The sequence below is a fragment of the Schistocerca nitens genome, chromosome 4 (assembly GCF_023898315.1).
Source record: "Schistocerca nitens isolate TAMUIC-IGC-003100 chromosome 4, iqSchNite1.1, whole genome shotgun sequence".
NCBI lineage: Eukaryota > Metazoa > Arthropoda > Insecta > Orthoptera > Acrididae > Schistocerca > Schistocerca nitens.
The window spans coordinates 472,132,457-472,276,635 of record NC_064617.1 but is presented as its reverse complement, the minus strand read 5'-3'; the positions used below and the strand labels follow the sequence as shown (position 1 = coordinate 472,276,635).

At 40.6% G+C, this 144,179-nt stretch overlaps 1 protein-coding gene, 2 non-coding genes and 1 pseudogene across 3 annotated transcripts; all 4 read left to right on the top strand.

Annotated features, from left to right (window-relative positions):
* Positions 1–11,259: 11,259 nt before the first annotated feature.
* LOC126254003 (5S ribosomal RNA) lies at positions 11,260–11,377 on the top strand (annotated as a pseudogene).
* Positions 11,378–42,768: 31,391 nt separating this feature from the next.
* On the top strand, positions 42,769–116,401 carry LOC126252130 (eukaryotic translation initiation factor 3 subunit L). Its single transcript, XM_049952995.1, has 11 exons — positions 42,769–42,905; positions 66,928–67,109; positions 69,845–69,929; positions 70,042–70,171; positions 85,162–85,388; positions 85,494–85,664; positions 95,382–95,552; positions 95,660–95,806; positions 99,323–99,483; positions 113,690–113,894; positions 116,212–116,401. The coding sequence occupies exons 1-11, from the start codon at positions 42,876–42,878 to the stop codon at positions 116,344–116,346; spliced, it is 1,644 nt and encodes a 547-aa protein (XP_049808952.1). The 5' UTR covers positions 42,769–42,875; the 3' UTR covers positions 116,347–116,401.
* Positions 89,242–89,316, top strand: Trnas-uga (transfer RNA serine (anticodon UGA)). The gene has a single exon. It is a non-coding gene; the product is annotated as a tRNA-Ser (tRNA).
* Positions 91,955–92,029, top strand: Trnas-uga (transfer RNA serine (anticodon UGA)). Its single transcript has one exon. It is a non-coding gene; the product is annotated as a tRNA-Ser (tRNA).
* Positions 116,402–144,179: the final 27,778 nt, after the last annotated feature.

The window sequence follows — 144,179 nt, the reverse complement described above, 5'->3', positions numbered from 1 at the left end:
TAAAGGCGCTGCAGTCTGGAACCGCAAGACCGCTACGGTCGCAGGTTCGAATCCTGCCTCGGGCATGGATGTTTGTGATGTCCTTAGGTTAGTTAGGTTTAACTAGTTCTAAGTTCTAGGGGACTAATGACCTCAGCAGTTGAGTCCCATAGTGCTCAGAGCCATTTGAACCATTTATGTAGAGAAGTCAGCTAAATGGAAAACATACAAAAAGGTATTCTCAGAATCAAACCTATGTCAGTTCTCATTCCAGCTAAAACATGAAAGGTGGTAGAAGTGTATGCAGAAACAAATGTAAACAAAATGTTTAAAAGATTCATGATAATATTTAAACTAAAATTTGAGGAAGAATTTCCCAAATCATTGCATTCCATTGAGAATTCAAAAAAGGATATGGGTAAACAGAGGTATCAAAAAATTGTCTGAAACTCTAAAGTATCTTAAATCCATCAAAAATAATCAGATTCACCAAGCTTTTCCTAAATTTTACAAAAAAATTACAGGAGAACTTATAGAAAATCGAAGAACTTATAGAAAAGCTGGTAGCTGCAAAAAGACTTGCAAACAGTAAAACATTACTGAAGACAGATAACAAAAGCAAGGCAATTTTGAGCATAATCAGAGCGAAGACAGCAAATATTGGACCAAAATACCTGGAAATACAGATTAAAAACAAATATGTTCAAATCAGCAATCCAAAGGAACTAGAAAACTTCGTGAACGAATATTTCGCCGACATTGCTAAGGAAGTGCAAGAGAATTTTCTGGACATATACATTCTACGCCACCAGAACTAGCCACCACACTCAATGGTGCTCTTTCCAACAACAGATAAAGAGTTGGCACAGGTAATACACAGGTTGAACAATAAAAAATCCACAGGGTTAGATGAGATACTAATCAGTGTCTTTAAGAAACATATAAACAAAATAAAAACACATTAACAATAGTAATTAATGAATCTTTCAGATCTGGCTGCTTTCCTGAATACCTGAAACAAACAAAAGTAATACCAACAGTAAAAAATGGTGACCCAGAAAATGTAGAAAAATACAGACCAGTTTCTTTATTATCTTGCATTTCCAAAACAATTGAGACAATAAGGAAAAATAGACTAATGAAGTACATAAATAAGTAGAACTTTCTATAAAATGAACAATTTGGTTTCAAGCCCAAACGAAGTACACATTAAGCTGCAGCACAATTTACTAAAGTTGTATTTAAAGCACTAGACAAGGGTGAAAATGCAACAGGCATTTTTTTGGATCTATGAAAGGCATTCGACACAGCTGACCTCAGAATTTTACTACACAAATCAGAAATATTAGGAATAAGGGGTATGGCACAGAATTGGTTTAAGTCATACTAGGAAAACCGCTTGCAAAGAGTTGAAATCTCACATAATTCTAAAAGACTAGTAGTAAAACACTTATCAGATATAACATATTAACAACAGGCATCCCCCAGGGAAGTGTATTGCGCATTGTCCTCTTCCTTATACATATAAATGATTTCCCACAGAGTGTCAGGTATGGAGAAAAAATACTATTTGACGATGGCAGCACAATAGTGATTATAGACAAAAATCGAACTCAGTTAGCAGAAAAATCCAATGAAGCTCTCAGAGACACCCTCAACTGGTCATTAAAGAACAGAGTAACTTCAAATGTGGAAAAGACAAACTGTATACACTTCTGACTAAATAAAAAAAAACAAGAACACTATATCGAAAGTAAACAATGATGTACTAGATTGTATAACTAATAACAAATTCTTGGGGATGAATGGAGACTGTCAGTTTAAATGGACAGAACATGTGAGAATTTTGGCAAAGAAGCTATCCTCAGCATGTTATGACCTGTGAATCCTTCCACCAGTGTGCAGCGCTTCATGCCTCAGGGTAGCATACTTGGAATATATCCATTCAATCCTCAGTTATGGAATAATGTTTTGGGGAATAAGTGCTAGGAACATATAGACTATCCTCAAGATACAGAAAAGAGTTGTACAAATAGTAACAAACAGTTCTAACAGGGCACATTGTAAAGAATTATTCAAAAAGTTAGAAACTCTGACAGTTCATTTTGACAAATACATATATCACAACATGATGTATATAAGAAAAAAATTTAATATTTACGCCACAAAAAGCACAATACGTGACCATGGATCCACATCCAAACAGTGTTTACGTCTAAACAGAAGAAACCAGTCAAAAACTCAAAACAGTGTATTATGCTATGGAACAAAATTGTACAATAGACTGCCACAAGAAATTAATTGTGTGAATGATCCACACACGTTTAACCAAACTTGAAAAGATATTTACTAAATAATAGCTGGTACACTGAATGGATATTTAAAACAATTATACATAGTAAATTAATATTCATAAATATTGTACAATGCAACAATTTATGATATGATTAGAAAAGTCGAATTAAGTATGGGAGCTATAAATACTGTAAGAGTAATGTTCATTTTAGTAAGAAATATCGTACAAACATTTAATGACATCCATACAATGCATATTGTCCTATGAATGAATAAATCAATCTATCAATCAGTTTATTTCGAAAACTAAATTCCGCTACCTTTGTTCCATAGATCGCATCTCACCACACACATATATCTGAAGATTGGTAATATTATTATTTAGGCTGGTTCTTTTCTGTTCCAGCAGTCCAATTATGGACTCCGAATAGTTTTTGTACTCCAAAAAGTTATCTTCAAACTGTACTGAGATGAATTAAAGACATACTCCAATGTCTGCCGACCATGATTACACTTAACACTAAGATCAGCGAGTGACGTTATCTCTGGAAAAGTATTAAAAAATTCTCAAGTCTAGTAAATTGTTGTTGTTTTTGTGGTCTTCAGTCCTGAGACTGGTTTGATGCAGCTCTCCATGCTACTCTATCCTGTGCAAGCTTCTTCATCTCCCAGTACCTACTTCAGCCTACATCCTTCTGAATCTGCTTAGTGTATTCATCTCTTGGTCTCCCTCTACGATTTTTACCCTCCACGCCGGCCGCGGTGGCCGTGCGGTTCTGGCGCTGCAGTCCGGAACCGCGGGACTGCTACGGTCGCAGGTTCGAATCCTGCCTCGGGCATGGGTGTGTGTGATGTCCTTAGGTTAGTTAGGTTTAAGTAGTTCTAAGTTCTAGGGGACTTATGACCTAAGATGTTGAGTCCCATAGTGCTCAGAGCCATTTGAACCACTTTTACCCTCCACGCTGCCCTCCAATACTCAATTGGTGATCCCTCGATGTCTCAGAACATGTCCTACCAACCGATCCCTTCTTCTAGTCAAGTTGTGCCACAAGCTCCTCTTCTCCCCAATTCTATTCAATACCTACTCATTAGTTATGTGATCAACCCATCTAATCTTCAGCATTCTTCTGTTGCACCACATTTCGAAAGCTTCTATTCTCTTCTTGTCTAAACTATTTATCGTCCACTTTTCACTTCCATACATGGCTACACTCCATACAAATACTTTCAGAAACGACTTCCTGAGATTTAAATCTATACTCAATGTTAACAAATTTCTCTTCTTCAGAAACGCTTTCCTTGCCATTGCCAGTCTATATTTTATATCCTCTCTACTTCGACCTTCATCAGTTATTTTGCTCCCCAAGTACCAAAACTCCTCATTTCCTAATCTAATTCCCTCAGCATCACCCGACTTAATTCGATTACATTCCATTATCCTCGTTTTGCTTTTGTTGATGTTGATCTTGTACCCTCCTTTCAAGACACTGTCCATTCCGTTCAACTGATCTTCCAAGTCCTTTGCTGTCTCTGACAGAAATACGATGTCATCGGCGAACCTCAAAGTTTTTATTTCTTCTCCATGGATTTTAATACCTACTCCGAACTTTTCTCTTGTTTCCTTTACTGCTTGCTCGATATACAGATTGAATAGCATCGGGGAGAGGCTACACCCCTGTCTCATTCCCTTCGCAACCACTGCTTCCCTTTCATGTCCCTCGACTCTTATAACTGACATCTGGTTTCTGTACAAATTGTAAATAGCCTTTCGCTACCTGTATTTTACCCCTGCCACCTTCAGAATTTGAAAGAGAGTATTCCAGTTAACGTTGTCAAAAGCTTTCTCTAAGTCTACAAATTCTAGAAACGTAGGTTTGCCTTTTCTTAATCTTTCTTCTAAGATAAGTCGTAAGGTTAGTATTGCCTCACGTGTTCCAACATTTCTACGGAATCCAAACTGATCTTCCCCGAGGTCCGCTTCTACCAGTCTTTCCATTCGTCTGTAAAGAATTCGCGTTAGTATTTTGCAGCTGTGACTTATTAAACTGATAGTTCGGTAATTTTCACATCTGTCAACACCTGCTTTCTTTGGGATTGGAATTATTATATTCTTCTTGAAGTCTGAGGGAATTTCGCCTGTACCATACATCTTGCTCACCAGATGGTAGAGTTTTGGCTCTCCCAAGGCTGTCAGTAGTTCTAATGGAATGTTGTCTACTCCCGGGGCCTTGTCTCGACTCAGGTCTTTCAGTGCTCTGTCAAACTCTTCACGCAGTATCATATCTCCCATTTCATCTTGATCTACATCCTCTTCCATTTCCATAATATTGTCCTCAAGTACATCGCCCTTGTATAGACCCTCTATATACTCCTTCCACCTTTCTGCTTTCCCTTCTTTGCTTAGAACTGGGTTTCCATCAAAGCTCTTGATATTCATGCAAGTGGTTCTCCTTTCTCCAAAGGTCTCTTTAATTTTCCTGTACGCAGTATCTATCTTACCGCTAGTGAGATAAGCCTCTACATCCTTACATTTGTCCTATAGCCATCCCTGCTTAGCCATTTTGCACTTTCTGTCGATATCATTTTTCAGACGTTTGTATTCCTTTATGCCTGCTTCATTTACTGCATTTTTATATTTTCTCCTTTCATCAGTTAAATTCTATATTTCTTCTGTTACCCAAGGGTTTCTACTAGCCCTCGTCTTTTTACCTATTTGATCCTCTGCTGCCTTCACTATTTCATCCCTTAAAGCTACCCATTCTTCTTCTACTGTATTTATTTCCACCATTCCTGTCAATTGTTCCCTTATGCTCTCCCTGAAACTCTGTACAACCTCTGGTTCTTTCAGTTCATCCAGGTCCCATCTCCTTAATTTCCCACCTTTTTGCAGTTTCCTCAGTTTTAATCTACAGTTCATAACCAATAGATTGTGGTCAGAGTCCACATCTGCCCCTGGAAATGTCTTACAATTTAAAACCTGCTTCCTAAATTTCTGTCATACCATTATATAATCTATCTGATACCTTTTAGTATCTCCAGGGTTCTTCCATGTATACAACCTTCTTTCATGATTCTTGAACCAAGTATTAGCTATGATTAAGTAATGCTCTGTGCAAAATTCTACCACGCGGCTTCCTCTTTCATTTCTTAACCCCAATCCATATTCGCCTACTACGTTTCCTTCTCTTTCTTTTCCTACTGTCGAATTCCAGTCATCAATGAGTATTAAATTTTCGTCTTCCTTCACTACCTGAATAATTTTTTTTATCTCATCATACATTTCATCAATTTCTTCGTCATCTGCAGAGCTAGTTGGCATATAAACTTGTACTGATGTAGTAGGCGTGGGCTTCGTGTCTGTCTTGGTCACAATAATGCGTTCACTATGCTGTTTGTAGTAGCTTATCCGCACTCCTTTTTTTTTATTCATTATTAAACCTGCTCCTGCATTACCCCTACTTTATTTTGTATTTATAACCCAGAATTCACCTGACCAAAAGTCTTGTTCCTCCTGCCACCGAACTTCACTAATCCCCACTATGTCTAACTTTAACCTATCCATTTCCCTTTTTAAATTTTCTAACCTACCTGCCCGATTAAGGGATCTGACATTCCACGCTCCGATCCGTAGAACGCCAGTTTTCCTTCTCCTGATAAAGACGTCCTCCTGAGTAGTCCCCGCCCGGAATATTTTACCCAAGAGGACGCCATCATCATTTAATCATACAGTAAAGCTGCATGTCCTCGGGAAAAATTACGGCTGCAGTTTCTCCTTGTTTTCAGCCGTTCGCAGTACCACAACAGCAAGGCCGTTTTGGTTAGTGTTACAGGGCCAGATCAGTCAATCATCCAGACTATTGCCCCTGCAACTACTGAAAAGGCTGCTGCCCCTCTTCAGGAACCACATGTTTGTCTGGCCTCTCAACAGATACCCCTCCGTTGTGGTTGCACCTACGGTACGGCTATTTGTGTCGTTGAGGCACGCAAGCCTCCCCACCAACGGGGAAGCTCCATGGTTCATAGGGGGGTCTCAAGTGATCACGAATTACGTGATATAAATCTAGTAAATTATATCACGTAATTCATGATCACTTGAGACAGTCCCTGAATAATAAAACTTATCATATTTCATTGACATACCGTAAAAGTCGCTATGCTTTCCAAATATTTTATTATTCAGAGTTTATAACATGTTTTCGTGACATGTCTAAGTCATAGATTAAATACCACTTTCCTTTGATTTCGTAATAGATTTTAAACTTTCATTCGGAAAAATTCACTCATGTTCATGTTCTTGAAACACAACAATGGGAAAATAAATTGGATTCCGTATATTCTAAAATAATTAATTCCATAAACACTTTTAACTTCCCTTCTGAGGAAAGCTAGGTACAGACTACTGCCACGTATGTAATTTAGTATCCATGCGTCAGCAAGCGTAGCTGTCACGTAATAGCTGTCGCAGAACTGAACGTACATCGTTTCATTTTTTCGCTTATAAACAGTTTTACGTTATTTTATTAACATAAGCCATAGCATCTATGAGAAATTCGGCGATCGTCGTCTCGAGGTAGCGTTCTCGCTTCCCGAGCACGGGGTCCCGGGTTCGATTCTCGGCGGGGTCAGGGATTTTCACCTGCCCAGAGATGACTGGGTGCTGTTGTGTCGTCTTCATCATCATCATCCATCCCCATCACGGTCGGAGGAAGAAAACGGCAAACTACCTCCATTAAGACCTTGCCTAGTTAGGCGGCGTGTCTCCCGCATCGCTCCCCTACGATCTGTCAAGAAGCATGGAACTTCATTTCCATTCCATTTAAGGGAAGCTTCCAGCACCTTCGTGAGCGCGGCCATCTGCTCTTCGAAGTCTGTATCTGCAGACGTGAACATTTTGTACGAGGTTGAAGATCACTTCGGCTGCCACTTAGCTGCTGTGGCCTTTCTGAAACATAAAAAACAAACAAATACACACATTAGTAGTTCTCAAAAAATTAACAACATAATGTAAATATTGCATTTGTTACGTAATACTAAAGATTTTTAAGCTCGGGTGGACACTTAACATATGTCGTCGCTGCCATGAAGACAAAAACCTCTGTATCATCACAAACTTCATGTTCCATTTTGAGCAATGGCTCTTCGCGGGATGCCTGAATCTAAGTGTCCATTATGTATAATTCTTTTGGCAACGGTCGACAAGTAACTGATTGAAATGGACTTGCATTCGTCTACAGCAGTAATTCCTGTCGGGTTGAAACCGATTGTCAATGAAAAGCTGTGACATTGTATTGTATTGTATTGTATGTTAACCGGGGACCTAGAAACGACGGAGAGGCTCCGTCCCCGCCGCGGCAGCAGTGGTCCACAACCCCACGACGTCTACCGCGGTCCACTTCACCCCTCCACCGCCCCACACCGAACCCAGGGTTATTCTGCGGTTCGGTCCCCGGTGGACACCCCCCCCCCCCCCCAGGGAACGTCTCAAACCACACGAGTGTAACCCCCCTGTTTGCGTGGTAGAGTAATGGTGGTGTACGCGTACGTGGAGAACTTGTCTGCGCAGCAATCGCCGACATAGTGTAACTGAGGCGGAATAATGGGAACCAGCCCGCATTCGCCGAGGCAGATGGAAAACCGCCTAAAAACCATCCACAGACTGGCCGGTTCATCGGATCTCGACACAAATCCACCGGGCGGATTCGTGCCGGTGACCGGGCGCTCCTTACCGCCCGGAAAGCAGTGAGCTATGACATTAATATCCCGTTTGTGTCGGTTGGGCTCTTTTTACGACCACTGTTCTTCCGCTGTGTTACGTGGCTGCGAGCAGGACACCAATCGTCGTAGGTGCCTCCGCCTTGATACACCAACAATTTGGCAATCTTCATCCCTAACGTGATCAGGAACACATTCAAACCCGATGGCTCGTTTCAGCCATTCTGTAATGTAACCAAGTCGACCCATCTCACTCAGCTGAAGATACAACCGATTGACACATACACACCACTCGAACGCCGCCATTACTTGCGTCAGCGGCGCAGGGCCCGCATCGTAACGGTTCTACACTATCTACAGCTCTCCAAAGCGACCATTATGTTCTTTTAAGGGGGTCAGAAATATTTTTCCCGGTGTGCTTGCGTTACCAGTTCAACGAAGGCGTCAACCAACATTTTATGTAGATTGAAGGTAGAGAGAGGAAGAAAGGAAAGGAAAGGGGAGGGATCACTGCTGTCAGCTCATCAACTGCATTGGGACATTACGCGGAATCGGCGGCGACGAGTGAAAATGTGTACCGAACCGTGATTCGAACCCGTGATCTCCTGCTTACGAGACAGGTGCAGTAACCACTGTGCCATCCGGGCCACAGTGTTACCGCAGCTGCACGTGCTATCTCGGTTCGCCTCACGTCAGATCCACACTCCCATCGAGAGGCACCTATCCGCAGTCCATTTCCTCCTATTCGCTCTTCCGAGCTTCCCACAGGAGGTGGAACGTATGTGTGCATCCGCACTGAAGGCGGTGGACACATTGTTCACCTAGGCCAATCACATTATATGAATGTGTGATGTCTGTTCTTTCGGACATGTCTGAAAGAACAGCTTACAATAAAGTTTCATTTGACTGTGTAACTAAGTGTGGTTATCAGTTTGCAGCAGTGATGCCAGAAGTTATTTAAAAACAAAAATCTTCATGGAACCCAATTCACAACAAACAAGCAGCTTTAAAAATTTACCTTTTTTTTTTACGCGCAACACTTACTACAAAAGCTGACAATTGTTAAGACAATTCCAGTAGAAATCGAGATCCTTAGAAATGCTGCATTATCTAGGACTGAGCAAGAGATTGTCCTATTTGTCTGAAGTGATTTGTGGAAGCTGCAAAAAACCTAAACCAGGATGGCCGAACGGAGGGTTAAACACCGGTCTCCTCCAACAGCGAGTTTAGTGCCGCTATGAGAACACCACCAGCTCGGTACAATATATTCTTAATTTGTTCTTCCCCCTGTGTTCGTATGCATCGTTTGGATGAAGACAGATAAACCGTTGTAATGCCTTCAGTATGGAAAATCGAACCAAATGGTATGACGCTGACTGCCTGCAAGACATGCAGACAAGGCCAGACTCACGTACAGTCCGCAAGATCGTTGGTCACGTACACAGGCTTGCCTGACGAGTGTTGATTTAGGGGGCTTCCCACGCCAGTATCAACAAATATTGGGCCAATAATCCATCTCTTGTCTCAGAAGCACAGCATACGAACGAGAGAGGGAATTAATGGGATTTATAAACAAACACAACTCTTTCTCTTTGATGACGGTAGCGTTGTTGCCTCAAAAAGGACGTCCCATCAAAAACAAGGTCCATTCACGATAAACACTCATTATATTTGGACACTGAACGAACGTCGAATAAAGCCACCAAGAAGAAAGCATCAAAAACTGGATTTCCTGTTAACACCTTAAATCATTTACTTAAACACGTCCGATATCAGTATAGCCCCCCAAGTCTTCTAGAAATCTACTCTTTGAAAGATGTGGCTGGTGATCTGATTATCTCTTTAGAAGTAAAATGATTTGAATTTCATTTCAAATACTTAAATAACACGTTGAAAATTTTTTGCAGCCTATAGCCCTAACCCGGCCTTCTTCAGGTTTGTCTGTTAGTTGAAAAGTGACTGAAATGGTATATCTGATTTAGTAGTCTAACTTTCGGGATGAAGAGTCATAATTTAAATGACATCACATATCTTTCACGTTGATGAGCTTGTGCAAGCAGACTGAAGAAATTGCTGGAAATTGTAGTGCAAATCTTAGTTCAGTTCATTTCATTACTTGTACTCAAAGAACTCTTCCAAAATTTGTAATGCAGCTTTTCAAAACGAGTACTGATTTACGATAATGTCTGGACATATTACTACCAACCCGATTTTGAAAGAGAAATAATTTTATTATGAAAGATAATGCAGTCTTCAATTAACAGAAAGTTCATGATTCAAACATTAAAGCGCGCAGCCATTGTTCGAGTTGGTAGTAGTATTAGTCACTATTACAGAGAGATACTCGAAAATAAAGCCTGGGACTGAGTAACATAACTTATGGAGAAGCTCCGTCTTTTAAACTAACTAAAAATTTCTTTCAGGCGCATTCACTTTGTTGCCCCGGTATTTCTGTACGCCCGGAAAAGACCTTCGGCTGATGCTGGAATATCTGCAGGAGAGCGTCCGATCATATTATGCCCTGACGATCGTATGAGTAAATCAAATGTGGCCGCAAGAGGCCGCAGGTGGCAGTTGCCCCCTCCTGGTATCTGGGGGAGACGTTTTATTAATTTCAGAATCCTCACGTACTTCCGGAGATGATTGTAGCTGAATCTACTCAACTGCCGAATGCAAGAGAAAACAGTTAGGCTTTAGTAAACACTATAAATTATTTCTTTTACAATTTACAATGACAGAACGCGGAACTAAACTTTGTTTACGTGCAGACAGGGCTTAAAGAGTCCTACAATTTTCGGCAATACACGATTGACGCACGTGGCTCGGCACTGTACAGTGCCGTTGTAGCCGTAGTGCGTCACTACTGCTGCGTATTCTTAGCGTCTGCTAAAATGGATAGTCATCGCGGAAATATACGTTATCGAAGAGTACACTCAGATGGAAAAGTTTTGATAAATAACTTAGTTCAGTTATGTTGAGAAGAAAAACGGAATGGTTTGCTGACACCCTTAGACAGAGCCATGGACAGAGCAGCTGTCGCAGTAGGAAAGATAAGGACACTGCGGAATGTGAACGATGTTAAGAAAGCCAGACGGAGTGGTCAGAAAACTATAGCGCCAAGGAAAAAGAGACTGAGGAAGAAAACGAAGTGTCTCGACGACTTTGATAAGTGTTTAATGGAATGAAAGTTCTTAGAATAATACGACGTTAACCCTTAAGTATATTGGTGGGTTAATTTATAACCCCAATAATTCCGTTACCATTGCAACATTGGGAAACGGCCTTGCCGCAGTGGATACACCGGTTCCCGTCAGATCACCGAAGTTAAGCGCTGTTGGGCGTGGCCGGCACTTGGATGGGTAACCGTCCGGGCCGCCATGCGCTGTTGCCATTTCTCGGGGTGCACTCAGCCTCGTGATGCCAACGGAGGAGCTACTCGACCGAATAGTAGCGGCTCCGGTCAACGAAAACCATCATAACGACTGGGAAAGCGGTGTGCTGACCACACGCCCCTCCTGTCCGCATCCTCATCTGAGGATGACACGGCGGTCGGATGGTCCCGATGGGCCACTTGTGGCCTGAAGACGGAGAGCAATTGCAACATTGCCATTCCGCTTATATGTAGTCTTAGTGCCGCCTGTGTAGGTGCGTGGTAACCTGCGACCATTATTTCCGTAGGTACGTACCAATTGAGGTCGAAGTCTAATGTGTTCTTATTTATCATCACAAATTGTTTCGAACTGTTTTAAACAGAATGGAGCGACGTTTGAACGATGATCAAATTACGGAGTTATTGTTAGCTAGTGAAGACTGCTTACATTGGATGCACCAGGTACTTTCCTAGGTGCAGCCGAGTTTAGGGATAACGAAACATAAATATCTGATGCTGGCAGAAGAAGAGAATGTTCGCGAAGAAAAGCATAAATAGTAAGACAGTCTGGTTATTTTTATGGGAAAACCTGTTACAAATAATAATAACGAGTTGATGCATCGAGATTTTATAAAACAACTCGGCATGGCATTGATCAAAGCAAATATCAAGGAGAGCAAAATTAATTCCAGAAATTTTTCTAGAGACTTGCCGACTGCAGTGGACAAATTCCTTTACAAAAATTTCGAAAATGATAGCAAGGTTGGCGAATGTGCAGTGCAGGTCCAAATGGAACCGAGTCAGAAAAAGGCAAATATGTCACTACGCCATATATGTCATTGCCTTAACGACACATGAACTATCAAAACATGATCTAAATGTGAAACATACGTTCGTGCGCAAGATGCATTCCATTGACAAAAAGGTATTTTGTGGCTGTGATGAACGAAATACAATAAAACTTCGTTAACGCGAATCCGGAGGTACCGAAAAATCAGGAGTTCGTGTTAAAAAAATTCGTGTTAAGTGAAAAACACAGATTTTAATAAGTATGCATGTACAGCAGTACACTAATGTGTAATACACTACACTATCAATCACGTTATTGTAGACTAATAAAACTATGGAGTGATTGTAAAATTACAAGTACTCTCAAATTATGTACGTCACTTTCTTGGAAGAAATTCGGTCATGGTTCGCTGACGTTCATGGGAACGATAATATTTTGTAATTTCACAACCAATTGTAGTGATAGCGTCCATAAACCCAGCAGTGACGTCGGATGTTGAAGCGAACCGTTCTAAACAGTCCAAGGCTGTAAACATCTCCTGACGAATAGGTGGAATGGTATCTGTATTCTCTTCCTGTTCACTTTCTTCTGATGACCCTTCTTGCACCTCGTTCACAGCTTTTGGCACATCCAATTCCACAGAAGCACATACGGCAGCATCGTCGTCTACACTAATGAATTCTTCGAAACTAATTCCAGGGTTCGCAACGTCTTGCAGAACTGTCCATTCATCAGGTGACGTGGCTCTCTTCTAACTCGTGGACATCTTCAGTGTTGCTTTGTCTCCAAGCTCTGTTAAAGCACTTCCCTATATGATGTGGCGATACTGAGTTCCAGGCTGCTGCGATGGCTTTTATTGCGTCAAGCAGATTCCAATTTAGGGTTGCACTAGTGTTTTCACCAGCACGAATTGCATCTCTTACAACTTACTTAAGATAAGCTCTCTTTATGAGAGAGATTGTGTCCTGGTCCAAAGGCTGAAGGCAGCTTGTGGCGTTGGGTGGAAAAAACTGAACCTTTATGTTGGATAGGTTCAGATCATGAACGTTATGGACAGTACATCTGAGCAATGTAAGAAGAACATGTCCATTTTGAGCAACCATTCAACTGTTGAAATGAAGAAGCCACTTGCGAAATGATGTGCCATCGATCCAAGCTTTCTTGTGGTGAGAGTAGATGCAAGGTAAAGTGTCCATATTTATGTTTTTAAAACAACGTGGTGTCTCGGATTTACCGATAACCCAGGGACGAAACTTCTCACTGCCGTCAGCATTACGGCACAGTACAATAGTCACACGTTGTTTGATTCGTGCTCCACCGTGGCACTTACCACCTTTTATCCCCAAAAAGATTGTAGAAAAATCCAGTTTCATCCATGTTAAACACATCACACGAGGCATACTTTTCCCTCACTCTGTTGAATTCATGCAACCAGCTATACACACTTTCTTCATCAACTTTATTTGCTTCACCTCAAATTTGTACAGATGAAATTGAATGTCTCTTTTGGAACCGATACAACCAACCAGCAGAACAACGGAAGTCTTCGATGCTCATATCTTTAGCAATATCATTTGATTTTGACTGAATCACAGGGCCGGTTAAAGGTATGTTAGATGCATGCGTATGATTGAACCATTCTAGCAGTAAAGTCTCGATGTCTTCATAGTTGGCGGTACGAAATCGTTTAGATTTGTTTCCAGAACCTGATGCGGCAGCATTAATAATTTTTTCTCGATTCTTAATAATCGTAGATGAAGTAGATTTAGGTATTCCAAACTGCTCTGCAACTGCTTTTTTCTTGGTACCATGGTCCACTTCATCTAGACTCTTACGCTTTAACTGTACATTTAGAGCTGTCTATTTCCTCTTTGCCATTTTCGCGTGCTACGGTACCGGTTGTAACTGTAGTTTTTATTCAGTATTCCAACTCGATACGGCTACGACTAACAGAACACCTGTCAAATCTGGCGCTGAGTACATTCCTAAATGCTGCTGCACACATTGTTGAATGTCTTACAATGTACAGCATACGCTGATTGTTGAGGTGATAATCGCGGCTACCGACCTACAATACGTTAAAAACGAGTCAACAATAAGTATAATTAGCTCTGTAGCTACATTTCCTACATTCACTTTGGAAAAAAATACGCTTTAGAATACTCTAAGGTATGACGTTTTTGTTACAGTGAAATTTAATTATGCTGGGAACTGAAACAGAGTTCGTATTTCGCCTTAACCGATAAAACATACCATAAGAACTTATGTATTCCTGGTGGGACCAATATTTTTTTCGCGTTAACTGCGAGTTCGTCTTATGCGAGTTCGCGCTAACGAGGTTATACTGTATGTGGTTCATGCACCTATCATCATTTTTTCAATTTAAAGTCAAGATTTATTTTTGCTTTATAGTTTACTTAATTGATCATTATTTGATCTCAAAACACTTTTCCAAACATTGTTCAAGAAGATTTTCTTTGTTTATTCAGTTATTCCCAAAAACTTTTTAAAGAGGCCAATCTTAATGCAAGAGCTTCAGTTGTTGGTAAGATCACGTTCTCTTTTTCAATCAAGATTGATTTTTTTATAAATGGAAGCCTTTCTTTTACTGATTATTCAACAACAGTTTAGAGGAAAGTGGAAGTACATTAGTTTTAGATTGTTTTTGTTTGTGATGTCGACAAGTACCCCATGAAGTTACTAAACCCAGTCTAAATAGGGAGCGTAATTAACGGCGAAACAGAAATTCCCACACTTCGGAAGCCTTGCAATTGAGTGAAGGAGGATACAGACATTAATTTCACAGGGAAACGAACCACTTTCTGGAAACGTTTGGAGGATATGGTGTATTGTTTTAAAAAATGTAAAAATAGAACAGTTCTGGTTGAGAGAGAGGACATTGTAGTAGCACTGCGTGCACACTTAGAACTATGAGAGAAAAACGAGAAAGGTGAGAAGAAACCCGTCGTGTGTACTGATGAAACATTGGCGCTTCGGTCGCCTGTTAGTTGAGTCTTTGGTTGTAGTCCCCTGGAGCGGGTTGGCGGGTTGTTGACCACATGGGCAGGCAGTCGGTCGCAGTCAGGGCGAGAGAGAGAGACAAGACGCACACGTGACGTACGATGAGCTGTTCACAGGGCTTACGGGCGCACGATTGTCTAAGCGGCCGACGGTCGGTAGAGTTGTGTCGGTCTGCAAATCTTGGACCTAATGTCGACTCAAACGGGTTACCCTGGATTACGGAGGCGTAGTTGCTGAGTGGGTGTTGGAGTGCTGTTCATTTTTTGGTGCCGCCTGTTCTTCCCGTTGGAGGTAAGGTACTCCTTACTTGATTGACACATGTGCTCCTGTGTTGAAGTTGCTCCCACTATGCAGGATTGCCTGTGTTCTCCATCATTCCGTCTCTAGCTTTAAATTTACTTTGTGGTGCCTCTGTCTGAAATTATCTGCCACATTTATGTGTTTCAAAATTTCCTTTAATTGTAACTAGTTCAGTGCCTGCTTATCTTGTCATTCGGGCCTGAAATTAATTGTGTCGTATGTTCTAGGCCGCCACGTGTATCAGTGACCACTAAGGTCGAGTTGTGTGTTATTTGTACTGGAACTTGTTGCTTCCTTGACTGATGTAGCGACTACAAGATTACCTATGGCAGTAGTAAGCAAACGCTAGCGGCCCAATGAATCTTGGCTCATTTGGGTAATTAAGTTCCGTTAACTCTGGTGAGATTTTGTCCCTTTCAAGAAAATTAATATTTGTTGTTTTAAGTATAATTACTATTGTTGTAAGAGTGTTACCCCTCAAGCATTGCCTGTTACCTTTTAAGTCACTTAAGCTAATGTGTTTGAATAATCTGTGACTTCTTGTTTATTACATTAACTTGTTGTTATATTTTATTGTAAGATTAACCGGTTAGTCCTTTTAGTGACTTTTATTGTAATATTCTTGTTGTAATATGTAAGGTTTGGTTGGGGTTTGGGACCACGTTCAAATTGAGTTTCTTGTCTTGGTCTGGGCATTTTCATATCTTCTATGATTATTATTCATGAATTATATGTTTGCTTGTTTGCTCTCGCCTTTCCGAGGTATTCGTAGCGTTTGGAGACGCTGCCCCAGGTGTTATCTGTTATCCGCCGGTTCATCGGGCTTAGCCTATCCGCGTCGACTGTCTATCCCTGTGCGCGCTGGTGGCGTGCCCTTCCCGTCTCACCGTAGCCTCTTGAGACGTTGCGGCCTCCGGGCTTGCTACGGTATCCCTCATAAGTTGAGTTTCTGTCCAACAGCAATCGGGCGTTAATTTAACCAGTAGTGCCCGTTACTCTAAACCATCTTACGGAAACTGGTTCTGCCGTCTCTGCCCCTCCCATGTTTTCCCTGTTTGAAGTTTGGTTTTACCGTAATAATTTTAATATCGGTGTAATACGCAATTGTTAAATGGTATTTTATTATTTTTCCACATCAGTATCTTGATTATGCCCAAGGGGGTTCTCTGATCAAATATTGGATATTTGTGTTGATACGAGAATTGTGTAATTTTATGTTAGTACACTTCTTGTAAGTTATATTCACTAATGTCAAGCACCTCCTTTGGCCAGCCAAATGCTGGAATTGTAATCTTTGGAATCACTGCTGTCATTGTTTGCCCAGCATGTGTTTGAGTTCTATCTGATTGTGCTACTTGCTTGTTAGTCCTCCCTAAACTGGTGCATTTTATTCGTTTAAATTAACAAATTAATCATCTATTGCTCAACTGAAGAAATTTGGAATAATTGCATAAATAATTTGTATTATTATTAGTATTTTTGCTACCTGTGCAATAAAAGATGGTTGGACTTCCGTGAAGTAATAAATGACTTGCGATAAATGGCCTGCACCTTTTCCATGCCTGTTTAGTTGTTTGCTTAGCCCTGAGCGTCCACTGACAGTTCACTATAATTCTATAAGCGTATCGGAAGATTATCACAACGATATGAACAGTGAAAATTATAATGAAATGGTCGCAAAGCGCCTAGTACCAAATATCCCAGCTGGAAGTATTGTGATGCCAGACAATGCACCCTGCCATTGTATACACGAAAATAAAGCGCCTAAAACACTTTCTAGTAACGCAGATATAAAATCATGGCTGACAGCATAAAATACCGTTCGGTGCGAACGTAACGTGGAACGAGCATTTGGAAGTTGTGAAACATTACAAGCCCGAGCCACAATATACAGTAATAGAGCACTGAAAGAATCCAAGACAGACGACTGGAAGAAGGCGTGGGATAAAGTGAACACGATTATGGATGAATATTAGCGTCGAGAAGCACTGATGAACGAGGCTATTGAGAGCGTGATTATTCAACTTGAGTCAGATAGTGACAGTGAAATTTTCTCGAGTGGTTCTGAGGATTTATCTGAAGAGGCAGACTCGGACTCGGCAGAGACATCAGCAACAGCCCTTCCGAGTCAGCAGACGCGGCAGAATTGCCTGCTGACGAGCTACGTGTTCATTACTTTACACATGGATTAAAAGTATTCCGCAAGCTTATTATGTAGCATCTCCTCACGTAACGCAGTACGTATTACCTATTTCATTATAAAACAGATTCTAAACATCTCAGACATGTCTGTAAAATGATTAATGGAAAAGGCAGTTTTATATTTTTTCGTCTCTCGTACATCAAAATTACTACAGAAAAGTATATTAATGGTGAATTTACTGTTGTCTCCTACACGCACAGCTACATTGTTCGACTGCAAAACAAGAGTTTTATTTCCGAACTGATCGTGTCATTGTTTTTCTGTGCAAGAACGTAACAGAATGTACATTTGTTTTATATGCTGTGCGTATCATAACTACATTTCAAGAACCGTGTTCCATTTTGACTGAGCGCAGTTATACCGCTCGTGATTCATTCAAAACAACCAATAGCAGAACGCAACAGTTCCCAGCACGCTCAGCTAAATCGGCATATGTAAAGCGAATGCTTTGTAGACTGTTTGGTTGTCAGGTTATTCACGGGAAATTATAGCTTTTCTTGTCGTGTTGGTAGTTTCGGCGTTGTTTTTCAATCTTGGCAATTGTGAACCTTTACAGATCATTGCCGAAAAAGAGTGCATTAACCCATTTTTAATCTGTCGCTTACCTGTACAGCCATTAACGAACTCCAGTAAGGGACACTTATAATACCCAGCACAGTACTATTTGTCCACGGTGGTTGTCAGGAACGGTAGGAAGCTTGCAACGTCCCTGCATCAGGACTGCCGAAGAGAGAGAAGCTGTGGCGGAAAGGCAGTGTCGACTGCTTCTCACGGGAGGCGTGCAAGGGTAAGTTCCTGCAGTCGCGCTGCTCATCTGTGTCCTCGGTGGCTCAGATGGATAGAGCGTCTGCCATGTAAGCAGGAGATCCTGGGTTTGAGTCCCGGTCGGGGCACACATTTTCAGCTGTCCCCATCGCGGTATAACAACAACACCCGTCGGTAGCTGAGGGTTACAATTAATTAATAGTTATTCTAGAGAAGCTGCACAGTCATCAATGGTATCTGTTCTTTCGAGAACAGTTACTACTTTCATATATAGTTAAAGGAAACTCGCCATTGACCTTTGTCTATGCGAATGCGCACAGTTGCCCGAACTGTTACGGGAATCATCGCCTTAGTTCGCACGAGTAATGAGTAGATGGGCATATATCAAGAGGAACATTACATATGTAGAATGTGGACAGTTGGGAATGTGGGTCTCACGGGAGGCGTGTAAGGGGTAAGTCCCTGCAGTCGCGCTGTTCATTTGTGTCCTCGGTGGCTCAGATGGATAGAGCGTCTGCCATATAAGCAGGAGATCCCGGGTTCGAGGCCCGGTCTGGGCACACATTTTCAGCTGTCCCCATCGAGGTATATCAACAACTCCTGTCGTCAGCTGAGGTGTACATTATTATCATTTATTGCTTCCAAAGGTATTGCCACTATTACTCTTAACAATGCACACAGTAATACTTCGCGTCTAGGAGCAGCCTAACATTGACAGCAGTCAGAGAAATGAATTTCTCTCAACTAACGTCGATTTTCTCCGTTTCTGTCAGCATTAGAGAAATCTTCAAGTTTTCGTGAACACACATGGCTGCAATATACCTTCCCAGCACTTGCCCAGATTCCCACAAGAACACCTTCTTTGCCTGCTGCATATCTTAAAATCTCAACTGTATGTTTACATTTGTCCTGTACAGGCTTGCTGAGATTGAATTAAGTTTTACATGGTAGAGCGATTGTAGCAAAGATTGAAGAAAACAGTCAGTAAGGTGTTTGGACCTTATTTAACTATATGGGACGTAACCCAGCACGAGATCCAACCATAGAGTTAGGAGTTCTGCACTCCGGTTACCATGGCTACACAACAACGTGCCAAACCAAAGAGACGAACACCATTTTGATTCAGTCCTAGACCTTTAAGAATTGGCTCAACCGGCCCATATAAATAATACAAAATGAGTACCTTAGATACACTAATGAAAAACGCCTACCTTCAAGGTAAAACAGACACCTATCATCAAAAAATATTAACTGGAAATATCAAACTTTAAGACACAGTAAGCTCTGTGCACTTCCTTTAAATACATTTCATTGGGCACAAAACATTCTCAAATTCAACTACTCAGTTGTAACAAAAATGGCACTGTTGGGATCTTGGATAACTTTATGCAGGCACCCATGTGTGTGAGAATACTCCAGTTTCAGCAAATAAGATTTACAAATGTACCAATTTCGCATCCGTAAATGCTATTTACTGTCTTACTTACTTTACTTATTTTTGTGCTATCAGGCCCAACAAATTGCATGCTGCTACAAGTTTCTCCATTGCCTTCCATCCACCGCTGTCATGTACCATCTGTCCACATCTATAGCTGACTTTTGCAGGTCTTCCTTGGCCTTCTGGTCTCTTCTCCCTGTGGAGATGAAAACCAGGGGCTTCCAGTGCCACCTGTCATCTTCCATCCGAGTCCGTCCAGCCCACTGTGGTCGGTTGATTCTGAGCCTGGTACAGCTCATCTAGTGCATGGTTGTCTTGTCTTTTGTCCCTCGAATCTGCCATCCGAACAGCCTTTTCCAGACGCCAACACTTGGTTGCCGACTCTTTTGATCTACGAAAAGCGTATGACACAACCTGGCGACATCATAACCTTGCCACATTATACAAGTGGGGTCTTTGAGGCCCGCTCCCAATTTTTATCCAAAATTTCCTGTCGATTCGTACTTTCCATGTCCAAATTGGTGCTACCCATAGTTCCCCCCATATCCAGGAGAATTGGGTCCCACAGCGCTCTGTATTGAGTGCATCTCAATTTTTAGTGGCCATTAATGGTCCAGCAGCAGCTGTAGGGCCTTCTGTATCACCTTCTCTGTATGCATTTCGTACTGCTCCACCAGTACTGGTGTTACTGAGAGGCGCCTAAAGGGAGCCATCCACAAGGCGCAGTCATGGGCTCTACCCCACGGTTTCCAGTGTTTGGCCACAAAGTTGTGTGTTATGCACTTCTGTCGGCGTCGTACCGTTCATCCGGAACCAGAACTTCACCTTAATGATGATCCACTCACTGTAGTGGAGACATACTGATTCTTAGAACTGGTTTTCGACGCCCGATTGACTTGGCTTCCTCACCTTCGTCAGCTTAAGTGGAAGTTCTGGCAGCACTTCAATGCCCTCCGCTGCCTGAGCAACACCAAGTGGGGTGCAGATCGCTCTACGCTGCTGCAGCTCTACAGAGCCCTTGTTCAATCCTGCCTTAACTATGGGAGACCGGTTTATGGTTCGGCGGCGCCCTCAGCGTTGCGTTTACTCGACCCAGAGCACCACTGTGGCGTTCGCCTAGCGACAGGAACTTTTCGGACGAGCCTGGTGACCAGCGTATTGGTGGAGGCCAGAGTCCCTCCATTTGCAGGTTATGCATGCACAACTGCTGGCCAGTTACATTACACACGTTCGTAGTTCTCCTGCGCATCCGAATTACCGTCTCCTTTTCTCACCCACGGCGGTTCATCTCCCGCATCGGCGGCCCAGGTCAGGGCTCCCAATTGCAGTTCGTGTCCGATCCCTTCTTTCTGAACTGAAGTCCTTGCCTTTACCGCCTATACTTGAGGTCCAGTCACGTGCACCTCCATGGTGTACACCTAGGCCGCGGTTTCGCCTGGACCTCTCACGTAGCCCTAAGGACTCAGGTAACCCCGCAGCTCTCCGCTGCCACTTCCTCTCGATTCTTGACATGTACTGAGGCCATGAAGTGGTTTACACCGACGGCTCGATGTCGGGTGATCACGTCGGCTTTACATATGTCCATGGAGGACATATTGACATCATTTCTTGCCCATTGGCTGCAGTGTTTTCACTGCCAAGCTGATGGCTATATCTTGTACTCTTCAGCACATCCGTTCATGCCCTGGGGAGGCGTTTCTTCTGTATACTAACTCCTTGAGCAGCCGACAAGCTATCGACCAGTGCTACCCTTGTCATCCTTTGGTACCGACCATACAGGAGTCCATCTATGCCCTGGAATGGTCCAGACGTTCAGTGGTGTTTGTCTGGATCCCAGATAACATCGGAATCCCAGGCAACGAACTTGCTAACAGGCTGGCCGAACAGGCTACGTGGAAACCACTTATAGAGATCAGCTTCTCAGCCAAAAACCTGAATTCAGTACTACACTGCAAGGTTTTGCGGCTTTGGGAGGCGGAATGGCTTAACCTCAGTACGCACAACAAACTGTGCGCCATCAAAGCAACTATGAATGTGTGGAAGACCTCCACGCGGGCCTCTCGTACGGACTCTGTGGTTCTCTGTCAGCTCTGCATTGGCCACACTTGGGTCACACATGGCTACCTCCTGCGCCGTGGTGACTCACCTCAGTTTCGGTGTTGCACCCCGCTGACAGTGGCCCATACCTTGGTGAGCCGTCCTTCTTTGGCTGCCCTGCGACGGACTCTTCGGTTAATGGACTCGTTGCCATTAATTTTAGCTGACAATGCCTCATCAGCTAATTTAGTTTTACGTTTTATACGTGGCGGTGGGTTTTATCATTCTATATATCTTTTCGTGCATTTCCTTTGTCCCTTTGTGTTCTCCACTGTAACACTTTTAGGCTGGATGCTTTAATGTGTAGCAGAGTGACTGGCTTTTCCTTTTTATTCTCGTGGTTGGCCAACCACAGTCATCTGCTCTCTTGTTTTTATCCCTTCTAAGTGTTTCTTGCTTCTCTCTGTGGCTTTCTTTTCAATTTTGTCCATAGTAGTGTTGGTTGTCCTTCTATCGTTCTTCTGGTTCTTCCATTCTCCTGTTATTGTGCTGTACATCTCCTTTCTTTTCTTCTTTCCCTTGTGTAATTATTTTACCAGGAACAAGGGACAGATGACCTCGTGGTTTGGTCCCTTTGCCCCCTTCTTCAAACAAACCAACCAACCATCTCAATTTGGTCCTAGGAGTCATACTGGCAAGGAGACAGTGAATGCCTTCCTGACCATGGGCCATACTTGCTGCATGACCTCTACAGCTCAACATGAACTCTAAAAAATTCAAATTTGCTCGTTGGGCACTGTCTGAAGGTGCCTTGTTCATCACAGCACATCGACTCGTCCCAAAACATCTCCATTGGTAGGAATTTCCTGGATGGAGGAACTCAGAGAAACAATATTAGTTCTGCCTCTCAGTGGCTGAATTACAGATAAGACATTGCTCAAGTAAACTCTCTGGAGGGCATCTCTTTTCCTGTAATCTTGACTGCAATTAGGGAACAAGGAAGAAGGTAAATAAAAATAGCAACACATAGAGAGAGACAATGAAGAGCTTGTGTAACTAATATTCCATCTTTAAAAATATAAAATTTAACAAACATTAAAATCCACAATCCATATTTGTACATAAATCAGCAGCAGTTCAACTGTGCACAACAATTTTAACAATAAGGTTACCAACAATTTTTTGTTCATATAGGCTTACAATGAATATAATTTATTACTTACTATCACTTTCCATATTAATACATGGTTTAATTTGGGATAGATGAATACAAAAAATTCTTCTGCTCTGTGGGATTTTGAGTAAAGTGGCTACAATCACATACCAGAGAATTTGGACCAGTCCCATAAATCTGGGCAGTAACTTCCCCAGTATTTTGCCTTTTACCTTACTCACTGACTGGAAGTTATGCATCTGGATCGGGTCACCCAGTATGAGGTCAGCCAGCCATCAATCCTTGCTATATGTCTGGACCTCTACATCATGACTACACTTCATATTATCCCTTGCCCGCTTCCACTTATCGCGAATTTGCACTGCATCAAACTTTTTGGACAACAATTGGTTCAGCAACCACAAAGTCGCTAGCAGCAAGTTGGGCTTATACATAAAAGTAAGTCTAGTGGGAGTTTGTTTGTGATACTAACGTACCATAGGATTGAAAGCAAAGGCCAGCTGATGAAGCTACTGCTTCCATCTAGAATGATCTTGATGTTGGTAGGCTATAAGGGCAGAGTGCAAATTGTGGTTACCTACTCCAAGAATCAAGGGTTGTGATAACAGGGTGTAGTACTGGTATGTGAAATTACCCTTTCGAAACAGAAGCCCCAGAACAGCCTTGAAGTGAATGATGTGGTGTTACCATAGACCAGATTCTGACAATGATCAAAGGTGCCAAACAAGGATTGCAAACAGTTAATGATCCCTTAAGGTGAATGCTGTGGTGTTATCAGGAGGAGGAGGAAGAGATTAATATTTAACATCGTGCCGACTATGTGGTAATTAGAGTTGGAACACAAGCTCGGATTAGGGAAGCATGGGAAGGAAATCGCCCATGACCTTTCAAAGGAACGATCCCAGCATTTGCCTGAAGCGATTTAACAAAATTGCAGAAAACCTAAATCCGGATGGCTGTGTGTGGGTTTGAACTGACATCCTCCCACATGCGAGTCCAGTGTGATAACCAATGTGTCACTGCAATTGGTGTGATGTTATCAGAAACTAGATACTGACAGTGACCAAAGGTACCAAACAAGGATTGCAAACAGTTAATGATCTTTTGTGCAGTAGTATTACACAGCTGAAATAACCTGCAAAAGAGGGAAAATGCATCTACAAAAATCAGTACAAACCTATTCGCAGTTGAAAACCAAAGAAAGGGTCAATATAATCTACGTACAGCCTCTCCATGGATGATGTCACATCAGCAGAAGCTAACAATCCCTGCCGGGTACTCGTTGTTGGTTTACTTATTGTGCAGACCTTACGGCCGGCCGAAGTGGCCGTGCGGTTAAAGGCGCTGCAGTCTGGAACCGCATGACCGCTACGGTCGCAGGTTCGAATCCTGCCTCGGGCATGGATGTTTGTGATGTCCTTAGGTTAGTTAGGTTTAACTAGTTCTAAGTTCTAGGGGACTAATGACCTCAGCAGTTGAGTCCCATAGTGCTCAGAGCCATTTGAACCATTTTTTTGCAGACCTTACAAGACTGGACGCACTCTTTGATTTCTATGTCTATGCTATAGCAGATAAAATTCTCAAAAATATAGATATCGGATTTAAATGTCCCCAGACGACCTACAACTTGTGGCTCATGGTAGTCTTTACACACGAAGGGTAATAGTTCAAAGGGTAAAACTATTTTGCTTCATTTAATTCCTCTGGCCGAACAACACAGAAAATTATGACTTAAATGATAGGACTTCACTGTTCGTCCCACTTTTATCATCTCCTTAATTCCCTCTAATGTAACATCAGAGTACTGGTGTTCTGCAATATCCTTAAACAATTCCAGGAAACTGGTGAGAACAGCGCTGATGAACTCTGTTCCCACTGACTACTTCCTCATGATGGTGAATAGCCTCAGTGCAGCTCTGATCAACACTAATGCCCTGGGAGAAACTATATGCTCCAAAAATGACATCTGCAGGTGTGAAAATTTTACCTTAGAAGGCTTTACAATAAGACCTGATTCCCCTAATCAGCACAAAACCTCCTTGACGTACCTAACATATTCAGGGAAATTCTTGCTGAAGATAACCAAGCCATCTAGATTGTGAAAGACAAATCTAAGTTTGACATCTGAAAAAATACTATCTAGCAGATGACAGTGCAGATGAGAGCTCAAATGAAACACAGTTAAATTATGAAGTTTCCAGTCGGCCACAATGGGTGTGATCGATTTGAAATCTTCAGACAACAGAGTCTGGTAAAAGCCTGGTTGAGATCGAGTGTAGCGAGGAATTTAGCCTTACAAAACGAGAAGAAACAGGAATGTGTATCAGGCAATGGCATAGACCATAAAATTAGCTTTTTTTTCAATGCACAATATTCTGCTATAGGCCAAATGCCTCCATATCCTTTTGGAACTAAAAATATGGGTGAAGAATATGGAGAGCAGCAGGGTCTAAAGATTTCATCGATGACCAACTTGAATCATTTCATGGGGGTTGTCTGATTGAAATGTTATCAGTTAGTTCAAACTTCTACTCACCAAATTTCAGAACCCTCAATACATCGTTAAGAACATCTGGATATGACTGTATGGTGTGCTATGGAGCTAGATTTCTAAAATTACCAGGCTTTTGTTTAACCTTTTCTCTGACCATATCAGACTGCACCAGTACTTCACAAGAATAGTTGCAAAATTTGTAAGTTTGCTGCTTATCAAAAAGGGACGAAAATTTCCAGTCCTCCCAATTAATAAAGAGGCCCGTGTGTTCGACAAAGTTAGACCCAATAATGACAGAAATAGCTAATTGTTCCACTACCTTCACCTTAACTTTCCAAGTGAAACCCTACATCTACAATTTAATGGTGACTTACCCCAACATGTACAGCTTACCATAATTGGCCACCCTTCCAGTCCAGTACTCAGTGGGGGAAAACACAGTAACTGGCACCCTTGGTAGCATTCTTCAGTAATTACCAATAGTGGGCTTCCTTGTCAAGTGGGCACAAACTGGTTCTTCATTCACACTAAGGAAAATAAGTGGAATGGGAGCCACAGAGGAGGACACTATGTTACTGCAGGCTAGGGACGTAATCACACTAACATTCCCTGTTCCTCACCTCTAGTCAGTCGTAATTCTCCCTGCTCTATGGCTGGCTGGCTGGACAATCACATTTAAAATGGTCAGGCCTCCCACATCTAAAACACCTATATGACGCTGTATTATCTGTAAGAAGCTTTTTCAGCGATCCTTCAGCACCTTCGAATCCCCCATCCTAGTTTCTACCTTTCACTTCACGCTAGCAAAATGGATGACTTCAACATGCCATTACACAGTTTGTAAATCTTTGATTCATTGGTGGTCCTGACACAAACAGCAACCTAGACCTACCCTCCGGACTTATCCCTTTCAGAACAGTTTTTATAACCTCTGCTTCACTCTACAATAAACATACTGGCTTTACTGTCAGCCTGATATGTGACACATACGCTGGCTGACGGCTTTCTGATTTGTTGGTCTGCACTGATTCCTTAAGTGCCTGTGGGAATATCAATTCCTTACAAAAATACTATCAGTATTCGTTGAGCTTATACTGCATTATCATTACGGTATTAGCATCATGCTTTAACTTGCCCTATACACTTTGGATGTAGCAGCTAATAAAACTGTTGTCTTCCCAAGCTGCAATTCAACTAGGAAAGAGAAAAAGTACTGCATCTGTGTCAACTACTTCCTTATTACAAGCCAAGTACAGGATTTGGTAACTTAGCAAACATATCACTGCCCTTTTGGTCTGTTGTACCCCCTTGCTGTCCACTTTCCTATCCATATGATCACCATATTCAGTTTCCTCTCCAACAGCTTCCGAGGACCACTTCGAATTTGTCCCCTAAGTTCACAGCAGACATATCCTCAGTATGTTCCAAGAGGTGGATGATTTCTCCTGTAAGTGATCTATTTGTTTACCCATTTGTTCACGCCCTTTTATGCAATGCAAATGTTGTGACCTGTCAAATTAATACACGATTTGGGCCTTCAAACATCTAACTTGCGTGGGCAATGATATTTCAGCTAAAGCTTATTGAACAGTGGAAAGAGTCTCACTCACCTCGTTCAGATGCATTACTGTTATGACAAAATGCGAGTGCAATTCTTCCTTCAGCATCTTCACTTGGTCGACTACACTCCCAAGAGGCTCACAACCTCTAATCATAAGCTCATATTTTAACAAACAAAATCCCAACCAGTATATACATCCAGAATTATCTAAATACAATAACCTATTAATCAACAGCATTTCACATAATGAGAAGCAACCACACTATGCTACCATTGTGAAACAGAGTGACAGACGAATGGAAGGGCTAGTTGATTATGTGGGTTATTCTTAACAACTTTTATTAAAGTAAATAAGTTAGTACTAAATTTAATTGCTTCAGATAGGCATGATTAAGAAACACAGGTAAGGTAGTTAGGCACAGCAGCCACTTAAAAAAAACAGCAAGCACAGTGGTTGTTCCCATTTACCAAAATTTTAACAAATGAAATTTTACAGATCAGGTGCAGTAGTGTAAAATTTGAAATTTACACTAAAACTGCCATAGTCTCCAATGTTTACTATCTCAGCTTCTCCCCAGGAGTTGTACTGGTCACAAAATTTTCTCAGCAGGCATCATCTGAACAGTGCTGAGCCGCGCGGGATTAGCCGACCGGTCTAAGGCGCTGCAGTCATGGACCGTGCAGCTGGTCCCGGCGGAGGTTCGAGGCCTCCCTCAGGCATGGATGTGTATGTTTGTCCTTAGGATAATGTAGTGTATGTAGTGTGTAAGCTTAGGGACTGATGACCTTAGCGGTTAAGTCCCATAAGATTTCACACACATTTGAACATTTGAATGGTGCTGTGTCCATCAAGGCACAATAACATTCCAGTGGCTTCTTTGGACTTTTGACCAGTACATCTCATTGATAGCATTAGTATCCCATTACTAAGCAGTGAACTGATCTATCTGTTGGAGAGGTCCCTATAATGTCTTGGTTAATCTTACTAAGAATGCTGCTATGATCAACCATGTTAAAAGCTTCTGAAATATCTAAAAATATAACTTTCGTTGTGTGTTTATTGTCCACAGATTTAGTGCACTATTGGATCATTCATCTATTGCTGTCTAAGTTGATTTTGGCGTTATACATCCAAGTTGTGACCCTGATAGTTTATCATTCTACTGTGAATATATTTGTTTTTATACATAATTTTCTCTGTAATTTTATATTTGCTAGAGGAGATATTGAATCATCTGTGGTTATTTGTGTAATCTTCCCTACACTCTTCAAAAACTGTAATGACTCACGATATTTTTCAGTGTCAGTTTATAAAGGAATGTTATTACGTTCCACACACCCTTCTTTAAAGTTACCACAGAAATCCTGTCAATTACTGTAGAAGAAAAGTAGCACAACTTTGTAGAGGTGAAGCAGTTACCAAAATACATTAAACTGTTTCCTTTGAAGAACACTGCTCCAAAAGTGTTGATCAGTAAAATCCAAAAGATCTCTTTTAATAGGCTTGGAAAGTCAAGTACTTCTATTAGAATGAATTCTTTACTCTACAACTGAGTTTGCACTTTGCACTCTTTTAAACTTCTTGAGAAATTAAAGCTATGTGTTGGACTGGGGCTTGATGGTGGAACCTTCCTTTCACAGACAAAGCTCATAAAAACTTTTGTTCTGTGTTTGAGTGCCATTCTAACACACAGTTTTAGTCTGCCAGGAAGTTTAGTAATGCTTTCTCGTTTGATAAAGGATTGCAGTTTATGTCAAAATTGTGGATGAAGAATGTCACATATATTTCTACACTCCATTTGCATAATAATCCACTGGGAAGGGACCTAAAATATTTTGGGGAGAATGACACATGAAATGCTTGAAGTATCTACATGCATCTGATGATCTCAATGAAGAAGCAGAGGACTAGATTGCTCCAAACGCTAACTGAATGAAATGACAAATACAGAAAATCAAGGAATAATCAGACGGAATATGAGAAAAAGCTCCATAGCGAAAAAATGTACCATGACAGTCATTTACGAACTCTAGATTTTAACTTGGAGCAAAAGGAATAGCAAAAACCAATGAAAAAGGTAAAGGTATAAGTTCAAAGTTTAAAAAACACGATAATGTACACAGTGCATCTCAGCTACGCTGTTTGCATATCTATACATGTATGTAGTAACCTTGGGTCTAAGGGGAGTAGGGACTGAAATAATAATTTTTTGGAACTAAAAAATATTTTCGTTCTGAAATAAAAATGAAAGCAATAACCTAAATGAAAGTAGTTTGCCTAAAAGTGCACACCTATGACATCAAAATTTGCTGCTTAGTAACATTCCATAGTGTTTCTTCAACCCATGTACTGTCACACTTGCGAATTCTCCTTAGAATTCTACTCACAAGTTTATCAAGATGATGCTACTCAAGCCTGTCCTGCACTTTCTGCATTGTGAAGGGAGCTTGAGAATACACACTCATTGAAACGATGGTAGAAAAAAAACTCACATGTTTATATTAAAAGGCAAAATAACCATCTTATTTGCCAATTTACTGATGCTCCTAGTTTTTATAATCTTAACATTTGTTTCACAGAGTGTAAACCGAATTTATGCTGAGCTGATGTGAGTCATAGGATAGTGATATGCACAATTACATATGGCGGTAGTATAGCACACACAAGGTATAAAAGAGCGGTGCACTGGCAGACCTGTTATTTGCACTCAAGTGATTCACGTCAAAAGGTTCCTGACATGATTGTGGCCGCACTATCGAAATTAACAGACTTTGGACCCAGAATGGTAGATGGAGATAGATGCATGTGCCATTCCATTCCGGAAAACGTTAGGGAATTCAGTTTGGAAATCCACAGTGTCCAGAGTGTGCTGAGAATACCAGATTTCAGCCCTCTCACCACAGACAATGCAATGGCCAACCGCCTTCACTTAATGACTGAGAGCAGTAGTATTTGTATTGAGTTGTCAGAGCCAACAGACAAGCAACATTACTTGAAATAACCACAGGAATGACATATGGCGAACATATCGGATAGGACAGTACGCCAAAATCTGACATTAATGGGCTAAGGTAGCAGACAACTGATGCAAGTACCTTTACTAACAAAACGATATCCCCTGCAGCGCCTCTTCTGAGCTCCTGATCATATTGGTTGAGCTCTAGATGACTGTAAAACTCTGGTCTGGTAATGTGAGTCCCTATTCCTGTTGGTAAGAGCTGATGGTAGAGTTTCACTGTGGTGGAGACCTCATAAAGCCATGCCCCCAAGTTGTCAACAAGGCACTGTGCTAACTGGTGGTGATTACATAATGATGTGAGCTGTACTTAAATGGAATGGACTGGATCTTCTAGTTCAACTGAACCGATCATTGACTGGAAATGGTTATGTTTGGCTACTTGGAGACCATTTGCAGCCATTCATGGATTTCATGTTCCCAAATACGATGCAGTTTTTATGCATATCAATGCGCCATGTCACTGGGTCACAGCTGTTCACTACTGCTTTGAAGAACATTCTGGATAGTTAGAGTGAATGATTTGGCCACTCAGATCGCCCGACATGAATGCCCATCAGACATTTATAGGACATAATCGAGAGGTCAGTTTGTGCACAAAATACTACACCGGCAACACCTTCCCAATTATGGACACCTATAGAGGCAGAATAGCTCAGTGTTCCAGCAGGGTACTTCCAACAACTTGTTGAGTCCGTGCCACGCCGAGGCGCTGCACTGTGCCAGACAAAAGGAGGTCCGACAAGATGTTAACAGATATTCCATAACTTTTATCACCTCAAGGAATATGTTTCGTGCAGAATTTTTTGCTGTACCATTCATAAATAAATACTTACAGTGGAAGCAAGTTTTGGAGTTTTATTCAATTGTATATGATGTATGTCTTATCTGCCCTTGTCAATAAAGAATCAGTACAATTTTCTAAATATACTGTTACATGCCTAATGTAGTGGACATATTTCTCATTGTTTAAGGGGAGACATAGGCAAAATTGGACAAAAATGATAAAATTTGCCACCAGATAGTTCTGTAGCATGTTAGAAATACTATCTCCAATTTTCACAGATTAATTCGAACTACAAATGATAAAAAGGCTGTCTTGTTTCACTCACTGCGCAGCGCCACGCCCACTTTTCTAGCGACACTCTTCTTGATTGCAATGTTTTATTACTCCCAGCTGTCAAAAAAGCATCAGAAGATATAGAACGCTATGGAACCGTTTACGTCGTCTTATCTTTGCTTTCTGCTAGCTATCTCTGGCAGCTGTTATTGTCTGTGGTGCAGAAATATAAACATTTCAGCTCTGCTGTTAGTGTGAGAATTACGACTGTGTTCAAGCTTTCTTGTATGATTTACCATTTAAAATGCCAAGTTATAGTGGTAAAGTGTTTAAGAAAGTGGCTAAAGCTCGCCATTTATTTGTGAATAAACAGTTTCTGCAAGTGAATCAACATAATTCCGCGGAAGATAATTGTGAAGCTCAGACAACGAGCAGTTCACAGAAGAAGCTTGGAAGTGGTATAGAGTTTCAATCCACTAAAGACGAAGTGAATAGTGGTTTTAGGATAATTGATTTAGAAATTATGTGTTCTAAGCTTAGAAATTCGTGTGCATGTTGTAACTGTGGCAACAAGTCTTCAAGATTATATGACAGTAAAGACAGAGATGGTATTATGTGTCACATGCACTTGTTTTATGACAGCTGTCATACTGACATTCATTTCAAAACATCAACTGCTAAGAACTGGGTTTATGAAGCCAACATAAGATTCTGCTATGGGATGAGATGTGTTGGTGTTGGAAGGGAAGGTAGCAATTTGTTTTGTGCAATAATGAAAATGCCAATAATGAATATGCCATTAATATCTCAACAGAGCGAAATGAGGCATGGAGTTAGATATGTGAAATATCTTGGTGATGGAGATTCTAGTGCTTTCAAATCTGTTGCAGAAAGCAAGCTATATGGAAATGGAGCCAACATTGAAAAGCTAGAGTGTGTGGTGCACATTCAGAAGAGGATGGTCAGGAGACTTCTGGAACTGAAGCGAGAACAAAAAGTAGTACAACTCAAAGATGGGAAGCCACTTGGTGGGCCACAGCGCCTGACTGACAAAGAGATCCAGAAATTGCAAATATATTATGATAAAGCTATAAAGCAAAACACTGGAGATTTGAAAGCAATGCAGAAGAGAGTGTGGGCAATATTTTTTTCACAAGTTGTCAATTGAGGAGGAGCCAGTACATTAATTGTGTGATATATCCTGGTGCAAATATAAGTAGGCAAAAGCAGAAAACAACACCAATTCACATAAACACATCATTCCTAAAAGCAGTCTTAAACAGCATAAAGCCAACATTCCAGTTTCTGGCTCATCCAGATTTGTTAAAGAAATGTACCCACGGTGGAACACAAAACCCAAATGAGAGCTTTAACAGTCTCATTTGGAAGAGATGTCCAGAAACAACATTTAGCTCATCTACAGTTGTTAAAATTGCCACATATGATGCATGTCTTGTACTTAATGGTGGTAACATTGGAAGAATAAGGACCCTTACTGGACTAGGATCTGTTGCAGGTTGCTTCACCGAGGAGTTATTGTAGAAGATAGATACTGTGTGTGTTGCACGTTCTGAACTATCTGTGAAGGGTATAGCCAAAAGGACGTGCCAGAAACATCAGATAAAAAGAAAACAGGTACACAAAGAGCAAGAAGACAAAATTTATGGTTATGGTCAACATTAAGGTAATAGTTTATGGTGTAAATCCTTATAAAATCTTGTAAGCGCATTTCATGGAACTTTCATTTTTGAGTGTATAAGGAACATTTTCCCCTGAACCAATGGAGATAGAAAAGTGAAATTTTCTGCGGACTTTGTTCATAGTATAACACAACTTCCTGTGATACAATTTATGTCTAAGTGTATTTCTGTCAAAATTATTTAGTTTTCTGTGAAATTTAAGTTGTTTTGTTTCATGCACATAAATTTTTAAAATAAATTGCAGGATATCTAAAACTGATATTAAAAAACTGTTCCACAAGTTTGCTTATCTGATGACTAAGAATTACCTCCCACAATATGAAGGTTGTTAAGTAAAGTAATTTTTGTGAAAATGTTCCTTGTGTGACAGCATGTGTTGTGAAAATTTCCAACAATGCCATCATCAAATTTTTGAGGAAAAAATTTGAAAAATTCCAGAATGTAGCCAATAACATGATTACCTCAAGTGCAAAATTTGGTTTTATTACCTTTCAAGCACCAAAATCTGTGTTAGATTATGTAAACATATCCATTTTCTCCTATGTCCTCTCTTAATGTTTCTGTAAGAAGTAGAAATATTTATAATCCTTTTGTACCATAGTACATGTATGATGTATACACAAAACTTGTGTTTCTGTTCATAGACAAATGACCACAAAAAGATTATACAAAAGACTATAACTGTATAAAATGTGTGACTGCATCAAAACATTTGGAACTTTCCCCTTCTCACTATCACATTTGCCAATTAGTCAATTACATTGTCCCTTTTCTACTGTCAGCTACATTTAAACATGTTTTCATAAATTCCATTCACCCATTTCTTCAGTTACTAATAACATATGGAGAAGTCTCATACAATAATCAGATGTGAAAATGATGCCATCAAGCTTTTTTCTGTGGTAAATGTTTTGGGGGTATGACCCATTTGCTACTCACCCCAACAGCATGAACATCAGTGGTCAGTTCAAGTTACTGATTTCCTGGCTGCCATCGATCCCAGTCCAACAGGCTGCATGTGTCCCATCCAGCAGCTCCATATGACCCTGGTTCAACAGTATGTACAAGCAGACAAAGAGAACTGCAGTGTGGCATCAGCATCTCGCTGCAGGAAGACAATATCTCTTAATACAAGCTGTCGAATCACTCTTGCATTCCAGTCTTTACTCAGAGCAGCACAGGCGACTGCCTTCTGTTCAAACACACCTCCATGTGAATCTATATTTTGAACTGTTAGTTGGGATTGAAGAATGCAACATTGGTAGTCACCTGACAACCAAAATAAGATGGTGCATAGGAGAAAGCATTCCCAGAGTCTAGCAGCTATTCATCCTAAAAAGGGCGGCAGCAAAGATGGCCGAAACATTGGTGGCACATTTATTTTAGTGTTTTATAATGATGCAGCAAAAGACTCAGAATGATTATACTCATATTGACAGTGGCATTCGAAGTTATTGGAAGACATATTCTGGAGAAAGTATGTAGCAGCACTCAGTACATTTAAAATTTGAAAGAAGGCCATGAGAATAATAGATGGAAACAAAATAAGAGAACTGTGCAAACATGCTTTGCAGCATTTACCATACCTGCACTACCTAGCATTTAAATAAAAGAAACCGTTTTATTTTTCAAGACAAATGAAACAGATCATGACAAAAAGTTTGTAGAGGATCTGTGATGTCGATGACAACACCAGACTTAGGAGAACTTTCATACAATCCAAGCAAAAACCGTAAAGGATCGAAACTTTTGACAAATTCGCTGTGAGAATAAAAGCTATTCAGGACATAAAACCCTTTAAACAATCATTACAGTTATTTCAACAATTCCCTTGTTTCTACTCAGTGACAGAATACATTGGTATATAAATTACTGTGTTCAATATGATGCACTTAATTGTATTATATGCAGGGTGTCCCATTTATCTTGACCACCCTAAATAACTGTTTGTCCAGATGCAAATTACAGAATGTTTCAAGCAAATGTTCTTTAGCCATCAGGGGGACATCAATCAGCGTGATTGCCTTCGTTGTAGCTTTGTTTTTTACAAAGATAAGAACAGCGGTATGACGTTTTTAAATGGCAACCTGTATTTTTTATTCGGTTACTCATTTCTCTCCTAAAGACCTATTCAAAAACGTATCACAGTGTACCATTCACTGAAACACAATGTTATTAATTACATAACACAACATTGGCATTGACGCTCCCAGCACTTAGTGCAGGTACTCGGGGTAATGGAACACATCCATGTGCTGATGTTGACAGAGGACAAACGTAAACATAAGTAGAATGCACACCCATCATTCCATCAACCATCGTCTGTTGAAGAGTTGTGTGAGTAGAACGTACACCAACGAAGAGAAGGTAGAAATGCTACTCATCTATGGAGAATTTAAGTTAGCGGAAAAGTAATTGCAGTACTGTTTTCTTATGTATGGGTACATTTAGTACAGTAGTTTAGTCCTTTTAAATAGTGTTGTGTAGAGTAGGCGTACAGTAAGGGTGTCCTTCCTACAAACTGCATCGACATAAGGTTTCTTTTATTGTTGTTGTTTTATGTAGGCGAAATGCTATGTAGACAGCGGAACTGTACAGAGAGCGATATCCTGACAAGAACCCAACTTTCCGACGGATGTTTTCTCGTCTTGTTGCGACGTTTCAGGAAACGGGAAGTTTCAACCCACAACAATGCAATCGCCGTAGCATTCGCACAGCTGAAGCTGCTGAAGTTGCTGTTTTCACTTCCATTGCTATGAATCCACATGTGAGTACACGACAGCTTGAACACGAGATTGGTGTTCCTAAAACCTGTATAAATCGTATTCTTACATGTCACCGGTTCCATCCTTACCATGTGTACCTACATCAAGAATTGCATGGGAATGATTTCCAGAACTGTGTACAGTTCTGTCAGTAGCCACAGCAGCAAATACTTGCCAACACGAACTTCTTCTCCAATGTTCTATTTACCGATGAATGTTCCTTCTCAAACAAAGGACAGGTAAATACAAGGAACATGCATTATTGGTGCAGCAACAACCCACGATGGCTTAGACATGTGGAACATCAGCATCAATGGAGAGTTAACGTCCAGTGTGGGATGCTTGGTACTGCCATTATTGGCCTTTATTTCATTAATGGTAGTCCAAACAGCACAGCGTATGCCAAATTCCTCAGATAAATTCTTCCTCCTCTTCTGGATAAAGTGCCGCTAAGAACCAAAATGCTTATGTGGTATCAACATAATGGATATCCGAAACATAATGCCTTGCATGCACCTGAACCAAAGGTATCCATCCAGGTGGATTGGTCGAGGAGGAACAGTTACTTGGCCTGCTAGGTCTCCTGATTTAAATCCTCTGGACTCTTTTCTTTGAGGATGCATCAAAGATGTTGTTTGTCACGATATTCCAACAACTCCAGAGGACATACAGGAACATATCATGCTGCTTGTAATTCTCTTCAGCAGGCAACACTGGAAGCAGTAAATAATTCTTTCATTCCACGAGTGCACCTGTGTATGGGAGTCCAGGGTCACCACTTTGAGCACCTTTGAATGTTCTACTCCTGGGCATTGGTACAGGAGAGTAAAAGTCAATTTTGTGTTATGTTTTTACTTTGTTTTCGTTTGTTTTCTGACAACTCCAGCAAGTGGACGAGTTTGTGAACATGGCTCAAGGTCAATGTTGTGGTACTGTGGTGTCACCGCTAGACACCACACTTGCTAGGTGGTAACTTAAATCGGCCGCGGTCCTGTAGTACATGTCGGACCCGCGTGTCGCCACTGTGTATTCGCAAACGTAGCGCCACCACAGGGCAGGTCACAAGACACGGACTTGACCTCGCCCCAGTTGTACGGACGACATAGCTTGCGACTAGACCTATCAAGTATTCCTCTCATTTGCCGAGAGACAGATTAAATAGCCTTCAGCTAGTCCATCGCTACTACCTAGCAAGGCGCCATGTGTATCATTGCTAATTGCTTACTACTATGCAAGAGATGTATTTCAACAAGAACAAGACTACATTAAAGTTAAGTATATTAAAATCTCTCTTCTTTTCTTTATAGTTTTCATCCAGTCTCCTGTTTCAGAATTTACGCCCGTCTGCGTTAGTTACGCGTGCACCTAGCCACTCATTGTGTCGAGACCTTAGGGAATCGACACAACAGGTACATAATTAATAATGTTGTTCAAAATATCCACGGGTGTGCTGCCGGTCTATAGTGTCCAACGGGCACAATATTTCGGCGATCATACATGTCGCCATCATCAGGTGAACTGACGGACTGAGCTCCTGTGAACGTTCCGGCACGGAGATCCGTACGCTATGACTGTTCAGAGGGAACTGGGTTCGGTCGCAGCAGCGGCCGATTTAAATACCCTCCGCCCGCGGCACGCTCCCTCCACCGTCCGCGCCCCGCGCCACGGTCGCGCGGTGGAACAGATTGCGACGGCGTCTGGGATGACGTCGGTGTGATGGCTCTGTCCGCCGTGGTCGTCACAACTATACGTTTGCTCGATTTACTCTTGATTAACCCAATCGCTGGTTCCCAAACCTTGCTAGGATTATAGCCACAGTCACGGTTTATGAGGTCGTCATTGGTGTGAATTTCGATGGCCTCTCTAACAACGCTGTCCCAGTATCTCGACGTCTGTACCAGAATCCTCGTGCGGTCATACTCCATAGCGTGATTTTCCGACAAACAATGTTCAGCGACCGCCGACTTGCTCGGATACATCAGTCGAGTGTGCCTCTGGTGTTCACGGCATCGATCCTCGACGGTACGCATCGTCTGACCAATATACGACTTGCCACATTGACACGGAATCTGGTACACGCCGGCCTTTCTCAAATCGAGGTCATCTTTGGCGCTCTCCGCCAGTGCACGAGTTTTATTCGGAGGACAAAACACAGTTTCGACCCGGTGTTTCTTCAGAATGCGGGCGATTTTCCCCGAGAGTGCGCCTGTGTATGGAATAAATGCAGTGCCTACCTCCTCCCTCGTGACTTCATCCATCTCAACAGGTTGTGTTGCAGTGGTTGGGCGGAGAGCACGTTGAATCTGCCACTCTGAGTACCCATTTTTTCGAAATACAGTTCTCAGATGTTCCACTACCTGGGTTAGACTCTCTGCATCAGAGATAGTGCGCGCCCTATGTACTAGAGTTTTAAGTACCCCATTCCTCTGTGAAGGGTGGTGGCAGCTGTCTGCGTGCAAATACAGATCAGTGTGCGTTGTCTTCCGATACACCCCATGACCTAGGGTGCCGTCAGCCCTTCTCTTGACCAAGACGTCAAGGAAAGGTAATTTACCCTCCGTTTCAGTCTCCATAGTGAATTTGATGTTGGGGTGTATGGAGTTTAGATGTGTAAGGAAGTCAAGGAGTTTATCCATACCATGTGTCCAGATGACGAACGTGTCGTCCACGTAACGGAAAAAGCAAGTAGGTTTCCATACGGATGACGACAGGGCTTCCTCCTCGAAGTTCTCCATGTACAAATTCGCTACCACCAGTGAGAGTGGGCTACCCATGGCGACTCCCTCCGTTTGTTCGTAGTATTCTCCATTAAAAAAAATACGTGGAAGTCAAGACATGCCTAAAAAGTTCAGTGGTCTTCTCGTCAAACTTCTGACTGATCAATTCTAGTGACTCTCGCAGGGGTACCCTCGTAAACAAGGAAAGGACGTCAAAACTCACCATGATATCTGACTCATCCAACCTGAAGCTATCAAGGCGTTTAACAAAATCCACGGAATTACGGATGTGATGAGGGCATTTACCCACATAAGGACTTAATATTCCTGTCAGATATTTGGCCAACAAATATGTAGGTGCCCTGATGTTGCTGACAATGGGGCGTAATGGTACCCCCTCTTTGTGAACCTTCGGGAGTCCATATAGTCTAGGCGGTACCGGACCTTGGGGTAACAATTTCTTAGCGTCACCCTCCGGTAAATCTGCGTCCTTGAGATACGCCCTCGTCTTGTTCTCCACCTTCTTTGTAGGGTCAACGCTGATCTTCCGGTAGGAATCGTCATTTAGCAGGCTCTGCATCTTATCAGTGTAGTCCTTATGGGAGACAACAACTGTAGCATTGCCTTTGTCAGCCGGTAAGACAACAATTTCAGAGCGCTCCCTCAGATCACGAATGGCCGCCCTCTCTTTACTGCTGATATTTGACTTCATCGGCTTGGATTTCGTCAACGCACGACAAGTTTCACGACGTATTTCCTCGGGAACCAGCGATTGGGTTAATCAAGAGTAAATCGAGCAAACGTATAGTTGTGACGATCACGGCGGACAGAGCCATCACACCGACGTCATCTCAGACGCCATCGCAATCTGTTCCACCGCGCGACCGCGGCGCGGGGCGCGGACGGCGGAGGGAGCGCGCCGCGGGCGGAGGGTATTTAAATCGGCCGCTGCCGCGACCGAACCCAGTTCCCTCTGAGCAGCCATAGCGTACGGATCTCCGTGCCGGCACTTTCACAGGAGCTCTGTCCGTCAGTTCACCTGATGATGGCGGCATGTATGATCGCCGAAATATTGTGCCTGTTGGACACTATAGACCGGCAGCACACATGTGGATATTTTGATTATCAAATACGCCAGGAGAAACTCAAGAATCACACAATAATGTTGTGTTTCACTGAATGGTACACTCTGATACATTTTTGAATAGATCTTTAAGAGAGGAAATGAATTACCAAATAAAAAATACAGGGTGCCATTTAAAAAAAGTCATACTTCTGTTCATATCTTTGTAAAAAACAAAGCTACAATGAAGTCAATGATGGTGATTGATAACCCCCTGAGGGCTAAAGAACATTTACTTGAATCATTTTGTAATTTGCATCTGAACGAACAGTTATTTAGGGTGGTCAAGATAAATGGGGTACCCAGTATATACTAACTAAGTTTCTATATTATGTTTTATTTATTTATTTATATTTTCTTCGTATCAGACTACCAGAATGACAGCTTTTGGAAACATCATAAAGTATAGTGCAAAAATAATTACACTTACAAAATATACTGAATACTTCAACTGCTGCATTTTATATTTTTTATACTATTTACTTTTATTACTTTCCAGCTGATATGCTGCTGGTTCATGTCACAAGTAGCGTCTTAAAATTCATTGAATGAACATAAAAAAATTTCTATAAGAAAAGATTTTAATTTTATGTTAAAATCATTCCCCTTACACATTCTTAAAGAGTTTGGTAATCTGGTAAATCAAATCAAACCACTGTTATGTTGGCCTCGAATTGTCATTTTTAATATTGCTTTTTTCGAGAAGTAATTATATTTTGGCCTTGTGTTATGGTCATGTACTTCCTTGTACTTGATAACATCTGTTGGTTGACTCATAAAAATTGTAACTAACTTAAAATGTATAAATAACATACAAACTGGATCTATGTACTTTTCAGTATTTCTACAACCTGGAGTTTCCATTGTTTAAAAATGTATAAAGAATATATGTTAGGTATTTACACTGCAAAAAAATTTCATGATGTGATACTCTATGTTCTATCCCATATAGAAGTATTATTGCTCTTTTCTGTAACAGCAATATCCTTTTTCAGTGGACATCAGCCTCATAGGCCCACAATTCATTTTCATAATGAAGAAAGGGATAATTCGTTCAAAAGGATACTATTTTTGGTGCTAAGCTCAGAACTATCTTTACAAACTGGCTAAGAGCATATAAGACACAAGTGACTTTAACACATACAGAATTAATTTGGTTTATCCACTGCAAATTTTCATGAGTGCAGACACTGAGAATCTTACAGCACCCAGTTTCAGTTACCAATATTTTACACGCATTAGTTACATCATTGTAGTAACAACAGCTCATCATAAATGTCAGTAATTAAAATTTGATGACATTAACTTTGAAGCCTTAGATTACAGCTCCTTACATTCTCTACCTTAGAATAACATTCAGGCATCATTGGCATAGCTTTTTATAAGGGAGTTAACGGATTGTACAATTTCGTTTCTATGTATGAGGTAAAGAAAGGGACCAAGATTTGAGCCCTGAGGTACGCCTTATATTGCTATTTCCCTGGTGGACCTAAAAGTTTATAATTTTATCATTTAATTTGTGTGTATGTTTAGTGCACTATGTACAGTTCAACTAGTATGTGACTAGAAGATGCATTCTATTGGTCTACATTATGTGCTATTCTATTTGTGCATAAAAATAATGTGCGTGAGTTGTCCAGCATCTGTAGCACAATATGCCCTCATGGAAAAAAGTGTCAATAACCTAATAAATGACTTAGCAGTTTCAGTGCATACCTCACTATAAAGCGAAATATACATTCTGGGAATTACCTCTTAAGCCGTGTCTTAGCAATTGCTTCGTAATATCCTTTCTTCCAAGAGCATCAATCGTGCAAGTTATGCAGGAGAAGTTCTGTGAAGTTGTGAAAGTATGAGGAAGGTTTTGGTGGAAGTAATGCTGTGAGGGTGGACAGTGGGTCGTGTGGCTGTATAACTTAGTCTGTAGAGCGTTGGTCGTGAAAGATACGGTATTGCGTTCGTGTCTGAATCAGGCACACAGTTTTAATCTGCTAAGAGACACCTCCACTTCATGGTGACGTTGACTTCCGTTCCGTCGACGTCCATTGCGACCACTTCTATCGTGATCCTACAAAACAGTACCATATATTATATCTTACCACTAAGTTCGTTCGGCTTATTCTCATCGGTTATGTGAGATAATCAAATAACTCCAAAATTTTCGAGGCAGCGTCCCACGCTAGATCTTTGGCCATTTGTCAACTTAAGCCCGGTCCACAAGCAACGATCTGTCTGCGCAGACATCGGCGCAGATGTCTGTACATGCAAAAGATCGCTGCAAATGTGGTGTGTTCACACAACAAAAACCCCAATCTACTACTCGCCCGCCATCTGTCAGTGTAGAAAAGAAATATCAGTGGCAAGCGACTACACTCCCCGTAAACGTCAAAAATTTACTTCAGTTATTTTGAAATATAGAAATGGAGGAAGTTCTGTTGTGGTATGTGTTCGCAACTTGTGTTGCAAAAAACATTCAGACCAACCGCAGGAAACAGAGAAAGCGGTCAAAATTGTGTAGACAGTGGCTGCTAAAGCGAAAGCAGTTTTCTAACGTAAATTTACTGCGAGAGTTGCAGGGCGAACCTAACGACTGGCGAAATTATTTGATGGATGTCGAAACTTATAATTATCTCTTAAAGCTTGTAACCCCTAATATTATGAGAAAAAAATACTTCTATAGAGAAGGGCAATTTCACCCCATGAACGGCTGGCGGTAACATTAAGATTCCTAGCAACAGGAAGGAGCTACAAGGATTTGGAATTTTCAACTGAAATATTGAAACAAGAGTTGAGTGAAACAATACCCGCAATTTCTTCAATTACAGCATTGTATGCTGCTGTCTTTTTGTCTCGGTCACTATATTCTTTACTTTAATCTTCCACAAACATGGGAGGTTTCTATATATTTCAATGAATTCATTTACAAACTCTCGAGAACACTGACGAGTATCAGCCATTTTAATGCCCTGTGCGCACAAATACAAACACTAGACTGAGCAAACAGCTGTTTCGCGCCAGATTTGCGGCGATCTCCTGTCCACACGCTCCAACTTGTCTGCGCAGATGTGGTTTGAACCCACAGATTTGAGAGGTTTCGCTCAAACCTCAAATTCCAACTTCCAGGTTTGCACACACCGCAGGTTGGTGCAAATCTTCTGTCCACACGCAACGATCTGTCTGCGCAGAAGTGATGTGCGCAGACATTTGCGCAGACAGATCGTTGCGTGTGGACGGGCCTTTAGCCATCGTGGTAGTCCCACAGACATATCTGCGGGTAGCTCTCTTGCACAACCTCTTAGATAGGTTTCAGTTTTGGTTTGTGTTAGTTTAAGTGTGCAGTAACAACACGTGAACATGTACGGCAACGAAAAATACGTAGATCCGGTTAGTAAATTTCTATCTTTTGACGAAGTGAAATTTTAGATGTTTTATTTTTTGAAGCAAGAGAAAATAAAAATCACGTGTTTACGTGAGTTATGCACATATGGATGTATGCTCTTGGTTGTTTCTGTTTGTTATTGAATGTTTAGTTTCTTTCATTATCTGCACATTGGTAGTTTGTAATGAATTATACCGGCTCCAATTAATTATTATTATATTGTTTATCATATTTATTGCCGCTGTTGTTATATTTAGATCATTTGATTTGATCCATTATAAATGGTTTCTGAAAGCCTGCGACTGTAGATACAATAGGTTTGTTTATAAATAAATAAATATTCTGCTACCAGTCACGATTTTTCTTTATTTTACTATTCGCACGACGCGTTTCGAGAAATAATACCCATTTTCAAGCGCGTTTTTTGATGTGTGTTAAGCCATTTCTTTTGATGTTGTCAGTGTGTTTGAGTCTGCTTCATTTTGTTGACTTTTACTGTAATACATAAGAAACGCGATTTTTAGTTGGGTATCAGTTCTTTCTGTGAGGTTAGTGGCTAAAGTTTGAGAACAATTTGTACTTACGATGTGTAAAGTGTACAAGTTGTGTGTGATGTTAAGTGTGTGTGAGACTCTACACAAATGGACCATTAGAAAACTGTAAGTACAAATTGTTCTCAAACTTTAGCCACTAACCTCACAGAAAGAATTGATACCCAACTAAAAATCGCGTTTCTTATGTATTACAGTAAAAGTCAACAAAATGAAGCAGACTCACACACACTGACAACATCAAAAGAAATGGCTTAACACACATCAAAAAACGCACTTGAAAATGGGAATTATTTCTCGAAACGCGTCGTGCGAATAGTAAAATAAAGAAAAATCGTGACTGGTAGCAGAATATTTATTTATAAACAAACCTATATTTAGATCAATCATTTGATGTTGCTGTGACTGTGTGCACAGAAAGATTTTCAGTATTTATGTGGATACTGTAAGAATTTTACCGTTCGATTCTGAGAATAGTAAAAATATGGGTACATTGACTTTTCAAACTATGAAAGCATTATTATAAATTATCAACTTTTGTTGCCCAGTCACCCTCAGTTGGATGTAATGTTATGTTGATGATTGAAGTACTACTGTGTAGTATTAGAATAATAGTGACCTGATAGACACGATCTCAGCTAGTTACTGTGAAAATATGACACACAGCGATTTCGTGTTAACCTGTCGCCCCATATTGGAATGCTGGGTGTTAACGTTTGGCACTGTAATTAAGATACCGCAACCAAATATTAAACAGTTAAAAATAACATATACATGGCAGTGAAGATTGTAATGCAGGCAGAAGCAAATCTCGTGCAGTTCTAAGGGAGAAAGAAAGATCCTGCAAGCGTTTTCGACGTTTGTAAACTACGCCGGGTATAGAATATAATGATATCTTGTAGTTGAGAAGTGCTTGCGCACAAAGGTATTAAAAGCCTGCTTCAAATAATGTAAGTTACGAAACTGATGCTTTAATCCTGCGAGGAATGTATATTAGGAATCCACGATGTGTATTGTGTACGTAAATAATACTGTGAAATATAGTCATTCAGCTACTTTGAATGTAAAACTGTCCAAATCCTTAAATAGGTTGTAGATGTGAAACTAATCAGACTTGGGTATACATATGGCACTGTCCGTATTTCACTACCATTTATGAACAAAGAGAGAACCAAAAATTTTACAAAGTAATGGCATTTCATCATATGAGTGAATGTTGCCCGCCTGTAAACCGAATTTTAGAAAAAATGTGGAGCTTAGAAGTGATTTTTTTCGAAAATAATTAATGTTTACACGAGCATTTAAGAACGGAAACAATAAAACCAGAGCTTGAGGCAGGTTTAATTGAATATCAAGTAACTTAATTTCAACAATACATGGAGCAAACACAAAAGAGGATGGATGACACATGACATTCCAAATAGTTTTAGCTTGTAAATAAGGAGCTTGGAAAGACAGGAACAGACCACAACTTGTGTATAATTGAAGACATACAGAAGAATGGGATTCTTTCGCACTGGTCTTCATGAAAAACTGGTGTGAATTTTTGTGGAAGCTACCAATAAAATTTTAGTTCCTATTAACATTGCATGATCATGGCTTCCTAAATAACATATTTGTCTAACAGCTGTTTATGGTTGCCAACTCAGAATTTGGAGATTAACTATGTGCTGATAATCAGGGGTGAAACAATTTACAGTTGGTGCTGTCAAAATGTAAAATAAGTCCATAAAAGTATCAATTATGTGAATGCTGGTGCTTTAATTTTGACTGTCAAAAAGTCTTGTTTATGTTCTCCCATGCACATGATGTTGAAAGGTGTGTAGTGCCCTTCAATTTCTTTTTTCATAATTGATGCCAAAATACTCACCAGAAACTACTCTGTTAGGTAATAGGCCACAATGTTGCTAAATGTGCATTGCTGTTTTAATTATTTAAAGTGAAAGTGTTTTAATTATGGACGATATGCAGACCTAGGCATACACTACAAAATCATTGTTATAAATTGGTGCTATACTCGTATATTCATTGGCTTGCCTGATTGTCATGTTCCAACCTAAGTTAGACTTTGGGCGACACTACAGGTCAATCTGTCATCACAAATAACATTTATTTGTATTTTTTTGGGTAGGGGGGGGGGGGCATCTTCACACTTTGGAACCCAGGTGTTTATTTATTGAGGTTCAACTGTAATGTTATTTAGTGAATAATTGCGCACATTAAAATAATGCATTAATATCATTGGCTAAGTGTGTGAGACTCCTCCTACTGACACAGTTGATAAAACCTTTTTTTCTGTTGAATGATTATAGAATAGGAGTAATAACTTCACTTTTGACACAGGTGGTGGAGGTGATTGACTTCAGTCAGGCATTTTTCTTGATGTCTGGACCATTTTGACTCGTGCTTTATATCAGTGCCTATTTATATTGGTCCTTCAATTGTGTCGTGTGGCGCATCCTTGCTTGATTAGCTTTCTATTCCATATTAGCTTAGTGCTCGCCACTTTGCTTGTGTGGGCTGTGTGGCCTACAGAGATTTTGATTATTTACTTGAGTTTTATGTTGTTCACAAATTGGACACCTAAGTATTCCAAGCTAATTAAGACACTATTACTATGGTCTCTTCCGAATGTACTTGTGACCACAAAGTGTTTCTGGCAGCTGGTGTCCAAAGTTTTTATTAATCATACCTTTTGTGTTCTTGTGGAGACATTTCCACAGCGAACTTCATGCCCAGACAAATATTTATTTTAAATTTTGTCATACATTTCAACATAAAAAACAGAATGGTGTTTGTTCTGTTTAATCATTTAAAACAAAAAGAACATAAATAATGATATGCATGTTTCATTTTGTGACTCTTACCAAGTGGTCATAAATGATCAGTTCTCATAAAACATTCATAAAATTCTAAAAAGCATTCATTCTTTCAAGAGTCATTCCATATCAAATCACCCAATAAAAAATAAATTTTATACCCGCCTCCTTAGATTTTCATGAAATTTGGCTCAAATGGTTCTAATACTATTCTGACAACACCTGCAAATTTTTTTTGCTGTATCTCTTATAGTTTTTTTTACAAATTTTTAAAGTTTTTATGTTTTGCGTTTTCCGAACCTTCGGAAATGATAAATTTAACTTGTATTCAAAACTTTAAAATTGCTTATCTTAAAAACTCTTTTAGATAACATCATGAATTTTTGCAGCAAGTTTATTTATTATACATATTTGAAGATAAAATGATACTATTAAAATATATTAATATTTTCTATGAAAAAAAATATATGTATTTTTTTTTCTTTTCTTTTGTTAACGGATGTTTTGTTTTATAAGAATTGCAATATCTAGAGTCTCAGACCTGATAGAATGCTCAAATTTGTTTTAATTTACTCTTAAACATATAGGCTACTTGGTAAAACAAAAATAATGATGGCTTTTTAACATGTTTATTAATTATAGTAGATTACATTACAATTATGTACAAAGATAGTGTAGTTACGACACTTATGTATAACCCAACTGATTGCTTGAAACATTGAATTTTTTGAGTAATTTTGTCTTTTTAATAAACATTAATGCTGATTCAAACTGTTTTTCCACTTTATCCAAGAGCTTTCAGTTCTTTTGATACAGTCTTTTTGAAGTAATACATTCTTCCTGTGCCGCTTGATTGAGGTGCGTCTACTACACAGACTATGTGCTCCAAAGGCACTATGCAAGAATCTTCTCTTTCAGGCCAATAAAATGATGCAGCTGGTCCTGAAGGATGTAGAAATAGAATTTCTGCATCTTCTTCATCATTGAATATTGTTTTTACCAGTCCAAAGTACCAGTTACCATCATAATTTGCAGCCACATAGCTATTTATGGATGGTTCAACACGAACTCAATCAGAAGAAGACTGGAAAGAAAAGACTAAGGAGGGTTTTACACTATCTGTAGTCCTTCTAATTTCAAGGTTGTTTGTTGGAAGTGGTTTGAAGTTATGAAAACTTCTTGTTCCAGGAATGGTTCGGGTTGCTGAAAAACGTTTTTCTAGTTTTAACCGTAGCAAATCAGCTTCTTTTTTGTTAATAAAGTGAAAATGAATGTTTTCAATATTTTTTTCACAAAACTTGTACACATCGAATGCTGTCATTATTTGTTCTTCGTCTGAAAGCTGTAGACTGCCTTTCCTTAAAATTCTTTTAATAGTTCCTCCTAGGCCATCACAAATTGACTTCCCATGACTTGTAAATTTGGTCATCACTAATAAAACAGTGGTTGGAAACAAAAACATTGTTTTCCTCATTTCTTAGAAAAACTCCAACTGGGTGTAGAGTGCAACCACCTCTATTCCAGTGGTAACTTTGGATCTCATTTTGTATAACAAAGGAATAATTTTCACTGAAATCCATCACAATAATTGCTGTTTTGGGTGGTGGGTCTTCTTTCAATCTTTTAAAGGCTGCTGATTGGGATTTTGCTATAAACGAGTGCAGGGTGAGCTTTTCCAATGATCTAACCAATAAAGAAATGTAGTCTTCAACACTGATAGACTGTTTGATTATTTCTGCCCTGTCTGTGTTAACCCACTGACTGATTACAATTTCTTCTTCTAAATCATAATCTTCACTTAGTTTTTCAGTTAAGTACTCAGTTAGTGCAGTATTTGCAGGACAGCTGTCGCAATGATGTAGCATGCAGTTTTGGTTTTCCGTGTTGCACACAAGCATCTTAATTAGGTCTTTATAAGATTCTTCAATTTTCACAGCATCCAGTAATAGTTTAACATTCTGCTGGATACTGCATACACATACAGTATGTGTGCCTGCAGCACCAGCAAGGATACACAATTTAGGTCTCAAGAAACAAAATTTTGAAAATCCTACTTCTACCTCGGGATTTTCCCATTTGAAAGAATAATAGAGTTCTCTCAAGTTACACAAAATGAGTCTTTTTTGCATGTACACATTTTTTTGAACACTTACTTTGTCTTTTGTTCCAGGTAGCACTCTGGAACTTTCATCCTTTTCATAAAAATCTGTTACAAGTCTTACTGTATTTTCAGAAAGAGTTTTACCTTTTTTTGGACCAGGAGTTTCCAAAATACCCTTTTCAGATTTTAGCTTTCTAGCTTGTCGCACCATGTACTCACTCGCATTAAATTCTTTCATCACTTTATTTCGACTCCAAGAATCTGGAGCCAAGGTCAGAATCTGGATTTTTCTAGACCTCCCAACAGATGAAATCTTCTCTTTCATAAGAGAAATCATTACATCAAAATCCTTTGCTTTCTCAACCACACTTGTATCTTCTTCGTCATCTTCAGAACGTGGTGCATCATATTTTAATGCTTTTGAAACCGCCTTTTTTGCAGTCTTTTCAATACTGCTAACCTTCCTTTTAAAATAAGACCCTTTACTTTGTCCTAACAAGCCGTGAAGCTTTATCGGTGTTAAACCTAAATTATCAAGGGCAATGTTTGTTTATACAAGGGATTCATTTCTGGATTCAAATGATTCTAATTCAACCATGACTTCATCATGTGTTTCACTTTCACTGACTTCAACTCTTAATTTTTCCTCACAAAAGTTACGGCATGTTGAGGAAAGCTTTTGTCCAGGTTTTACGCTAATATTTTTTGTCAGTAATTGTTTAGAAAGATCCAAGCCTACAGTTCTTGACGATTTTTTATGGGCTTTTTGTGTTTTTTTTAGTGGGTCTACACATGTTGTTCGATACTTTTCAAAAACATTTAAAAAGTAGTAGCTGTGGTGTGAACATACATTCTTAAATTCACACAGATTAATTCCAGATCGTAAGTGGATCAAATCTTTTTCTTCCTCACTCAATTCAGATACCGGCTGTAACTGTTTTGAAGGTGTGTAGGTTGTTTGGAAACAGTCAGATTTTTTAAATAACCCTACGCTACAGGTTTGAATATCTGACATACTGATTTCACTTTTGGTCTGATTACTGTTCTGGTTACTTTTATAGGATATTGGAAATGAATCTCTGTAAACTAAGTAACAATACTTACTGAAAGTTCGAATAAACTTAATAAAACACTATCCAAGCACTATTTAACACTGTAATAATTTTTTACTTCAAAACACAGGAGTAACAAATCAAAATCCAAGCGTACATTGTTACTCCAAGAAGACAAAAATTTTCTTTTATCTAATAGCCTATACAATTAAGGGTATTTTAAAACAAATTTGAGCTTCCTATCAGGTCTGAGACACTCTAGATATTGCAGTTTTTGTAAACCTAAACATCCGTTAGCTAAAAAAATAAAATAAAAAACTTATAATTTTTTTTTCATTTGGAAGATTGTAATATATCTTTATGGTAATTTTTTTTTAACATTTAGATATAATACACAAACTTTTTCCAAAATTTCATACTGATATCTTGAGTATTCTTTAATATACAAATTTTTTAGTTGTGAGGACACGTTTAAGTTAAGATTTCCGACTGCTTAAACAACACCAAATCTAAAAACTTTAAAAATTTATAAAAAAAACTATAAGAGATACAGCAAAAAAAAATTTACAAGTGCTTTCAGGATGATAAAAGAAGTAATTGTACCAAATTTCATCAAAATCTGACATGGTTGGTGTCAAGGCCTGGGTGACTTGACATGGAATGACCCTCAAACCAGTTTTCAATGGACAATATTATGTCTGATTCAAAAGTATATAAACGACCAGTACTTGTGCTTGCACTAGGAGCAGGCAAAGTCATTAAAATGTTTTCATAAGGTATCCAGCAAACATTAGTGTGAAGTGGCCACGACTAACTTGAGGAAGGGCCACTTGGACTCATTAACTTGATTTTTGCATCTCTGTGTTCTTCACTTATCTCTAGAATTTTTCCAAGTCACCACTTATCGTAGATACCCGTGACAAATGTTTCTTCTTTAATTGTGTTGAGGCAGTGTTTTGAATTCCAAGAGGAACTTGAATGAATTTAGTAGATGATGAAACATACTTTATCAGCAACAGGTTTTCATTTAATGGTTTGAAAAAATGATTCACTCTTGTCCCAAGAATGGTAGAACCAGTCTCATATCGTTTTTGTAACATGTTTGTGAACTTTATCTCCTCTGTTGTAACATAAAAGGTTTCTATTCCTGGAAAATGAGTTTTGGCAAATATAAACAGATCTTTTGGATTTAAAACGTGACTGTCATATGTACACTGTAAACTTGCTCTTGTTGCTAAATGTTTAATAGTACCACCAACTCCATCACATGCATTTTTGCCATGACTAGTGGCAAAAAATTCCATTCTGCAGTTACTCTATGATCTTGCTTGTGATGGCACAAATTTAAAAAGTTCTTAAAGTTTTTACATTGTGCAGAACTGCCATCACTGAAGTACATAACATGCTGGATGTGTGGTAATTCTTGCAATACATAAGTGAGAACAGTTTTCTGGAAAGCATAGAATGTGATTGTATCATACTGCAAACAGTCACTTATACAACACTATGACATTGACTAAATGCAATCATCTGTTTTAAAGTACACCACAAAACGATGAAGGGTGACTTGAATGTTCTGCCAGTGAAATCCTTGTGCAGCATCCTGAAGCAAACAGGTATAGTTCTCTTCACTGCTACTACTTTTCTTCTGACACACAACTGCTGACACAAAACCTAAAGAACATTTGTTTTCCATTGTGATTTTTAATCAACTACGTATGTTACAGAAAAGAACTGGATGGTTTGAAACTTTTTCTTGTCCTCTAATTAGTCAAGAATGTACTGTGAAGAACCGGGAATGGGGAAATGAGAAAGAGTTAATGACCACTTTAATAAGTGATCTCTTATATTCACATTATGGAATACTTTTGTATTACAGTCGGACCCCTCGATATGTAAAACCTCTCAATATGATATTCTAAAAACCCTCAACTTGATAGTGTGAGGTATTTTATGACAGTCAATCAGATGCTACTATAGGAGCATAGTAATATTCATAATACATAAAACCTCTGATTGTGGAGTTGAATTACATTTATTATAATTTGTTTTATTTATTTTATTTGAATTATCATATATAAGTATAAATTTAACATAAATAAAGAAAATATTTTTTGTTTAAATTCTGTGAAAATATATAAAACACTTATAACCTTAAAAATGTAGTATTGATAATGTCTTAACAGCCTTTAAAATAGAATACCTAAAAATTGACTTTCAACTGTCAATAACAAAATCAATGACAAAAATAATTAATATCTATTTATTTATTACTTGGTTAGATATTGTTAAAATTGAGTGGATTAATGACTTGTTTGAAGGTAATATATATTTCAAGTATATAAATTACATTTAAAAAATAAATAAATGCACAAATCTCGATTTTTTTTTAAATTTATAATTAAATTGATATCATATAGTGAATAGATAATATTATAAAGAGTAATAACTAATTATTAAAAAAACCTTCAAAATGGAGTTATAAATATGACTAAATTTTAATGTATGTATGAATTATCATTGATCATAATATAATTTTGTATGAAACAAAATTATTTGTTATTAATAAATAATAATAATATTTATACAAGTATATCATTATTTCTAATGATAATTTATATAAAAAAATCACGTGAAAAAAAATACAATTTTAAATAAAATACGTGATCTTTTTTCACTCATTATAATATTTGATAAGTAAAATTCACTAAAACATTTGATAACAAGCCACAATTAAACAAAGCATATACTGCAACAACTGTTTGTAGGTTATAATATGATTGAGTGGTCTGGCGTTGCTTCATAAAAATCGCACATCATCAGAGGGCACTGTAATACATTGAAAAAATGCAAGAAGTTAAATTAAGTCTCCCTGGTTATCCGTTAGTGCACAACTATGCATGGATTGGATGAATTCTTTCTCTTTTTAATTTCAATCGTTCCTTTTCGCTATCTCATATTGAGGGGCTCTATTTCCTGAACATTATCACACTGCGGGGTTCGACTGTACTTTCAAATAACTTACCAGACAGAATGGCTGCTTATGTAAACAGCACAAAATCAAGACAAAAAAGCCCTTCAGATATATAAAGTGCACACACACACACACAAAAAGTAACACAGCCTGTGTTGCATGTGAGTGTTGTTGCTAGACTGAATTTTTCATTGTTGTTTCATGTATTGATGATTAGCTATTTGAAGCAATTAATTATTACAGCATTATTGAAAAAGTATAAGATCTAACAATAGAGGACAAACACCCTTCTGACTTTTTTTTTTTAATGTTGAAAAGTATGGCAGTAGGAATTATTTGAAACAAAAATTCAGGTGGTGAAACTTGTGATTCTGCTGGGGGGGGGGGGGGGGATTGGTGAGAAATTACATTAATTACAAATTTTTAAACATTTGTTGTTTAGACACAGCACTTTAATAATTTTTGTATTATAGCTCCTATTCTTTTACTTTCCAGTGACACCAAAATTGAATAAAATTGATTCATAAATCAAAAAGTTATAGTGGTTACAAACTTACAAGGCACTTCGTTTCTCAATGCCAGTTGGAAGAAGGGGCCTACATTTCAAAATGGTCTCCTAATTACAATTTTGGTCAAAAAAATTCCAGAAAAAATATTTTAAGCATAACTCATTATGTAAATTTTACACCAAATTTTCAGAAAAATGTGTTACATAAGGGCAACAACCACTGGGTGATTTCACATGAAATTACTCTTGTTTGAGCTAGGTAATGACAAATCAGTGAATCTGTCTGACCTTATTTCACCCCTTTAGTGGTTGAACTTCCAAAACCAGTGAAACACATATTTTTTCCTCTCTAACCAAGAAGCCAAACACCAATATTCAAAGATTTAGCTTTAAAAATGCTTTTGTTGTGAAATATTTTCATAAAATGCAAAGTGGTGTGGCTTTTCATTGTAACAATACTTATCTTGTGAGTTGCTAATGCCATAACGTAGTGTTAAAACAGTTGCAAGTTAAAGTAGTAACACATCTGTATGATTGAGTTGTCGTTTTGAGGTTACCTCCGCAAGCTGCTCTGCGGTGTGTGGTGGAGGGTACTTTGTGTACCACCATCACTTTCTTCCTTTCCTGTTCTTGTTACAGATGGTTCACAGGAAGAATGATTGAGCTGGTAAATCTCAGTGTGAGCTCAAATCTCCCTAATTATGCCTTTATGGTCTTAGACGTACTTGGAAGGAAATAGTATACTGGTTGACTCTTACGAAAGTGCGCTCTCATAACTTAATACTAAAGCACACCATGATGCAAAATTTTTCTCTTGCGGCATTTGCCACTGAAGGTAACGGAGTGTCTCCATGATGCTGTTTCGATTACTAAATGAACTTGTAACAAAACGTGCTGCTCTTCTTTGGGTCTTCTCTATCAGTTTTATGCATTAGCTCCATTATAAATGACACTGTAAGCATACTCTTAGATATTTTATCCATGTGACTTACGCATTTGTGTAATGATACAGTAAACGGTCTTTCAGCCTATTTATGTGCAGTACAGTACATTTGCTTATGTTAAGGGTCAGTTGCCAGTTCATGAGTCAAGCACTGATCTTCAGATCTTCCTGTGTTTTGCTACAATTCTCTAGCATTGCCAGTTTTCTGTATACAACTGCATCATCCACGAAAAACCTCATGGAACTTCTGACATTAACCAGTATGCAATTTATACGCGGTGGGAGAAAAGGGCAAGCTTCATACAGTATTTTGAGAAATGGCAGTATGTACCAAAAAAGTCAAAATCGTCCAATAAACATACACTGTAAAATGAACACTTTTCATATTTGTTATTGTGAAACATATCTCTTGCTACAAACTCTTCACTGTTACACATTACCAAACATGTTTAATTGTGCAAGGTATCATTAGTTCTCATCAAATGACTTGTCTGTTTTGCTAGAGGATGTACCATTCCAACGACTGCAGATGTGGTTCATGCATGATGAAGCACCAGTCTCTTTTCTTCAAACTGACCGAGAATGCATCACATAGAAATTTTATGGGTGATGGATTGGTTGGGGAGGCCCATTGCCTTATATTAACCGCTTGGCTTTCAGGTTGTGGGAACACTCGAAATCTTTGCTGTCTGCAAGCCCCGTTAATGATGTACTAGCACTACAGGAATGGGAGAATGTACACTTACAGCGTCAGTGGCCTTTTTGTTGTTTTGCTGTTGGTGACTGTTTGTGCAGTGAATGAGGGGAAGGGAAAGCGAGAAATGGCAATTTCGATGGTTAGGCAAAATGACAGAATCAGTGAGAAAATTGTGTTTTGTACACCATTATGATGTGGAAAGTATGAAATTTTTATGATGTGGAAAGTACGAAATTGTCACAGCACGATGGAATATGTTGTGCGGAATGTTATCATATAAACCAGAATATTCCATAAAACTTAAACTGTGTTCCTGCATAACAACCACCTTGATAATTGGGGCATTTGAAAAATGCCACAAAGTTTTCAAAATGATCAATGGGCTGCACTTCAGATCAGTCCATCGCCACAGCCAGTTTTCTTCCAGTTATATTCACTGTTTTCCCCAATTCACAACTAAACTATAACGTTTGAAAATGAAACAATATCCCAAGAAATCTTGACATATTCAAAGAAACTTATGATGCAAGAAAGACACATGAAAAACCAGTAATCAAATTTATAATCAGTAATATCCAAATTAATAATCGTCGGTATCACTCAATCCATGTCTAAAACAAAAGTAATAAATTTGTATCTTCCATTGAAACAAGTCATTAGGTTTAGCAATTCTCATTGGCTGCTGTATCATCTGATTGGATGTACCAAAGGAAATCAATTGGCAATTGCAGCGTGCACCAGAAGAGCTGCCAACACTGTAAGTGCACTTTAATCCGGGAACCTGTCATCAGTGACTGCCAGGCCAGTTGTGACTAACCTGGACGGTGATGGCTCTCTGATGAATTTGTAGTAGCAAGCAGATTACATTCTGCTGTTTCCAGTAAAACAATGTGTTCCACAGGTTGTTCATAATAGCAGAGGACTTGCAATAGAAAAGATGTTTCATAGAAGCAAAGTTTTTAAGGTATGCACTTTGAGGCCATGTTTACTTGCACATTGTTTTCTTGTTTTGGTCCCTACTAGTACCTCTCAAAATATGAAATACTTTGTTTCACCCTATACAGATTCTGAAAAGTAATGTCCCTTGGGGCACTCCCAAAGTTACTTTTCTGTCTGAATATTTCTTCTCACCTTTAAGAATGACTTGCTGTGTTCTGTTTGCTAAAACTCTTAAATCCAGTCACACACAGTTGGTCTGATGTTCTGCATTCTTGTATTTTGTTCATTAGGCAGCATTGCAGAACTATATTTGAACACCTTCCAGAAGCCAAGCAACATGACGCCAACCTTTCTAGGTCTTATGTACGAATAGAGCAAGTTGGGTTACCCAAAATTGTTGTTTTTGAAACCCATGCTGAATCCTGCATAGGAGATTTTCGGTCTCCAGAATTATGCGAGTGTCAAACATGTTCCAAAATTGTACAACAGTATCATATTTTGTATTGTGGTAGATCTTCAAAGTGGAACTGAAAATGAGTTTAAGTGAGCCATGTGCCTAATACTCTACACTTAACAGTTTGAAAAACCTTAATCATTCAGTATTCTGATTGAGACAACAGTACTATGCATTTTGATATGTCAGTGGCATGTTAGTCCCTGGTATTCTGCCATTGGAACCTTCCTGAAGATGAATCATTGCACTGGTAAACACAGTGATCAGAAATTTCAAACAATGTGTAATATCCTTTCTTATTACACGACTACCTAAGAGAGTAAAACAACATATCTATCGGGTGAAATAAAAACAAACCATTAATAGTGATCTTGTTATCGAAGTGGGGTTGATTGAACATAGCACAAACGGACTTAGCTATGACCTGTGACATAGTGATGTTGAGGGTATATGATGTCCTAACATATGCAAGCAAAGATAGAACAGAACACTGACAGTATTGATTCTAATTCTTTATTACTTTTTAAATGTGTATTGACTGATTTGTAGTGAAACACAATGTCTGGGTTAGTTTGGAATGTGGGGAAGACAATTAATTTGAAATCAGGAGGATAACCATAGTTTTTGATATGGTGCATATTTTATGCATATTGTGTTTTATGAGTTGTTTATCTCTGTCATTTTGATGTCATCATAGGTCAGTGTAGATAGGTGATATCAGTAGGTGTTTACAAATCCACAGATTTCAATCTTCAATTGGTCTACGGATTTTTTTGGTCACTTGTTGCCTCTTTCACCTCTAGCTGTCATTTTAATTTAAAAATCGTCTAGTTGCAACATAATTTGGAGACTGCTTTAAACTGCATGTCACCTATAAATGACAGTGTAATTTTGTTACCCATTTTTATCTGGAATTTCTATATCAGACTTTTCTGGTCTGGATAGATTCAGCTCTCAGCAAACAATATATACAGCCATAATTCTGTTTGCTGTTGCCATCAATGATGATGTAAATGCAGTGGGCACCACAATCTCTCTCTGTTACTGTATGTGGATAATCTTTGCCTGTACTGTGCCTCTGCATCACTGCGCACTGCTGAGTGCCAACGTCAGGGCTGTCTGGAGAGTACAAGACTGGGCCCTGCATGATGCCCATCAGTTTTCTCCTGAGAAATCATGAGTTGTGCATTTTTACCAGAAATGTGTCTTGGTGACCAGTGACTTGAAGTTGTCGGAACTTTTCAATTTGTAGGTATTTTATTTGACAACGAGCTAACTTGGCTGCCACATGCCTGCCAGCTCAAGATAACTTGTATGCTGAAGCTAAATGCTCTCTTATTTTCTTAGTAACTCCTTGTGGGGTGTGGTCTGGTTAGTTCTTCTTATATTGTACAAAGCTCTGGTTTTATCATACTAAGAGTATGGATGTGTTGCCTGTGGGTTGGTAGCACCGATCTTACCAAGTATGCTGGACCCTGTTCACCACACTGGCATGCGATTGGCAACAGGGGCCTTCTGACTGAACCTGTTGACAGCCTCCTGGTGGAAGCCAGTGTCCCATCACTGCGAGTTAGACAACGACAGCTTCTGGCTAATTATGCAGTCACAGTCTGTCAGATGCCTACTCACCCATTCCACAGAACTCTGCTTTAGACTGTTAGCACACCACCCAGAACTGGGTAGACCAGCTGGGATCCAACTCCATACTCTACTGGAGGACCTCCAACAACCTCTTTGTTTTTAGGGCTCTCCCTCGGCAACCGCCCCCCCCTTCCCCCCCCCCCCCCTCCCACACACACACACCCTGTCCAGTGATACAGTTGGACCTCTGTTGTGGCCCCAAGAAAGATGCTGATCCTACTGTTCTCCTACATGTTTTGTTCGATCCTCTACAATTATTTTAATTCGGTATGAAACTACATGGACGGTTCAGAAGTCAACGATAGGGTTTTCCTCTTTCACACATGCAAGGGGACATGAGAAGCTCACTCTGTCGAGTGCCTGCAGTGTATACACTGCAGAGTTGGTTGCCATTCAAGCTTTACAGTATGTCAAATTCATGAATTCCATGAGTTGCTTGAAAGGCCTGTGCTATCCCAAAAATCTGTTGGTCGCCAACGTCCAGGACCTCTACAGCTCTGGAAAGACAGTGACCTTCATCTGGACACTGAGCCACATGGGCATTCCAGGAGATGAATTTGTCGATCATCTGGCTAAAGATGCAAATTCAGGAGAGCATCTTGACGTCAGAATACCGGATGCAGACTTAGATTACAACTTTGATCCAATATTGTAAGGCTCTGAGAATTGGACTGGCAGGCTGCTATGGCCCAAAACAAGTTAAGAGCGATTAAGGGGTCCACAAAGGTGTGGCATCCATCTTTCCAGGCCTTTTGGAAAGATGCTGTTGTTGACGGGCCGACTGTGCATCAGCCACACTATACTCACCTGCGAGTTCCTTCTGTGTTGGGAGGGTCCTCCTCATTGCAGCTGTGATAGTCCATTGTCAGTAACGCATGTTCTTGGTGAATGCGTCCTGATGGCCGACCCGCAGCACACTCTCAGCTTGCCTACCTCACTACCTCAGATGCTTGGGGATGATGAGGCAGCCACTACCAAAGTGTTGCATTTCCCGAGGGAGAGCAGTTTGTGCACTAAACTATAATAATCCCCCACTTTCAGTGTTAGGGGTAGATGTGGGGCAGGCGAGTCTCCCTATGCAGTGGGTACCCCCACCCCGTGTGACTGGAATTTGTGTACTTTCATCCTCCCTCACCTTTTTGTGCCTTTAGACCCTCTTGTGTGTGGTGCTGCATGGGTTATTTCTGTTTTATTTTACATATTGTGTTAAAACTTCTGTCACATCCTTTTTCAAACTCTTTTACTTGGTTATATAGTTGGAGCAACCAAGTCCCCACTTTTTCACTTTTTACATGTTTCTCTCTTGAAAAGGAGTGACTGATAACCTAGCAGTTTAATCTCTTTGAACACATAATCGTCACCGTCGTCATCCGTAAGTTAGTTTAATAGTCAGAAGAAGCAGGTGCTTACCAACTCCAGTATGTCCAGTATACCCTGGTCGGGATAACACTGACGACAGATAGTTTTTTTACATTAAGATACTATAGCTAGAAGAAGAGAATGAACATTGTTGTGCCTTCTGTCCTACTCACCATTTTCGCATCACTGATTTAAGTCCCGGGTACGAAAGTCAGATTGGGACAACAGTTGTTGCTGGATATGTAATTATTGTGATTTTTTATTTGTACTTCTCTGTGGTGATGTATATTACAAAACAGAAAGTCTGAAACCAGAAGCAAAAGTGCATGGAAAAGTGACGAAGCTGTTAAAATACTGCAAGGGAGACTCAGTAATACACTTGAACTGGAAATATGTGAGTAGATAGTGTCTTGAAAGGCACAGGTGTTGCTGCTGTAGCCATATTGCACCTGCCGTGGATAATGCAGCATAGACAACATTCCCCCCTCCCTCCCCACGTTCATGTTGTTCTGATCCACATTTAGGTCATGCTACAGCTTGCTATTTTTAAATTCCACACGATGAAACCCTCTCCCCCTCCCTCTCTTTCATAAGTGAATGGATAATACTCCTCCCCTACATGTTTTATTTAATAATAGCTTATCACAGGCTGGCATCCCTTTTCTCATGACTTTTAATACTGATTCAGCTTTACACAAATTATCAACCATCAGCCACAGGCAAATCCTTAGGAAATTAAATTTAACCTTCTCCAAACCAGGTTAATCAACTTTAATAATAACTCGACCGTCGCCCCCCCCCCCCCCCCCCCTTGTACTAACTGCAGCACTACAATCTTCCCTACAAAGAGGAAAATTAACCAACACAGGCATGCAAAACCAGACACCCTGCCCTGAATACAAATGAAGAATTTTCTCAAAATTAAATAAGTACTTCTCGAAGTGCGTAACCTTCTTAATCAACTGTTAAATACAATCACAGTGCCAGCTTCACTTAAATGGATCATTGGTTCAACGATTGGACCAACAGAGGTTGCACAAAAATATGGAAGCACCAAAACCACTACACATCACAACACCTAATATGGTGTAAGACACCTGTTGGCATTAAATACAGCTTCCAGGCATGTCGGAGTGGATGAGTACAGGTCCAGTACGCTTTACAAGGGAATCTTGGAATCTTATACCATTCTTCCTGAAAAATAGTGGTAAGTTCAGATAATGATGATGGAGGTGTATAGCGATCATGCACTGTTCTCTTCAAAATAGACCACAAAGCCTCAATAATATTGAAATCTTGGAACTGTGGTTGTCAGGGGAGATGTGACAATTCATCCAGGTGCCAGATGCTCACAAAGCTAGTCTTGGATGTGCAAGCAATGTGAACAGGGATCCTGTCATCTTTGAATGCAGCATCACCTTTGGGGTACAAACATAACATGTGATGGACCTGGCCAGCCAGAATGATCACATAATCCTTGGCAGTAACACAATCTGGCAGAGCAGCCATCGGACCAATTGAATACCTTAATATTGCTGCCCAAATCATTGTTAAACTCACTGGGTTTTGCTCCTGGAGTGTGAACTTGACCGGAAGTTGAAAAGTGTGAAGCAAGACCTCATCTGACTAAATGACTTTCTTCCATTGCCCCATAGTACAGGTTTTATATCTTTGACACCAAATTTTCCTGTTAAAGGCATTTATATCACTGATGAGTTGTTTTCGAATTCCAGCTCACCCTGTAATTTCCTGCTCATGGAGCTCCCTTTTTGTTGTTTTGGTGCCAACAGGGTTCACTGGTGTAATATTCAGTACTGTAGTGGCTTTCACAGGTGTCTTTGCTTTATTTTTCATCACAATCCTCTTCAGTGGCTGCCTGCCAGTTTTGTCCGAGTTGTTACTTAGTGGATGATACTTTTCCACTTTCAGTGTATGCTGCACAAACTTTTGGTGTGGTGTCTTTGAAACACCAAATGCTTAGGCTCTCTTGATTATAGTAGCACCCACCATACAAGCACCAACAATTTTTCCATGATTGAATCCACTTAGTTTCGACATAATGCACTCACAACTGCACCGAACACTGTTCTGGTGATGACTGACACTTGCAATGTATTGAGGAGTATGCGCAGGTGCTGTTCATGGTCAGACACAACAGTGAAACCTGCAGGCTTGGCTATCATCTTCATTTATTTTCAAACAAGCATTTCTCATGGTGTTTCCATATTTTTGCCCAAACCATGTAGATGTTAGGTTCACTTAATGACAACATTCAGTACAGCTCATCTTTTCACCAGTGACCCTATGTAAACTCAAAAACTCAGATTTTATAACCACACAGCCCCACCAGAGAAATTGTGTCTTTTGAAATATGATAACCAAATTGTCCCTCTTTCCTTGAGTGTGTTCCAGAGGAAGGAGAACTGCATGCTGAATGGCACTAGTGCCAGAAATGAGCTCAGTAACAGCAGTAATTAGTGTGGCTTGTTGGATAAGTGTCAGACTACAAATCCAAAGATCCTGAATTCAATCCCTAGTCACTACAAGAATTTTTTTCCTTTCACATATTACATGTTTCACCTTAATTTAAAATTTTCATTTTGTACCATAACTTGGAGTCTGTGAAACTGTAGGTGCCCATATATGTGGCTGGATAGGGCTATTCAAAGATGGAAGGAAGGCAAGAGCTTACCACCTCCAGTAGCACCAATAAAGCACTGCAGAATTCAAATATACTTTCACGTTGAGGACAGCTGTACTTTTATACACAAAACCAACATATGTGACAGATTAAATATGAACCACCACAAAATCATAGGACTGTCGTGCCACAAAGATCAACTAAATGATATACTGAAAGCAAAAGACATGAGAGATTGCCAACTGACACATAGAAACAATAATATTGGAGACATGATGTATGTAACATATAATATCCTTGTTCATAGAACATACTGATGGATTACATTGTTCCCTAGAGCTGTCATGTTTGCATACACAAATGAGGGTGATCTTCTAGGAACAGGGATATTGTAAAATGCAGAATTTTGCTTGTTGTTTGGAAAAGTAAACAAAAATAAGAACAAGGACATCTTTCAGCCTGTGAATATTTACTGTAGAGGAACTAATTACAAGAGAACTTGGTTTTCTACAGCTGTAGTGTGCAAGCCATCTAATAGTGAATGATGGAGGGTATTTCTTGTACAAGTAACACTACCTATTTCCTTTCCATTCATGTTCTAAATTTTAGAAGGAACCATCCACATTCTGTGCTTGTTCGTGGTATAGATCAAATGTTGGCAGTGCATTTGTGAAGGTTTGAGGCAGCAAGTGAGAGGATGATACTTGGTACCCAATGAATAGTTTTTCACCAGCTATGTTTACTCTGCTAACATCTGGACTAATAACATTTTGTGAATAGTGTTTCCTTCACTGTGGTGATGCTGATCTGTAGTGCAGTGCAACGCTCATGTTAGGTTGGAAGGTAATAATTTGTTTTTGAGTTGGCAAAGTGAATGTTTATAATTGTGAACCCTGGTTGTACAACAGAAGGATTAGTAGCATAGCTGGAGATCTGTGATAACTTGTAAGTGGATGTTTCCATTTCTATTTATGTTGCTTGCATCCAGAATCCTGTAGTATAACAGAAACACCAAGGTTGGGCAGAAAGTGGAAACGCAATTTTAAATTATTTATTGCATGTATTTGTATATTTGTCCTTCAAGTCAAAATTCTTCAACAAATATTCAATTTGATAACAATTTAACACCTTGTATCCACTTCTGCACATGTGCCCCACAAACTACCATACGAACCCATATTTTTCTTCTCTTATTATCTTCGTGGCCCTTATGTGAAAATAATATTGTTGTCCTTTCTGGGATTTACACTTGAGTTCATAAAGGAGCTCCATGATACTCTGGTGTTGATTGAACCTGCTGGTTACATATCTAGCAGCCTGCCTCTGAATTGCTTTAATCTGACCTGGCAAGGATCTCAAACATTGGAGCAGTACTCAAGAATGTGTCACAATAGTGTTCTATATGCAGTCTACTTTACAGATGAACTGAACTTTGATAAAATTCTCCCAATGAAACAAAGTCAATAATTTGGCTTTTCTACTACCGTCATTATGTGCTCATTCCACTTCATTTGGTTTTACGTTATTACGCCTGTATATTTAATTGACATGACTGTGTGAAGCAATACACTACTGATGCTGTATTTGAACATTACGGGATTGCTTTTCCTACTCATTGGCATTAATTTTCATTTTTCTGTATTTTGAGCATGTTAGAGAAAGTTAATGTTGATGCATTAAGTACTGTACTTAGGTATTTCTGCCACAGCAGAAAATAAAAGGTATTGCCAGACTTTCCTTGGGATGCACACAGTCAGAATTTCAACAGTAAATCTCCATGATGGGCAACACCTTTCTTCTAGTGACTATCAGTGGGGTTCGTAGAGTGTTTCTGGTTGTGTGGATGAATTAAATTTCCTTAAGTTTCTCCAATGAATCTTGGTCTAGCATCTGCTTTTCCTACAAGTTTTTTATATGGTAATCCCTCTTCAGGTCACTCCAGACCGTTACTTTGAGGTATTTTACAGTTATTTACTGCTTTCACTGATTTACCACCTATGGTATAATGAAATAAGTCAGTCTCTTTGCATGTTTACATGCAATACATTATGTTAATTTGCACTGAGAATCTACTGTCAGTCATTGCACCAGTAGGCAATCATCTGCTGTTTTTCTGCATTTTGCTACAGTCTTCTGCTGTTGTAATCCTCTAAACGACAATAACATGAAAAAAAAAATATATTATAGTAAACAGTAAAGACCCTATAACCCTCCTTGACATACTCCCAAAATTCATTTTACATCTGTTGATTGTGTTCTGTTAACGACGACGTGTTAAGCTTTGTCTTCTACACTGAAGAGCCAAAGAAACTGGTACACTTGCCTAATATCGTGTAGGGCCCCCGGAAGCACGCAGAAGTGCTGCAGCATGACGTGGCATGGACTCGACTAATGTCTGAAGTAGTGCCGGAGGGAATTGACACCGTGAATCCTGCAGGGCAGTCCATAAATCTGTAAGAGTACGAGGGGATGGAGATCTCTTACGAACAGCATGTTTCAAGGCAGCCCAGATATGCTCAATAATGTTCATGTCTGGGGAGTTTGGTGGCCATTGGAAGTGTTTAAACTCTGAAGAGTGTTTCTGGAGCCACTCTGTAGCAATTCTGGACATGTAGGATGTTGCTTTGTCCTGCTGGAATTGCCCAGTCCATCGGAATGCACAAATGACATGAATGGATGCAGGTGATCAGACAGGATGCTTACATACATGTCACCTGTCAGAGTAATTTCTAGACATATCAGGGATCCCAAATCACTCCAACTGCACACGGCCCATATGATTACAGAGCCTTCATTCTACTGACGTGCAGGGTCCATGAATTCATAATGTTGTTTCCATACCCACAAACGTCCATCCGCTCCATGCAGTTTGAAATGAGACTCATCCGACCAGGCAACATGTTTCCAATAATCAACAGTCCAACATCGGTGTTGACGGGCCAGGCTAGGCGTAAAGTTTTGTACCTTGCTGTCATCAAGGATACACGAGTGGGCCTTAGCCTCCGAAAGCCCATATCAATTATGTTTCGTTGAATGGTTTGTATGCTGACACTTTGGATGACCCAGCATTGAAATCGGCAGCAATTGGCGGAAGGATTGCACTTCTGTCATGTTTAGCGATTCACTTCAGTCATTTTTGGTCCTTTTCTTGCAGGATCTTTTTCCGGTCACAGCAGTATCAGAGATTTCAAGTTTTACCAGATTCCTTATATTCACGGTACACTCTTGAAATGGTCGTACAGGAAAATCCATACTTCATCACTACCTCAGAGATGCTGTGTCCCAGCGCTTGTGCACCGACTGTAACACCATGTTCAGACTCGCTTAAATCTTGATTACCTGCTGTTGCAGCAGCAGTAACTGATCCAATAACTGTGCCAGACACTTTTTGTCTTATATAAGCTTTGCTGAGTGCAGCAATGTATTTTGCCTGTCTATATATGTCTGTATTTGAATACACATGCCTATACCAGTTTATTTGGCACTTCAGTGTAGTAAGTCCTGAATATAACCACAAACCTGGTCCTATACTAAATAATGTTTTTCATTCACAAAATGACAATGCGGACTGGTATAGAATGACTTACAAAAAGTCAAGAAACATGGCATTAAACTGGGTGTCATTCTCTATTGATACTAAATAACATAGGCAAATGGTGTGTACTTAGCTGCTGAAGATCTCTGCTTGTAATCTCCAAGCTGATTTTTAAAATTGTGATTTTCATTCTCTAAAAAGGTCATAATTCTGCAAGAGGTATTTGTATATGATACTGACCTATAATTATGTGCATCTGTCTTGAACTTGACTATACTTTTTCCCCAATCGTTTGGTACACTGCTGCTAAAAGGGGAGCAAGTTCTTTTACATAATATAATCTTGTCCAGATGCCTTTCCATTGCTGAAAGACTTTGATTCCTATTCTGTGATCACATATCTCACTGTCTGCAATTTCACTATTTCAGTGATAGTTATTATCTTTCACCATGAAACAATCTTAAGAGACCAAATTCCTTCTCAGTGTCATCTTTCAACTTTTGTGCCTGTATTGTGACTGAGTTACTGAAAAGATAATTTCGAGCTGCCTTCTGACTTAAAATAAGACCCAAACTATGTAGCCATTCTGGTCAAGTCAGGTGGCAATCTCATAATTTTGCTCAGCACTTCAAGAATTAAGATTTCGCACAGTTCTTTTGAATTTTATTCTTTGGTGCTCCACGTCTTTGTACCAAGAGGTGAATACTTGATGATGTTTGCTCGTATAGTACAGACTCATTTATTACATGCACGGTACACTGGTTACATAGAATAGGGTTACCATACTCAGAACCAGGCCTAGGCCTGGTTAATTATGAGCTGTAGGTGAGAACCTCAGAAAGTCAAAGTCAATCACAGTGCTTGTTACATATGTATAACAGCTGGACTGTTGAGTCTGAGTATTGAAGAGAGCAACATGTAAGTGAACCTCTGCTATGCATGTTGTTACGTTTATTCTGAGTGGGAAGAAGTTGATTGGTGCAGTGTGATCCTTTTTGTGCTGAGGATTGTGTTCCTGGCGAGCAGTGCTGCACACTGTGATTCACATGCACTGGTGGTAAGAGCGTGCAAACCTTACCACCTTTATTGATATCAGATTCATGGGATCCAACACTCTTGTTATTATATTATTAAGCAAAATAGATTTCCTGCTGTTCTCGACATTCCCTATAACACCTATAGTCAGTGATGCTATATTCAGCTTATAGCTACTGATTCCCTCCTCTGTGTCAGCTGAGTCAGAAAGGTAGAATCTGTTTGTTTACAAGGAGGTTAAGATGTAGCATACTGAGTTGGTTCTTCGATTGACTGCTCAGTCTTTTTAACCTTCCCAATCTCTGCTACAAGTTTAAATCCACGGACTCTCCCAACCTATAGCTGGAAAATGGAAGTGTCCCCCTATTACAATGGTGTAACTATATATACATATAGTGTAGTTGTAGCAGTTACTCAGTCGAATGTGGCATCAAGCCAAAAAGCCATAAATTCAAAGTGGAATGAGCTTGCAATTATCATCATTGACTACTTGGTCACTGAATCTACTATGCGAGTGTCAGTTGCTTATTGAGGTAATGTTGGAACATTGTTCTAATTATATTTCTTATTTTTTCTCTACTCGTTAGAGGCAAATGCTTAATGGCCTGTGACTCCCATTTTCCCCACATCAGTCATTAAAACTGAGTGAATGTTTAACCTGTATAGTATCACTGTTAAAGGGACGAGTGATGCAGATATTATTTATACTGTAAAATAATGGGTTTCGCTGATACTTTTTCACCAATGGTTTAATATGAATTCTTTGCCTTCTTTTCAGGCGTATGAGTCTTATCAATATGGAGGACTGGATTATGATCCTCACACTTCAGAGGCTCCTGCTGAGTATGACTATGAACAGTATTCACAAATAGACAAAACCGTCAGGGACTTTCTTCTGTATTTTGCAGAATGTGTCAATGAGAGAATGTTGTTTGAATTGCAGTCTCTGTATGAAACTCAGTAAGTAAACAGAATAAAATAGAGCAAATTGATAGCTTATATCATATTATGACTGTTGAAGGGATTAGGAAATACATAAATGAGTAAAAAGGTAAAACAATGAAAATTAAAATGTAATGATTGTTTTGTTTATTGTGCAACAAGTTAAAAATGTGTAGCATTTTAATGTGTCATGCGGCATTTGATATGTATTTGGTCTTGTAATTGGATTCAGCAGATGCAGAAAGAAATGGCAACATGTTCTTAAGGAATTCTAACCACCTCTCCTTTCTTGAAAGTAAAGAATAGATATTGTAAGTTTTGTAAACCTCCATTGCCAGATTTGTAAAGGCCTTGTCGCTACTGCTTTGGAGCCTGAGTTGCCACTGTTGCCGAGTTCATGAAATGGCTTCTGGTGCAGTACTTCGCTAAGACAATTTCTCCCTGCCACTATTACACAACTATGCCCCTGGCTCAGGTAAAAGGATAGGAGAATGAAGGTTCTACAACACTCCAGCAAATTAGTAACAAAGACATACAAATGAGTTAAAAAGGTTTACTTATCTTTGTGACTTGTCAAATAATGAAGTCTGCAACACTGCTTGTGATATAACACAAAAAAAGGTCCTCAATGGCTAAGTGCAAATAAATGTAGGCAAACTTCACAGTACATAGCAAATGCAATTTACAGCAAATGTCTGTTCGCTTCTAAGAATTCAGAGTTCACTAAATGACGTTTCTTGTCTAAGACAGTCCTGGACGATGTGTGTGTGTGTGTGTGTGTGTGTGTGTGTGTGTGTGTTTCTGTTTGAAAATGCTGGACTAAGCCAGTAGCGTAAGAGGGCAGAGTACATACCTTTTCAAAAATGTCACACGGCACCCTTGCACTGTATCTTTAGTGGCTTTTCTAGACCAGTTTGAGGATGTTTCCCAACTTGATAAGACCACAGGTTTCTTATATCAGATGGTTCCTGTAGATTTCCCCTACATCACTGTGGTATGTTGTAAACAGTTATCGTTTACACACTGTGTATAGTGGGGATGATAAAATACATTCACTAATACCATCTAGAAATGGGTATGGTGTGATGAATAAAATTACATTATGTAATTTGTTGTAAAATTGCTTTATGTAAGTCCAATATTGTAAAATAATTTCTTCAAGAATTTTTTGTGTCTCTTGCAAATACATAAGGTACATTAATTTCATAAAACTAGATGATGCTAGTGAAAGTCTTTTTCTCAGATGTACTACAGAAAGATTAGTGGAATACTATAATTTAGTTACAATTCTTGGCCTGCTGTGTACTGGTATGAGAATTCTGTGTTGAAAGAATACTAAATATATTTCATATGTTGTACATAAAATCCTAGAGTAGCTTTTCCTTAAGTTTCCTTTTAGATCTGATTATGGCCATTAATGTTGCAAAAGAATTTTACTGACAAATATAGCTATCACTTATATCTCCAAATACTGTGTTATTCATAAAATAACAGGATTATATGTAATCCAACAAAATCAAATCTCCATTCTCAACATTTTACTTGTTTCATAATATGTGTTAACTGACTTCTGAGGCTTAGTGTCCAGCAACTTGTTGCCAGAAAGAAAAGCTGGAGCACCATGGAAGACAATGTTCATTTTGATCTGATGACAGAACATGCCTCCTGTAAGATGGTAGACGTGCTGATAATGTTTTCATCATAATATGCCAGCAGATGGCATAAAGCAATAGCTACCAGAGTGCTATATGTTCATACTGCTAGTAGGTTATTCCAGTGCCCATAAGGCTCAATGTGGTGCACCACCAACTGAGTAACTTTTAGAGGGATTGTATTATGGTCTTTCCAGTGGTGGGATCAATTCAGAGTATTGCTGCAAATTTAGAGGTGTCACATCAGTCGTGGAGTGATGCTTCAGTAATGGACGTGTGAGCATTCTCACACTGACAGGTGAGGTTCTGGATACCCACACACTGTGTGCATGCAAGTGATGGTCATTCACACATACAACATAGACTTGGTGAGCACTGTGTTAACCAATACATTCATCCAAGAGATACTGGTCTCACCCCAGACATGTGGCCTGGGGTGCTATAAGTTACAACTCTTATTCACTTTTGCTGTTTGTGGAGGGAATGCTGACCATTGCTCAGTATGTGCAGAATGTTGTTTGATCAGTTCTTCAGCCACCCTTGCAGCAAGAAGGTATTGTACTGTTCCAACAGGCTAATGCTCACCCCATATAACTCAGTGTGCTCCGCAAGACATGCATCAGCGCACCTGGGCAGCATATGACCAGACTTGTCTCCAATCGAGCACATGTCGGTCGTGATAAGGTGACATGGGATTCGTCCACCCACAGCCCTTGCAGAGCTACATAAACATATCTAGCAGGTGTGCGAAAAAGTATTCCGAGGCAGTATTCCTCACCTTTAAATTCAACTGCATGCTAGAGTCTGTGCCTGCATTTCTACCTGTGAAGGCTACATTGCATACGAATATACGCAGCTGTTACCTCAGACCAGCTCAAGCTATTGTTCTGTTAATGTAATCTTTCCTTGTACTTGATATGCATTGTTTCTACAATAAATTGTAAATGAATTTGAAAACACCCAATGGATGTGTTCGGACTTTTGTTTTCTGGCAATGTATCACATATTTTATAAACACAGTAGCAAATTCAGCCCCACATGTAGGACATGGCTAATATTATTTCTGGTCTTTCACGGCATTAAGATTATATGATGTTACAGTTTCCCAAAAACAATGGAAGACTCTTATGGGAAAGCTCCTTGGCCTTCAGAAGAAATGGTGGTTCGTGTAGTTGGACAAGATCCTGTGAGTATATATTAAATTGTTATGTGCATGAGGAATATTTTAACAGTGTGTTATTTCACCACAAGTGTCGCTAATAATTAATGGCTTTTCTCTTTTCCTCAATTTATTACAGGTATTTCTAACTCTCTACAAAGAGTTATATTATAGGCATATTTATAAAATCACTGAGAAGCCTGGCCCAAGTTTGGAAATTCGAGTTAGATCATTCTATAATTACTGTGATCTGTTCACGTATATCCTTGGTAAGTATGTGATAGCTTAATGATGCACAAATACAGTTTCAGTTCAAAAAGAGATGCAGCTGTGCTCAACAGCACTATTAGTTAAGGTGTTTAAGATTAAAACTGACATGTTTTAGGAGAACATACAACTATTTTCAGATAAACAGCTTTAAAAGAATAAGAGGACATTATTCAGATTTAAAAACCAAAAGGTAAAAAATAAAAGAAGTTCACTTGTTACAGCAATCAGACTTAGTTATCCTCATTTTACTACATTCATCTCTCACTTGCATTGTCATAACCACAAATTCGCTCTTATGAGTGTGATGACCACCACTATTGGTGTACGTACTTACACCAGTTACTGTGGGTCTCTAACTATCGTCTATACTTTGGGCACTTGCAATATGGCATCAAGCAAGTGGTTTCAGAAATGTGCACTTACAGGTCACTGAAGCCACCTTTTGTGGACACTTGAACACCACACTTGTGTGTGGCATCGAAACAGTATGCACTTGTAATGACTGCAAAGTCATTCACTTTCACTTGCACGTTCAATCTTACATTAATATTGATTTTCACTCTGTCAGATGTAATGCAATATAGTCTTTCCCATAAAATACTTAAGTTCATATACAGGGTGGTCCATTGATAGTGACCGGGCCAAATATCTCACGAAATAAGTGCAAAACGAAAAAACTACAAAGAACGAAACTCGTCTAGCTTGAAGGCAGAAACCGACGGAGCTATGGTTGGCCCGCTAGATGGCGCTGCCTTAGGTCAAACGGATATCAACTGCATTTTTTTAAAAAATAGGAACCCCTATTTTTTATTACACATTCATGTAGTACATAAAGAAATATGAATGTTTTAGTTGGACCACTTTTTCCGCTTTGTGATAGATGGCACTGTAATAGTCGCAAACGTATAAGTACGTGGTATCACGTAACATTCCGTCAGTGCGGACGGTTTTTGCTTCGTGATACATTACTTGTGTTAAAATGGACCGTTTACCAATTCCGGAAAAGGTTGAAATCGTGTTGATGTACGGTTATTGTGATCAAAATGCCCAACGGGCATGTGCTATGTATGCTGCTCGGTATACTTGACGACATCGTCCAAGTGTCCGGACCGTTCGCCGGATAGTTACGTTATTTAAGGAAACAGGAAGTTTTCAGCCACAGGTGAAATGTCAACCACGACCTGCAGCAAATGATGATGCCCAAGTAGGTGTTTTAGCTGCTGTCGTGGCTAATCCGCACATCAGTAGCAGACAAATAGCGCGAGAATCAAGAATCTTAGAAACGTCGCTGTTGAGAATGCTACATCAACATTGATTGCACCCGTATCATATTTCTATGCACCAGGAATTGCATGATGACAGTTTTGAAAATCATGTACAGGTCTGCCACTGGGCACAAGAGAAATTACGGGACGATGACAGATTTTTTGCACGCATTCTATTTAGCGACGAAACGTCATTCACCAACAGTGGTAATGTAAACCGGCATAATATGCACTATTGGGCAACGGAAAATCCACTATGGCTGCAACAAGTTGAACATCAGCGTCCTTGGCGGGTTAATGTATGGTGTGGCATTATGGGAGGAAGAATAATTGGCCCCCATTTTATCAATGGCAATCTAAATGATGTAATGTATGCTGATTTCGTATGTAATGTTGTACCGATGTTACTACAAGATGTTTCATTGCATGACAGAATGGCAGTGTACTTCCAACATGATGGATGTCCGGCACATAGTTCGCGTGCGGTTGAAGCGGTATTGAATAGCATATTTCATGACAGGTGGATTCGTCGTTGAAGCATGTTCACCGGATCTGACGTCCCCGGATTTCTTTCTGTGGGGAAAGTTGAAGGATATTTGCTATCGTGATCCACCGATAACGCATGACAACATGCATCAGCGCATTGTCAATGCATGTTCGAACATTACGGAAGGTGAACTACTCACTGTTCAGAGGAATGTCGTTACACGTATTGCCAAATGCATTGAGGTTGACAGACATCATTTTGAGCATTTATTGCATTAATGTGGTATTTACAGGTAATCACGCTGTAACAGCATGAGTTCTCAGAAATGATAAGTTCACAAAGGTACATGTATCACATTGGAATAACCGAAATAAAATGTTCAAACTTACCTATATTCTGTATTTTAATTAAAAAAAACTACCTGTTACCAACTGTTCGTCTAAAATTGTGAGCCATATGTTTGTGACTATTACAGCGCCATCTATCACAAAGCGAAAAAAGTGGTTCAACTAAAACATTCATATTTCTTTACATACTACATGAATATGTAATAAAAAATGGGGGTTCCTATTTTAAAAAATGCAGTTGATATCTGTTTGACCTATGGCAGCGCCATCTAGCGGGCCAACAATAGTGCCATCTGGTTTCCCCCTTCAAGTTAAACAAGCTTCGTTCTTTGTAATTTTTTCGTTTGATGCTTATTTCGTACAAGATATTTGGCCCGGTCATGATCAATGGACCACCCTGTATACCAGGAGAAATCATACAGTTCATTAGTCAGTGCCAGCACTCACTGAGATATCAACAATCTTTCTCACATTTATCTTAAATTGCCAAAGGATCAACACACTCAAAATTAGACAGTATTTTCTGGTCTGTGGTTCTAGTACTCAGAGCAGCAACTTTGTTTGGAAAATTTGTATAACATTGTTTTGATCTTAATGGTCTATACAGGAATCCTCTTCTTAAAAGTATCATGGACTGATTTTCTGTAAATAGTCCCGCCGTCAATTATAAAAAAGCTACATATTCCATTCTGCACATACGAGTGTACTACACCAGTGGTAAGGGTAACACATGGGGAGGAATTAATAAATAGGGTGCAAACTTCAAAGTTCTTAGGTGTCCATATTAATGAGAATTTAAACTGGAAAAAAACTTTTCAGAACTCCTAAAAGAACTTAGTTCAGCCACATTTTCACTTGAATCGTTGCATATCATGAGGAGAGACAAATCAGTAAGTTGACATATTTTCCTTCAGTAATGTCACATGGAATAATATTCTGGGGTAATTATTAAGAAAGAAAGTATTCTTTCCTCAAAAATGCGCTGTAAGAATAATATGTGGTGCTTACCCACAGTCATCTTATGGATATCTGTGTAAGAAGTTTGTTATTAATCCACTGCAGCTCAAAAGGAACAGTGATGCACATCAGTACAATACCAGAAAGAAAAATGGCATTCATTGCTCCACATTACTGTTATCTTTAGCACAAAAAGGGGTGCGCAATACTGCAACTAAAATTTTTGATTATTTACCAAGTGATATAAAATGTTTGATAGACAGCAAAGTAAAATTTGAAAACAAACTTAAAAAGTTTGTTCTTGACAACTCCTTCTAACTCATAGAATAATTCTATTATTTGTAAAGTGTAAAAGGTAGAGGGTAGGAATTTCTAACTGACATATGTACGTTAAGAAGCCAGCAAATAAATAAAATGTTCAGGATGTACCCACATTTACAAACTAATTTTTGATGTGAATTTAAAACGACTCATTAAGATTTGTTATAAAAGCAAAATGATCCATGGAACATGAAACTAACTAACTAATGCCCTTGTACTTGTTCACCAAGCAGGGTTTCATACTGTCCCTCTTATGGTGAAATCACAACTGCACAAAAATCTTGAATCTGACTTATATGCATTGGTGAGTCTTGCTTTTCGTATTGTTTCATAAAGGAAAACCTTGAGTATGTTGCTGCAGTAGTGTGGAAGATAATAGATGTAGAAAATATATGACTTAGGCACTTTGTTGAGTCTTAAAGTGTAATGCCACAATAACATATGTGTGTGTAGCCTGTGAAGCAGTCATTGAAGTGAAGCACATAGTGTTGAGCAGCATGTTCAGCAACTAGGTGATCCAGCTGTGTCTTGGCTGCAGTTTGCCGGTGGCCATTCATGTGAACAGACAGCTTGTTGGTTGCCATGCCCATATAGAAAGCAGTACAGTGGTTGCAGCTTAGTTTGTAGATGACATGACTGCTTTTACAGGCAGTGCTGACTTTGATGGGATAGAGTGGGAGTATGTATGAGACAGGTCTTATATCTAAGTCTATTGCAAGTATATGAGCTCTGATGAAGGGGTTGGAAGCAGGGATGGAGTAGTGATGAACGAGGGTATTGCATAGGTATGGTGGGTGGTGGAATACCACTGTGGGTAGGTTGGCGAGAGGTAGTTCCCAGACCCCCCCCCCCCCCCCCTCTCTCTCTCTCTCTCTCTCTCTCTCTCTCTCTCTCTCTCTCTCTCTCTCCCTCTCCCTCTCCCTCTCCCCCCCTCCCTCCCTCCCTCTCCCCCCCTCCCTCCCTCTCCTACCCTCCTCTCATCCATACCACTCCCTGAACTCCTACCTTTTACGTGCTTATTACTGTTCATAAACCCAACCACCCAGGACACTCTGTCGTGGCCAGTTACTGTGCTCCCACTGAGAGAATCTATTCTCTTGTGGACCAACACATGCAGCCTAATACCCTCTTATATAAAAGGCACCAACTGTCTCCTCCACTAAATATCCACAGTTCCTGTTTGTTTACCTCACAGCACCCTGTTCGTCACTGTCCACACTGTCTCTCTCCACACTAACATCCCTAATGCTCATTTCCTTGCTGCGAATGAACACTACCTTTCCCAATGCCCGACTAAAGGCCTGGCCGTCCGGCCTGTGGCCTTGAACCGCAGCCGGCAGGCCACACTGTTGAATCGCTCGTTACTGTATGGCGGCGGTCACACAGAGTGCGGCTTTGACGCACCGGCATACGGCCTGCCGCACCGGCCGCTGCCGGGTTGTCACAAATTACAGATTCGCCGCAAGCCGGAGCGGCTGCTTGCCTCTGTTGGCGCACTCAAATGCTCTGTGGTCACACGGGAAGCAGCGGCGTGAGGCGGTTTTCGTCTCGCAGCTCGTAGTGCAAGCATCATGGACACAGAAAGACTTATAGAGGAGGTGAGACAATACAACTTTTTGTATGATACACGCGATCCTCATTTCAAGATAGAATACTTTTGCCCTCGATATACTCATGATAGAAAGCTGAATTCTCAGAAATAGTGTTGTCACTGTGACGTCCATAATTTCCAATATCAACTACTGTAAACTCGTAGTATGGATCAACGATCGCCAGGAGAACCAGCGAAAAGAATTGTTTGTAACAGAAGAACTGGGATCCACTATCCTTCGGGCATTTTAACCTGATATGCTCTCCGTCTATGCTTCCAAGGCAGTTCAGAAACCCCCAAAGTTCTAGAAATCCTTCTTCAGATTTCTTTCACAGCTCGTTGTAGGAGTAGGTAAATACCTGGGTTGTAGAACAGTCCATATACCTGGCACACTTTCACAATTTCTGAGACTGTTGAACATCCTAACCGAAAAGAAAAAGCTTTGGTCTGGCGACTTTCGCCTGTAGTCAAGTATCTGGAAAAGATTTTAAAAAATTATGCCGGTAGAACGAATAGATAAGTTAACGACCAAATATATGTTTGTTTAAATTCAATGACAATGTTATGAATACAATGAAACAAAACAATCTATCAAGTAGAAAGTTCTCTCTAGCGGGACAGACGGAACTAGATGTTACTATCATTTGCTATATTCGTAAACACTGCAGATAAATGTATCACTCCACTCGTAACTACATTGTGGGATAGCACTTTCTTCGCCGAACCTTTCATATGATACAGCAAAACTGAAATGGAATAAATTATAGGACTTATGTTTGAAGCACAAAGCGGTCACAAATGGTAAAACGTACCTCAAACAAATGGCTAGTCTGTGCCTTGTGTCAATTGGCTTTCTCCAGTTCGTTGTGCACTTCTCGGTGCTACCTTTTTATCAGGCGAAACATTCTAGCGACATACGAAAATATCTTTAGAACCTATCTTCGCCAGACTCTAGATCAATACACAGACGATGGTATTCTCCTAAGCTTTCTCTCTTGCTATTAATATCGTGCACCCAACATCTCCTCTTCTTGGTGCCATTTCGTATCGCTAGTGCATGCTATTCATTTCTGCACTTGACAAAAAAAGAACTGTCACAAAGATAACGTGTCCCGCGTGGAGCTTCCAAATCGTCTAACGCAAGACAATCGCGCTACGCATGCAAGCTTAATAGTGGGGTTCGGCCCTTTCCACAGTGTAACAGCTGACGCCTCAAGAGTCGCTGCGGCCGGCCGTTGCCTGTGTCGCGTCCCTGGCCGCTGACGGGCCCGGCCCACCGCTGCGCCGTCCGTCGCAGCGGCAGGCCGGATTCTGTCTGGCAAGGCCTTAACTCCAAACCTACAACCTCCTTCCTGGTCTCCATGTCCATCTATACTCTCACCCACAATTAGTTCACATTTGAAGGTATCACCTACAAACTAATCTGTGGTAGAGGAATTGGCACCCACAAGACACAATCATGTGCCGACCTATTCATGGGCAATCTAGATCAATCCTGTCTTACCACATGGAGCCCCAAACACCTCACCTGATTTGGATTCATTGATGACATCTTTCTGATATGGACTGCGTTCGAGGACACTCTATACACATTCCTCCCGAACTTTGAATATCTTCTCCCCTATTTTCTTCACTTGGTCCACTTCAGTCCAACAGGCCATCTTTCTCGATATTGCCTGTCACCTCAAAAATGGCTACCTCGGTACCTCCATCTGCATCAAACCTACCAACCACGAGAAGTAACTCCATTTCAAGAGCTGCTATTCATTCCATGTTAAGAAGTCCCTTCTATACAGCCTCAACCACCCGCCGCTGTCACATCTGTACTTCCAAGCAGTCCCTCTCCAAATATGCTAGGGGTCTCACTGTGGCCTTCACAGACTGAAATTACCCTCCCAACCTCATAAAGAAACATATCTCCCATGCCTTGTCTTTCCAGTCACTTACTACTTCTCACATTCCCACTGTCTGGCTGCAAAGGAGCACTCCCCTCTTAACTGGGGCAATTGAATCACATATTTTGCAAGGATTGTGACTACCTCTTGCCTTGCCCTGAGATGAAGACTATCCTAATACTATCCTAATCACTACACTTCCCACCCCTGGCACAGCAGTATTCTGCCGCCCACTGAAGCTACATTATAACCTTGCCTGTTCCTACTCCAGCCCTGCTCATATTCCTGCAATAGACCTAGATGCAAGACCTGTTCTATACAGCATTCCACTACCACTACTTCAGTCTCGTCACAGGCATCATCTATCCCATCAATGTCAGGGCTATCTGTGAAAGCAAACTAAACTGCAACCACAGTGCTGTTTTCTACATGGGCTTGACTGCCAACAAGGTGCTGTCCACATGAATGACCACTGATAAACTGTAGCTAAGAGACAGCCACACCATCAAGTTGCTGAACATGCTGCTCAGCACAGTGTGCTTCACTTCAATGACTTGTTCACTTCAGTGAGCTGCAGAGGTGTGAAATCTCCCTGCAATAACCCACTCATCCTCTTCCCTGCTCTCACTCCAGCACTACGCAGCATTCTATTCCACCAATGCACCCATTACTCTTTTTTTCTCTCCTCTAATTCTTTATTTTTATGCTCCTCCCCTCCCCCCCTTAACTTGCTGATTGCACCTAGCAGCCCTATACTGTCCCCACATCTCTGCATGCTCCCCCAAGCAGCACTACAACCTCCCACTCCTACACTGCTATCCCTCCCCCTCACTGCTCCAGCCTTCTCCTTACCCCCACCACACGCAGATTGCTTCTCCCATCAGGTGCAGTTGCTCGCAGTCCAGCCTCAGTGGCCAAAGACAGTGGTCATGTGGTGTGAGTGAGTTGTGATTGTGTGAATATGTGTGTGTGTGTGTGTGTGTGTGTGTGTGTGTGTGTGTGTGTGTTCTACTTTAGAAAAAGACCTTTTGGCTGAAAACTCAAATGTACAGCAGTCATTTCGTTGTTCCTGTCTGCGACTCAGCAGCTCTTGTATTTGTGAGTAACAATCTATCCTTCTCATAATATTGTAATTTACATGATCAGTACATTACAGAATTGAGGAAACAAAAGATCCTGAATGGTGAACCATACATTAAAAACATAGGCACACAATTCCCGGAATGACTCTTGCAACCTGATCAGTAGTAGAATGAAGGTCCAAACAAAAATGTTGCACAATACAGACCATACAATCAAGATACGTATGCTTTCAGGAATGTGAGAAGTTCAAATAAACACATTTTTATTGCAAGTAAAATCCAAAAGACGATGAAAGGTTAAAAACCAAGGAATACAGAAAATAGCAAAGGGGGTTTCACTTCTAGTCCTTCACAGTAAAATAGACATGTTTGATGCAGTTTTTCTACTCTGTCTGAAATGTAACAAGAACTCCTGTGAAAAGTGCTTTTTCAAAATTATGTGATGGTATTGTTGCACAAGACAGTTATGTAGCAGGCACACACAACATATAAAATTCACAAGGCTTGGTGGTGGTCAGCCAAGGTAGCGTGACTCAAATTATCCTTGTGTTAAACCACACTACAGTAGACAGAAGTTGTCATCGGGAAGGTATCTTGATTTAGCTTTGCATGTTTTAGTACTGCAAGAGTAAAGCTAAATATGAAGAGGGCAACTACAAGTCAGCAACTCCTCCAAACTACATACCATTATTCCCCCAATACAGTTTAGGATCTTTAAATTTGAAGATCAGTGTCTTAAATGTTCTAGTGCTACAGAAGCAACGGGATTACATATTTAATATTCAGACACAGTAGGAGAAACTGGTGAAGTAAGATCCACATGTAGATATTTACAGTGAAGAGATCTGGCTTGAAAGAAGCACAGTAAATGCAAATTGCAAGCACACAAAAAAGTGCTTTGAATGTAAATTTCAATCTACAAGCTGTGTTGAATACTCCAAAAAAAAGTGATGTATGTGGCAGTGTAATGTTTGACAATATACAACCTGGGAAATCAAGAGGAACTTGTTACTTCTAGATTTAGGCAGATACATAGTAAAATTGAGTCAGTTGCAATTGCCCTATGTGTTTATGGTTACATAATGGTGCTGTCGGACATCACGAAGTATGAGGTGAGATAAATATGTGGTTCAGCAGAAGAACTGTACAAGGGTTAGTTTTGATGTTATAATTACTAAATCAAAAAGATAAAGCCCCCTCCCCCGCCCTCCCCAACCTGGTACATGTCTAAAGTCTTGGCATGCTGCTAGAGAAGCAAAAACTACAGTACTGGCCATTAAAATTGCTACACCAAGAAGAAATGCAGATGATAAACGGGTATTCATTGGACAAGTATATTATACTAGAACTGACGTGATTATATTTTCACGCAATTTGGGTGCATAGATCCTGAGAAATCAGTACCCAGAACAACCACCTCTGGCCGTAATAATGGCCTTGATGCGCCTGGGCATTGAGTCAAACAGAGCTTGGATGGCGTGTACAGGTACAGCTGCCCATGCAGCTTCAACACGATACCACAGTTCATCAAGAGTAATGACTAGCGTATTGTGACGAGCCAGTTGCTCGCCCTCCATTGACCAGATGTTTTCAATTGCTGAGAGATCTGGAGAATGTGCTGGCCAGGGCAGCAGTTGAACATTTTCTGTATCCAGAAAGGCCCGTACAGGACCTGCAACATGCGGTCGTGCATTATCCTGCTGAAATGTAGGGTTTTGTAGGGATCGAATGAAGGGTAGAGCCATGGGTCGTAACACATCTGAAATGTAACGTCCACTGTTCAAAGTGCTGTCAATGCGAAAAAGACGTGACCGAGACGTGTAACCAATGGCACCCATACCATCATGCCGGGTGATACGCCAGTATGGCGCTGACGAATACACGCTTCCAATGTGCGTTCACCGCGATGTCACCAAACACAGATGCGACCATCATGATGCTGTAAACAGAACCTGGATTCATCCGAAAAAATGACGTTCTGCCGTTCGTGCACCCAGGTTTGTCGTTGAGTACACCGTCACAGGCGCTCCTGTCTGTGATGCAGCGTCGATGGTAACCGCAGCCATGGTCTCTGAGCTGATAGTCCATGCTTCTGCAAACGTCGTCGAACTGTTTGAGCAGATGGTTGTTGTCTTGCAAACGTCCCCATCTGTTGACTCGGGGATCGAGACGTGGCTGCACGATCCGCTACAGCCATACGGATAAGATGCCTGTCATCTCGACTGCTAGTGATAAACAAGACCGTTGGGATCCAGCACGGCGTTCCTTATTACCCTCCTGAACCCACCGATTCCATATTCTGCTAACAGTCATTGGATCTCGACCAACGCGAGCAGCAATGTTGCGATACAATAAACCGCAATCGTGATAGGCTACAATCCGACCTTTATCAAAATCAGAAACGTGATGGTACACATTTCTTCTCCTTACACGAGGAATCACAACAATGTTTCACCAGGCAATGCCGGTCAACTGGTGTTTGTGTATGAGAAATCGGTTAGAAACTTCCCTCATGTCAGCATGTTGTAGGTGTCGCCACCGGCGCCAACCTTGTGTGAATGCTCTCTGAAAAGCTAATCATTTGCATATCACAGCATCCTCTTTCTGTTGGTTAAATTTTGCGTCTGTAGCACGTCATCTTCGTGGTGTAGCGGTTTTAATGGCCACTAGTGTAGATGCCTCTTCCAGCAGCATACTATAGTACTGTGCCCTGGGGATCTTGTAACAGAACTGCGGATGTGTACCTGCAAATACAGTGAAACCCTGCTTTTATGCTTTTCAAAGGACTTTTAAAAAAATGGTGTAAAATGCACGAAAATGTAAAATGTGGGAAATAACATTTTGAGCTGTAAAAGTTACATATAGGATACCCCCTGAAATTTTATGTATGATGTAAATACATAACAGGTATCAAAAGACTTGTCAGGGACTTGTTTATTATCTAATAAAAACCGCTGATGTAACTGGAACTGATAACTGTCTGGGAAGTAGGGATGTTTGACTCAATTTCATATGTCATAATTGATGTTTTTGAATGCCTGCAGCTGTCATTTATTATTTAAATAATGAAATACTGCACTAGTTACGTACTTTTCATGATTAGCACTACGCGTTTCAAAAATTTTTTTCTTGTTGTCACATGCAAATATGTACATAAGTATTTTGTGTGGTATTTGAAAATGCATGATTCTACGCCTTTTGCACCATAGTCATCTTCCTGAGGTTATCAGGCTCTATGCTTCATCAGTTATGTAGAAAATGACACACATGTGCAAACTATCACTCGCATTGTTTGTTTGTGTAACATCACAAAAAATACGTACATACATAAATACTGCACTTGCCGATGAGAATAAATTCTCAAAATAGGTTTTGCTCAGCATGAATAAAATATTTAACCTGCGCTGTGTTTACACTAAAAACATTTGAGCTACTCAAAGTGAATGACGATGTCACCTAGCACTGCAAGTGGCCACACACCGAAATATGCTAAATGTGGTTTGAAAAAGGTGTCACAATGAGCACAACAATCACAAAACTGCCTTTATGCAGTAGAGACAGTTTGGACATGGTTGTGATTGGTCATGATATCTTCATTCGAACGAAACTAGTTACTTCCATCAGCTACCGCACCAAGTAAGAGCTTGGCAGTGGTGGGAGATACAGCACGAATTGTTCCAACTTTTACACGTTTACCAGTTTAAATCCGCAGAGTATAGTGCCCTGGTGTCAAGAAACTGAACCATGTAATATATATAAAGACTACTGGATGGCCAATATCATGCCAGCGTCATTTTTTCTCCACAAATGTTTTTTCATAATGTGTAAATCATGGGAAAATTATAAATATGTTGACGCAAAATTGGGTGCAAATAAACTTTGTGGGCATAGGAAATTTGACGGGGCCGAAAAAAAATGAAGTAAATGGTGGGAAAACATTAATTCCAGGAGCATAAAAGTGGGGTTATACTGTAAAGAGAAAAATAACATTATTTTTTCGAAGTGATAATTAAAACATTGTTCCTCCTTATATTACAGACAACTTGATACTCTTTGCATCTGCAGCTGTAGCAACACATCATGCAAAAAGAACACCACTTACAGTCTTATAATAAATAATCTTCATTGGCACACAACTGGTTTAGTATCCTATAGCCACACCCTTAGCTGCGCATCTAAATGTAAACAGTCCGAATGACTATTCACGTGATCCAGATGACCCACATCATAACATGAGTCACAAAACCCTAATAATGATCACCACTAAACATGCTCACAGTACTTCATCATTAAAGACATTGATGTATGAAAAAAGAAAAGGGGGGGGGGGGTTGTTACATTTGTCTGGGCTTCTTTCTGTGTTCTTGCTCCTGGAACTTCATATGTTTTATTGTGTGTGCAATACATAATGTGTATTGGGGGGCGGAGACCTTTTCTGGTAGTGTATAGGTATGCAAAATGTGCTTAATTGACTGCTTGTCCCACCCCATGGTGGTGGCACTCTCAGCGACGCAAGTGCTATACTCTATGTACTAATACTTCGCCGTTCGCTCGGTGTGGCTGGTGGGTTGTTGCTATTCGCAGGGACTGCCACTAGAATGTGCTTGATAATCTGGAACTATTAACACTGTGGTTTGGTACTGGGTATTATCCAGGGTCCCAATATTCCATATTTTTTATTATTATTATTGACCGAGCGGGGTGGCGCAGTGGTTAGACACTGGACTCGCATTCAGGAGGACGACGGTTCAATCCCGCGTCCGGCCATCCTGATTTAGGTTTTCCGTGATTTCCTTAAATCACTCCAGGCAAATGCCGGGATGGTTCCTCTGAAAGGGCACGGCCGACTTCCTTCCCCATCCTTCCCTAATCCGATGAGACCGATGACCACGCTGTCTGGTCTCCTTCCCCAAACCAACCATTATTATTATTGATTTTAGGTTCTTCCTTGCTTTTACGGAGGGTGGTGTACATTTCATTTTATCCCATTTCTGACTACCTGCATTTGACAGGTAATGCCATTTTACTGGTGTAGGTTTTTTTAATGACTAAATGTTTTATGTTTAGTGATTTTCAGTATTAGGGTTTTGTAATTGTGATGTTGAAGAAGCACAGAAATGGAGTGTGACTATTCATTCCAAGCTAGAGACAAAAAGTAAGTATGCAGCGGTGAATAAATACCATATCTTGACATTTGTAAGAGTCGTAACAATAAATCAGATGTAAAATAATTCCTTAAACTTGTATTATTGACTTTGAAGGCTGTGTAAAACATTCAATCCCCTTTGTGTCAATACTAAAATTCAGATTCATTGTTTTGACATAAGTGGGATAGTATGTTACATTTTTTGCCTTACACTTGCACATAAATAAGATTGTGTTGCTGAACTATCAGACAGTGCCCTTCTTCAGAACTAATACAGAATAGACATGCATGCACGCAGCTACATTGCACAGATATTGCAGCTCGATTAGTATGCATCAGCAGGGTTGGAGGGGGGAGGGGTTGATAGTGGCACTACCACAAATGCTAAGGCAGCTATTGAAGTATAAGCATTGACGTAGAATCTTCCCTCGCAACTGTTTCTGCAAAGTATTGCTCAGCTATAGTCATTCATGATGTAAAAATGGTTCTGACTGGTGGGTATACAGAATTTGCACTGGCTTATGCCTTAACCTGAAAGAGAACACATGAAGAGATGCTACTCAGGCTCAGCTTTACCATTCATGTAACTAGTTACTATATAGGCTGCCATCAAGTATTGGATAAAACTGGTACCATTGTTTCTATAGTAAGTTATTTATATTTTAATCATGTTTTCTTGAATCAAATTTTCAGTCTGCTGCGGAAATGTGCTGATATGAAACTTCCTGGCAGATTAAAATTATGTGCCATACCAAGACTTGAGCTAGGGACCTTTGCCTTCATTTTCTTGTTGATGTGAGTGCTTGAATTAAATATATCCCTGGGGGCCACATATCTGTTGCTTCCACACCCGGCATCAATCTCGTTATGATCTGGGTTACTATCACGTCATCTTATAAGATATTTAAAATTCATTTTAAGTGTTTTACACGATGACTTGGCAGTACATCCAGAAGGATTTTTATCCCTTGTGAGCATTTAACTTCTTAACAACAGTGTGCAGTATCTACATCCACATCTACATCCATACTCTGCAAACCATGGTGAAGTGCATGACAGGGGGTATGTCCAATTGTACCTATTGTTAGGGTTTCTTCTCATTCCATTCATGTATGGAGTGTGGCGAAAATGATTTTTTCAATGCCTTTGTGCTTGCTGTAATTATTCTAATCTTTTCCTCGCGCTCATTATGTGAGTGATAAATGTTGTATATTCCTAGAGTCATAATTTAAAGCCAGTTTTTGAAACACCATTAGTAGTCTTTACTGGGATAGTTCACATCCGTCTGCAAGAGTTTGCTAGTTCAGTTTCTTCAGGATCTCTGTGACATTCTCCCATGGGTCATACAAACCTGTGATCATTTGTTCTGCTGTTCTCTGTATATGTTCAGTATCCACTGATAGTCCTACTAGGTATGGGTCCCACACATTTGAGCAATATTCTAGACTCGTTCACACGACTGATTTTTACGTGATCTCTTTTGTAGAATTATTGCACATCCCCAGTATTCTACCAATAAACCGAAATTAGTCACATGCTTTACCCACAACAGAGCCTAAGTGATCATTCCATTTTGTATCCCTACAAGGTGTGACATCCAGGTTTTTGTATGAGTTGGCCAATTCCAGTTGTGACTCATTAATATTCTAATCATAGGATGCTACATTTCTTTGTTTTATGAAGTGCACAGTTATACATTTATGAACATTGTATCTGGCCTTGACTAAAAATTACATTGAAAAGAAGTGCTGGAGAGATACTAGACTCCCCCCCCCCCAAAAAAAAAAAAAAAACAACAACAACAACAACAACTCACACACATGTATGTGCTGTGCGAACACATAGACCATTAACTTTAGTTCTGCAGAGTCAAAAAAGTGTTGTCTCTGATATTGCAGGTGCTGAACATCCTGTGCCACTTGAGCTGCCCGATCAATGGCTCTGGGAGATAATTGACGAGTTTGTGTACCAGTTCCAGTCATTCGCTAGATATCAAGCATCGAAAGCAATTGGTCCAGAAGAAATTGCTTTTCTACAGTCCGACAAAAGTGTGTGGAATGTTATAAATGTACTGAATGTTCTGCATTCTCTGATTGAGAAATCAAACATAAAACGCCAACTTGAGGTAATTTTTGTCTGCCTTATAAAGTTATTTCCTTTAAAGATGGTAATAGGTGTGTATGTGTAAATTTGTACTGTACAAGATTTTAATTTATGTGATAATCCTCAGGTTTATGCTAGTGGTGGTGATCCAAATTCAGTAGCCGGAGAATTTGGCCGTCACTCGCTGTACAAAATGCTGGGCTACTTCAGTCTAGTTGGACTATTGAGGCTTCATTCATTGCTTGGTGACTATTACCAAGCCATCAAAGTGCTGAAGAACATTGAGCTCCACAAAAAGGTACTGTTGAATTAATAAGACATCAATTTATACATTACATAACACACATTGATATTGAACTATGAATTAGAATATACACCCTGAAGGGAAAAAAAGGCACCGCAAAGGAGTTATATAAATTGGTCAAAAATTGTTATTCTTACAGATATTGACAAAAAATGCAAAATTGTAAACTTTGGCAGCCAGTGGATGAACGTGTGATGCAGGTGTGCAGTTTCACCATGCAGCTTGCAAGGATAGTAAACAGGGGACATGTTGATACCACAGTGTAAAGTCTTTGTAAATTTCATTTCTATGTACTCAGTTGGACAGTAACTATGCCATGCCGACAGGCATGTTAACAATACATGCAGATGTCTGCACTTGAGAGCAGATGTGTAGTTGGACTCAAAGAATCCAATTAGAGAAAACAATGTACTGCTCAACATTTGAAAGTAGCAATGCCACTATTTGATGGTGTTGGCAGGAATGGGTGAACCATAACCAAACAAAGTGTCAAGAAGAAAGTGGCTGACCTAGAGAGAGGACAGAACGAGAAGACCGACCAATCTCCAGTGAGGCACTCAGAGCACCAGATTCATCGGTATCATTGATCTGACGTGTGACTGGTGCTTCGATGATCACAAGGACCATTAATAGGCCACTCACAAAAAGGGGCTGGGCTCATGGTGCCCCTTGTGCCAGCTACCATTGATCTCTGTGAAGCCTGTCTGCAGTAGTGTCAGGCACATTCAGACTGGAATTTCACTGACTTGAACAGAATTGTCTTCAGTGATGAGTCTTGCTTCAGACTGAGCTCTGATGACCAGCAGAGATGTCTCTGGAGGTTCCACAGACAGTGGTGACAGAGCAACCTGACTGTTGCCCATCATATGGTCTGACAACCAGGCGTGATGATCTGGGGTGCAATTTCATTTCGTAATGGTATCCTCTTGGTTGTCATCTGTAGCACGGTTATTGCACTGTGCTACATCAATTATATTCTAGCCCCATTTTGTTGCCTTTCATGGCAAGCCATTCTAGGCCTACATTTCAGCAAGATAATGCCCGTATCCCTATCTGACAACATTTTGAACATTATGGGCAGTGCTCTCCAACCAGCTCAGGATTTTGACTTTGTAACATGCCAGTTGGTTGGATTTTGGCACAATATCTCTCAGGAGGATAACCAACAACTCTATCAACTAGTACTGAGCCAAATAATTGCTTACATAAGGGCTGGAGGTGGATCGACACCTGTTTATTTGCTCAGTTTTTGGTCGTTCTCTTGAATAAATCATCCAGCTTTTCTGAAATTGTGGTCATTTGTTTGTCTGTACATGTACGTCACATTTACCGGTTTCTGTCCCATTTGGATAATTCCATCATTGTGCGTTGTTGTTGTTGTTGTTATACAGGGATAAATATTTACCAAAAGAAAATTGTTTAGTGGCTACAAAGATAATATCCTGTGCTATTTTCAATTTGATTTGGCAAGTTTAACATGTGGCCTAAGAATTAAATTTGACAGATGGTACTGTTTGTTGGTACCCATTCTGTATTCTTTAAAAGATAGATTATTTTGATAAAAAGTGTGCATTTTTCATTGGAGCACAAAAAATACATCTTCTATCATTATTAATATTAGTACTGATGCAACTTTTTTGATTTACAGTCTAAAATTACATCATCATACACAGTGTTTCAAAAAGAATAATCTGCTTTTGAACAGTATTAATTATGAAACATGGGGTGTGCCAGTAAGAAAATGTGTGTTGTTTGAATGGGTGTGGCCAAGAGTTTCAGAAAATTGCTGTTCGACATCAGTCAGAGCGTCTCCTTAGTTTGCAGCCAGTCAAAAGAAAGAAGGCGTTTCGTATGCTTCAGTTAGCAAAGAGTCAGTGATTTCGATGCAGCATGCTTTTCATCAGCTTGTTGGCAGTGATTTGCATGCACTCAAATATATACATCATTGGTATCACCAATTTGAAGAGACAGGATGCTTGCACAAAGGTAAGAGTCCAGGTCGACTTCGCACTTATGATGACATGGTGGGAAGAATTCAGCAAACGTTTGAACAGAGACCACGAAAATCTATTCGCTGCACAAGCAGAGAACTGGCAATGCATCATATGACTGTCTGGCAGGTGTTAAGGCTTTCTTTGGTCTATAAAGCAAACAAACTACAATTACTGCAAGCTCTTCAGGTGGATGATAAAAGCAAACATGTTGACTTCAGCAACGCTCTGCTAGAGTTTATGGAAGATGATACTTTTTTACCATGTTTAACTTTCAGGGAGTATGTGAAGGAAAGGGTATTCATCTACCCTTTACCTTGTGACAGAGAAGTAGTGAAAAAATAACAGCTGCCATAACTTCTGTAACAGCGGATGCATTATGTACAGTTCGTGGGGATTTGTCTGTTGAAACTTCCTGGCAGATTAAAACTGTGTGCCCAACCGAGACTCGAACTCGGGACCTTTGCCTTTCGCGGACAAGTGCTCTACCAACTGAGCTACCGAAGCACGACTCACGCCCGGTACTCACAGCTTTACTTCTGCCAGTACCTCGTCTCCTACCTTCCAAACTTTACAGAAGCTCTCCTGCGAACCAGGAGAGCTTCTGTAAAGTTTGGAAGGTAGGAGACGAGGTACTGGCAGAAGTAAAGCTGTGAGTACCGGGCGTGAGTCGTGCTTCGGTAGCTCAGTTGGTAGAGCACTTGCCCGCGAAAGGCAAAGGTCCCGAGTTCGAGTCTCGGTCGGGCACACAGTTTTAACCTGCCAGGAAGTTTCATATCAGCGCACACTCCGCTGCAGAGTGCAAATCTCATTCTGGAAACATCCCCCAGGCTGTGGCTAGGCCATGTCTCCGCAATATCCTTTCTTTCAGGAGTGCTAGTTCTGCATGGTTCGCAGGAGAGCTTCTGTAAAGCTTGGAAGGTAGGAGACGAGGTACTGGCAGAAGTAAAGCTGTGAGTACCGGGCGTGAGTCGTGCTTCGGTAGCTCAGTTGGTAGAGCACTTGCCCGCGAAAGGCAAAGGTCCCGAGTTCGAGTCTCAGTCGGGCACACAGTTTTTAAATCTGCCAGGAAGTTTCATATCAGCGCACACTCCGCTGCAGAGTGAAAATCTCATTCTGGAAACATCCCCCAGGCTGTGGCTAGGCCATGTCTCTGCAATATCCTTTCTTTCAGGAGTGCTAGTTCTGCATGGTTCGCAGGAGAGCTTCTGTAAAGTTTGGAAGGTAGGAGACGAGGTACTGGCAGAAGTAAAGCTGTGAGTACCGGGCGTGAGTCGTGCTTCGGTAGCTCAGTTGGTAGAGCACTTGCCCGCGAAAGGCAAAGGTCCCGAGTTCGAGTCTCGGTCGGGCACACAGTTTTTAAATCTGCCAGGAAGTTTCATATCAGCGCACACTCCGCTGCAGAGTGCAAATCTCATTCTGGAAACATCCCCCAGGCTGTGGCTAGGCCATGTCTCCGCAATATCCTTTCTTTCAGGAGTGCTAGTTCTGCATGGTTCGCAGGAGAGCTTCTGTAAAGTTTGGAAGGTAGGAGACGAGGTACTGGCAGAAGTAAAGCTGTGAGTACCGGGCGTGAGTCGTGCTTCGGTAGCTCAGTTGGTAGAGCACTTGCCCGTGAAAGGCAAAGGTCCCGAGTTCGAGTCTCGGTCGGGCACACAGTTTTAATCTGCCAGGAAGTTTCATATCAGCGCACACTCCGCTGCAGAGTGAAAATCTCATTCTGGAAACATCCCCCAGGCTGTGGCAAGGCCATGTCTCCGCAATATCCTTTCTTTCAGGAGTGCTAGTTCTGCATGGTTCGCAGGAGAGCTTCTGTAAAGTTTGGAAGGTAGGAGACGAGGTACTGGCAGAAGTAAAGCTGTGAGTACCGGGCGTGAGTCGTGCTTCGGTAGCTCAGTTGGTACAGCACTTGCCCGCAAAAGGCAAAGGTCCCGAGTTCGAGTCTCAGTCGGGCACACAGTTTTAATCTGCCAGGAAGTTTCATATCAGCGCACACTCCGCTGCAGAGTGAAAATCTCATTCTGGAAACATCCCCCAGGCTGTGGCTAGGCCATGTCTCTGCAATATCCTTTCTTTCAGGAGTGCTAGTTCTGCATGGTTCGCAGGAGAGCTTCTGTAAAGTTTGGAAGGTAGGAGACGAGGTACTGGCAGAAGTAAAGCTGTGAGTACCGGGCGTGAGTCGTGCTTCGGTAGCTCAGTTGGTAGAGCACTTGCCCGCGAAAGGCAAAGGTCCCGAGATCGAGTCTCGGTCGGGCACACAGTTTTAACCTGCCAGGAAGTTTCATATCAGCGCACACTCCGCTGCAGAGTGCAAATCTCATTCTGGAAACATCCCCCAGGCTGTGGCTAGGCCATGTCTCCGCAATATCCTTTCTTTCAGGAGTGCTAGTTCTGCATGGTTCGCAGGAGAGCTTCTGTAAAGTTTGGAAGGTAGGAGACGAGGTACTGGCAGAAGTAAAGCTGTGAGTACCGGGCGTGAGTTGTGCTTCGGTAGCTCAGTTGGTAGAGCACTTGCCCGCGAAAGGCAAAGGTCCCGAGTTCGAGTCTCGGTCGGGCACACAGTTTTAATCTGCCAGGAAGTTTCATATCAGCGCACACTCCGCTGCAGAGTGAAAATCTCATTCTGGATACATCCCCCAGGCTGTGGCTAGGCCATGTCTCCACAAAATCCTTTCTTTCAGGAGTGCTAGTTCTGCATGGTTCGCAGGACAGCTTCTGTAAAGTTTGGAAGGTAGGAGACGAGGTACTGGCAGAAGTAAAGCTGTGAGTACCGGGCGTGAGTTGTGCTTCGGTAGCTCAGTTGGTAGAGCACTTGCCCGCGAAAGGCAAAGGTCCCGAGTTCGAGTCTCGGTCGGGCACACAGTTTTAATCTGCCAGGAAGTTTCATATCAGCGCACACTCCGCTGCAGAGTGCAAATCTCATTCTGGAAACATCCCCCAGGCTGTGGCTAGGCCATGTCTCCGCAGTATCCTTTCTTTCAGGAGTGCTAGTTCTGCATGGTTCGCAGGACAGCTTCTGTAAAGTTTGGAAGGTAGGAGACGAGGTACTGGCAGAAGTAAAGCTGTGAGTACCGGGCGTGAGTCGTGCTTCGGTAGCTCAGTTGGTAGAGCACTTGCCCGCGAAAGGCAAAGGTCCCGAGTTCGAGTCTCGGTCGGGCACACAGTTTTAATCTGCCAGGAAGTTTCAGATCAGCGCACACTCCGCTGCAGAGTGAAAATCTCATTCTGGAAACATCCCCCAGGCTGTGGCTAGGCCATGTCTCCGCAATATCCTTTCTTTCAGGAGTGCTAGTTCTGCATGGTTCGCAGGACAGCTTCTGTAAAGTTTGGAAGGTAGGAGACGAGGTACTGGCAGAAGTAAAGCTGTGAGTACCGGGCGTGAGTCGTGCTTCGGTAGCTCAGTTGGTAGAGCACTTGCCCGCGAAAGGCAAAGGTCCCGAGTTCGAGTCTCGGTCGGGCACACAGTTTTAACCTGCCAGGAAGTTTCATATCAGCGCACACTCCGCTGCAGAGTGCAAATCTCATTCTGGAAACATCCCCCAGGCTGTGGCTAGGCCATGTCTCCGCAATATCCTTTCTTTCAGGAGTGCTAGTTCTGCATGGTTCGCAGGAGAGCTTCTGTAAAGCTTGGAAGGTAGGAGACGAGGTACTGGCAGAAGTAAAGCTGTGAGTACCGGGCGTGAGTCGTGCTTCGGTAGCTCAGTTGGTAGAGCACTTGCCCGCGAAAGGCAAAGGTCCCGAGTTCGAGTCTCAGTCGGGCACACAGTTTTTAAATCTGCCAGGAAGTTTCATATCAGCGCACACTCCGCTGCAGAGTGAAAATCTCATTCTGGAAACATCCCCCAGGCTGTGGCTAGGCCATGTCTCTGCAATATCCTTTCTTTCAGGAGTGCTAGTTCTGCATGGTTCGCAGGAGAGCTTCTGTAAAGTTTGGAAGGTAGGAGACGAGGTACTGGCAGAAGTAAAGCTGTGAGTACCGGGCGTGAGTCGTGCTTCGGTAGCTCAGTTGGTAGAGCACTTGCCCGCGAAAGGCAAAGGTCCCGAATTCGAGTCTCGGTCGGGCACACAGTTTTTAAATCTGCCAGGAAGTTTCATATCAGCGCACACTCCGCTGCAGAGTGCAAATCTCATTCTGGAAACATCCCCCAGGCTGTGGCTAGGCCATGTCTCCGCAATATCCTTTCTTTCAGGAGTGCTAGTTCTGCATGGTTCGCAGGAGAGCTTCTGTAAAGTTTGGAAGGTAGGAGACGAGGTACTGGCAGAAGTAAAGCTGTGAGTACCGGGCGTGAGTCGTGCTTCGGTAGCTCAGTTGGTAGAGCACTTGCCCGTGAAAGGCAAAGGTCCCGAGTTCGAGTCTCGGTCGGGCACACAGTTTTAATCTGCCAGGAAGTTTCATATCAGCGCACACTCCGCTGCAGAGTGAAAATCTCATTCTGGAAACATCCCCCAGGCTGTGGCAAGGCCATGTCTCCGCAATATCCTTTCTTTCAGGAGTGCTAGTTCTGCATGGTTCGTAGGAGAGCTTCTGTAAAGTTTGGAAGGTAGGAGACGAGGTACTGGCAGAAGTAAAGCTGTGAGTACCGGGCGTGAGTCGTGCTTCGGTAGCTCAGTTGGTAGAGCACTTGCCCGCGAAAGGCGAAGGTCCCGAGTTCGAGTCTCAGTCGGGCACACAGTTTTAATCTGCCAGGAAGTTTCATATCAGCGCACACTCTGCTGCAGAGTGAAAATCTCATTCTGGAATTTGTCTGTTGTCTAGATGTTGTTCATGCTTCTGTTGGTGGACACAGTGCATTGTAATAGCATAGCTAAATCTTAAAGATTTTTTTTAGTATTTTCAAATTCATCCCATGTTTGTAGTACTATTTTATTAATAAATGTGGAGTTTTGAAATCAGGCCACTCTTTTTGAAACACTGTGTGCAATGAAATCAATTGTATTTGAATTAGGTAAGTGTTTGTAAAAAAAGAGAGAGAGAGAGAGAGAGAGAGAGAGAGAGAGAGAGAGAGAGAGAGAGAGAGATACAGGGGGGGGGGGGGGGGGAGAGGAGAGAAGAATAAGGAAGATGGATTGGATTCATCTTGAAATATGAGGGGAATAGTCAGTGTGGTAGTTGAGAGATATTGAAGGTAAAAATTGCTGAGGAAGATCAGGGATTGACTACAGTAAGCAGTTTCAAGTGGATGAGCTGCACAGAGATGAAAAGACTTGGAGCAGACAGTCTCATGTGGAGAACTGCTTCAAACCAATTTCTTTGCATGAAAATCTCAACAGCATCCACATACCAGTACTGCTGACACTGACAAGGAAAAATCTAATATAGAAACAGAAATACTAACTGTTGTTGGCTTGCTTCTTCAACAACACATGCACATATTGTGTTCAAATAAATCACAGTTCCTCACTTTTCTAGAAATGCACAAAACAAGAAAACACTGGAGATGTATACCTCTTAGCCAACATATTACTCTGGAAGTACAAAGCTCAGATCTTCGTACAGGAGAACACTGTTTGTAGGTTTGACTGGGGGAAAAAGCCCAATGTGAACCACACTTTTGGTGCAGCCTAATGCCATCAGTTTGTTCACTAAAGACACAACTATCCGTTGATTAATGTGCAAATACAGTACTGCATTAGGTAGACAGGCAAGTCCAGGAGAAAACCACACAGTGCAGGGTCTTCGTCAATGGGTAAAGATAGCTGTAAATATCACCTGGTTGTGACAGATGAGTCCCTGCAGTCACTTAAATCTGCCACAGGCGTTTTACCACATAACTTGGCACTGGCGGATGCGTACTTTACAGCTGTGCCTGTCAACCCCGCCAATCATATGCGTGATTATATTGGCTGACCCAGCAGAATTACAAGGAGAACTTTTGAGAAAAATCCTCGTGGACATCAACAAAATAACCTAGAATGCTAACTATTAATAATCCTCAAAATAGGGTTACTGTACATAAATTTTGAAATATGTTTATTCAACTTTGATGTTTTAACTAGGTTACAAATCTCAACACTGATCATGTTAGTTAATTTAATGCATTATTTTCATGGCTACAGTCTTTTAACATTGAAAGTTGTCATTAAAGTGGAATAAAATGTGTGTTGATTGCAATTTTGAAAATTTAATCCAAAGCCAGCATTCAATGACATGAATGTGGGGAGCCTTTCCAAAATAACGTACAAATTAGCTGTTATGTTGTTCTGTGTTGCACTCCTTAGTTCTTGAGAAGCGTTATAATTTCTGGAACGGATCAGTAAATTTCACTGTTTTTGCCCTCTGTTGTAGCACTGGAAATGGTATTTTCTCAATTTGACTGATTCATTTGCGCACATAGATGCAGCTCAGATGTGCGCGTGTACTCCCATACACACGTGCATACATACACCCACAGTATGGCATGGCTGAGTTCCTTGGAGTCTGTTGCAATCTTTCCACCGTGGAAAGCTGAAGATAGTCACAGAAAGTTGCAACCAGTCTTCATTGTCCACAGACAACTGATAAACTACTTTGTGGATAAGCTGTGCTTAGGTAGGAGAGGGATATCCTCATGGGAATTGGAACCCAGTGTCGTGCAAGCGTACTGCAACCTTTTTTATGTTGTGCTGGGAATTGGCTGGAAGTGACAGGAAAGATTATAAAGGTTCATATCCACCTTCACAGCAGGACTACACTGAAACCACAGCTGTGTGGAGGAAACGTCATAATTTCTCATGAACAATCTGACAACTGAACATGATCAGAGACAATCATTTTTAGGAGTGTTTGAGAATTCTAAAGTGAAAAAAATCCATACTCCATATTCCAGGAAGGGACACGTGCCTCCTCTTGCCCAACCTTGCAGATGCCTGTTGTGCATTTTTAACTGATTATCATATTACAGTTTTAAGCTCTGTTTCTTTGCTGGCAGAAAATAATATTGAATTAAAGGGGATCTGCATTTTTGCAAGATCGTAATATTTGCTTTGTTTTACCCAAATATGTTTCACCACAGTTGTGGCATCCTTAGTGGGATTTTTCCTTATAGAGGCACACACATTGTGTGACTACCAAGAGAAATCAACCACAAGTCTGTATTAACACACCATGTCACCATTTCTGTATAAGTCTTGCCCTGAGCTGTACTTGGTTTATATTTGCCTGCTAAATGCGTTTTTGTGTAGAAATGACATTTTCTCCTGATCAGTGGTGAATCTTGTTGTGAATTGTGTATCTAAACCATAGCAGTATAATAAGCCCTAGAATTCACCAGTGATCAGAAGATCTGAATATATATATTTAAAAAAAAACACACACACATTTAGTAGGCAAATAAAAACAAAGTACAGTTCAGGACAAATGAGATGCAGTGATGATCACATGTATTAATTTAGACTTGTGGCTGATTTCTGTTGGTAACCACAAAGCACACACAATGTAAAAGATCAAGACAATAGAAGGAAAACCCACTGGGTATGCCACAACTGGGGTGAAGCATGTTTGGGTGGAACAAAACAAAAATTGTGTTCTTGGAAAAAGACAGACACTCTTCAGTTCATTATTCATTGCTTAGTTGGACAAGAATGTTAATCAGAATTTATTTAAACTTCATTTAATTGGGAGATTACCTGTGAAAGTGTATATATTACATCTATACATTAGTACTATGTTATTTTTCATAACTATTACATTAATATACTTCAAGGAAATTTGTATCAAACACAGCATTAATCTATTCTGCAGAGTCAATATGCACATGTCCCGGCATGCCAGATCTCAACATCATATTACGTTGGATTCTCATACATGATGATGAGACGATATTCAGATGCTATACGCACTTTCAGTTCAAGCTTATTGTATATCCAAAGGACAAAACAGATGTATCAGTCTACCAGTTACCAGCATGATCAGGTAGGCAGTAAGAGTTTATGAGGACTGACTGACACTTATATTATGCTACTCCACTTTAGTATGAACTGCCAGCTATAACTAAAATAATGTGTTACTTCATTTTTCAGATCAAGAAACAGACAGATCAGATGTATCACCTGTTGGCTATTTGCCTTGTTTTGCACCCACAGTATATAGATGAGTCTCTTCAACATGCATTGAGAGAGAAGAATTTCATCGATACAATGAACAAAATGCAGCGTGGTGAGCTTGAGGTACATGAAATAGTAGCACCTTGCTTTATCCCCGTCTGTCTTTTTTTCATACAGTATTTACATTTGTTCTGTTGAGTTGTAGCATTTCTGGGTTAATAGAATATAGTTGCTTTTAACTGAGTAAACCATTATTATGTATGCCTGCAGAGATGATGATGATGATGATGATGATGATGATGATAATAATAATAATAATAATAATAATAGACACTTATTAGTGATAATAGTGAAGGGCATTAGGAGTGATGTAGATTGGTTTAGCACATTTCAATACTTGTTTAGTATTATAGAAACGAAATGGATCAAGAAAGAGAAAATTGAAATGACAGTGACAGTAGCTGTTATGAAAGAATGAAATTAAGTGAAGAACTCTGCCAGCATGGAGGAGTGAAAGGTTGTGAGGAAGAGGGGATTGACGAGAGTGAGCTGCAAACTTAGTATATGGAAGAGATGGTTATTTGGTAGAAATTGGGCGATTAACTGTCCTTTTTGAAGTTTGGAAGGAATTTAAATCCTTGGGCTTTCTTAAGGAGATTGTTCCAAAGTCAGGCTCCTGATACAGAAAATTATTTAGAGAACATGTCAATGTTATGTGATGATACAGAGAGGACATTACTTTGTTGAGAAGGAGTGTTTCTGTTGTGCTGTTCAAGAAGTATCCTGATTGAGAAGATGCTGGAGCAAACTTAGGAGTACGTATGATAGTCTCTAGGCTTACTGGCACATAGCCATGATAATTGTTCGTAGGTAGAAGTGATATGGCAGTGGATGACTGCTACCTAAGGATTATGTCTTGGAGGAACCCTGACAGCAATGCCACCATGTTGAATAATTTTTTTCATGCAGCCACAGGACGTCGTGTTAAGACTCAAACTGTGCGCAATAGGCTGCATGATGCGCAACTTCACTCCTGACGTCCATAGCCAGGTCCATCGATGCAACCATGACATCATGCAGTGCGGTACTGATGGGCCCAACAACATGCCAAATGGACTGCTCAGGGTTGGCAACATGTTCTCTTCACCAATGGGTGTCGCATATGCCTTCAACCAGACAATCATCAGAGATGTGTTTGGAGGCAACTTAGTCAGGCTGAATGCCTTAAACACACTGTTCTGCAAGTGCAGCAAGATGGAGATTCCCTGCTGTTTTGGGATGGCATTATGTGTGGCCGACGTATGCCGCTGGTGGTCATGGGAGGCGCCGTAAGGGCTGTACAATATGTGAATGCTGTCCTCATACTGCTAGTGCAACCATATTGGCAGCATATTGGCGAGGCATTCCTCTTCATGGACGACAATTCACGCCCCCATCGTGCACATCTTGTGAATAACTTCCTTCAAGATTACGACATCGTTCGACTAGAGTGGCCAGCATGTTCTCCAGACATGAACCCTATCGAACAGGCCTGGGAAGGATTGAAAAGGGCTGTTTATGGATGATGTGACCCACCTACCACTCTGAGGGATCTACGCCAAATCGCCGTTGAGGAGTGGGACAATGTGGACTTACAGTGCCTAGGTGAATTTGTGTATAGTATGCCACGACAAATACAGGCATGCATCAATGCAAGACGACGTGCTACTGGGTATTAGAGGTACCAGTGTGTACAGCAATCTGGACCATCACCTCTGAAGATCTCCCTGTATGGTGGTACAAGATGCAATGTCGGTTTTCATTAGCAATAAAAAGGGTGGAAATGATGTTTACGTTGATCTCTAGTCAAATTTTCTGTACAGGTTCTGGAGCTCTCAGAACCGAGGTGATGCAAAACTTTTTTTGATGTGTGTATGTGAAAACTTGGCTTTTCTTGCAGCCATACTATATGCATACTAATTTAAACTATTAACTTTTCTTATTTGTGTGTTCACACTACTTAACAGTGATGTAGCACTTGGCTGACTTCATCAAATGTCCTATGCTCTGAATATCTGCTCTCATTGGCTGAATAGATCATGTGACAAGAGCTATGATTGATAAACAAAAGTGCATCATGATCTTGATTTCAGTGCTTTGGAAGCTACCATGTTGTATTTGGTGGAATTCGTGTTTACACTTTCAGAATATGAAAATATGTGGTGTACATGTTGCTGTGCATCAAGGATCTTTCCAAAATGCCTTGTTTTTTACTGGGTTTTGTTTCCCAGAGAGTGCTGAGAAATTCTCTGGTGGTGGATAAAACCTTTACCAATCAAAGAATTGGTGAATTTTACAGCTCTGAGGGAAAGTATATTGTCACTTAACATGAAAAAAAAATGAACTTTCACCTGTGATATAGCGTCTTTCATCATGAAAAAAGTATGTTTTCATTTGGGAAAAAGCATATTTTTAACTGGGAATCTGGGAAAAATCTGGGAGGTTTTTATTTCTTTAAAGTCAGTATTGCCATTAGACTTGTTTGTTTACAATATTACATTTACACTTACACAATCATGATTTCGGCTTCAAAGTGCCATTGTCAAGTGTTTTAGGTGTTATAAATTGCCTAAGATGGCAACACTTGATAATGACACTTTGAAGCCGAAATCATAATTGTGTAAGTGTAAATGTAACACTGTCAATAAACAACAGTCTAGTGGTGATACTGACTTTAAAGAAATATATTATGACTGTGGCCCCGCATTATGAAAAAATTATTAAGGGTTTTTATGTATTTTTTAAAATTTTCCCCCCATGTATGCACTGTGCAGTGTCTTATTTTAAGAGGATGTGATGAGCTTAATGTATTTATGTTTACATAAAAACCTGATACTACAGTGTTTGGCTCTGTTGCACTAGTGATGCTGGATTGGTTGAACAGCATACTGTCTTATGCCAAGAAATGATGTGACTTACCTGCACTTGAGACAATAATAATAAACAATGATCAGTTAGATTTATCCTGGAGTTTCCTTAGATCAAAGGATTAAATTCAGATGTCACTTACAAATTTTTGTAGTAATATTAAACTGAAATGCAAAATATAGTTTGTTGGCTACTGTAGCTCAGTATGTATAACTGTTGAAACTGTCCTCGACGTTTGCATGGTGGAGGAAGAGTTTTGTATAATATTTATTCATGCATTCAAGGAAACTCAACTGATAAGCAAATGACTATATCTTGTGCAGTCATGTAATGCAACCAGTAGTAGTTCAGCACTTAGAAAGGTGACACTGTGCGAAATTTTATACTCGTACTTGAGAGGGGAATGCCATTAGAACCTGATCGATACATTTCTTGAACCTTCATGTAATTTTGCTTGATCTAAATTAGTATTGTTGTTACTGTTTGTATTCAAAATTAATATTTTGGATAGAGCATTTTTACATAGCAGTACTCCTCACATAACCCCCAATAGTCTCATCATTCATTATAATGTAAAACATACATGACGAAATGAACATGTTATTGCAGTGTTTTGCCTATGGTGTATACAGAGGGAATGAATATATTGTTACCATTGTTTGTCTGATTTTAATATCTATGAAAAACATAGTTGTGCATAATAGTAAATGTGTAATTTATTCTCATTTTTAGGAATTTCAACAGTGTTTCCTCTACGCCTGTCCCGAGTTTGTACCTGCTACTCCTCCATTGTCTGACAGTGACACTGATCTTGTGGAGGAAGCTGTCAAACACCAGAAAGATGTATTCATGGATGAAGTGCGACAACAGAAGAATCTCCCCACAATACGAAGGTTCATGAATATTGCAAATATTGTGATGATAATTGTCATAAGCATATTTTATTAGTGCAATGGAACGAAAAAAGGATGTTGAAAACAATGCAGTATGTTGAAGTAGTTGTATTCTTATAAATTTGTCAGTTTAAAGTTGAAAGAACTATTACTGAAACTTGATCTTTCTATTGCACCAATAACATTCTGCTAAGCAGCATATCACTAAGGTGCCTGTAATGAAAGTGCTGTGATTGAAAATTGCAAAGTTAATGTGTGTAGTGCATGGTGATAAACACCTTGCAGTAGTTTCTATCGGTGCATACAAATTGGCAGAATCATGTTGCTCTGAAGCAGTAATTGATTATGATTGTGGAGCATAGGGTATTTGTCAGGGAGTGGAGATCTTGGCTTTGCTATGTAGCTCTTTCTGCTTCATTGTGGACAAGGAAATAGTAAGTACATGGCAGCATCTACATTTTAGAAATAAGAGTTGCAAGCAGTTTTGGGATGACGTGCAGCTTACTGATCTCTTCTGTTGCTGGAAAACAAAAATATTTTGGAGTTACCAGCCCACAAATTTTAAATAAGCAAAAAAACTGAAGTTCACTAGCTGTTAACTCCAAAATACTTTGATGTTTTCTAGCAAAACAAGAGATCAGTAAGTTTCTTGCCATCCAAAAGCTGCTTGCAGTTGTTATTTTACTGTCATCTTTGAGAGTTTGAGAATGAGTCTCTAACCACCCTTATAATAAAATCAAACAAAATATTAGTCGTTGGACACAGTTGTTTCCAATTTGCCAGTGCTATATTGTTCTGAGGTGTGCTGCATGCAGTGTGGAATAGTGATTGTCTTTGAGACATGACAACATAACGATTCCAACTTCTGTTAACTGCACAACACACTTGGGCATAGTAAGTGTTTGAGAACGTGATGTATTATCATCGATTTGGTGTTGGAATTGTAGGAAGAAGGCATGGATTTGTGTAACACAGGAAAAAAGGGAACTTGTGGTGTAGTATAAAAATCAATATTTTTATTAACATTGCAAATGTCAGTTCTTAAAGCATTGGCTGTAAGGTAGATCTTGTAGAAAATTCTGTCAGGTTCTTAAAATGATAGATGTTTGAGTTGTACAACCTATGCACTTAGACATACCTGCTGCTGTAGAGACAGTCCTACTCAAAGAGGGAGGATTAGCTCCAACATGTGCAATTGATGCATTAACTGCTGTGCTAACTAACCAGTATGCAGGGAGAGCCCTGTGTGTTAGAAATGAGAAATTTAGAAAAAACTAGTGTCACTTCAGTTTCAACTATGGCTGGATGACTTGTCTGGTGTAGTAGTAATAAATTATGTACTCAAACATTCCTCGTGAATCAGTATGTCTGTCAGTGAAAACCATATAAAAATCCCTGCAATACTTCCTGAGATTAGCCTTCGTATGCAGGCAGAAAAATGCAGCAGTAGACTTCAGTGGTGAAATTTCAAAGGTCTTAAATCCAATGTAGCTTCCAATCTTAAGGTCCCCAAATATGCCATCCTGTCATCAAAACATTATAAGATGAAATGTATCTGTACGGTGAATACCTGTTGGCTGCATATACTCCCAAACATTTAGAGTCAGAACTCATATAAAAAGTACAAGATGTTTTTGAAAAGTAAGGGCCAGTTGGCCAGAAGATTCAACTGTCTATGGTGTTCAACTTGAGATTAACAATGAGAGGTACCGAGTGATGGGATCGACTTTTTGAAACCAAATATATGGTGATGTAGGTTAGGATTGCAGGTATCACACCCTGCAGACATTAACCCTAGTGGATCCTCATTTATGAATAACAGATGAAAAAAATTCAGGATTTTGCGTGGTGCTCAGTAGCAGTACAAAAGTTGTATTACATATACTGATTGTGTGTTGTAATGGGTAGGAAAAGGGCTTCACATGTAGGAGGTTGTGGGTCAAATCTTGTCAGGTGCATTAATTATTTTTTATTTTAAGATCTTTATTGAGGTAGATTTGATCATTATTTTTATTCAGTTAGTGTAAATGTATTTTTTTTCTTTTAATTTCTGTTCCTTTGTCACATTTTAATCATCGCATGAACATTTTCATTTTTTCTTTATGTCATTCTTTTTTCCAGTCGTAATTTTTGTGAATGTGTATTTAATTATATTTATCTATTATAATAATAAATTACTTGGAAATTCAGATCTGTCAGGGAGGGGGGGGGGGGGAAGAGAGAGAGAGAGAGAGAGAGAGAATAATCAAACAATGGAAAATCCAGGATGGAATGTACAATATTAGGAAAAGGAAAGTTGCCACTCACCATATAGTGGAGATTCTGAGTAGCAGATAGGCACAACAAAAAGACTGTCACAAACAAAGCTTTCGGCCAGTAAGAACACACACACACACACACACACACACACACACACACACACTGCTGTCTCAGGCTACACACATGTACTCTTGTCTCTCCATTGAGGCAGGTTGAGCTGCTTAATGTTTTTGGCGGAGGTAGCGGCAGGTAGGCTGGAAGCAGAATTTTTACATCTCTGGTATAAGAAATATTGGAAATTGCCAGTGTGTAATATGAGGAAGTTCATAACAGCTTTACAAATGTGAATATCATTGAAGAACATGCATTTGCTCAGACCTGTTACACAAACCACAGGCTTCATCTTAAAGGTCACAAAAAAACATTTACTCAGAGTAATTTTTAATATTATTAAAATAATGGGAAATGGGGTGCAATAAAAACAAATAGCCTCATACAGTTGGCTCCCAGAACATGAACAGAACTTTGTGAAGTACATTGCTGTCTTTAAGAACTGTGCCAAATCTAATGCAGAACTGATGTATGCAATGTTTATTTAGAACAATATTATGAAGCATGTGCCACTGAATTGCCTGTAAATAATTGTATCTTGTTGATTGTAGAAATATGTAGGGCACCCCCATGGAAGCTTGGTCTCTTTTTGTAGCAGCTAAACTCTTGTACTGCACATGCTTAAATGTAAAACAGATGTCACCATACTTCGTGATTTCAATATAAATTTCCTAACTTAGCAGGGAAGACAGACCTGGAAAAATTGATTTACACCTACAACCTTATACCAGCAGAGCAACATCAAATTCAAGCACCCTAATAATTTGCATCATTTTTATAGACCAAGGAAAAATAGGCAGTATTATTATTTGTAAAAATATTGAATGGTCTCTCTGACCATGATGGTCAAAGACGTTTTATTAATTATGTAAGTATTCGGCAACATGTCTGTTGTGAAAGAGATGTCATTTCAAAGTACTGTCTGTTAAGCAATGAAATTTCAACAATATTTGAAGATTCTTTTCTAAAAGTAGTTTATAGAAATCAGTCCAAAAAATATGAAAAAACTATGCATCAGAGGGGGAATAAAAGATGCCTTGTAACTATACCAAAAAATCTAAAGGCATTGTTTTGAATATTTATGATAAACATTTAAGCAACCAAGAAATGATTGCAGAAGTCTTCAGTGAAAATTTTGAGTTCTGCTGACTAGTGGCTCTTTAAAATATGCCATGGAAGTGCTGAAACACTATTTTCATAATCATGTAAGGTTGAGTATTTTCCATGACTGGAAACAAAATAAAGAAAACCATAGACTCTTTAAAAAGCAAATGATCATCAGCTGTAGCTAATATTTCCAGTAAACTTCAATGAATCGGGGCATCTTCCGAGTAAAAATGAAGCTTGCTTTAATGAAGACCCCACCCTCCTCTCAGAAACAGTGATACAGCACAAATCACAAACTATCACCCCATCTCTCTCTTGACAACATTTGCCAGACTCCTCAAGAAAGTACTGTATTCCAGAATTTTGAAGCATCTTGAAAACTTTGAGATTATCAGTGAAAGACAGTTTATGTTCCAAAACAGCACACACAAATGAAGCTATATTTTCCATTACGGATGATGTACTGGCAATCCTAAATAAAAAATGAGGCATGTTGGTATATTTTATGATCTTTCTGTGGCTGTAGTGTGTGTATAACAAAAATACTTGTCTTCAAAGAGGGGCTGTTGGAAGCTGGCTATAAGTCTGCATCCAAGGCAGGAAGAAGATGAAGGTACTTTAAGATGAGAGCAGTAGAGCAAATGAGGTGATATAGTCAGAATGGAGTTCTTTATTTCATGGAGGCTCACAGGGATCAGCCCATGGTCTTCCACTGTTTCTTATATAGCTTTAGTAACAAAATCCCACAGGAGATAACTATTGTACAAGACAGTCAGCAGATACAAAGTGCATACTGCTCCAAATCCAGGCCTCCACATTGATAGCAGGGTTACCTGGGAATTTAATGTCCTCCAGACCACAACAAAGTTGTCCTCGACTTCTTTTACCATTAGGCCAATCTCACACATTAGAGATATCAGTGACACAAAGTTCATCTACTTTGGGTACTTCTTCCATGTCATGTGCTATAGAATTATCTTCTTAGGCAATTCACCCACATCAAAGACAATTTTCTTTCTACAGAAAACACTATCCGAATTATGTGTAAGTTCCCTGAGAACCTCCTGTCTTAATCTTTTTAAGAAGCTTAGGCTACTTAACATGATTTTCCAACATATTTATTCCCTCAAAAGCTTCACAGGTGCACTAAGCTTCCTGTGCTTTTCACCAAATAAAGGTGTTGAATGGCACATATTTAAAAGGTAAGAAGGCAAAGAAAAAGTATGGAGTGGGGATTAGGAGGGAAAGCAGGGTAGGGGTGGGGGAAGATGTTATAGTGCAGCCTGTGTGTGTGTAGATATTTGGTGGGGACATGATGATCTAGTGCATGGTGCATAATTGGGAGACCGTGTTGGGGGCAGGGAGGGGAAGGAGAGAAACAGAAAAGGGGAAGGACTGTGCAGATGCAGAAGGGGGTGGGGGAAGAAGGTGTGTGTGGAACTGAAGTAGGAGCAGGGATGGACATAATTTGAGGCCAGGGGGGTTACGAGGACAAAGGGTATGTTGCAGGGACAGTTCCCACCCGTGCAATTCAGGGAAGCTGGTGTTGCCTGAAGAATCCAGTTAGCACTGACAGTGAAACGATTATAGAAATTGTGCACTGCACAGCATGCTTGGCAACTGGGTGATCCAGCTGTCTCTAGGTGACAGTCTGGCAGTGACTTTGATGGTGTAGGAAATGATTGAGACAGGACTGGAATAGGAGCTAGTGTGGAGATCAATGGTACTGGTCTTGGCGTCTGGGTCTTCTCCAGGAATGTAAGTCATGATTCGAAGGGTTGGTAGCAGAATTGGTATATGGACAGACAAAGGACATTGCGTATGTTGGGTGGGTGTTGGAATGTCATTGTGGGAAAAGGGGTAGAGAAGATATTTCTCATTTCAGAACACAATGAGAGGCAGTCAAAACCCTGCCAGTGAATGTGATCCAGTGATACTGAGTTGTGAGGGTGGCACTGTTTTGTGGTCCATCAGTGGGTATCTAAAGGATCGTAGGTGACTGCGGAGACAGGGCATTGTATATCTGTTTCTGGACTAGGTGTGGAGGGTAGTTTTGATGTGGAAAACTTCAGTCAATCTCTTGGCATATTTGGAGAGGGACCGCTCATCACTGCAGATAAGATGACCACAAGTGGCTTGGCTGTGTGGAAAGGATATCCTGGTGTGGAATGGATTACAGCTGTCAAAATTGAGGTATTGCTGGTAGTTGGTAGATTTGATGTGAATGGGGAGGTACTGATGATGTCATCCAAAAAGTGACATTGAGGTAAGCAGCTTGTTGGGCTGAGGAGGACCAGGTGAAGTTGTGGTGGTAGGAGTGGGGGAGGGGGGTCTGGAGAAACATTTCTTTCCCTCTTGGTCCATATCACAAAGACGTCATTGGTGAATCTGAACTAGGTATGGTATTAGGGATTCTGGGTGGCTAGGAAGGATTCGTCTAGATGTGTCATGAGTAGGTTGTGAAGAGGGGTGCTATGCAGGTGCCTATGGTGTACTGTGGATTTGTGGATTTATTTATGCAGTGCTTTCAGAGGAGAAGTAATTGTGGGTGACAATACAGTTGATCATGGTAATCAGGAAGGGTGTTGTAGGTCTTGTACTTGGAAAGGTATTGTTCGTTGGTGACAAGGCCATGGGAATACTCATGTAAAGGGACAGGGCATCGACAGTAACAAGCGAGGTACCAGGTGGTAGATTTACAGGAACTCTAAATTGACGGTTGAGGAAATGGTTAGTGTCTCGAATAGGGAGGTAGGTTATGAGTAACAGGATGAAGGTGTTGGTCCACAACAGCAGAGATTCTTTTTCTGAAGCACAATTATCAACCACAATGGGGGGGGGGGGGGGGGGAGCAAATTCATATTCTTAAGGGAAAAAACCTTGTTTCACAAAGCGCCTAGCATCCAGTGCACGTTATAGTCTGTAAACTCAAGAGCGAGCAGCACTTTTGGTGGGGGAAGTGGCCTTTTCTACTACTGTGGAATTCAAACATATATATTTTGTAATGGATGTCATCAAACCATATTCAAGACAGTGGAAATTAAAATGTACTGTGGTGCCTCTCCTCCTTACATTCGGCTGGTTTGACATCCTGTCCCTCTTTTTTTTAATTTTTTTTTTAAAGAACTCTTCTGAAAAGTTGCACTCTTTATTCCCTATCAGCTAACAACTTGCTGCTTTGTGTGACATAAAATAAAATATAGGATACATAAACCCAGACATAAAAACAGACATGAGACAAGCAAGACAATACACATTTCTTCAATCATTAGCTTCTAGAATTTTTTTCTCTCTAACCTTGCTAAAGCTTTACATGGCGTGCTTTCCTTTCTGAGAAAGAATCTCGTACGTCATCAAAGTTCGTCAAACGTTTTGCTACATGAAAAATCAAAATGTCGTTGTCTAATACTAAAAAAGCTGTTAATACAAATAGGACCGAAGACTGGTGTGGTTTCCCGATCTGATTACGTCATTTTGTCACTGCTACATAAAACAAAACAGGCCTTTCTAATACTGCAACAATTGTAACACACGCCAAATAAACGAGACTTTTGGCATAAACGATCTTTTTTGTAACGACTGAATATAATTCACAAAGTACCAATCTCAAATGCCTATTAGGCCTACTACAAGCAAAAAGTATTATGTTACGAAATAGTTTCACATTTCATTCACAAGCTCCAGTTTCTCAAGCATGAGATCAAAAAGTAGTAGTACGAAATATTGTTCCATAATTTGTGTGATATCGCCGTTTCTTCTTCTTCCTCGCTCTAACAAATAGTCTTATCACTAATTCTGTTACTATTCTTGCCAATGTCAAAGCTTATTCATGGGTAAACTTCACTAATTCTGCCAAAATTACCGGTTTAGTTATCCCGCGATTATTCTCGGTTAGGCGTTGTTACATGTTCGTACAACGCGTTTTCCGCGCTTCTTCCGGAATAGAACTTAAAGCGGCTGCTAGCCAGGGACTGTAGGACTGGCCCTTACTGGTATAGCGATCTGGCCAAAAACTTTCTGTCAAAATTTCATTTTCTTGGATACGTTGAGAAGGTAATATGTAATCTTTCTTACCTGTTATTTTGTTTATTTCCACTTCTGTAGTCTGAATCTATGGATTTCGCTAGTAATTATAACAACACTCATCATTCGCAAACCCAGTTAACCACACAATCAGACAGCAGTTGGAATTCATCCGTTCGGCCTTACTCCGCTCAGCTCGTATAGCCCCTTTTGTCTGTAGGAAAGTATGTTTCTACATGCGACTCGGATTCCCCTGACAGACAAGCATTCACAAATCAACTTAATGATTAATTCAGAAATCAACTTTTTTTCATTCAGAAATCAACTTAGAATGTGTTCAAAAACCGACAGGGATACTTTCAAAGTCATATGAATAATTGATAGACTATAGTCTGTCGGTAAACTGAAGAGCGAGCGAGCGAGTCCCCACTCTGCCTACCCAGCTACATCACGAGGCGCTTCTACAGGCTGTCACAACGTAGTATTGACCCTGCCGCCGCGCGCGCTTCAAATCTGTGGCGACGCCATGTACTGATATGTCGTCGTCGTCACTTTCTAAATTAATAACTATGACTTCTAGTAGGCCTTCAATAAGCCCATCCTTAACCCAGTACTCTCAAGTTTCTCCATGTGGGGGCAGTATGCACTCCTGTCATCTTGAGTTATCGTATCAAAACCTGTAACAGTTGGGACAAGTGTTTGTATATGCTTTTTTTGGTTACTGCAAAATTTAGTTTGGAATAAAAAACGGAAACTCAGAAAACTGCTTCATACCTTCTTTCACCAACTGCAGCAACTTCGTCATTTAAATATCTCCAAGCATATTTCTTCCTCTGACGAAATTTTTGGGATTTGTTCACGCCATTTTCAATTGGATTTAAATCACAGTTGTATGATGGAAGTCGCAGCACAGTGTGCCCATAAGCTTCAAGTATTTTATTAATTTCAAATACTTTATCTTCCAGCTTATGTTGTTTAATTAAATCAAATAATTTTGTTTTTATCATTGACAAATCAGCTTCCACCTTATTTTTTAATAATGATTCAATCATTTCCCTTTTATTTGAGGACCTAGTCGGAGCTTTGTTATGCTCCTTGTTGTGACTTGAGGTGTTGTACATTACAATAACAAAGTTCGGTGGCAGATTCAGAACTACTATAGTCGATATCCAATTTGAAAAATTTTCGTAGTTCATTTGCCCACGGTAGTCCCCTGTTGTATATCCCGCTTTATAAATTAACTGTGTGTTGAATAAAAACCCATCTTTTGACTCAATATTGACCACTATAATCCTATTGCTTCAGCTAACACTGTCGATAATGCTATCAACGCCAGTGCCTTGCCAACATTTTCTGTAAGTAATATTGTTGTCCACCTAAGTTTCATCAATACAAAAGAAATTTTCTGCATAGCTCCCTTAATTTCCTCACATGGTCCAGGTACTAACATCGCCAGTCAATTATATCCATTCTCTCTATCAGAATCTTTCGTTTACTTATAGATGTTTTTCAGGTAAATCCCATTTCAAGCAGTGTCTTACGTAAAACATCATTATGCAAAAGGAAATCGATATTTTTGTATCACGGCAGTAAGTAATGCCCGTAATGCCGGCATTATTTTTTTTGTTTATGTGGAAGTCCTTCATCGTTTGTCGAATGACCGATTTTGTGAAACTGCCTGTAATGACCTCCCAAAATTATCAGTTTTCCTTCGTGGCGGTTCCAGTAAACCACGCGGTTTATTTTCGCGTTTCTTCCTTATGCGTCTTATTTTGGTGAGACTGACGTTTGCATAAATTGCAGCCCTCTGAGTGGGACTGGTAATATTAGCCAACAGTTCATTTTGTGCCGCCTCTTTAACACATGATGATGTAACATTAGAGATGATCGAACGCTCGTTACTCCGTAAATACCTCCTCCATATTCTGCACATTTTCTTGCAATGCATGGTGATTATCCATCACTTCCGGATACCAAAGTATATCAGTAAGGATACAAAATTAACTGTCTGACACTGGAAATTAAGTTCCCACGAACAGAACGACATATATCACTGCACGCCGATCTACAGCGCTAGGCAGGTAACAGGCAACTGATTTTGGGTGCCCCTGTAGGCCAGTGGTAGACGACATTTTGATTTTTCATGTAGCAAAACGTTTGACGAACTTTGATGACGTACGAGATTCTTTCTCAGAAAGGAAAGCACGCCATGTAAAGCTTTAGCAAGGTTAGAGAGAAAAAAATTCTAGAAGCTAATGATTGAAGAAATGTGTATTGTCTTGCTTGTCTCATGTCTGTTTTTATGTCTGGGTTTATGTATCCTATATTTTATTTTATGTCACACAAAGCAGCAAGTTGTTAGCTGATAGGGAATAAAGAGTGCAAATTTTCGGAAGAGTTCTTTAAAAAAAAATTAAAAAAAGAGGGACAGGATGTCAAACCGGCTGAATGTAAGGGGGAGAGGCACCACAGTACATTTTAATTTCCACTGTCTTGAATATGGTTTGATGACATCCATTACAAAATATATACGTTTGAATTCCACAGAGCGAAATAAAGTGACGAGTGATAGGAGAATGCTGTGTGGTGTGGCACTGTACTTTGGCACACTTACGACCAAATAATATGTCTTACATTTCCTCAAACACATATGTTTTATACATCAAACTCTTCAGAAAGATGTGTGCTACAAAGTGAACATATTTTTGAAAATACTATTTTTTTAAATTTTTGGCATCCTATCTCCAACGCCCGAGGTAGTGGCGGGGTATTGCTCCGGTTCGGAAATATCGTAGATCCGGGGCTGATACGCAGAGCAGTCTTGAGTTATAGTGAGGAAGTGGGTAGTCTCGACGTGACCCGTGTTTACATTTAGTGATGTTGCTGTTTCCTCTTCGTTTACTGCTCTCACGTCAAATGAAAACAAAACAGATTTCTGTTGCCAGGAACTATCAAGTGAATCAAAATACATTTACATAATTACGGAAGGCAAAAATGTGTTGTTAGTTGCAGATTTTATTTTATTTCCACCTCTCTGACAGTCAAGCATTAATTGCCTTGCAGAACAATGAAGTTATTTTTGTCGGTTTGCTAAAGAAATTTTCTTTTATTAATCTTTTCCGTTGAGGCAGAAAATCTATTCTAAATGAAATGTTTAATTCCACACACTGTTCGCTGCATTTCAAGTGCACGTTTTCAACTTCTGGCACGTATGGCATTGTGCCATAATTTAGATCTAAATATGAGATAACACAGTACTGGTACTCCAAGAAAATTTACATCCTGAAAACCACATTGAAAAGCGTAATATCAGGTCGTGGCCTACTTCATTGGGAATCTGGACGACCGAAAGTGCACTTTAAATGTGCACGTTTTAGTATGGGTCACAAAATTCCGATGACATAATGTAAGATCTTTTAATGTTTTACACGTACGAATATACGGTCTCCCTACGACATCGTAGCTGCGCCAAGCGCAGTGACGTCTGTTATCTACGCTTTCTGGCAACTTTTTGTGTAGCAACACTATGTATATTAATTTAAACCATTAACTTTTTCTGTTTGTGTGTTCACGCTACTTAACAGTGATGTTGCTGTTGGCCGAGTACATCACGTATTCTAAGCTCTGAATATCCACTGTTATCGGCTGGCGAGATCACGTGACATGAGCTATGTCTGGCTTACGAAAGTGCTTCACAATCTCGATTTCAATGCTTCGGAAAGTAACTTGCGGTGTTTGGTGGAATTCGAATTTATACTTTCGTTATATGAAATTATGCCGTGGACATGTTGCTGCACATTAAAGATCTTTCCAAAACATGTTTTTTTTCCCCCTGTGTTTATTTTTCTAAAGCGCCGGGAAATTCTACACCCCTGTTTAAAACCATCATTCAAAGGACTGATAAGTTATACAGTTCTGAGAGAAAATATACTGTCAGTTAACAAGGAAAAATGTATGTTTTCACCCGGGAGAAAGTGTATTTTTAACTGAGAAATCCGGGATTTTTTTTTTTCATTGTCCGCTTATACACCCTGGTGAGGCAAACTATGAGCTTTCGAATTTCTGAGAAGTTCTCAGGGGATGATTCAAGGGGGTAGGGGGTTTGAATTGTGGTTAGGTGGAGTAAATTGAGTAAGACAGGGTTGGGTTTGAGTTAAGTCAAATTACTAATGTTGGTGGCGAAAAAAGTGTTTCTACTGTAGGTACCAGAAGGAGGTCATGCTGTCTCACCATCATTCCCCAGATGCTTCAGTATGAAAACTAACCACAAATCCGCAGAAAGAAATACAACCAATCACCTTAAAACTGATTATAACATTATAATCTTACCTGCTGACAAAGGCTCTACCACTACGGTTATGAACTGCAGGGATTTCCTGTTGAGGTGCTCGGCCGGCTATGAGACAAGTTTGCCTACAAGTTCTCCCACAGTGAACCCCTTCCAGGAACCCTTCTCCTCTAATACCTCTCTCCTGAGCCTGCCTTCTTAACCGCACCACTTCCTGCACACCTACCTTCTAAATGCTTCCTAAAATACACAAACCCAAGCACCTAGGACACCCTGGCTGGATACTGCACCTTCACAGAAAGAATATTTGCCATTGGGGACCAACATCTTCAGCCTATTGACCATAGCCTACCTTCATATTTAAAAAATACCAACTATTTCCTCTTTCAACTGTCCACAGTTCCTTTATCACCTAGAACTCCTGTTTGTCACTATCGATGCCACATTCCTCTACACTATCATCCCCAATGCCTGTGGCCTTGTTGTCATTGTACCTTTGCCAACACTTGAATATTCCAAAACTACAACCTCCTTCCTGCTCACCATGACCAACTGTGTCCTCATCCACATCTACTTCTCCTTCGAAGGTATTGTACCCAAACAAATCCATGGTTCAACCACATGGCACCATCGTCTTGCCAAGCTGTACCTGGATCATTTAGAGGAATCCTTTGTAGCCACACAGAATCCCTAACCCATCATCTAGAACAGATTCATTGATAACAGCTATATGACTTGGGTTGAGGGTGAGGATACCCTATACACATTCATCAAGAATAGCACTACCTTCTCCCTCATTTGCCTCACTTGTTCTTCCTCAGCCCAACAAGCCACCTTCTTCATTGTTGACCACCACCTCAAGGATGGCTTGATATGTACTTCCATCCATATCAGACTGACCAAGAGGACTACTATTTTGACAGCTGACACTCATTACACCAAGAAATTCCTTCCATGCAGGCAGCCACCTGTGGTCATCTCATCTGCAGTGATGAGCAGTCCACCATAAAGTATGCTGAGGGTCTCACTGAGGTCAATTACCCACCACACCAAACCTTGTCTCCCCAGTCATCTATCTCACATACCCACTAATCAGCCATAAAGGAGCACCCACCTTTTGAGGTTCGTACCACCCAACACTGGAACAACTGAGTCATGTTCCTGACTATAGTTTTTTTTTCTCTCTCTAGCTCTCATTAGACAGCTGGATCACCCAGTTGCCGAGCATGCCGCACAACACGTTGTGCTTGACTTCGACTGCTTCATAGACCAAGCCATTTGGATTCTTCACAACACCAATTTTCCTGAATTCCACAGGTGGGAACTCTCTGTACACCATATCTTTTGTTCCTGTAACCCTCCAGGCCTCAATCTTTGCCATCCACCTGCCTTCTTGCCCTTTGCTGCTTCCACTCCAGCTTCACAATGCATTCTGCCCCCCCCCCCCCAGCTCTCATGGATAGTCCTTTTGTGTCCTCTGCTTATCTCCCCCCTCCTCTCCCCCAACCCCAAAGGAAAACAGTAGCAGCCCATCATCGTGTACCCATCACGTCCCTGCACATTCCTAAAGGCAGCACAACAGCATCTTCCCCCACCCCCACCTTGTCATTCCCCCACCTCCACCCCCACCCCACTCCCAGCCATACAACTTTTTCATACCGCCGTATCTTCTCCAGCCACCAACTCACTGCATTTTCTAAATCTGAGGAAGGATTTTGCCCAATAGCTTACTGTACTTTTAAATAATACCTTTAAGTGTGCCTGTCTGCCACCCAGTGCCTCCTATGTGGTGCATAACAATCTGTTTCACTCATATTGTTATTCTGTTCAGAATGTTCCATTGTCAGATTTTGCCAAGGACTTGCTGTGTCATTTAACTTGAAAGAAATCTTGAGCAAGTTCTAAATTTCTGTGCAGAATGTGGTCCTCCTCTGGCTATTAGATTTTAATTTGTTTCAACAATGGCCATCACAATCTATTACATTCAGTTGGTCAAACATCAATGTTTATTTGATTTTGTGGTATTCTTGTTTTATGCTATCTAGTAATTTACAAATTTAAATGACTTATGTTTCAACAGAAGGCATTAATGACAAACTTGTTATGAAAACTGCTTACGCATAGTCAATTATTTGTTTCTTAACTAGGAAATTTGCTTTTCTTTGTGTGTGATATCACATATATCATAGTATTTGTTCTAGTATGTGTGTGTGTGTGTGTGTGTGTGAGAGAGAGAGAGAGAGAGAGAGAGAGAGAGAGAGAGATGCTGTAACTTACCAAATTAAAGCATTGGTATATTGATAGAGACGAAACACACACACACACACAGCTGTGTCTGTATATGTGCGGATGGATATGTGTGTGTGTGTATTATCACAATACAGACTTTAATTTTTAATTTTTTTTTATTTTTGACAGCTATTTGAAACTGTACACAACTCTTCCTTTGTCCAAACTGGCAACTTTCATGAGCCAAGGTCAGAGAGAAAGTACAGAATGGGATTTAAATAAAAAAATGCAAGACCTCATTATAAATCTGCTTTGCTTCAAGCACAAGATGAAGAATGTTGTTTGGACTAAGGGTACTTCTGGCCTAGAGGGCAAATTCCAGTCTGGTTCTGAGGTTTGTATTGTAAACACCCTTCCTTCTCTTTAAAACATAAGAAATAATTTGTTATTTAATGCATATGTTTGCATTTCAATGTGCATAGACAAGTCCCATTGCTATTCACAAGAACTTTCAGGCTCAGGTAATGACTTTACCTCTTTTACATTGAATTTAGTAAAAACATTGAACATTTTGTCTCTCTCTCTCACACACACACACACACACACACACACACACACACACACCTCCCCCTCCTTGGTCTCTCTTACCTTTTGCACGTGCACACACACTTTCACTTGTTAATATCCAATGAGTGTAAAACATTTTGTCACTTTTATCCATTATTCTTTTGTATAGTTGACGAAACTTTATTTAGAATATAGATACCCACCACTGTTTCAGGATATTTTAGCTTATTTTTCAAAGTTGGTAAACTTCAAATAATAAAATTGTAACACTTTGAGCAACAGTTACCCACTGAAATGGACTTTCCCAGACATGATAGAAATGTGTTAATGTAATTATATTTCTTTTGAAATGTGATTTGAACAGCTGTTTGAGTGCACCGTTCAATGGTAAATTGCCAGACTACAAATCCGAAGGTAATGGGTTTGATCCATCCCTTACCACTTCTTGGCAATGTTTGTTAGTGTGAAAAATGCTGTGCTCCATGGTGGTTTGGGGTCAGTGTTAAACTGTAGGCGCCCCTGTAACTGACTGGGTAAACCAGTTCAAAAGTTGGATGAGGGCAATAGCTTACCACCTCCAATAGGATCACGGCTAATAGACTTATGTTGTCTTCAAATCAACCTTCAGATTATTGACAACAATTATTGCCCATTATAAGATAGTCCAGACACTTAAAAATGTTAGTTTGTGGCGAGGAACATAAACAGTATTGTGGATATGATTATGCAGACTAAGAGTTTCTATATTTATACTGTTGTCATTTAGATTATACAAAAATAATTTCATTTCTGTTCTTCATACTCTTTAATTGGTAACCTTTGATAAATTCAATCAAGCATGATCTAATTTCCAACAAGTTTGCCATTATTAACCGCAGGTGGAGGATAATTTAATTTTCAGATGGAGGATAATTTTAAACATAGGTATGCGTTTGTGTTAGCATTGTGTCATCTTGCATAACAATATTACATAAGAGGCTGTTTTTGCCCCCAACACTATACTATGTGAATAAGTAAAACTTTTTACAATTGGTGTGTGTGTGTGTGTGTGTGTGTGTGTGTGTAGTCACACACACATGCAGTACGGGATGATCACTTGAAAATGACTTACCTCTCTAAATCAGCAATAGCACATTACCATAACAGTTTTGTAGCCTGAAGTGGAGAATGACTTTGTTTAAAATATTTTTGTGAGCGGACAGTCACGTGTCACGAAAAATTTCTCCTGTTGTGTGTGTATCTTCCTTTCTCTGCGTAGTTGCCTCTAATTAGTTATCTGTCTGACATTCACTACTTAAAAAATGACATTTTGTGCCTCTTTTCACCAAACTTCTGAAGTAACAGTCACTCTGTAGGCCAGTCTCCGAGAGAGATTTTGTTTTGTTTATAACATAGGTGCAAAACTGAAACTGATCATTAAACAGAGAGATCATATCATCTGCCTTTGTAATTATGATTATTGTTTTCACTGTAGACATTGTAAAGGTGTGTGTGTGTTGGGGGGGGGGGGGGGGAATTGTGTGTGCGCACTCTGTGACTTACGTATGATATGGTATGCATTCTGTTGAGAGATGTTGTATTGAAAAGAATTATCTAGCAAACTACTGCTTTGGACCTGGAATATTCCTCTACTACTACTACTACTACTACTACTACTACATCCACAAGTACTTAAATGTTTGACAAGTTGCTTAATTAATAATGACAAAATTTTATTTTTTGCATGCCAGGAAATAGTTTCATATGGAGCTGAATCTTTGTCCATGGTGTTGGGAGTTTCCAATTTAAGGTCATAATGGATATTCACATCTTTTCTGAGGGTTATTTCTAAATCTATCACGTTGTCAATTTGGTAACTGATGATTGTTTATGTCTGTGTCTGTCAGTCATTCTAACATTTTGTCTGTTGGCAGCCAGAAGTAAAGCAATATGATGTACGAGAGTTTGACTGTGAGAAATACTGATTCACCTGGCCTATAGATGACTTATTTATAGTTATGTTTTAAATCATTAACCTGTGTAAAAAGTGTCTTTTTAAGCAGAGCGCACGCGAACTAGCTTTATTATGATTAATTATATTTCTTTAAGACTTCAGATATCTGGTAATGGTGTCTTATTTTCATGTAATTATTTACTTTTTCTAGCTGGACTTCTACATTGACCGTGACATGATACATATAGCAGATACAAAAGTATCCCACCGTTACGGAGATTTCTTCATCAGAAAAATATTGAAGTTTGAAGAGCTGAACAGGAAGTTACATTCATTGAGAGTATAATCATGAAACTGTGGAAACATTTGTACACTCAGTTGAAATATAATTTATAAATGAATTGTGTGAATGTCATTATGGTTTTTTCCCCTCAAAATAAGCTTCCTTCACTGCTCTTTATTTTCATTGAGGAATCCAGTGTAAAATAAATGATTCTTTTGTATGTTTGTTGTTGCGATATTATTATGTAGCATGAACCTAAACTCTCTATTGTCTATAGTTTACATCCTTATTTCTCCCTCCCAACTTCCATGAATCATTGCAGCCACTTGCTGGGGTTACAATCCCTTCCCCTCTTGCCAAGTTTTGTCTGTCTGCCTGCTACTAACACCAGCATCTTCCTTCCGTTTGCTGTCTTTATTCAGATAGGGAAGGCCATTTTTCAAGAAAGAAACTTGAATTTTTTCCTTATTTTTATTCATAACCAATAATTTAATACTGTTTATGGAGAGGTAAAATTGTTATTGAGAAGGACCACTATCACTGCTAGTGTGGTGTATTGTTAGGAAAGTGGGAAGTGTGTAACAGTTCAGAGTCTTCAAGGCAAGAACAAGATTTGTTAAAATGTCCATGATTGATTTTGGTTGTAAAATAATTGTGTGCCATTCCTGTCATGTCTCACTGATTTCTGACAACAGTGGAAACTACAGATTGATTTCGTACAACAGGATAATAAGAACTGTTTTATCTGTTGTTCATGAGTTTGTGTTGGTACTGTGCGCCATGAATTCATAATCTTCATTGATGGTGGACAGAAGATAATGTCTAGCCTTCTTTAAAGTGTGGCAGATTTTTCAAAATATTACCTTTGCTGCATCAAAAAGAACATCATTTGTGAATTGTTTGATGATGATGCCTCCTCCTGGAGGAGGAACGAAGTTAAGTCTTTCGCACAGTCACAATACTGGGATTCCATTCATTAGTCAGTCCACAAAATTTATGACCTTCCAATTAGTTGTTTTCTCGTGTTGCTTATTGGAGATATGCTGAAACTTCTGTTTTGTGGCAACAGCCTTCGACCACATAACTCTTGTCAGTCCATGCCCCAATGACAACTACAAGCTCCAGTTACATAATGATCAGTTTTCTTGCATTGGTGTCCAGCATCTCATTTTAATATATCATCTCCCTGGCTATATGAAGTTAAGATGTCATTGCCCTCTGCCGATTATAGTGCTTCAGAAACACTAGAATGGGGTATCAACAGGAAAAATCACCTGAGAAAAGTATAAGGAGACAGAGTGGCTAGCCAGGTCTTACCTTGATGCAGATGTAAAAGTAGAAAAACTATTGTTGCTCTCGGTACTGTTACTTCCTTCCTCAGATAGTGACAGGTTGGGTAAAGTCAGAAAGGTCTCTCAGACCCCAACTTGAGACAAACCTCATGTGTTATGAGGACAAAGAGAGACAGAGATGAAAGGTTAAGTGTCAAAGAGTAGGAGACCAGCATAGTATGTTTGTAAACACTGTGCCAGCTTCAGTCCAGAGCGAAAGGTAAAGTTGGAGTAAAAATAAAGAGGAATGAATAGTGCAATTAAGAATTAGAATGAAATGGGAAAAAGAGATTGATAAACAGGGAGAGGGTGGAGAAGAGAGAAAAAGGGAAACATGAAGATAAAAAGTACGAGTGCATACAGAAATACTGCAGCGAGCATTCAGCTCCCTTTAATCATACTGTAAAGCTTGCTGCCCTGCCCTGCCCCCGCCCCCTTTTCTCAGTGCACTGTGAGATGACTCATGCAGTGATTTACTCTAACAGCAGACGTTCAGTACCAACTGTTTTTAATACTACTAAGAAGAATGAATCTGACTTCTTGCCTATTATGATGCAAAATATTTAATGTGCCGTAAAATACTAAACCATTTCGAGATTGTCATTTACAGTGGTTTTATGCCATAAATCACATCTCAGAATACGAAAAATACTTTTATAATGAGAATAAGGTGGTAACCCTTGACTAAATGCTTGTGAAAGGGATAACATTGCCACTTAATTTTAAGGTAGATCCGTACAGTGACAACAATAGAATGAAATATATTGATTTTTCACTTGACAGCAGCTCCAATTTTAATTCAGTGAGCTGTCATAACGGATACATTTTGATAAAACATGTTCCATTTTTTGCAAGATGTAGATCATCCAATAACAATTCTGCTGTGAAAAATCAGCTATAAAATTCCTTTTAAGATAGCTGTCAATTTGAAACAATTACTGTGATGCACTGAATTGAAGTTTCAACATGACATGCTTCCATAACTAATAATAAGGAATGTAAAAGACAGTGTTGCACTGACTTACTGGATTTATCTGCACAACTGAACTTTTATTAAGTCAGGGAGTGAAATACAGGAAAATGGGAATGAGGTGTTGGAACTCGTGCTACTGAAGGAAAGAAGAAGACAAGATATATTTCGTGCCCTTGGAGAAGTTTGATCTGCCTTGACAATTATAGTCTAAATAGTATAAGCTTAAATGTGAAAATTGCTAATGCTATTCAGATTTAATCATCGACGTTTCTGGACAATGTCAGTTGTTAACGTAGAGATTTTCCATATCAGTAGGGAGATCGCTGGCTCAGTCATGTCAGTGTGGTGAAGTACTTCATCAAACTTCACCAAGAAATATCTTTATTCCTGTAAATGAACGTGGAAGACTGTTACTGAACTCTAAGATGACAGATGGATTTATGATTTAGCTCTTTTAACTAACGTTAAAGGACACCTTCGTGACTTTTAATGTGTCACTCCAGGGTAAACGCGTTTATCTCCTCGCAAAAGCATTCAGGCTCGGACTCTCACTCTGTGAAAGGCAAATGGAGGCTAGAATTTTCTAAATCAGTCACCATTAACCAGATTTGCAGGAGGGGGGGAGGGGGTATAGGCATTCAAGGAAGGTTTCATTTGAATTTGAAACAATGTTTGGCGAAATATCAGTCTGAAAACAGATTTAGGAATGTTTGCCATATCATACATTGTAGATTTTTAGTCTGTGATTCGAGGACTACAGATGGACATCTTTGAAATGCCATAGGATACTGAATTAAGACATACCTCAGACCATGATGGGAGAAGCAATCTGGTACAGGGAGGGGGAGAGAGAGAATGGTAGGGTTGGGGACAGTAAAGTGCTGCTTGTGGCAGGATACAGGGACAAGATGGAGAGAGGGTAAGACAGCTAAGTGAGGGGCATGTTTAGTCAAGGAGGGTTCTGGGAATGTAGGATATACTTCAGAGAGAGTTCCCACTTGTGCAATTCAGAAAAGCTGACTTTGGTAGGAAGGATCCAGATGGCACAGGCTGTCATGAATGTTGTGTTGGGCACCATGCTCACCAGCTGGGTACTCCAGCTGTTTCCTGGCCACAGTTTGTCGGAGGCCATTCTTTCCCATAGACAACTTGTTGGTTGTCATGGCCACATGTAGAATGCAGCACAGTGGTTGCACCGCAGCTTCTAGATCACATGACTGGTTTCACTTGTAGCCCTGCCTCTGATGGGATAGAAGATGCTTGTGACCAGACTGGAGTAGGTAGTGGTGGTGGGAGGATGTAAGGTACAACACAGGAACAGTATGTGGGACTGTGTTCTGGTTAGGGATAAGGAAACTTTTCTGTACTAACACAGATTGAGGGAGCGGAGACCCAGGGTTGAGGATAAAAAACGCCTAAAACTACACAAGTAACTTCAAAATATATGTGAAAAATTCGTGAAAATACACCAAAATACATGGGAAAAATCATAAAAGGGTGAAATGAATCAAGTATGGGGAAACAAGATGAAACCGGAGGGAGTAGGTCAATAGTGAAAGGCAAAAACCAACTGAAATCAATGTGGAAACACAATGAGATCAAAGAAAAAATAAATAAAAAGATTGTAATGTGATCTGCCTTACCATCATATTACCTATCTCCAGCTGCAACCCTTCCTTCCACAGTGAGCGCCATTTGTTCAGATTCTGCCAGTCCTTAACTCTCGCCAACATAGTCCTGCCCAAACCTCCTTGGAATACCTCCTCTTCATCCATAAAATTATTCTGCTATGCAATCCCAAATTCCTGGATGCTGTATCATGCACTGAAACTCTTGCCCTCCATAACTAGAGCCGAATGCACTACACCACCCCAAAAACCTCTCCAACCTGTTCACGCCCTACTCCCACTTCCAACTTCTTCAGTTCCTACTCGCACTTTGGACTATTGCTATCCACCACCTCTACAACAACTTGCAAACATCCCCCACATCCCTCATAGCTGACAAACCCTGCCTTGCAGACCTACTACATTTACCCCACACTCAAAAACTCCCTCCCACCACCATGCAGAATCCAGAACCTAAACAGACCTGAGACACAGTCATAAAAATGCCTTAGCCCCACAGAAGTATCAGTCCTTTCCAAAGGTCTCACCTTTTGCCCCTCTCTGAAATTCAGTATTGTCGGACTTAAAGACATCCTCTCCTTCTCCCAGTCCCTACAGTGGAAACCCTTTTTTGTCACCAATCAGACTCAACCAGAGACCAACGTTTGAACCCTTCCTGAGTCAGTTTACTCCTCCATCCAACTGTGATCTACCCCCACTGCACCAAAAGCACCACCTTGTTAACTTTCCAGAATTTATTAACCTTGAACCTTGCCTCATTATCATTCCCCAAATCCCTCAACATAAAAGGTAACCTCACATCTGCAGAAAGAACTGCAATCCACCACCTAAAAACTGATCCTGACATGCTGACAAAGGCTCACCACTGTTGTTTTGAACAGCAAGGATTACCTAGCAAAAGAACTCCACCAGCTGTCACATTCATCCACTTACAAACCCTGCCAGTCTCTCTTCTAGTCCCTAGGTCCATCCTAGAACTTCTCCCTGGAATCCATCTCTCTCCTCACCCCTACCAACCCCACACTCCTACTTTCTACATGCTTCCTAAAGTCCATAAATCCAACCACCCAGGACGCCCCGTTGCGGCCAGTTACTGTGCACCCACTAGGAGAATCCCTACTCTCATAGACCACACCTACAGCGAGAGACTGTGTGTGTGTGTGTCCACCCAGGACGCCCCGTTGCTGCCAGTTACTGTGCACCCACTAGGAGAATCCCTACTCTCATAGACCACACCTACAGCGAGAGACTGTGTGTGTGTGTGTGTGTGTGTGTGTGTGTGTGTGTGTGTTTGTTTTTGAGTAATTCCAATGAATGCCGCTTTGACTGAAAGCTTACTGGTCTGACAGTCTTTTTGTTGTACCTATTTCCTACTCGGCGTGTCTGCTATTTGGTGAGAAGCAATCTATCCTATTCATAATATTGTAATTATTCCATCCTGAATTGTCCCTTTAAGTGTAGTGTTTATGATTTACCTTCACCTGCAGGGCATCACAGAAATAGATCATTTCTTAGATAGGATTTATGTCCAAAAAATGCCTTAATGGCTTTACAGTCATTATCTAGAAAGAAGAAAAAGCTTTTTCACATATTTAGTACTGAATTTATTCAGGATTCGGCCATATTAGTAAGAGAAATAAGAGGATGTTCCCAGGAAACAATTGGTAATAGTAAAATTAAAACTATTGATATTGTCACATCTTACAAAAGTGTACAAAATAAAACCTAAAACCACTTGTAAAGACATGCGGGCAATTTTTTTAGTGTGTTCACATCAGGGTAAATTCGATGTTTATTATGAAAGGGAAATCCAGATACGTGGAACATAGTCTTTTGCCATAGTTAAAACTCAATGGAAGTAAAGACAGTTCGCTGACTTGTGTTCTCAGCAATTAAACTGCCATCAGACAAGTGCTTCGTGGAATGTACCAAGACCACTAACTCTGGAAAAATAAATCTTTATTCAGTCTTAGTTCACCGTAGCAATATTTAAGATGCTCCCACATTCCTTATATCACTAAAGCAACCAATGACTTGTACTTGGCATCATGGCATGCAAAGTTATCAGAGGCAGCAAAGAATGTTCTGTATGAACCACAGTGTCAAGGAATACCAAAGACCAGAAGATTATAGCAATAATGTAAATACTGATGGAGTGATATGCTTGTGTTTTTTTGGAAACTTCCGATTTCTTCAAAACAAGTTGTGCCTAGATGATTAATGCCTGTTCACATTTTGTAATTAAAGGCACAATAAAAGCCTTTCTATAAATTAGTGTTGATGTGTCCTTGGTTGGGTAGGAATTGAGCTGTTCTACAGACAGAAGAAAAAATATCGACGAGTCCGGTTTCACAGACTTCTTGGAGCCGAAGACTAGTTATGAGATAAGTCATAAATTAACTGAGCCCTCACATTTGGTGACCCTGCCAACATATAGTGTTTAATGCATGAACTGTGAATAGAACAACAGAGCCAGAGAGGGATAGGTCCCCTTCAACAGAGAAACTGCTAGCAAAGGTTGAAGGTGTGACGTATATGAGCACAACAAACCTGGCACAAGTTTACTGGCAGATTGCCTTACATGAAGATTTGTGGAAGTAAGAGCTTTGTATAAAGCAATAGACAACACATTATGATGTAAAGTGTTGTTATATGTCAATGACTTTGTAGTAACATATATCTAAAAACAAAGATGATGTGACTTACCGAACGAAAGCGCTGGCAGGTCGATAGATACACAAACAAACACAAACACACACACACAAAATTCAAGCTTTCGCAACAAACTGTTGCCTCATCAGGAAAGAGGGGAAGGAGAGGGAAAGACGAAAGGATGTGGGTTTTAAGGGAGAGGGTAAGGAGTCATTCCAATCCCGGGAGCGGAAAGACTTACCTTAGGGGGAAAAAAGGACAGGTATACACTCGCGCACACACACACATATCCATCCACACATATACAGACACCAGCAGACATATTTAAAGTTTGGGCAGAGATGTCAGTCGAGGCGGAAGTGAAGAGGCAAAGATGATGTTGAATGACAGGTGAGGTATGAGTGGCGGCAACTTGAAATTAGCGGAGATTGAGGCCTGGTGGGTAACGGGAAGAGAGGATATATTGAAGAGCAAGTTCCCATCTCCGGAGTTCGGATAGGTTGGTGTTGGTGGGAAGTATCCAGATAACCCGGACGGTGTAACACTGTGCCAAGATGTGCTGGCCGTGCACCAAGGCATGTTTAGCCACAGGGTGATCCTCATTACCAACAAACACTGTCTGCCTGTGTCCATTCATGCGAATGGACAGTTTGTTGCTGGTCATTCCCACATAGAATGCATCACAGTGTAGGCAGGTCAGTTGGTAAATCACGTGGGTGCTTTCACATGTGGCTCTGCCTTTGATCGTGTACACCTTCCGGGTTACAGGACTGGAGTAGGTGGTGGTGGTGGGAGGGTGCATGGGACAGGTTTCACACCGGGGGCGGTTACAAGGATAGGAGCCAGATGGTAGGGAAGGTGGTTTGGGGATTTCCCTCCCACCACCACCTACTCCAGTCCTGTAACCCGGAAGGTGTACACGATCAAAGGCAGAGCCACATGTGAAAGCACCCACGTGATTTACCAACTGACCTGCCTACACTGTGATGCATTCTATGTGGGAATGACCAGCAACAAACTGTCCATTCGCATGAATGGACACAGGCAGACAGTGTTTGTTGGTAATGAGGATCACCCTGTGGCTAAACATGCCTTGGTGCACGGCCAGCACATCTTGGCACAGTGTTACACCGTCCGGGTTATCTGGATACTTCCCACCAACACCAACCTATCTGAACTCCGGAGATGGGAACTTGCTCTTCAATATATCCTCTCTTCCTGTTACCCACCAGGCCTCAATCTCCGCTAATTTCAAGTTGCCGCCACTCATACCTCACCTGTCATTAAACATCATCTTTGCCTCTTCACTTCCGCCTCGACTGACATCTCTGCCCAAACTTTAAATATGTCTGCTGGTGTCTGTATATGTGTGGATGGATATGTGTGTGTGTGCGCGCGAGTGTATACCTGTCCTTTTTTCCCCCTAAGGTAAGTCTTTCCGCTCCCGGGATTGGAATGACTCCTTACCCTCTCCCTTAAAACCCACATCCTTTCGTCTTTCCCTCTCCTTCCCCTCTTTCCTGATGAGGCAACAGTTTGTTGCGAAAGCTTGAATTTTGTGTGTGTGTTTGTGTTTGTTTGTGTATCTATCGACCTGCCAGCGCTTTCATTCGGTAAGTCACATCATCTTTGTTTTTAGATATATTTTTCCCACGTGGAAGGTTTCCTTCTATTATATTGACTTTGTAGTAATATGCACAATATGGGAAAAAACCTGCAAACATTAAATAAATTCTTCACAAGATTAGGCTCCCAAGGTGTCATGATTAAATTATCAATATCACAATTTGGGAGAAATGATATTAAGTTCTTGAGAGATATTGTCAATACTTGGGGTATTCAGCCTGTTCCACACAGATGGTATGCAATCACAATGTGCCCATAACCTACTAATACAAAAAAGTCCTCAACTCATCTTTCGAGATGGTGGGATTCTACAGAAAATTCCTTTCCAATTCAGTGCTTAATGCACCAAGTTTGATAAGCTTATTAAATTGGAATGAAGAACTTTTCAAAAAGAAAAGAAGCATTGGCAGCATGCTAACCGCTGTTTCACCTGAATTTTCCTATTCCTTTTCATATAGCAGTGGAGGCATCGGATTATGGGTTAGACTGTCACACATTCCAGGACTGTAGAATTGATCACACATTAGAGAGAGAAAACCAATTGCTTTCACTAGTAGAATGCTCTCGCAACTTGAATAAAATTATAGCATTACAGAAAAGGGAACATTATCAGTAGTGTTGGTGTTCAGTAAATTTATATACCTACTAGCAAGACATAAGAAGGGAATACATACTGACCATAGTGCATAGAACATTTCAGTTAAAGAGCAAACTTTAACACAGTAGGCTAACGTGAAGGGATCTCTTTCTACACAAATTCTGTTTTAATATTAAGTATATAAAGGGGCAAGATAATATAATACCCCATGCACTGCCTCAAGTACCTGTAAGTGCAAAGGAAAGCGGCAAATTTGCTGCTTATCTTCTGAAGATATACACAGATGAGAAAGACATAAAGACTTTTGTAGAAACTTACAAAGTGGACAGAACAAAGACAGCCACATTTACAAGTTGATGCCTTGCACCAAAGTTGTATTGATCCTACCAACAATTGGAAATTATACAAAGGGATGTGTTTCATACAAAATGTAAGTCACAGAGATGGTTACTATGCAGTCAACAAATTAGCATGAATTTAATAACTTGGTATGTACTATCAGGACCTGATGTGTTTTGTCTGATTTCAGTGCAGCCAACATAACATAGCTGTCTTGCACGTCCTCAAATCTCTTTGAGGTACAGTTGTTCAACTATACAGAATGGATACCACAAGAGGTTACTAGAGAACATTGTTCTTTAAGTTAATCAGTTCAGATATAAATCAACATCACAATATTACAAATACTAGGAAACACTTCATTAGAAATGAGGCAGTCGTTAACTCTTGTCAACTCAATTTTATTACAGCAAGTGACATTTTAAAACCATTATCACACTCATTAAAACTGGAGTTAACGAACTCTGTCACATTAGTCATTCAGCAATCTCAGACAAAATTAAATATTTCTATGAACAAGAGATTCTGAGACAATATCTGGACTTCTAAAGTTCTACAACAATTCGGTACATTTTTGCTCTTAAAAATGTTTACCCTCATCTGTAAAATGTCATTCCTGATATGAGTGGTTGGTCATAAACTGAATGTTTAACTAACCAGTTAAAGGCAACGTATTTAACAGCGGCAAACAATCAATGGAAACCTTAAATTAACATCATACCACCAGCAGTTTCTCTCTTCTCATAAATGAACAATTATTTGTGCACAATTTTGTATTTTAGAGGAGATGATGCATTTTTTTTTTTTTTCCTGGATCTCAATTGAAACCAAATACCAATATCAAAATTGCAACTAACCAAAGCTTTCTTGTCTAACTGAGACTAGATCACAGCAATGTTCATAATTGGTGACCAGGCTCAAATAATTGTAAAATATTGAAGTTTTCACCAGTATCAATTAGCATATTTGAAATTGATAATTTTTGTGCTCTGCCTGGTGTCCTGTCAACACCCTTACCACCCTGTTAACTTATCACAAAAAATTCGTAGTACAATTTCAAATAACGAAGTATGTATGTCTTTAAAACGAAGTGCCATGATGTAAAGTTTGGTGACACGGCATCAAATCCACCATGTAATCAGATTGTAAACTAAGTAAAATTGGATGTTAGATAACAAATTTTGTCACCAGCAGCGAGATGTCAAATCTAAAGATTATCAATTTTTTTGCATGACTAAGAATCAAACCCAGCAACTATTTCCTTTGGTTTCCATCTACAAATTGTTTGCTCACAAGTAGTGAAACATGTGCATGTTTGATCAGAAATAACGGCACTTCTTGTTATTGTTGACAACACATTAGGAGACATTAAAAATGAAAATAATTCATCACTAGTAGTTCGGTGTGCATATGCCAGGGCTTGAAATGAAACCATGAATATTTTAGTGCTAGACCAGGATTCGAATCCACATATGCGCCTTTCATGGAGATGGAGAGGAGTTTGCAGTCTTGGGGAAAACAATGAAATGATCGAACTACGTCGTTCTGTGAGTGTCAGATACCAAAAAAGAGGTGATTCGAATTCGAAACCTAGCCCAGCACCAAATTTTTCTATGTCTCAAGTTCAAATAAATTAAAGGAGCCCTTTGACTTAAAATGATGACTGGCTCTTAAAAGAAAATAAAGCTTCGAGTGGAAGGACGCTCATAGTCGACAGAATTCCTGTTTGCTGTGACTTCTGCCTCTGCTATGACCCAATCTAAACTGGCTCTGCCCCAGTTGGTGGCGAAGGGTATATAATGTGGATTCCAAACTATGGCGCAACCTGACATTCTTCACTTTGCATTGCTAGAAGTGAAGGAGATCAGTTTGTTTGTGTTTAAAATACACGCTGAAAGTGGGAATCGAACCCATACTGTACAGCTAATAAATTAGCATAAAAAAAGTGGGCCTCCCTTCTCCCCTTACAACCCAACCATTCTCTCACCTGTGTTGCTTTCATCGGCTAGCTTCTAAGCTGTATTTGCAAGTAAGTCATTACTTTCTATTTGGAAGAAAAAGGACGGAAGTTCATGAGGAAGGAAAAACAAACATTTTCTCCATATTTGTGTTGTGAGTAGATTAACAAAAATATGTATTATTCTCAGTTTTCCATTGTGCAGAATACGAAAGAAAATTTCTCCTTGACATTTCTTCTGTTCAAAGTAGTAAACAGCAAAACATGGGGTACGCAAATAACTATCACTTCACTGTTGAAGGAAAGTGGCTCTCCTGTTCTGTGGGAGAAAGGAAATGTAAGAACACAAAATGGGAAATAAAACTTAGATGTTGGACCTGCACTCAATCCTAGCAAAAGAAGTCACATGCAAAACCTCCCAATTTAGCCTCAGAACGGAATGGCTCAAAACAAAGACGGCAACAGGCATGAAAAAGGACAATGAGAATTGCAACATGGAATATACAAGGAATTTCTACAGAGAAATGTGAAGCCTTTAAAGAAATAAAGCACCTTGAAGTCGTGTAGGGGCCCTAACAGAAACCAAAGTGAAAGAGCATGGTACAGAAGAGACAAATGATTACTTATACATTTATAGTGGCGGAACAAAGGAACAACAAGCCCAAAGTGGAGTTGCCATTGCCATACAGAAACAACTCAAGAAAAACATAACCAGCTGTGTATGTGTCAGTGACAGAATTCTGCAAGTACAGACAAAAATAAAGGGACATTCTGTGGTGATTATTGTGGTCAATTTACCAAACGACAATGCTGATGTAGTGAAGAAAGACTTATTCTACACTCAATTGACAAGATCTCTTGAAAATGTAGGGAATCACAAAGAGTCATTTTACTAGGAGACCTAAATGCCATAACAGGATGGAAAGGACAATGTAGTGGAACAATATGGTGAAGAAACCATAAATAGTAATGGTGAAAGATTGATAGAATTTTGCATGCAAAATGATTTAAGAATTCTGAATGGATGGTTCAAGCATAAGAACATGGATGGTTCAAGCATAAGAACATCCACAAACACACATGAAAGAAACCAAGCTTTAACCTCAAGTCCATTATAGACTATGTAATAAAGCAAACAACAAAGCTAGAAGTACAAGACACGAGGGCTATGAGAGGTGCTGAGTGCGGATAAGACCATTTTCTGCTAATATCTAAGATATTCAAGTTTATCAAAGACATAGATATTCAAGTGGAAACTGAGCCAGAGAAATCCAATAATATTCAATACAATTTACAAAGCCTTGACCATAGTTCTACCCGTTTCTTGTACCAGCAAAGGCTAGCAGAAAAACTTGCTACTGTTGAAGGAACCTCTGCAGATAAGATGTATGAGATGGTTAAAGAAGCCAGCCAGAATGCAGCTTATGAAGCACTGGGGAAAAAAAGAAATCCAAAAGAGTAATAGAATATGTGATGAGTGGTGGAACCACTCAGTACAAGAGAAGGTAGAAAATAAGAAGCAGAAAGCTTATAATAAATGGTTGAACTCAAGATCAGACAATGATTGGCGGGAATACAGAGTGCAGAGAAAAGATGCACAGAAAACAATAATTAAGGCAAAAAAAGAAGCCTGGCAGAAAACCAGTGAAGAGAGAGGAAAAAGCATCAGGAATACATGAGCAAAGAAAGCCTGGAAGGTGTTAAAAACAATGAGAACACAGAATAAAGATAAAGCACATATAAACCTCATTAGCATGCAGGAATGGGTACAACACTACCAAGGATTACTAACTGAGAACAGAGCAGCATTCACTGAGAACCCAACAGACACTGAAATCAGTAATGATAATATACCACTGATAACTCCGAAGGAAGTCCAAAATGCAATTAATGCCATGAAAAACAGAAAGTCAAGCATTAGTTTATATAGAACTGGTTAGAGCAGCACTGTCAAAACTCTTTGAGATATTGGCAGTGGTTATTGACAAATGCCTTAGAGGTGACAAAGCCCCAAAGGAGTGGAAAAAGGCAACAATTACATCAATATTTAAGAAGGGCATCAGGAGAAATTGTGCAAACTATCGTATTAGTGTGGTGCCATCCATGGCGAGACTCTATGGCCGTATCCTAAAAAAGAGGATAGAAGAAGAAATAACTGAACTGAAGAACAAAATAGATTCAGATCTGGTCCCTCCTGTACTGATGGAGTATTTACCCTCAAAAACCTAGTGGAGAAAAGTACTCACCTTGTCTTTGTAGACCTCCAGAAAGCTTATGACACAGTTCCACAGAACAAGCTATGGACAAGTCTAATTGATAGACCGAGCGAGGTGGCGCAGTGGTTAGCACACTGGACTCGCATTCGGGAGGACGACGGTTCAATCCCGCGTCCGGCCATCCTGATTTAGGTTTTCCATGATTTCCCTAAATCGCTCCAGGCAAATGCCGGGATGGTTCCTCTGAAAGGGCACGGCCGACTTCCTTCCCTAATCCGATGAGACCGATGACCTCGCTGTTTGGTCTCTTCCCCCAAAAACCAACCAACCATCTAATTGATAATGGTGTGTCACCAAGCTATTTGAAAGCTGTGACTCCTCTACCAAGGTTACACGGCAATGGTAAAAGTGAGAAATCAACTATCTCAAGAGTTTGAGATGACAAAGGGACTATGCCTGGGGTGCACACTCGCCCCTACACTCTTGAAGATCTACCTAGAGGAGGCACTATAATCCTGGAAAAGGAAATGCGGAGGAATGGGTATCCCAATAGATGACGAGATTTTTTTTCACTTTATTTTTTGCTGAAGACTCAGTGTTAGTAGCTGGAGATGAGGAAGATGCAAATTACAGATTCCGCAAATTAAAAGAAGAATATGAAAAATGGGGTCTCGTCATAAATGTATCCAAAACAGAATATCTGAAAGTGGGAGAAAATGCTGTTAACGACTTACAACTCGATGCTGATACTGTTAAAGGGTGTCATAATTTTAAGTACCTGGGAGTGACACTGTCGTCCAATGGTAGAAGTATGGATGATATAAACAATAAAATTGGCCAGAGCAAGCGGGACATAAAACAACTAAATGGTATTCTCTGGAATAAAAACATGACACGCAGAACAAAACATACCATGTACCACACAATTATTGAAAGTATCACCACATTTGGTGCAGAGTTGTGGGAACGTCTCAGAGTCAGAAAGATCGCCTGCTGGCTGTTGAGATGGATTTCTGGAGACGGAGCTATGGATATTCCAGGCTTGATCATATTAGAAATCACAGGATCAGAGAGGTTATGAATGTCGAAAGTACAATCCTAGACTACATAGAAAGGAAGCGCCTACTCTGGTATGGTCACTTAAGGCCTACAGCGTATGCCAGGCACAAGATGGCCAAAATATGTATGGCAATGGACTCCAGATCAAAGAAGAAAGCGCGGTAGACCTGTGAGATGCTGGAAAGACGACGTCAACGAAGCAATGGTGGGAACAAGTCTTCATGAAGGCATGAAGGAGACTGGAATGACCGTGAACGATGGAGATTGGGAGAGGCGGCGGCAGCGGTAGAAACCTATTTCCAAATGATCTCCTGTAATCACGATGTTGGCTTATTTTAAAGTGTTCATTTTCGATGTAAGAGTAATAATCTATGAAAGTAGCCTGTCTGTTCTACGTGATAAACGATGCTGTGTGCCCCATGATCCAAGTGCACTGTTGTTTTTTGCTCGTGGATATCTCAGTTTTTGTGATTGAAGAATCTATTAAAGGTCTGTATTATTGGGCGTCGTACGGTCTATCACAGACAATCTATGACGAAGAAATGTTGTAATTTCTTCTGTGTGTCCATATGTGAGCCTATAAATTAGGGTATCTACTCTCCCACATGCGTTACAGTTGGGCGTAGGGTGAATGCCTATCTTATGTAGGTTTCCATTCGTTGCTACATTATCGTTTACTGTTAGATACTAGTCGGCTGTGACGCGTGACAGTAACATGTCACTGTGCACATTCCGCCAAACTATACTCCGTTTAATATGTAGGTGGTTCTCTTCGAGACAATTTCTGTGATTTGTTGTCATGAGAAAGTCATAAAATTTCCTGTTGGTCAGACTTACGGTATCGAGCGATGTTGTGTCGGATGTAGCTCATTGCCATGTAATACAGTCGCACATGTCGATAATAAACTGGAATGCTGGGGATATCGACAAGTGGGCCAAGGCTATGAGGCTTCCACTGATTGATGAGGTTTCTGATGACACTGGTCCTCCCGGTGCGGACTTCCTTCCTGATGTGACTTAGAAGCAGCGTTTCACAGTTTTTGTGTACCTTAATGAGTTGAAAATGTGCCCTCGAAAAAGAAATCAACATAGCGCTAGCACTTGTATTCTCGTTGCTAGATGGTTGGATTTAGGAAGAATTTGCGCCACATAATTCATCTTGCATGTAATGGCGATCTCTATGGTCATAACTGTCTGTAGTATGTTCAATCAAGGTCGGCGTGGTGTATCAAAGCAGCACGTAATTTATTAAGCATTTGTGACCAGTTCTTCCTTAGGAATTTGTCTGGGATGGTCTCACTGGTAACACCAAGAGCTTTGTGACAATCCTTTCAGTGCACCAGGTAACGGGATATTTCTTCGATATCACCTCCGACGTGCAAAGCTGTAGTTTTAGTTCTATTTAATATTGCCCCTGGAAGAAACGTGAATGTCTGTAAAGGTGCTTCTGCAGACATAAGTTTTGTGATGATGAAACAGCTACGCATATATCGTCAGCATACGGAGAATCAAAATGTTCAAATGTGTGTGAAATCTTATGGGACTTAACTGCTAAGGTCATCAGTCCCTAAGCCTACACACTACTTAACCTAAATTATCCTAAGGACACACACACACACACACCCATGCCGGAGGGAGGACTGGAACCTCCGCCGTGACCAGCCGCACAGTCCACGACTGCAACGCCTAAGACCGCTCGGCTAATCAGGCGTGGCAGTAACAGAATCGATGCTAAGCTCGATCCCACTGTGCACTAAGCTGTTCAGTAGCGACTCCACTGCAGTGGCGTATAAAATCATTGACAGAGTACATCCTTGTCGGATGAATTACCCAATGGAAACTTCTTTTGTAAAATGGCCATTAATGAGAATCCAGAAAGAGACGTTTGTAGTAAGTTTGCGAATTAATTCTATGAGATGAGAGCCAAAACATAGTTTCGCCATGCTTTTTAAAAGGAAGCCATGACGTACACGATCATAGACCTTCTCAAAATCTAGAAAGATTAGAGTTCCATGTCCTTTGGTTTCAGCATATGAACAGATGATGTCCCTCATATCACAGGCAGCTGGGATTGCACTTCAGCCTTGCACTGCCTGTATTGGTAACTGCCTAAAATCTTGTGCGTAACCGTTTGCATCCATAGTTTAATCGATCTGGTAATAATTTTGAACTCAACGTTCAAGAGTGTGATGGGTCGCATGCTTTCCACCTTCCTGGTTTCGGTAAGGGCAAGATGACACCTTCCTTGAATTCCTTGTGTATTACTTCCAGGTACCAGATTTCATTCGCTATCACGAGGAGTGTCGGGCCGATGAGGTTCCAGTAGATCTGGTAAAACTCAGCGCTGAGACCGTCAGGTCATGGTGATTTCCCTTTATTTGCACTGTGGACAGCTAGTTGGATTTCGTCCTTTGTGAAAACAGATTCCACATTTGCATTATCCTCGCGTGATGAGCGGCAGCTCAAGGTCCTAAGAAAATTGTCTCAAGACTATTCATCAACTGGTTGCTTCTTATTAAGCTGACTATAATAGTCGTAGACGCGCAAGGCGATATGACGTTGCTTCGTTACGGCATTCTTGGCGTCATGAACGACGGCTTCAATCAACATGGCCTTATATCGTTTCGTCGTTCTCAGAATGTGCTACAGAGAGGTCCGTCCTTCAGCGACAACGTCTTTTGGGTGGCCTTGTACGATAATTCCTTCCATTCGTTTGCGTTGAATCGCCGTGATTTTCGCTTTATATCATTTGATCTTTACATCAATATCTCGAGAAGGATTGTTAGTGTGACTATACAGTTCTTGCAAAAAGCGGTAATAAAATTCAATAATCTGTTTCTGCCAAAATCTTTTCTGTCAGGCGTAGCTCTTGATGGTGAGGCGTAATTTAGACTTGGCACACTGAACCCACCACTGTAGAACACTAGCATAACGGTGTCGTTGGTGCTGGAGCTGTTGCCACATTACGTTCACGTCCTCTTCAGTCAAGCATCCTGCAGAAGGCTGACATTCAATTTCCAGTTGCCTTTTCCGCAGAAAATTTGCTGACGTTGTAGATTAAAGTAACGCTGATATGGGCAATGGTCGGAGATGCTGACAGGAGTTTTGTCGCAGTTCATCGTGTGTGGCTGGAGGGCAGTGGACGCATAGACCCTGTCCAACCAACTGGCAGAATGGTTACGAAGGTGTATGCTACTCGTTCACCGTGCCGTTTTTCCCACATATCGTGAAAACACGTGCCATGAATTAAGTGTTCAAGTTCTACACATCTGTTCGTGTAAGGAGTTTGGTCTCTGTCGTTAAGTCACCACCAGGAACGTGATGTGCATGATAAGCTCTAAGAAGCATCGGAACCTCGTTTTTATAAAAATAATCTGCACTCCATTCACTCGAGGAGAAATGTCACGACCACTAGGCAGCTGCTGCACGTCCGTAAGGCGTATAACGTCACGCAAAAGTACGGCAGTGCCTACAGCATCCAGCATGGCGATGTTATCAATAAGTGCATAACTGGGCACTTCTACAACTGTGACTACCTCCTGTAGCAGGGCAATGTCAACGCTGATGCTATACAAGAAATCATTTAGCTAACGGAGTTTCACTGCACTTTGAACCCTGTTGATGTGAAGTGTGGTGATATTGTAGGTCTGGCTATCGCACATGGTGGCACATAGTGTGATTAGCTCTGAGTGTTGGGCTCATCCTCCTCGGCAGCTTCAAATAAAGCACGTTTTGTAACGTCTGGAGAATGAGGCGAAACGTCAAAGCTATAATGTGTCAAGGAGTGGCAGAGGGTCGCACTGCAATAGTCATGCACGAGAGCAGCTACTGCTGCATCTCCTCGTCCTGCTGCCACCACGGCTCATTGCTGTTGGGGTGATGTGCGGTGCGCGCGCCCCCCTGCCCGCCACCGCCGGCTGAGTCTGTCAACGTGACCGCGTCCGCCAGGCCGCCACGCAGGGCTGCGACTGACGTCAGCGAGAGCCTGCGGGGGCGCTGCGGCAGCTGCTCGCTGCTCTGCTCGCTCTTCCTCTTGGCTGGTGCAGCGCTCTGTTCCCTCTCAGCACTCAGTAATGCCTTCAGATGTTTGGTTTGCTCACGGATGCGTTCTTGCCTCACGGTGTTTTCGCAGTACACTGAGCAAGTAGACTGAGGTTCAGTCTCGTTGCTACTTTCTGACATGGGTATGATTGTCATATCATCCGACTTCTCCTCTTTGCCACTATGGCCTTTGCTTCTACTTCGACGTCCTCTCTTCATTTCTGCTGGAATCTCTGCCGGTAGTGGTGGTTCAGGCAAACTGATCTGCACCTGCTCCTACGTCTCACACGGCTTAGTTCCAGAGGTGGCCAGCGCATCGTTGGTATCCAGCGGTAACTGCCCTGGCACAGATGACGGGACCGAGGGGTGACGTCCGTCCTACCTTGAATGTCTTTAGCATTGATTTCCACCTGAACTGGCACTTCCGCTTCGTAAACATGTTCCGGCTGCCGGGGTTGTGGTACAGTCCCCGTGACTACCTCACTCAATAATGGAACAAGTCTTTCACTACCGTCTGCAGGACGTTCCCGTGGAAGCTGAAATGGACGTTGACGTGCGCAATTCATCTGCAGATGTCATGTTGAATGGCAGATCGCACAGGTAGGTGGTTTACCAATGTAAGTAACCTGCGTACGACAGCCGCCAATGACAACATGTGAAGGTATATGCTTTTTTAAGTCTACATGTACACTTCTCACGCTACTGTTAACTTGGTAACGATATGCACTTGATCATTTTTCTATGGTAACCGACAAGGCAACGCCATACAGTGACAGAGGACGTGCAATGAGCTCATTAGGGCACTCAGGCGGCACATTAAATACCCCGACGGTTCTCACTATGTATCCCGAAGGAACGATCTCGCCATTACTAAGGCTACCATCAGTATGACGACATTGTCTCACCCCAGCATGCTCCGCAACAAATTTCCTGTAAGTGTCACTCTAATTAAATTTGACAAATAACGAGCACTGCACAAAGTGTAACTGAAATGTGCCGACTATATTTCAGGCACTTTCAAATCCTCAAAAATCCACTCGTGAATCTCAAACGTCGTCGGCCGCAAAGCAGCGTGATCGAAAACACACTGAACGCTGTTAACTGTCGAAATCGTACTTAGAACAGTTATACACGAAACAAACCTACACCACGCTTGCATACGCTGCTCCGCTCCCCACCGCAGCACCGCTAGAGATGTAAACACAGGTCGGCGCGACCGCCTGTCACCGCGCGATGCCCACTGGCCGAGTGCCCGATCGCGACTAATGGGAGATTAGTTTCTGGTCAATAAACTTTTTCCCTTCTAACCAGCTAAATGCGGCAAAATACGGCCAGTACTCGCCTCACAAACCACTATTTAGTGCTGTTAAGAAGATTTCTCTTACTGTTGCTGTAAGCAAAGGAATTTAGTTTAATATTAAAAAATCTTAAGCAGCAGCTTTCACAAATTTATCAAATAACAAAAGCTTATTTCCTAGGTAGGAAATGGTTTTAAAAAAAAGTCTGCACAGTCTGGGCCACGTCGACCTCTTCGTCTGACAGCACTGCATCATAGTTTGCGTAAGAGGTATCACATGTTATGTTCCTGTAAATGTGGAAATCATCGGCTGAAAACGAGTTTAAAAGTTAAGGGTATGGTACTGCTAAAAATACAAAATGATTAATAACCAAAGGCTGAGTTCATCCTCAAATTGAGGTGTATCTACAGTGTGTTACAAAAAGGTACGGCCAAACTTTCAGGAAACATTCCTCACACACAAAGAAAGAAAATATGTTATGTGGACATGTGTCCGGAAACGCTTACTTTCCATGTTAGAGCTCATTTTATTACTTCTCTTCAAATCACATTAATCATGGAATGGAAACACACAGCAACAGAACGTACCAGCGTGACTTCAAACACTTTGTTACAGGAAATGTTCAAAATGTCCTCCGTTAGTGAGGATACATGCATCCACCCTCCGTCGCATGGAATCCCTGATGCGCTGATGCAGCCCTGGAGAATGGCGTATTGTATCACAGCCGTCCACAATACGAGCACGAAGAGTCTCTACATTTGGTACCGGGGTTGCGTAGACAAGGGGGGGGGGGATCCACTGGGTGCCGAACCGCACAATAATAACAATAACCCTGGCCTCAGTGTGGGGTGGCAGTGGGGTGGGTGAACTGCTGTGGCCTGTTGTGGGGTTGTGAACCGCTGAGGGCTACAGTGGGACGAAGACTCTCCGTCGTTTCTAGGTCCCCGGTTCAATACAATACAATTCCACTATACTACCACTTTTTTTTGTAACCAAAAAATTATTAACAATGATACATTCTTAACATTTCAGGCTAGTAAGCTATTATATTCCTACACTTGGTAAACATTACTGTCATTTGTATAGTTTTTCATTTGTATATTCTTTATGTATTTGATTTTCCCTTATTGTTCTTCCTCAAGTCTGTTCCCATGGCCATTTGTCGTCTTTTTGTAGATCAAACATTGCTGGACAAGCATAATAAACGTATATCTAGCGGCAACGCATAAATGATTATTCAGTTCAGCTTTTATGTATATGATGCACTTTATGATGCCACAGGCACGTTGTGCGTGCTGGTCTGATTTTCTTTCTTTAGTCAGCAATGTTAGTTGGGACAGTATGAGAGAAAACATTAGCATGACAGATGGAGCAGAAGTGGAAGAAAATTTTTTTGTATATGGTATAAAATAAAGAGTAAATTGAAAAAAAAAAAAAAAAAAAAAACAGTGTCAGGTTATATAAGAAGCTGAGAGTGAGAGTACACATTATATAAATTTTGTAAAGCACATAATAAAAGAAATCATTCAAATGTGATGAGTAATATGCATTTTTCACTAAGTAAAGCATGTATCCTAACGCAATATAGAACATATAATGAAGTATACCTAGGTGGCACCGAGCAAGGTGATGCAGTGGTTAGCACACTGGACCCGCATTCGGAAGGACTACGGTTCAAACCCGCGTCCTGCCATCCTGATTTAGATTTTCCGTAATTTCCCTAAATTACTCCAGGCAACTGCCAGGATGGTTCCTTTCAAAGGACACAGCTGACTTCCTTCTCAATCCTTCCCTAGCCCTACGGGACCGATGACCTCGCAGTTTGATCCCCCCCCCCCCCAATCACCAACCACCTGGATAGTATGCAACACTGCTTGGCAAGAAAGAAATATTGCCTTTTTAACATACACACACACACACCCGTAGAAAGCACTGGTAGTACGACTGGAAGCACTTTTGACGCTGATTAGAGCTTATGGACATGACAGATGTTACAGAGGGGAAACACTTTCTAACACTGATTTCACTGAGAAGAAAACCACATCATCATTGGAGGTAGGTTATTTGAGGAGAGAGGAGAAACACTTTTTCCTTTCTGTTGTACTTTTTCACTTTCACCACTGCACACTTTCTTCCTTTGGTGAGTGTGGTGGGGTGGCAGGGGGCAGTGCTGATGGTCACAGGCTGGGGAGCACTGTGCCGATTGCTGTATGCAGTGGAATCTGGAGGAAGTTCTTGAAATTGTCATGGTAGAGCCTGTGCTGTTGGGCCCTCTTGTTCTCCTCCCAGAGGTCCATCAGGAAGGCCACGTCCTTGGTCTGCTTCCTCACTGTGATGGTGTGTGTTGTCATGGCAGCCTCTTGGGTCATAGAAACGGCTTGGTCTCTGGGGCAGTGATTACTTCCATTGTGATGCTTCCTGGTGCTGTTCTGTTGATGTGAGACACCATTAGCTGTCATGCTTCCCGTATGTTGGTGGCTTTCCCGCAGGAGAAACGGTGCTCGAGGGCGTCGGTCAAGGAACATATGTCACACTTGTCAGTTGCGACGAGTTTTATCGCTGCCCTTCTTTTGTGCGAAGCGCTGTTACAGAATTTTGTGGTGTGATATGTGAGATAACACAGGTGACTAAAATACGATAACTGGAGCAACATGACCTGCATTACAACGTGAATCCAAGTTTTAGTTTTAATTCCTGAAAACGGTGTCGATATTATTACTATGCACGATGTTTAGAGACAAAACACATTTATACGATACTCTAAATCATACTCAAAATGAACTAATTTGTTATATATTTTTTCAAAGGATGTAATCTGGAATGAATTCTCTGAAGGAAGTGCTCTTCACCTTGCATCACACTTCGTTTCCTCCTGCCTGGTCAGTAAGTTCTTGCTGCGAAACGTCACAGCTCAAGGGAGTTGATAAAGGTAGCGTTCTTGTGCTTTATGAGGATGAATAATATATCAGCGCCATTTCCCATGCCCTAGGATGCAAAAAATCCACAATACATCTCAGGATGAAGAGGATGGTGGAGGAGGAAGGCCACTTCAGCCGTCGTCGTCGCCCTGGACGTCCGTGGACTACCGCAAAGGATCGAGAGAATAGCGTACTCCCCAGCAGTGGTGGGGACGATTTCAGGACTAGGAAAGACATTAGGAACATTCTCCAGCTAAGTGTGGGCAGTCGACCATTTGTCGTCGTCTCACAGAAAGAAACGTATGGATGAAAATCGACGGTTAAGATAATGTTGAAGTAGCAGCATAAGGCTCCCAGATTAAACTTCACACTGGCGCACAGAAGGAAACCGCTTTCGTCTTGTGAGGAAGTCATATTTGCGGATGATGTGTTTTCTATTGCACCAAATACTTTGCTCCATGTGTATCGACCAAGTGGAGCGTGATTCGACAGCAAATACGTCAATCAGAGGCAAAGGTGTGGAAGAACAGTCACAGTTTGGGATGGATATCTGCAAGTGGTTGCGGCGTTCTGTGGCAACCACACCATCCGTTTTCTAGTCACTGCTACTGCGAAATACTGGAAAACTTAATGCTTACTTCTGTTCGTCAGAAATTGTTGAGAGGCAGAATAATCTTCCAACACGTCCATTCTTCTGTCCTCACAGTAAACTGTGAAAAGACATTGGTTTCAAATAAATGGAGACGTTGATCTGTTGGGCTGGCTTCCCAAAGGTGCTCATCTCTGTCCCATTGAGCACGTATGGTCAGAGATGGAGAAAATTATCAGGTGTAGAAGACCAGCACCGACAACCATACCAGCACTGTCCAAAGCAGTTCATGACGCACGCGAAGAGTTGCCTATAGTCCCCAGCGGCCAAATGCCCGTTGTGGAGAAAGGGAGAAAGATAGCATCTGGACACGGTATTGAATTATTCTGTTGTTAGGAAAAACATTTGTTTTCCCTCCTACAAGAGAAAAATTCGTTTGTCATATATCTTTTCGTTTTAAAAAGAAAAACCAGAAGATCATACATAAAAATTAGGCTTTCTACTTCCCTCTTTTCAGTAGGTCTATAGAATCTTGGTTTTAAATTATTTTATGACCACAGATTTAAAAAAAAAAAAACTAAGATAAACATGAAATTAACTTTTTTGACCCGTGGCGCATGACGTTAGTGCCGATGAAGGCAACAAAGAAAAGGTATTCAGTTTCTTTATGCCGAAAAAAAAGCATCACATTAATTTATGTTGACTTTATTTACGTGCAGACAGGACGCCAATGCCGACAAAAGCGCAAAAGGAGATATCATTTTCTTTTAATGCCAAGCAGTACATAAATAGAGAAAGTGGCGCAAGACAGGAGGCATAGACGTAAAGTCGAGTGTTTGAGTCTACTACATTCTCAGTTATATATTTCTCAGTACTTTAAAATTATGAATACTTCATAATTCTCGTTGTCCTCCTACATTAATAACTCTTACTGCGATATAAAATTCATACTAGCGACTGGATTCGAACCCCCTACCCGCAGAACAGAAACTGGTCACCTTAACCACATGCCATTCAAAGAATCATGGGTGCTGCATTTAGCAAACAGCATGATATGTGTGATTTCAAACCTTTTCCGTGAATAGAAATGATATAACGAGAAAAAGCGGCGCATTGCATCTTCGACGGAAATCCAGGTAGTCCATCTGCCTTTGAATCGCATGAATTGAGTTATTCATAACATGAACTCATTGAAAGTGACATAGTAGGTATCGTGCTAAGTTTTATCAGATCTGCTTGTTTTGGAGATGCCCCGTGTGGGAGAGAGTGCGACTTAATAGCTGTGAATGCAAGTGTCATAAAATTTCGACACAGTGATGACGAATTTATTCATATGACAATTGCTCATCCAGAAAGCCAGTTTGCAAATTTTGCACCTTCGACTAAAAAACGAGTATAGATTACTATTTACTGCATATAATGGAAGAGCATTATTACTAAAAAATAGATGATGATGATTTGAAGTGAGGGGCATGCAACATCATGGTCATCAGCGCCATGACTAAAAGTCAGCATGCCAATCTCATTGGCAGGGATGGAGTCTGTCCCCACAAACGGAGCAGTTTATAATGTATTAAAGTCTGCCCTCCTTCCCCACCAATTTAGGAATGAGGCCTGACAGTTCACAACATTTCGCCACTCTTGTAACTCTGGAATCAGAACCTGTGAGGATGGTGGGCAGATCTCCATCGAGACTGAGGGCTGCCCTAATATCAGTATATAGGACATACATTGCCAAAATATGCTGAACTGCAAGTGGCACGCCACAAACTTCACATAGTGGTGGATCCTCCTGCCAGAGGAGGAAGCCATCTTTAAAGGGATATGTCCGATTAGCAGTCTGGTAAGCAGAATCTCCTTCCACCTGTGAGGCTGACATGAATCCCCCATGCCTGTGTGGTGTATTTGACGACTGTAGTTTATTTTCATTCACCTGCACCATTCAGTTTCCCACTGACGCATGAGGCATCTGTCAGAAAATGAGATGATGGTGTGTAACAGGATGAGGCACTGATCAACAGCAACATCCCAACATGCTTCCTTGGCAGCTTTACCAGCCATGTTGTTTCCCTGTATCCTGATCTGGCCAGGTACCCAGCAAAAGATCACCTCCTTGCCATGGTGCTGGAGTCACTGTAATGAGTCGTGGATGAGCTGAATCAACTGGTCTACTATATACATTTGGTGAAGTGCTTGTAGTGCACTAAGCGAGTCGGAATAGACAAGAAACCTTGTATGGTGATGTCCATGATTCCTCTCTAGTGCCTTCAGAATGCTATAGAATTCCGAATCATAATTTGTAAATAGTTCTGGAAGACACACTTTGAAAACCCTATCAGGGAAAACAGCAGAACAACCAAGGACATTCACTTGCTGGGATCCATCCGTATAAGCAACGATAAAACTGCTGTACATACTTAAAATGGACGAAAACAAAGTTGTAAAATCGTAATCTGGAGTACAAGTTTTCTTGAACTGCGTCAAGCTTAAAATCACTTTGGGCCTCTGAAGACATCAAGGTGGCAACACGTTCCATCCCAGGCTGTGTAGTTGGAAGTCTGATAGATCCAGTTCCTTGAGACAGTCTGTGGCAGGTATCCCAAGTGGCTTGGTAGCTTGGCGCTGATTCCTGAAAAGCCATTTAAAGGTGCATCAGACTGCTGCACTAAATGCCAATGACTGAGGTGACACTGACATTTTCAGTGCCAAAAGGATACGTTGCCGAATCCAGAGTGGTGGTTCACCAGCCTGTGCACACAAACTCGGAAATGGGCTGGTCCAAACGGCTCCAGCCGATATCCGAATGCCCTCATGGTGGACAGCGTCTAACATTTTGAGGTAGGAACTATGGGCTGATCTGTACACCACACTACCATAATCTAAACGTGGCCAAACAAATGCCCAATAAAACTGTGGGAGGTGGGACCCGTCAGCTCCACATGTTTTTCCGCTAAGACATTTCAAAATATTCAATGACTGGAAGCGTTTGTTTGTAGGTCTGTCAGATGTGGAAACCAAGATAATTTCGAGTAAAATAACAAACCCAAAAAGCACACTATTTCTTGAACACGTAAAATAATGTCCGCCATCGTGAGCACTGGTTGGCTAAAACTTTGATGAGCAAGGTTAAAATTGACACATTTAATCTTCTCTGGTGAGAAGCGAAAACCAGTTCACCTGGCCCAGGTTTCCAGCCTCCTAATGGCAGCTGTAGCTGCCTCGTCGTCGTTGTAACATCAGAGGAGAGTAGAAGATTGGAAAGTCATCCACAAACAAAGAGAATCTCATAGGGCTCCTGACTGCAGAGGAAATGCCACTGATAGCGATGGCAAACAATGTGACACTGATGACATTGCCTTGGGGACCCCATTCTCTTGAACATAGTAATCAGACAAGGCATCGCCAATGCGGTATCGAAAACGCCGGTCCTCGAGAAAGGATTGGAAAAGGAGTGGCAGGTGTCCTCGTAGTCTTGATTCATGAAGTTGGCAAAGGACATTGTACCTCCATATAGTGTCGTATGCTTTTTTGAGGTCAAAAAACACATAGAACAAATGGTTTTGGCATAAGAATGACTCCTGTATCGCCGTCTCCAGTAGAATGAAGTTCTCAAGGGTGGAACGATAGTGACTGAAACCACACTGGGAGCGGTTCAGGTGACCTTGGGATTCGAACAGCCAGATGAGGCAGTGATTGACCATGCGTTCAAGAGTCTTACCCATACAACTGGTAAGGTCTACACTCTGGTAACCTTCTTGCCTGGAGTCCAGAGTGGAATTAATATTGCCTCCTTCCACGTCGTGGGGTACTACCCATCGAACCAGATCTGATTAAAACAAGAGAGGAGCTGTCCTTTCGCTTCAGGTCACAGATGACGAATCATGGCATAATGGATGTCATCAGGTCCTGGAGTAAAGCCGCTGGCTGTAGACAAAGCTGATTCCAGTTCCCACAAATGGAGAACAAAAGGTTGTAGACTTTCTCATTATGCAAAAGAAATTGAGCTTCCTCACCTCTGCAGTCCTATGGAACACCTGAAAAGCAGGAGCTCGTCTGGATGACATAGTGATAGTAAAAAAGTGTTCAGTTACAACCTGAGCCTATCTTCTGGCATGTCTACCAAGACCCCATTACTTGACAAGGCTGTAATGGGACATGTACAACCATTGCCTGAAATCTGCATTATTGAGTCCCAAACTTGCATAGTGGAAGTGGACCGATTAATGGAAGTCGTGAATTCCTTCCAGGGAGCACTCTTCCATTCTTTTATAACTCGGCTCGCATGCGCTCTCGCAGAACTGAAGGCATGAAGATTTTCTGTAACTGGACAGTGTTTGAAGTTCTGCAGAGCTGTTCATCTGGCACTGATTGCCAGTCGACAGTCATGATTCCACCAAGGCCAACATCTGAGGTGGCTACTAGACTGGGGGATGGACTCTGCGGCAGCACATTGGATCTCACAAGTGAAAGGGGCACCGTCTCCCGTGCACATCCTTTTGTTCACGAATAACCTGTTCAGTGTGCTGCAACCAATTTGCACTTTGTATCACTCACCTTCATGGTCTTCTGTCAGCCGCTGTCCTAGTCGACAGATGGATCCTCACTGGGAAGTGATCACTAGAATGTAAATCTGTAGCCACTTCCCACTGAACTGAGTCAGCAATAACTGGG

What these genes read in the sequence shown, in the direction of transcription:
- LOC126252130 (XM_049952995.1), top strand. Translation starts at nt 42,876, where the DNA reads ATGTACGGCAACGAAAAATACGTAGATCCG. An exon ending in TGCAGCGTGGTGAGCTTGAG is followed by an intron (nt 95,807 to 99,322) that starts GTACATGAAATA and finishes TCTCATTTTTAG; the next exon opens with GAATTTCAACAGTGTTTCCT. An exon ending in AATCTCCCCACAATACGAAG is followed by an intron (nt 99,484 to 113,689) that starts GTTCATGAATAT and finishes TATTTTTGACAG; the next exon opens with CTATTTGAAACTGTACACAA.